Source organism: Ascidiella aspersa, chromosome 7 (assembly GCF_963924565.1).
Source record: "Ascidiella aspersa chromosome 7, kaAscAspe10.2, whole genome shotgun sequence".
Classification (NCBI taxonomy): domain Eukaryota; kingdom Metazoa; phylum Chordata; class Ascidiacea; order Phlebobranchia; family Ascidiidae; genus Ascidiella; species Ascidiella aspersa.
The window spans coordinates 8,435,146-8,579,324 of record NC_139453.1 but is presented as its reverse complement, the minus strand read 5'-3'; the positions used below and the strand labels follow the sequence as shown (position 1 = coordinate 8,579,324).

At 34.6% G+C, this 144,179-nt stretch overlaps 3 protein-coding genes and 1 non-coding gene across 5 annotated transcripts; 2 read left to right on the top strand and 2 right to left on the bottom strand.

Moving 5' to 3' along the window:
• Positions 1-53,553: 53,553 nt before the first annotated feature.
• LOC146137576 (ER membrane protein complex subunit 1-like) lies at positions 53,554-73,968 on the bottom strand. Its single transcript, XM_083393630.1, has 21 exons — positions 73,816-73,968; positions 70,932-71,072; positions 70,481-70,611; positions 69,803-69,965; positions 69,150-69,296; positions 68,693-68,850; positions 68,459-68,549; positions 67,327-67,456; positions 66,690-66,807; positions 65,368-65,563; positions 63,665-63,772; positions 63,125-63,234; positions 62,435-62,607; positions 61,562-61,659; positions 60,249-60,458; positions 59,505-59,654; positions 58,231-58,344; positions 57,057-57,168; positions 56,014-56,158; positions 55,165-55,327; positions 53,554-54,479 (listed from the first exon to the last, which is right to left on the bottom strand). Exons 1-21 carry the CDS (start codon positions 73,924-73,926, stop codon positions 54,333-54,335), a joined length of 2,916 nt encoding a protein of 971 aa, XP_083249756.1. The 5' UTR covers positions 73,927-73,968; the 3' UTR covers positions 53,554-54,332.
• On the top strand, positions 58,791-58,863 carry Trnar-acg (transfer RNA arginine (anticodon ACG)). Its single transcript has one exon. It is a non-coding gene; the product is annotated as a tRNA-Arg (tRNA).
• Positions 73,969-74,640: 672 nt separating the features above from the next.
• Positions 74,641-76,759, top strand: LOC146137575 (serine/threonine-protein kinase stk11-like). The gene has a single exon (XM_083393308.1). The coding sequence runs from the start codon at positions 74,677-74,679 to the stop codon at positions 76,060-76,062; it is 1,386 nt and encodes a 461-aa protein (XP_083249434.1). The 5' UTR covers positions 74,641-74,676; the 3' UTR covers positions 76,063-76,759.
• A 948-nt stretch (positions 76,760-77,707) lies between these two features.
• Positions 77,708-129,826, bottom strand: LOC146137574 (G protein-coupled receptor kinase 3-like). Of its 2 annotated transcripts, XM_083394795.1 has the most exons (22): positions 129,546-129,826; positions 129,111-129,187; positions 128,210-128,280; positions 127,553-127,657; positions 125,354-125,428; positions 124,531-124,592; positions 124,406-124,457; positions 122,980-123,071; positions 122,085-122,172; positions 120,292-120,373; positions 117,172-117,302; positions 109,575-109,669; positions 105,353-105,527; positions 103,443-103,540; positions 102,535-102,601; positions 96,169-96,340; positions 94,481-94,561; positions 92,700-92,833; positions 91,197-91,316; positions 88,667-88,798; positions 85,851-85,945; positions 79,942-79,972 (listed from the first exon to the last, which is right to left on the bottom strand). In XM_083394795.1, the coding sequence occupies exons 1-21, from the start codon at positions 129,656-129,658 to the stop codon at positions 85,898-85,900; spliced, it is 2,070 nt and encodes a 689-aa protein (XP_083250921.1). In that variant the 5' UTR covers positions 129,659-129,826; the 3' UTR covers positions 79,942-79,972; positions 85,851-85,897. The 2 variants fall into 2 exon arrangements, with proteins under 2 accessions (XP_083250920.1, XP_083250921.1); XM_083394794.1 differs by lacking the exon at positions 85,851-85,945 and having other exon boundaries at positions 77,708-79,972.
• Between the last annotated feature and the right edge of the window lie 14,353 nt (positions 129,827-144,179).

Here is a 144,179-nt window from a genome sequence, read left to right as displayed (position 1 = left end):
ATTTTCACGTGGAACTTACGGGATTTTTCAACAAAACCTGACAGTACCGCCTTAAACTGGTTTAATCCAGAATTTGGGGCAATTGGAAGCAAAAAAGTTTTTCGTTTCAAATTGAAAATTTGGCAAGGCTATAGCCTTGATGTTTTTTCGATTTTGGACTATTTTTTAAAATTCAATTTTCACGTGGAACTTACGGGATTTTTCAAGAAAAACCTGATAGTACCGCCTTAAACTGGTTTAATCCAGAATTTGGGGTAATTGGAAGCAAAAAAGTTTTTCGTTTCAAATTGAAAATTTGGCAAGGCTATAGCCTTGATGTTTTTTCGATTTTTGACTATATTTTTAAATTCAACTTTCACGTTAAAATTAACGGATTTTTCAAAAAAAAACGGTTAGAACCGCCTTAAACTGGTTTAATGCAGAATTTGGGGCAATTGGAAGCAAAAAAGTTTTTCGGTTCAACTTGAAAATTTGGCAAGGCTATATATAGCCTTGATGTTTTTTCGATTTTTGACTATTTTTTTAAATTCAATTTTCACGTGGAACTTACGGGATTTTTCAACAAAAACCTGATAGTACCGCCTTAAACAGGTTTAATCCAGAATTTGGGGCAATTGGAATCAAAAATGTTTTTCGTTTCCAATTGAAAATTTGGCAAGGCTATGCATAGCCTTGATGTTTTTTCGATTTTTGACTATTTTTTTAAATTCAATTTTCACGTTAAAATTAACGGATTTTTCAACAAAAACCTATTAGAACCGCCTTAAACTGGTTTAATGCAGAATTTGGGGCAATTGGAAGCAAAAAAGTTTTTCGGTTCAACTTGCAAATTTGGCAAGGCTATAGCCTTGATGTTTTTTCGATTTTTGACTATTTTTTTAAATTCAATTTTCAAGTGGAACTTACGGGGTTTTTCAACAAAAACCTGTTAGAACCGCCTTAAACTGTTTCAAAACAGAATTTGGGGCAATTGGAAGCAAAAAAGATTTTCGGATGAACTTGAAAATTTGGCAAGGCTATAGCCTTGATGTTTTTTCGATTTTGCACTATTTTTTAAAATTCAATTTTCACGTGGAACTTACGGGATTTTTCAACAAAACCTGACAGTACCGCCTTAAACTGGTTTAATCCAGAATTTGGGGCAATTGGAAGCAAAAAATTTTTCGTTTCAAATTGAAAATTTGGCAAGGCTATAGCCTTGATGTTTTTTCGATTTTGGACTATTTTTTTAAATTCAATTTTCACGTGGAACTTACGGGATTTTTCAAGAAAAACCTGATAGTACCGCCTTAAACTGGTTTAATCCAGAATTTGGGGTAATTGGAAGCAAAAAAGTTTTTCGTTTCAAATTGAAAATTTGGCAAGGCTATAGCCTTGATGTTTTTTCGATTTTTGACTATATTTTTAAATTCAACTTTCACGTTAAAATTAACGGATTTTTCAAAAAAAACCTGTTAGAACCGCCTTAAACTGGTTTAATGCAGAATTTGGGGCAATTGGAAGCAAAAAAGTTTTTCGGTTCAACTTGAAAATTTGGCAAGGCTATATATAGCCTTGATGTTTTTTCGATTTTTGACTATTTTTTTAAATTCAATTTTCACGTGGAACTTACGGGATTTTTCAACAAAAACCTGATAGTACCGCCTTAAACAGGTTTAATCCAGAATTTGGGGCAATTGGAATCAAAAATGTTTTTCGTTTCCAATTGAAAATTTGGCAAGGCTATGCATAGCCTTGATGTTTTTTCGATTTTTGACTATTTTTTTAAATTCAATTTTCACGTTAAAATTAACGGATTTTTCAACAAAAACCTATTAGAACCGCCTTAAACTGGTTTAATGCAGAATTTGGGGCAAATTGAAGCAAAAAAGTTTTTCGGTTCAACTTGAAAATTTGGCAAGGCTATAGCCTTGATGTTTTTTCGATTTTTGACTATTTTTTTACATTCAATTTTCACGTGGAACTTACGGGATTTTTCAAGAAAAACCTGATAGTACCGCCTTAAACTGGTTTAATCCAGAATTTGGGGCAATTGGAATCAAAAAAGTTTTTCGTTTCAAATTGAAAATTTGGCAAGGCTATCGCCTTGATGTTTTTTCGATTTTTGACTATTTTTTTAAATTCAATTTTCACGTTAAAATTAACGGATTTTTCAACAAAAACCTATTAGAACCGCCTTAAACTGGTTTAATGCAGAATTTGGGGCAATTGGAAGCAAACAAGTTTTTCAGTTGAACATGAAAATTTGGCAAGGCTACAGCCTTGATGTTTTTTCGATTTTTGAATATTTTTTTACATTCAATTTTCACGTGGAACTTACGGGATTTTTCAACAAAAACCTGTTAGAACCGCCTTAAACTGGTTCAAAACAGAATTTGGGGCAATTGAAAGCAAAAAAGTTTTTCGGTTGAACTTGCAAATTTGGCAAGGCTATTTGCCTTGATGTTTTTTCGATTTTTGACTATTTTTTTACATTCAATTTTCACGTGGAACTTACGGGATTTTTCAACAAAACATGTTAGAACCGCCTTAAACTGGTTCAAAACAGAATTTGGGGCAATTGGAAGCAAAAAAGTTTTTCGGTTCAACTTGAAAATTTGGCAAGGCCATAGCCTTGATGTTTTTTCGATTTTGGACTATTTTTTTAAATTCAATTTTCACGTGGAACTTACGGGATTTTTCAAGAAAAACCTGATAGTACCGCTTAAACTGGTTTAATCCAGAATTTGGGGCAATTGGAAGCAAAAAAGTTTTTCGTTTCAAATTGAAAATTTGGCAAGGCTATAGCCTTGATGTTTTTTCGATTTTTGACTATTTTTTTGAATTCAATTTTCACGTTAAAATTAACGGATTTTTCAACAAAAACCTGTTAGAACCGCCTTAAACTGGTTTAATCCAGAATTTGGGGCAATTGGAAGCAAAAAAGATTTTCGGATGAACTTGCAAATTTGGCAAGGCCATAGCCTTGATGTTTTTTCGATTTTTGACTATTTTTTAAAATTCAATTTTCACGTGGAACTTACGGGATTTTTCAACAAAGACCTGATAGTACCGCCTTAAACTGGTTTAAAACAGAATTTGGGGCAATTGGAAGCAAACAAGTTTTTCGTTTCAAATTGAAAATTTGGCAAGGCCATAGCCTTGATGTTTTTTCGATTTTGGACTATTTTTTAAAATTCAATTTTCACGTGGAACTTACGGGATTTTTCAAGAAAAACCTGATAGTACCGCCTTAAACTGGTTTAATCCAGAATTTGGGGCAATTGGAAGCAAAAAAGTTTTTCGTTTCAAATTGAAAATTTGGCAAGGCTATAGCCTTGATGTTTTTTCGATTTTTGACTATTTTTTTAAATTCAATTTTCACGTTAAAATTAACGGATTTTTCAACAAAAACCTGTTAGAACCGCCTTAAACTGGTTTAATGCAGAATTTGGGGCAATTGAAAGCAAAAAAGTTTTTCGTTTCAAATTGAAAATTTGGCAAGGCTATAGCCTTGATGTTTTTTCGATTTTGGACTATTTTTTAAAATTCAATTTTCACGTGGACCTTACGGGATTTTTCAAGAAAAACCTGATAGTACCGCCTTAAACTGGTTTAATCCAGAATTTGGAGCAATTGGATGCAAAAAAGTTTTTCGTTTCAAATTGAAAATTTGGCAAGGCTATTGCCTTGATGTTTTTTTGATTTTTGACTATATTTTTAAATTCAACTTTCCCGTTAAAATTAACGGATTTTTCAACAAAAACCTGTTAGAACCGCCTTAAACTGGTTTAATGCAGAATTTGGGGCAATTGGAAGCAAAAAAGTTTTTCGGTTCAACTTGAAAATTTGGCAAGGCTATAGCCTTGATGTTTTTTCGATTTTTGACTATTTTTTTACATTCAATTTTCACGTGGAACTTACGGGATTTTTCAAGAAAAACCTGATAGTACCGCCTTAAACTGGTTTAATCCAGAATTTGGGGCAATTGGAAGCAAAAAAGTTTTTCGTTTCAAATTGAAAATTTGGCAAGGCTATAGCCTTGATGTTTTTTCGATTTTTGACTATATTTTTAAATTCAACTTTCACGTTAAAATTAACGGATTTTTCTACAAAAACCTGTTAGAACCGCCTTAAACTGGTTTAATGCAGAATTTAGGGCAATTGGAAGCAAAAAAGTTTTTCGGTTCAACTTGAACATTTGGCAAGGCTATATAGCCTTGATGTTTTTTCGATTTTTGACTATTTTTTTAAATTCAATTTTCACGTTAAAATTAATGAATTTTTCAACAAAAACCTGTTAGAACCGCCTTAAACTGGTTTAATGCAGAATTTGGGGCAATTGGAAGCAAAAAAGTTTTTCGGTTCAACTTGAACATTTGGCAAGGCTATAGCCTTGATGTTTTTTCGATTTTTGACTATTTTTTTAAATTCAATTTTCACGTTAAAATTAATGGATTTTTCAACAAAAACCTATTAGAACCACCTTAAACTGGTTTAATGCAGAATTTGGGGCAATTGGAAGCAAAAAAGTTTTTCGGTTCAACTTGATAATTTGGCAAGGCTATAGCCTTGATGTTTTTTCGATTTTTGACTATTTTTTTACATTCAATTTTCAAGTGGAACTTACGGGATTTTTAAACAAAAACCTGATAGTACCGCCTTAAACTGGTTTAATCCAGAATTTGGTGCAATTGGATGCAAAAAAAATTTTCGAATTAACTTGAAAATTTGGCAAGGCTATAGCCTTGATATATTTTCGATTTTTGACTATTTTTTTGCATTCAATTTTCACGTGGAACTTACGGGATTTTTCAACAAAAACCTGTTAGAACCGCCTTAAACTGGTTCAAAACAGAATTTGGGGCAATTGAAAGCAAAAAAGTTTTTCGGTTGAACTTGCAAATTTGGCAAGGCTTTAGCCTTGATGTTTTTTCGATTTTTGACTATTTTTTAAATTCAATTTTCAAGTGGAACTTACGGGGTTTTTCAACAAAAACCTGTTAGAACCGCCTTAAACTGTTTCAAAACAGAATTTGGGGCAATTGGAAGCAAAAAAGATTTTCGGATGAACTTGAAAATTTGGCAAGGCTATAGCCTTGATGTTTTTTCGATTTTGGACTATTTTTTAAAATTCAATTTTCACGTGGAACTTACGGGATTTTTCAACAAAACCTGACAGTACCGCCTTAAACTGGTTTAATCCAGAATTTGGGGCAATTGGAAGCAAACAAGTTTTTCGTTTCAAATTGAAAATTTGGCAAGGCTATAGCCTTGATGTTTTTTCGATTTTGGACTATTTTTTAAAATTCAATTTTCACGTGGAACTTACGGGATTTTTCAAGAAAAACCTGATAGTACCGCCTTAAACTGGTTTAATCCAGAATTTGGGGTAATTGGAAGCAAAAAAGTTTTTCGTTTCAAATTGAAAATTTGGCAAGGCTATAGCCTTGATGTTTTTTCGATTTTTGACTATATTTTTAAATTCAACTTTCACGTTAAAATTAACGGATTTTTCAAAAAAAAACTGTTAGAACCGCCTTAAACTGGTTTAATGCAGAATTTGGGGCAATTGGAAGCAAAAAAGTTTTTCGGTTCAACTTGAAAATTTGGCAAGGCTATATATAGCCTTGATGTTTTTTCGATTTTTGACTATTTTTTAAAATTCAATTTTCACGTGGAACTTACGGGATTTTTCAACAAAGACCTGATAGTACCGCCTTAAACTGGTTTAAAACAGAATTTGGGGCAATTGGAAGCAAACAAGTTTTTCGTTTCAAATTGAAAATTTGGCAAGGCCATAGCCTTGATGTTTTTTCGATTTTGGACTATTTTTTAAAATTCAATTTTCACGTGGAACTTACGGGATTTTTCAAGAAAAACCTGATAGTACCGCCTTAAACTGGTTTAATCCAGAATTTGGGGCAATTGGAAGCAAAAAAGTTTTTCGTTTCAAATTGAAAATTTGGCAAGGCTATAGCCTTGATGTTTTTTCGATTTTTGACTATTTTTTTAAATTCAATTTTCACGTTAAAATTAACGGATTTTTCAACAAAAACCTGTTAGAACCGCCTTAAACTGGTTTAATGCAGAATTTGGGGCAATTGAAAGCAAAAAAGTTTTTCGTTTCAAATTGAAAATTTGGCAAGGCTATAGCCTTGATGTTTTTTCGATTTTGGACTATTTTTTAAAATTCAATTTTCACGTGGACCTTACGGGATTTTTCAAGAAAAACCTGATAGTACCGCCTTAAACTGGTTTAATCCAGAATTTGGAGCAATTGGATGCAAAAAAGTTTTTCGTTTCAAATTGAAAATTTGGCAAGGCTATTGCCTTGATGTTTTTTTGATTTTTGACTATATTTTTAAATTCAACTTTCCCGTTAAAATTAACGGATTTTTCAACAAAAACCTGTTAGAACCGCCTTAAACTGGTTTAATGCAGAATTTGGGGCAATTGGAAGCAAAAAAGTTTTTCGGTTCAACTTGAAAATTTGGCAAGGCTATAGCCTTGATGTTTTTTCGATTTTTGACTATTTTTTTACATTCAATTTTCACGTGGAACTTACGGGATTTTTCAAGAAAAACCTGATAGTACCGCCTTAAACTGGTTTAATCCAGAATTTGGGGCAATTGGAAGCAAAAAAGTTTTTCGTTTCAAATTGAAAATTTGGCAAGGCTATAGCCTTGATGTTTTTTCGATTTTTGACTATATTTTTAAATTCAACTTTCACGTTAAAATTAACGGATTTTTCTACAAAAACCTGTTAGAACCGCCTTAAACTGGTTTAATGCAGAATTTAGGGCAATTGGAAGCAAAAAAGTTTTTCGGTTCAACTTGAACATTTGGCAAGGCTATATAGCCTTGATGTTTTTTCGATTTTTGACTATTTTTTTAAATTCAATTTTCACGTTAAAATTAATGAATTTTTCAACAAAAACCTGTTAGAACCGCCTTAAACTGGTTTAATGCAGAATTTGGGGCAATTGGAAGCAAAAAAGTTTTTCGGTTCAACTTGAACATTTGGCAAGGCTATAGCCTTGATGTTTTTTCGATTTTTGACTATTTTTTTAAATTCAATTTTCACGTTAAAATTAATGGATTTTTCAACAAAAACCTATTAGAACCACCTTAAACTGGTTTAATGCAGAATTTGGGGCAATTGGAAGCAAAAAAGTTTTTCGGTTCAACTTGATAATTTGGCAAGGCTATAGCCTTGATGTTTTTTCGATTTTTGACTATTTTTTTACATTCAATTTTCAAGTGGAACTTACGGGATTTTTAAACAAAAACCTGATAGTACCGCCTTAAACTGGTTTAATCCAGAATTTGGTGCAATTGGATGCAAAAAAAATTTTCGAATTAACTTGAAAATTTGGCAAGGCTATAGCCTTGATATATTTTCGATTTTTGACTATTTTTTTGCATTCAATTTTCACGTGGAACTTACGGGATTTTTCAACAAAAACCTGTTAGAACCGCCTTAAACTGGTTCAAAACAGAATTTGGGGCAATTGAAAGCAAAAAAGTTTTTCGGTTGAACTTGCAAATTTGGCAAGGCTTTAGCCTTGATGTTTTTTCGATTTTTGACTATTTTTTAAATTCAATTTTCAAGTGGAACTTACGGGGTTTTTCAACAAAAACCTGTTAGAACCGCCTTAAACTGTTTCAAAACAGAATTTGGGGCAATTGGAAGCAAAAAAGATTTTCGGATGAACTTGAAAATTTGGCAAGGCTATAGCCTTGATGTTTTTTCGATTTTGGACTATTTTTTAAAATTCAATTTTCACGTGGAACTTACGGGATTTTTCAACAAAACCTGACAGTACCGCCTTAAACTGGTTTAATCCAGAATTTGGGGCAATTGGAAGCAAACAAGTTTTTCGTTTCAAATTGAAAATTTGGCAAGGCTATAGCCTTGATGTTTTTTCGATTTTGGACTATTTTTTAAAATTCAATTTTCACGTGGAACTTACGGGATTTTTCAAGAAAAACCTGATAGTACCGCCTTAAACTGGTTTAATCCAGAATTTGGGGTAATTGGAAGCAAAAAAGTTTTTCGTTTCAAATTGAAAATTTGGCAAGGCTATAGCCTTGATGTTTTTTCGATTTTTGACTATATTTTTAAATTCAACTTTCACGTTAAAATTAACGGATTTTTCAAAAAAAAACTGTTAGAACCGCCTTAAACTGGTTTAATGCAGAATTTGGGGCAATTGGAAGCAAAAAAGTTTTTCGGTTCAACTTGAAAATTTGGCAAGGCTATATATAGCCTTGATGTTTTTTCGATTTTTGACTATTTTTTTAAATTCAATTTTCACGTGGAACTTACGGGATTTTTCAACAAAAACCTGATAGTACCGCCTTAAACAGGTTTAATCCAGAATTTGGGGCAATTGGAATCAAAAATGTTTTTCGTTTCCAATTGAAAATTTGGCAAGGCTGTGCATAGCCTTGATGTTTTTTCGATTTTTGACTATTTTTTTAAATTCAATTTTCACGTTAAAATTAACGGATTTTTCAACAAAAACCTATTAGAACCGCCTTAAACTGGTTTAATGCAGAATTTGGGGCAATTGGAAGCAAAAAAGTTTTTCGGTTCAACTTGAAAATTTGGCAAGGCTATAGCCTTGATGTTTTTTCGATTTTTGACTATTTTTTTACATTCAATTTTCACATGGAACTTACGGGATTTTTCAAGAAAAACCTGATAGTACCGCCTTAAACTGGTTTAATCCAGAATTTGGGGCAATTGGAATCAAAAAAGTTTTTCGTTTCAAATTGAAAATTTGGCAAGGCTATCGCCTTGATGTTTTTTCGATTTTTGACTATTTTTTTAAATTCAATTTTCACGTTAAAATTAACGGATTTTTCAACAAAAACCTATTAGAACCGCCTTAAACTGGTTTAATGCAGAAATTGGGGCAATTGGAAGCAAACAAGTTTTTCAGTTGAACATGAAAATTTGGCAAGGCTACAGCCTTGATGTTTTTTCGATTTTTGAATATTTTTTTACATTCAATTTTCACGTGGAACTTACGGGATTTTTCAACAAAAACCTGTTAGAACCGCCTTAAACTGGTTCAAAACAGAATTTGGGGCAATTGAAAGCAAAAAAGTTTTTCGGTTGAACTTGCAAATTTGGCAAGGCTATTTGCCTTGATGTTTTTTCGATTTTTGACTATTTTTTTACATTCAATTTTCACGTGGAACTTACGGGATTTTTCAACAAAACATGTTAGAACCGCCTTAAACTGGTTCAAAACAGAATTTGGGGCAATTGGAAGCAAAAAAGTTTTTCGGTTCAACTTGAAAATTTGGCAAGGCCATAGCCTTGATGTTTTTTCGATTTTGGACTATTTTTTTAAATTCAATTTTCACGTGGAACTTACGGGATTTTTCAAGAAAAACCTGATAGTACCGCTTAAACTGGTTTAATCCAGAATTTGGGGCAATTGGAAGCAAAAAAGTTTTTCGTTTCAAATTGAAAATTTGGCAAGGCTATAGCCTTGATGTTTTTTCGATTTTTGACTATTTTTTTAAATTCAATTTTCACGTTAAAATTAACGGATTTTTCAACAAAAACCTGTTAGAACCGCCTTAAACTGGTTTAATCCAGAATTTGGGGCAATTGGAAGCAAAAAAGATTTTCGGATGAACTTGCAAATTTGGCAAGGCCATAGCCTTGATGTTTTTTCGATTTTTGACTATTTTTTAAAATTCAATTTTCACGTGGAACTTACGGGATTTTTCAACAAAGACCTGATAGTACCGCCTTAAACTGGTTTAAAACAGAATTTGGGGCAATTGGAAGCAAACAAGTTTTTCGTTTCAAATTGAAAATTTGGCAAGGCCATAGCCTTGATGTTTTTTCGATTTTGGACTATTTTTTAAAATTCAATTTTCACGTGGAACTTACGGGATTTTTCAAGAAAAACCTGATAGTACCGCCTTAAACTGGTTTAATCCAGAATTTGGGGCAATTGGAAGCAAAAAAGTTTTTCGTTTCAAATTGAAAATTTGGCAAGGCTATAGCCTTGATGTTTTTTCGATTTTTGACTATTTTTTTAAATTCAATTTTCACGTTAAAATTAACGGATTTTTCAACAAAAACCTGTTAGAACCGCCTTAAACTGGTTTAATGCAGAATTTGGGGCAATTGAAAGCAAAAAAGTTTTTCGTTTCAAATTGAAAATTTGGCAAGGCTATAGTCTTAATGTTTTTTCGATTTTTGACTATTTTTTTACATTCAATTTTCACGTGGAACTTACGGGATTTTTCAACAAAACCTGTTAGAACCGCCTTAAACTGGTTCAAAACAGAATTTGGGGCAATTGGAAGCAAAAAAGTTTTTCGTTTCAAATTGAAAATTTGGCAAGGCTATAGCCTTGATGTTTTTTCGATTTTGGACTATTTTTTTAAATTCAATTTTCACGTGGAACTTACGGGATTTTTCATGAAAAACCTGATAGTACCGCCTTAAACTGGTTTAATCCAGAATTTGGGGCAATTGGAAGCAAAAAAGTTTTTCGTTTCAAATTGAAAATTTGGCAAGGCTATAGCCTTGATGTTTTTTCGATTTTTAACTATATTTTTAAATTCAACTTTCACGTTAAAATTAACGGATTTTTCAACAAAAACCTGTTAGAACCGCCTCAAACTGGTTTAATGCAGAATTTGGGGCAATTGGAAGCAAAAAAGTTTTTCGGTTCAACTTGAACATTTGGCAAGGCTATATATAGCCTTGATGTTTTTTCGATTTTTGACTATTTTTTTAAATTCAATTTTCACGTTAAAATTAATGGATTTTTCAACAAAAACCTATTAGAACCGCCTTAAACTGGTTTAATGCAGAATTTGGGGCAATTGGAAGCAAAAAAGTTTTTCGGTTCAACTTGATAATTTGGCAAGGCTATAGCCTTGATGTTTTTTCGATTTTGGACTATATTTTTAAATTCAACTTTCACGTTAAAATTAACGGATTTTTCAACAAAAACCTGTTAGAACCGCCTTAAACTGGTTTAATGCAGAATTTGGGGCAATTGGAAGCAAAAAAGTTTTTCGGTTCAACTTGAAAATTTGGCAAGGCTATATATAGCCTTGATGTTTTTTGATTTTTGACTATTTTTTTAAATTCAATTTTCACGTTAAAATTAACGGATTTTTCAACAAAAACCTGTTAGAACCGCCTTAAACTGGTTTAATGCAGAATTTGGGGCAATTGGAAGCAAAAAAGTTTTTCGGTTGAACTTGCAAATTTGGCAAGGCTATCGCCTTGATGTTTTTTTGATTTTTGACTATTTTTTTAAATTCAATTTTCACGTGGAACTTACGGGATTTTTCAACAAAAACCTGTTAGAACCGCCTTAAACTGTTTCAAAACAGAATTTGGGGCAATTGGAAGCAAAAAAGTTTTTCGTTTCAAATTGAAAATTTGGCAAGGCTATATATAGCCTTGATGTTTTTTCGATTTTTGACTATTTTTTTAAATTCAATTTTCACGTTAAAATTAATGGATTTTTCAACAAAAACCTATTAGAACCGCCTTAAACTGGTTTAATGCAGAATTTGGGGCAATTGGAAGCAAAAAAGTTTTTCGGATGAACTTGAAAATTTGGCAAGGCTATAGCCTTGATGTTTTTTCGATTTTGGACTATTTTTTTACATTCAATTTTCACGTTAAAATTAACGGATTTTTCAACAAAAACCTGATAGTACCGCCTTAAACTGGTTTAATGCAGAATTTGGGGCAATTGAAAGCAAAAAAGTTTTTCGTTTCAAATTGAAAATTTGGCAAGGCTATAGCCTTGATGTTTTTTTGATTTTTGACTATTTTTTTAAATTCAATTTTCACGGGAACTTACGGGATTTTTCAACAAAAACCTGTTAGAACCGCCTTAAACTGTTTCAAAACAGAATTTGGGGCAATTGGAAGCAAAAAAGTTTTTCGTTTCAAATTGAAAATTTGGCAAGGCTATAGCCTTGATGTTTTTTCGATTTTGGACTATTTTTTAAAATTCAATTTTCACGTGGACCTTACGGGATTTTTCAAGAAAAACCTGATAGTACCGCCTTAAACTGGTTTAATCCAGAATTTGGGGTAATTGGAAGCAAAAAAGTTTTTCGTTTCAAATTGAAAATTTGGCAAGGCTATAGCCTTGATGTTTTTTTGATTTTTGACTATATTTTTAAATTCTACTTTCCCGTTAAAATTAACGGATTTTTCAACAAAAACCTGTTAGAACCGCCTTAAACTGGTTTAATGCAGAATTTGGGGCAATTGGAAGCAAAAAAGTTTTTCGGTTCAACTTGAAAATTTGGCAAGGCTATAGCCTTGATGTTTTTTCGATTTTTGACTATTTTTTTACATTCAATTTTCACGTTAAAATTAACGGATTTTTCAACAAAAACCTATTAGAACCGGCTTAAACTGGTTCAAAACAGAATTTGGGGCAATTGAAAGCAAAAAAGTTTTTCGGTTGAACTTGCAAATTTGGCAAGGCTATAGCCTTGATGTTTTTTCGATTTTTGACTATTTTTTAAAATTCAATTTTCTTGTTAAAATTAACGGATTTTTCAACAAAAACCTGTTAGAACCGCCTTAAACTGGTTTAAAACAGAATTTGGGGCAATTGGAAGCAAACAAGTTTTTCGGTTGAACATGAAAATTTGGCAAGGCTATAGCCTTGATGTTTTTCGATTTTTGACTATTTTTTACATTCAATTTTCACGTGGAACTTACGGGATTTTTCAACAAAAACCTGTTAGAACCGCCTTAAACTGGTTTAATCCAGAATTTGGGGCAATTGGAAGCAAAAAAGATTTTCGGATGAACTTGAAAATTTGGCAAGGCCATAGCCTTGATGTTTTTTCGATTTTGGACTATTTTTTAAAATTCAATTTTCACGTGGAACTTACGGGATTTTTCAAGAAAAACCTGATAGTACCGCCTTAAACTGGTTTTATCCAGAATTTGGGGCAATTGGAAGCAAAAAAGTTTTTCGTTTCAAATTGAAAATTTGGCAAGATGTTTTTTCGATTTTTGACTATTTTTTTACATTCAATTTTCACGTTAAAATTAACGGATTTTTCAACAAAAACCTGTTAGAACCGCCTTAAACTGGTTTAATGCAGAATTTGGGGCAATTGAAAGCAAAAAAGTTTTTCGTTTCAAATTGAAAATTTGGCAAGGCTATAGTCTTAATGTTTTTTCGATTTTTGACTATTTTTTTACATTCAATTTTCACGTGGAACTTACGGGATTTTTCAACAAAACCTGTTAGAACCGCCTTAAACTGGTTCAAAACAGAATTTGGGGCAATTGAAAGCAAAAAAGTTTTTCGGTTGAACTTGCAAATTTGGCAAGGCAATAGCCTTGATGTTTTTTTGATTTTTGACTATTTTTTTAAATTCAATTTTCACGTGGAACTTACGGGATTTTTCAACAAAAACCTGTTAGAACCGCCTTAAACTGTTTCAAAACAGAATTTGGGGCAATTGGAAGCAAAAAAGTTTTTCGTTTCAAATTGAAATTTTGGCAAGGCTTTAGCCTTGATGTTTTTTCGATTTTGGACTATTTTTTAAAATTCAATTTTCACGTTGAACTTACGGGATTTTTCAAGAAAAACCTGATAGTACCGCCTTAAACTGGTTTTATCCAGAATTTGGGGCAATTGGAAGCAAAAAAGTTTTTCGTTTCAAATTGAAAATTTGGCAAGGCTATAGCCTTGATGTTTTTTCGATTTTTGACTATTTTTTTAAATTCAATTTTCACGTTAAAATTAACGGATTTTTCAACAAAAACCTGTTAGAACCGCCTTAAACTGGTTTAATGCAGAATTTGGGGCAATTGGAAGCAAAAAAGTTTTTCGGTTCAACTTGAAAATTTGGCAAGGCTATAGCCTTGATGTTTTTTCGATTTTTGACGATTTTTTTACATTCAATTTTCACGTGGAACTTACGGGATTTTTCAAGAAAAACCTGATAGTACCGCCTTAAACTGGTTTAATCCAGAATTTGGGGCAATTTGAAGCAAAAAAGTTTTTCGTTTCAAATTGAAAATTTGGCAAGGCTATAGCCTTGATGTTTTTTCGATTTTTGACTATATTTTTAAATTCAAATTTCACGTTAAAATTAACGGATTTTTCAACAAAAACCTATTAGAACCGGCTTAAACTGGTTCAAAACAGAATTTGGGGCAATTGGAAGCAAAAAAGTTTTTCGTTTGAAATTGAAAATTTGGCAAGGCTATTGCCTTGATGTTTTTTCGATTTTGGACTATTTTTTAAAATTCAATTTTCACGTGGAACTTACGGGATTTTTCAAGAAAAACCTGATAGTACCGCCTTAAACTGGTTTAATCCAGAATTTGGGGCAATTGGAAGCAAAATAGTTTTACGTTTCAAATTGAAAATTTGACAAGGCTATAGCCTTGATGTTTTTTCGATTTTTGACTATATTTTTAAATTCAACTTTCACGTTAAAATTAACGGATTTTTCAACAAAAACCTGTTAGAACCGCCTTAAACTGGTTTAATGCAGAATTTGGGGCAATTGGAAGCAAAAAAGTTTTTCGGTTCAACTTGAACATTTGGCAAGGCTATAGCCTTGATGTTTTTCCGATTTTTGACTATTTTTTTAAATTCAATTTTCACGTTAAAATTAATGGATTTTTCAACAAAAACCTATTAGAACCGCCTTAAACTGTTTTAATGCAGAATTTGGGGCAATTGGAAGCAAAAAAGTTTTTCGGTTCAACTTGATAATTTGGCAAGGCTATAGCCTTGATGTTTTTTCGATTTTTGACTATTTTTTTAAATTCAATTTTCACGTTAAAATTAATGGATTTTTCAACAAAAACCTATTAGAACCGCCTTAAACTGTTTTAATGCAGAATTTGGGGCAATTGGAAGCAAAAAAGTTTTTCGGTTCAACTTGATAATTTGGCAAGGCTATAGCCTTGATGTTTTTTCGATTTTTGACTATTTTTTTACATTCAATTTTCACGTGGAACTTACGGGAATTTTTCAACAAAAACCTGATAGTACCGCCTTAAACTGGTTTAATCCAGAATTTGGTGCAATTGGATGCAATTGGATGCAAAAAAAATTTTCGAAAGAACTTGAAAATTTGGCAAGGCTATAGCCTTGATGTATTTTCGATTTTTGACTATTTTTTTGCATTCAATTTTCACGTGGAACTTACGGGATTTTTCAACAAAAACCTGTTAGAACCGCCTTAAACTGGTTCAAAACAGAATTTGGGGCAATTGAAAGCAAAAAAGTTTTTCAGTTGAACATGAAAATTTGGCAAGGCTATTAGCCTTGATGTTTTTTCGATTTTTGACTATTTTTTTACATTCAATTTTCACGTGGAACTTACGGGATTTTTCAACAAAACCTGTTAGAACCGCCTTAAACTGGTTCAAAACAGAATTTGGGGCAATTGGAAGCAAAAAAGTTTTTCGTTTTAAATTGAAAATTTGGCAAGGCCATAGCCTTGATGTTTTTTCGATTTTGGACTATTTTTTAAAATTCAATTTTCACGTGGAACTTACGGGATTTTTCAAGAAAAACCTGATAGTACCGCCTTAAACTGGTTTAATCCAGAATTTGGGGCAATTGGAAGCAAAAAAGTTTTTCGTTTCAAATTGAAAATTTGGCAAGGCTATAGCCTTGATGTTTTTTCGATTTTTGACTATTTTTTTAAATTCAATTTTCACGTTAAAATTAACGGATTTTTCAACAAAAACCTGTTAGAACCGCCTTAAACTGGTTTAATCCAGAATTTGGGGCAATTGGAAGCAAAAAAAGATTTTCGGATGAACTTGCAAATTTGGCAAGGCCATAGCCTTGATGTTTTTTCGATTTTTGACTATTTTTTAAAATTCAATTTTCACGTGGAACTTACGGGATTTTTCAACAAAGACCTGATAGTACCGCCTTAAACTGGTTTAAAACAGAATTTGGGGCAATTGGAAGCAAACAAGTTTTTCGTTTCAAATTGAACATTTGGCAAGGCCATAGCCTTGATGTTTTTTCGATTTTGGACTATTTTTTAAAATTCAATTTTCACGTGGAACTTACGGGATTTTTCAAGAAAAACCTGATAGTACCGCCTTAAACTGGTTTAATCCAGAATTTGGGGCAATTGGAAGCAAAAAAGTTTTTCGTTTCAAATTGAAAATTTGGCAAGGCTATAGCCTTGATGTTTTTTCGATTTTTGACTATTTTTTTAAATTCAATTTTCACGTTAAAATTAACGGATTTTTCAACAAAAACCTGTTAGAACCGCCTTAAACTGGTTTAATGCAGAATTTGGGGCAATTGAAAGCAAAAAAGTTTTTCGTTTCAAATTGAAAATTTGGCAAGGCTATAGTCTTAATGTTTTTTCGATTTTTGACTATTTTTTTACATTCAATTTTCACGTGGAACTTACGGGATTTTTCAACAAAACCTGTTAGAACCGCCTTAAACTGGTTCAAAACAGAATTTGGGGCAATTGGAAGCAAAAAAGTTTTTCGTTTCAAATTGAAAATTTGGCAAGGCTATAGCCTTGATGTTTTTTCGATTTTGGACTATTTTTTAAAATTCAATTTTCACGTGGAACTTACGGGATTTTTCAAGAAAAACCTGATAGTACCGCCTTAAACTGGTTTAATCCAGAATTTGGGGCAATTGGAAGGAAAAAAGTTTTTCGTTTCAAATTGAAAATTTGGCAAGGCTATAGCCTTGATGTTTTTTCGATTTTTAACTATATTTTTAAATTCAACTTTCACGTTAAAATTAACGGATTTTTCAACAAAAACCTGTTAGAACCGCCTTAAACTGGTTTAATGCAGAATTTGGGGCAATTGGAAGCAAAAAAGTTTTTCGGTTCAACTTGAACATTTGGCAAGGCTATAGCCTTGATGTTTTTTCGATTTTTGACTATTTTTTTAAATTCAATTTTCACGTTAAAATTAATGGATTTTTCAACAAAAACCTATTAGAACCGCCTTAAACTGGTTTAATCCAGAATTTGGAGCAATTGGAAGCAAAAAAGTTTTTCGGTTCAACTTGATAATTTGGCAAGGCTATAGCCTTGATGTTTTTTCGATTTTTGACTATTTTTTTACATTCAATTTTCAAGTGGAACTTACGGGATTTTTCAACAAAAACCTGATAGTACCGCCTTAAACTGGTTTAATCCAGAATTTGGTGCAATTGGATGCAAAAAAAATTTTCGAATGAACTTGAAAATTTGGCAAGGCTATAGCCTTGATGTATTTTCGATTTTTGACTATTTTTTTGCATTCAATTTTCACGTGGAACTTACGGGATTTTTCAACAAAAACCTGTTAGAACCGCCTTAAACTGGTTCAAAACAGAATTTGGGGCAATTGAAAGCAAAAAAGTTTTTCGGTTGAACTTGCAAATTTGGCAAGGCTATATAGCCTTGATGTTTTTTCGATTTTGGACTATTTTTTTAAATTCAATTTTCACGTGGAACTTACGGGTTTTTTCAACAAAAACCTGTTAGAACCGCCTTAAACTGTTTCAAAACAGAATTTGGGGCAATTGGAAGCAAAAAAGATTTTCGGATGAACTTGAAAATTTGGCAAGGCTATATAGCCTTGATGTTTTTTCGATTTTGGACTATATTTTAAAATTCAATTTTCACGTGGAACTTTCGGGATTTTTCAACAAAACCTGATAGTACCGCCTTAAACTGGTTTAATCCAGAATTTGGGGCAATTGGAAGCAAAAAAGTTTTTCGTTTCAAATTGAAAATTTGGCAAGGCTATAGCCTTGATGTTTTTTCGATTTTTGACTATTTTTTTAAATTCAATTTTCACGTTAAAATTAACGGATTTTTCAACAAAAACCTATTAGAACCGCCTTAAACTGGTTTAATGCAGAATTTGGGGCAATTGAAAGCAAAAAAGTTTTTCGGTTGAACTTGCAAATTTGGCAAGGCTGTAGCCTTGATGTTTTTTCGATTTTGGACTATTTTTTTACATTCAATTTTCACGTGGAACTTACGGGATTTTTCAACAAAACCTGTTAGAACCGCCTTAAACTGGTTCAAAACAGAATTTGGGGCAATTGGAAGCAAAAAAGTTTTTAGTTTCAAATTGAAAATTTGGCAAGGCTATAGCCTTGATGTTTTTTCGATTTTGGACTATTTTTTAAAATTCAATTTTCACGTGGAACTTACGGGATTTTTCAAGAAAAACCTGATAGTACCGCCTTAAACTGGTTCAATCCAGAATTTGGGGCAATTGGAAGCAAAAAAGTTTTTCGTTTCAAATTGAAAATTTGGCAAGGCTATAGCCTTGATGTTTTTTCGATTTTGGACTATTTTTTAAAATTCAATTTTCACGTGGAACTTACGGGATTTTTCAAGAAAAACCTGATAGTACCGCCTTAAACTGGTTCAATCCAGAATTTGGGGCAATTGGAAGCAAAAAAGTTTTTCGTTTCAAATTGAAAATTTGGCAAGGCTATAGCCTTGATGTTTTTTCGATTTTTGACTATTTTTTTAAATTCAATTTTCACGTTAAAATTAACGGATTTTTCAACAAAAACCTGATAGTACCGCCTTAAACTGGTTTAAAACAGAATTTGGGGCAATTGGAAGCAAAAAAGTTTTTCGTTTCGAATTGAAAATTTGGCAAGGCCATAGCCTTGATGTTTTTTCGATTTTGGACTATTTTTTAAAATTCAATTTTCACGTGGAACTTACGGGATTTTTCAAGAAAAACCTGATAGTACAGCCTTAAACTGGTTTAATCCAGAATTTGGGTCAATTGGAAGCAAAAAAGTTTTTCGTTTCAAATTGAAAATTTGGCAAGGCTATAGCCTTGATGTTTTTTCGATTTTTGACTATTTTTTTAAATTCAATTTTTACGTTAAAATTAACGGATTTTTCAACAAAAACCTGTTAGAACCGCCTTAAACTGGTTTAATGCAGAATTTGGGGCAATTGAAAGCAAAAAAGTTTTTCGTTTCAAATTGAAAATTTGGCAAGGCTATAAGCCTTGATGTTTTTTCGATTTTGGACTATTTTTTAAAATTCAATTTTCACGTGGAACTTACGGGATTTTTCAACAAAAACCTGATAGTACCGCCTTAAACTGGTTTAATCCAGAATTTGGGGCAATTGGAAGCAAAAAAGTTTTTCGGTTCAACTTGAAAATTTGGCAAGGCTATAGCCTTGATGTTTTTTTGATTTTTGACTGTATTTTTAAATTCAACTTTCCCGTTAAAATTAACGGATTTTTCAACAAAAACCTGTTAGAACCGCCTTAAACTGGTTTAATGCAGAATTTGGGGCAATTGGAATCAAAAAAGTTTTTCGTTTCAAATTGAAAATTTGGCAAGGCTATAGCCTTGATGTTTTTTCGATTTTTGACTATTTTTTAAAATTCAATTTTCACGTTAAAATTAACGGATTTTTCAACAAAAACCTATTAGAACCGGCTTAAACTGGTTCAAAACAGAATTTGGGGCAATTGAAAGCAAAAAAGTTTTTCTGTTGAACTTGCAAATTTGGCAAGGCTATTGCCTTGATGTTTTTTCGATTTTTGACTATTTTTTTACATTCAATTTTCACGTGGAACTTACGGGATTTTTCAACAAAAATCTATTAGAACCGCCTTAAACTGGTTCAAAACAGAATTTGGGGCAATTGGAAGCAAAAAAGTTTTTCGTTTCAAATTGAAAATTGGGCAAGGCTATAGCCTTGATGTTTTTTCGATTTTTGACTATTTTTTTAAATTCAATTTTCACGTGGAACTTACGGGATTTTTCAACAAAAACCTGTTAGAACCGCCTTAAACTGGTTCAAAACAGAATTTGGGGCAATTGGAAGCAAAAAAGTTTTTCGTTTCAAATTGAAAATTTGGCAAGGCTATATAGCCTTGATGTTTTTTCGATTTTTTCGATTTTTGAATATTTTTTTAAATTCAATTTTCACGTTAAAATTAACGGATTTTTCAACAAAAACCTATTAGAACCGCCTTAAACTGGTTTAATGCAGAATTTGGGGCAATTGGAAGCAAAATTTTTTCGGTTCAACTTGAAAATTTGGCAAGGCTATAGCCTTGATGTTTTTTCGATTTTTGACTATTTTTTTACATTCAATTTTCACGTGGAACTTACGGGATTTTTCAACAAAAACCTGATAGTACCGCCTTAAACTGGTTTAATTCAGAATTTGGGGCAATTGGAAGCAAAAAAGATTTTCGGATGAACTTGAAAATTTGGCAAGGCTACAGCCTTGATGTTTTTTCGATTTTTGACTATTTTTGTAAATTCAATTTTCACGTTAAAATTAACGGGTTTTTCAAGAAAAACCTGATAGTACCGCCTTAAACTGGTTCAATCCAGAATTTGGGGCAATTGGAATCAAAAAAGTTTTTCGTTTCAAATTGAAAATTTGGCAAGGGTATAGCCTTGATGTTTTTTCGATTTTTGACTATATTTTTAAATTCAATTTTCACGTTAAAATTAACGGATTTTTCAACAAAAACCTGTTAGAACCGCCTTAAACTGGTTTAATCCAGAATTTGGGGCAATTGGAAGCAAACAAGTTTTTCGGTTGAACATGAAAATTTGGCAAGGCTATAGCCTTGATGTTTTTCGATTTTTGACTATTTTTTTACATTCAATTTTCACGTGGAACTTACGGGATTTTTCAACAAAAACCTGTTAGAACCGCCTTAAACTGGTTCAAAACAGAATTTGGGGCAATTGAAAGCAAAAAAGTTTTTCGGTTGAACTTGCAAATTTGGCAAGGCTATAGCCTTGATGTTTTTTCGATTTTTGACTATTTTTTTACATTCAATTTTCACGTGGAACTTACGGGATTTTTCAACAAAAACCTGTTAGAACCGCCTTAAACTGGTTCAAAACAGAATTTGGGGCAATTGAAAGCAAAAAAGTTTTTCGGTTAAACTTGCAAATTTGGCAAGGCTATAGCCTTGATGTTTTTTTCGATTTTGGACTATTTTTTAAAATTCAATTTTCACGTGGAACTTACGGGATTTTTCAACAAAAACCTGATAGTACCGCCTTAAACTGGTTCAAAACAGAATTTGGGGCAATTGGAAGCAAAAAAGTTTTTCGTTTCAATTTGAAAATTTGGCAAGGCCATAGCCTTGATGTTTTTTCGATTTTGGACTATTTTTTAAAATTCAATTTTCACGTGGAACTTACGGGATTTTTCAACAAAAACCTGATAGTACCGCCTTAAACTGGTTTAATCCAGAATTTGGGTCAATTGGAAGCAAAAAAGTTTTTCGTTTCAAATTGAAAATTTGGCAAGGCCATAGCCTTGATGTTTTTTCGATTTTCGACTATTTTTTTAAATTCAATTTTCACGTTAAAATTAATGGATTTTTCAACAAAAACCTATTAGAACCGCCTTAAACTGGTTTAATGCAGAATTTGGGGCAATTGGAAGCAAAAAAGTTTTTCGGTTCAACTTGATAATTTGGCAAGGCTATAGCCTTGAAGTTTTTTCGATTTTTGACTATTTTTTTAAATTCAATTTTCACGTGGAACTTACGGGATTTTTCAACAAAAACCTGTTAGAACCGCCTTAAACTGGTTCAAAACAGAATTTGGGGCAATTGAAAGCAAAAAAGTTATTCGGTTGAACTTGCAAATTTGGCAAGGCTATAGCCTTGATGTTTTTTCGATTTTTGACTATTTTTTTAAATTCAATTTTCACGTGGAACTTACGGGATTTTTCAACAAAACCTGTTAGAACCGCCTTAAACTGGTTCAAAACAGAATTTGTGGCAATTGGAAGCAAAAAAGTTTTTCGTTTCAAATTGAAAATTTGGCAAGGCTATATAGCCTTGATGTTTTTTCGATTTTTTCGATTTTTGAATATTTTTTTAAATTCAATTTTCACGTTAAAATTAACGGATTTTTCAACAAAAACCTATTAGAACCGCCTTAAAGTGGTTTAATGCAGAATTTGGGGCAATTGAAAGCAAAAAAGTTTTTCGGTTGAACTTGCAAATTTGGCAAGGCTATTGCCTTGATGTTTTTTCGATTTTTGACTATTTTTTTACATTCAATTTTCACGTGGAACTTACGGGATTTTTCAACAAAAATCTATTAGAACCGCCTTAAACTGGTTCAAAACAGAATTTGGGGCAATTGGAAGCAAAAAAGTTTTTCGTTTCAAATTGAAAATTTGGCAAGGCTATAGCCTTGATGTTTTTTCGATTTTTGACTATTTTTTTAAATTCAATTTTCACGTGGAACTTACGGGATTTTTCAACAAAAACCTGTTAGAACCGCCTTAAACTGGTTCAAAACAGAATTTGGGGCAATTGGAAGCAAAAAAGTTTTTCGTTTCAAATTGAAAATTTGGCAAGGCTATATAGCCTTGATGTTTTTTCGATTTTTTCGATTTTTGAATATTTTTTTAAATTCAATTTTCACGTTAAAATTAACGGATTTTTCAACAAAAACCTATTAGAACCGCCTTAAACTGGTTTAATTCAGAATTTGGGGCAATTGGAAGCAAAAAAGATTTTCGGATGAACTTGAAAATTTGGCAAGGCTACAGCCTTGATGTTTTTTCGATTTTTGACTATTTTTTTACATTCAATTTTCACGTGGAACTTACGGGATTTTTCAACAAAAACCTGATAGTACCGCCTTAAACTGGTTTAATTCAGAATTTGGGGCAATTGGAAGCAAAAAAGATTTTCGGATGAACTTGAAAATTTGGCAAGGCTACAGCCTTGATGTTTTTTTGATTTTTGACTGTATTTTTAAATTCAACTTTCCCGTTAAAATTAACGGATTTTTCAACAAAAACCTGTTAGAACCGCCTTAAACTGGTTTAATGCAGAATTTGGGGCAATTGGAATCAAAAAAGTTTTTCGTTTCAAATTGAAAATTTGGCAAGGCTATAGCCTTGATGTTTTTTCGATTTTTGACTATTTTTTAAAATTCAATTTTCACGTTAAAATTAACGGATTTTTCAACAAAAACCTATTAGAACCGGCTTAAACTGGTTCAAAACAGAATTTGGGGCAATTGAAAGCAAAAAAGTTTTTCTGTTGAACTTGCAAATTTGGCAAGGCTATTGCCTTGATGTTTTTTCGATTTTTGACTATTTTTTTAAATTCAATTTTCACGTGGAACTTACGGGATTTTTCAACAAAAACCTGTTAGAACCGCCTTAAACTGGTTCAAAACAGAATTTGGGGCAATTGGAAGCAAAAAAGTTTTTCGTTTCAAATTGAAAATTTGGCAAGGCTATATAGCCTTGATGTTTTTTCGATTTTTTCGATTTTTGAATATTTTTTTAAATTCAATTTTCACGTTAAAATTAACGGATTTTTCAACAAAAACCTATTAGAACCGCCTTAAACTGGTTTAATGCAGAATTTGGGGCAATTGGAAGCAAAATTTTTGCGGTTCAACTTGAAAATTTGGCAAGGCTATAGCCTTGATGTTTTTTCGATTTTTGACTATTTTTTTACATTCAATTTTCACGTGGAACTTACGGGATTTTTCAACAAAAACCTGATAGTACCGCCTTAAACTGGTTTAATTCAGAATTTGGGGCAATTGGAAGCAAAAAAGATTTTCGGATGAACTTGAAAATTTGGCAAGGCTACAGCCTTGATGTTTTTTCGATTTTTGACTATTTTTGTAAATTCAATTTTCACGTTAAAATTAACGGGTTTTTCAAGAAAAACCTGATAGTACCGCCTTAAACTGGTTCAATCCAGAATTTGGGGCAATTGGAATCAAAAAAGTTTTTCGTTTCAAATTGAAAATTTGGCAAGGGTATAGCCTTGATGTTTTTTCGATTTTTGACTATATTTTTAAATTCAATTTTCACGTTAAAATTAACGGATTTTTCAACAAAAACCTGTTAGAACCGCCTTAAACTGGTTTAATCCAGAATTTGGGGCAATTGGAAGCAAACAAGTTTTTCGGTTGAACATGAAAATTTGGCAAGGCTATAGCCTTGATGTTTTTCGATTTTTGACTATTTTTTTACATTCAATTTTCACGTGGAACTTACGGGATTTTTCAACAAAAACCTGTTAGAACCGCCTTAAACTGGTTCAAAACAGAATTTGGGGCAATTGAAAGCAAAAAAGTTTTTCGGTTGAACTTGCAAATTTGGCAAGGCTATAGCCTTGATGTTTTTTCGATTTTTGACTATTTTTTTACATTCAATTTTCACGTGGAACTTACGGGATTTTTCAACAAAAACCTGTTAGAACCGCCTTAAACTGGTTCAAAACAGAATTTGGGGCAATTGAAAGCAAAAAAGTTTTTCGGTTGAACTTGCAAATTTGGCAAGGCTATAGCCTTGATGTTTTTTCGATTTTGGACTATTTTTTAAAATTCAATTTTCACGTGGAACTTACGGGATTTTTCAACAAAAACCTGATAGTACCGCCTTAAACTGGTTCAGAACAGAATTTGGGGCAATTGGAAGCAAAAAAGTTTTTCGTTTCAATTTGAAAATTTGGCAAGGCCATAGCCTTGATGTTTTTTCGATTTTGGACTATTTTTTAAAATTCAATTTTCACGTGGAACTTACGGGATTTTTCAACAAAAACCTGATAGTACCGCCTTAAACTGGTTTAATCCAGAATTTGGGTCAATTGGAAGCAAAAAAGTTTTTCGTTTCAAATTGAAAATTTGGCAAGGCCATAGCCTTGATGTTTTTTCGATTTTTGACTATTTTTTTAAATTCAATTTTCACGTTAAAATTAATGGATTTTTCAACAAAAACCTATTAGAACCGCCTTAAACTGGTTTAATGCAGAATTTGGGGCAATTGGAAGCAAAAAAGTTTTTCGGTTCAACTTGATAATTTGGCAAGGCTATAGCCTTGAAGTTTTTTCGATTTTTGACTATTTTTTTAAATTCAATTTTCACGTGGAACTTACGGGATTTTTCAACAAAAACCTGTTAGAACCGCCTTAAACTGGTTCAAAACAGAATTTGGGGCAATTGAAAGCAAAAAAGTTATTCGGTTGAACTTGCAAATTTGGCAAGGCTATAGCCTTGATGTTTTTTCGATTTTTGACTATTTTTTTAAATTCAATTTTCACGTGGAACTTACGGGATTTTTCAACAAAAACCTGTTAGAACCGCCTTAAACTGGTTCAAAACAGAATTTGTGGCAATTGGAAGCAAAAAAGTTTTTCGTTTCAAATTGAAAATTTGGCAAGGCTATATAGCCTTGATGTTTTTTCGATTTTTTCGATTTTTGAATATTTTTTTAAATTCAATTTTCACGTTAAAATTAACGGATTTTTCAACAAAAACCTATTAGAACCGCCTTAAAGTGGTTTAATGCAGAATTTGGGGCAATTGAAAGCAAAAAAGTTTTTCGGTTGAACTTGCAAATTTGGCAAGGCTATTGCCTTGATGTTTTTTCGATTTTTGACTATTTTTTTACATTCAATTTTCACGTGGAACTTACGGGATTTTTCAACAAAAATCTATTAGAACCGCCTTAAACTGGTTCAAAACAGAATTTGGGGCAATTGGAAGCAAAAAAGTTTTTCGTTTCAAATTGAAAATTTGGCAAGGCTATAGCCTTGATGTTTTTTCGATTTTTGACTATTTTTTTAAATTCAATTTTCACGTGGAACTTACGGGATTTTTCAACAAAAACCTGTTAGAACCGCCTTAAACTGGTTCAAAACAGAATTTGGGGCAATTGGAAGCAAAAAAGTTTTTCGTTTCAAATTGAAAATTTGGCAAGGCTATATAGCCTTGATGTTTTTTCGATTTTTTCGATTTTTGAATATTTTTTTAAATTCAATTTTCACGTTAAAATTAACGGATTTTTCAACAAAAACCTATTAGAACCGCCTTAAACTGGTTTAATTCAGAATTTGGGGCAATTGGAAGCAAAAAAGATTTTCGGATGAACTTGAAAATTTGGCAAGGCTACAGCCTTGATGTTTTTTCGATTTTTGACTATTTTTTTACATTCAATTTTCACGTGGAACTTACGGGATTTTTCAACAAAAACCTGATAGTACCGCCTTAAACTGGTTTAATTCAGAATTTGGGGCAATTGGAAGCAAAAAAGATTTTCGGATGAACTTGAAAATTTGGCAAGGCTACAGCCTTGATGTTTTTTCGATTTTTGACTATTTTTGTAAATTCAATTTTCACGTTAAAATTAACGGGTTTTTCAAGAAAAACCTGATAGTACCGCCTTAAACTGGTTCAATCCAGAATTTGGGGCAATTGGAATCAAAAAAGTTTTTCGTTTCAAATTGAAAATTTGGCAAGGGTATAGCCTTGATGTTTTTTTGATTTTTGACTATATTTTTAAATTCAATTTTCACGTTAAAATTAACGGATTTTTCAACAAAAACCTGTTAGAACCGCCTTAAACTGGTTTAATGCAGAATTTGGGGCAATTGGAAGCAAACAAGTTTTTCGGTTGAACATGAAAATTTGGCAAGGCTATAGCCTTGATGTTTTTCGATTTTTGACTATTTTTTTACATTCAATTTTCACGTCGAACTTACGGGATTTTTCAACAAAAACCTGTTAGAACCGCCTTAAACTGGTTCAAAACAGAATTTGGGGCAATTGAAAGCAAAAAAGTTTTTCGGTTGAACTTGCAAATTTGGCAAGGCTATAGCCTTGATGTTTTTTCGATTTTTGACTATTTTTTTACATTCAATTTTCACGTGGAACTTACGGGATTTTTCAACAAAAACCTGTTAGAACCGCCTTAAACTGGTTCAAAACAGAATTTGGGGCAATTGAAAGCAAAAAAGTTTTTCGGTTGAACTTGCAAATTTGGCAAGGCTATAGCCTTGATGTTTTTTCGATTTTGGACTATTTTTTAAAATTCAATTTTCACGTGGAACTTACGGGATTTTTCAACAAAAACCTGATAGTACCGCCTTAAACTGGTTCAAAACAGAATTTGGGGCAATTGGAAGCAAAAAAGTTTTTCGTTTCAATTTGAAAATTTGGCAAGGCCATAGCCTTGATGTTTTTTCGATTTTGGACTATTTTTATAAATTCAATTTTCACGTGGAACTTACGGGATTTTTCAACAAAAACCTGATAGTACCGCCTTAAACTGGTTTAATCCAGAATTTGGGTCAATTGGAAGCAAAAAAGTTTTTCGTTTCAAATTGAAAATTTGGCAAGGCTATAGCCTTGATGTTTTTTCGATTTTTGACTATTTTTTTAAATTCAATTTTCACGTTAAAATTAACGGATTTTTCAACAAAAACCTGTTAGAACCGCCTTAAACTGGTTTAATCCAGAATTTGGGGCAATTGGAAGCAAAAAAGATTTTCGGATGAACTTGAAAATTTGGCAAGGCTATAGCCTTGATGTTTTTTCGATTTTGGACTATTTTTTAAAATTCAATTTTCACGTGGAACTTACGGGATTTTTCAACAAAAACCTGATAGTACCGCCTTAAACTGGTTTAATCCAGAATTTGGGGCAATTGGAAGCAAAAATGTTTATCGTTTCAAATTGAAAATTTGGCAAGGCTATAGCCTTGATGTTTTTTCGATTTTTGACTATTTTTTAAAATTCAATTTTCACGTGGAACTTACGGGATTTTTCAACAAAAACCTGATAGTACCGCCTTAAACTGGTTTAATGCAGAATTTGGGGCAATTGGAAGCAAAAAAGTTTTTCGTTTCAAATTGAAAATTTGGCAAGGCTATAGTCTTAATGTTTTTTCGATTTTTGACTATTTTTTTAAATTCAATTTTCACGTGGAACTTACGGGATTTTTCAACAAAAACCTGATAGTACCGCCTTAAACTGGTTCAATCCAGAATTTGGGGCAATTGAAAGCAAAAAAGTTTTTCGGTTCAACTTGAAAATTTGGCAAGGCTATAATAGCCTTGATGTTTTTTCGATTTTTGACTATTTTCTTAAATTCAATTTTCACGTGGAACTTACGGGATTTTTCAACAAAAACCTGATAGTACCGCCTTAAACTGGTTTAATCCAGAATTTGGGGCAATTCGAAGCAAAAAAGTTTTTTGTTTCAAATTGAAAATTTGGCAAGGCTATATATAGCCTTGATGTTTTTTCGATTTTTGACTATTTTTTTAAATTCAATTTTCTCATTAAAATTAATGGATTTTACTACAAAAACCTATTAGAACCGCCTTAAACTGGTTTAATGCAGAATTTGGGGCAATTGGAAGCAAAAAAGTTTTTCGGTTCAACTTGATAATTTGGCAAGGCTATAGCCTTGATGTTTTTTCGATTTTTGACTATTTTTTTACATTCAATTTTCACGTGGAACTTACGGGATTTTTCAACAAAAACCTGTTAGAACCGCCTTAAACTGGTTCAAAACAGAATTTGGGGCAATTGAAAGCAAAAAAGTTATTCGGTTGAACTTGCAAATTTGGCAAGGCTATAGCCTTGATGTTTTTTCGATTTTTGACTATTTTTTTAAATTCAATTTTCACGTGGAACTTACGGGATTTTTCAACAAAAACCTGTTAGAACCGCTTTAAACTGGTTCAAAACAGAATTTGTGGCAATTGGAAGCAAAAAAGTTTTTCGTTTCAAATTGAAAATTTGGCAAGGCTATATAGCCTTGATGTTTTTTCGATTTTTTCGATTTTTGAATATTTTTTTAAATTCAATTTTTACGTTAAAATTAACGGATTTTTCAACAAAAACCTATTAGAACCGCTTTAAACTGGTTCAAAACAGAATTTGGGGCAATTGGAAGCAAAAAAGTTTTTCGGTTCAACTTGAAAATTTGGCAAGGCTATAGCCTTGATGTTTTTTCGATTTTTGACTATTTTTTACATTCAATTTTCACGTGGAACTTACGGGATTTTTCAACAAAACCTGTTAGAACCGCCTTAAACTGGTTCAAAACAGAATTTGGGGCAATTGAAAGCCAAAAAGGTTTTTCGGTTCAACTTGAAAATTTGGCAAGGCTATAGCCTTGATGTTTTTTCGATTTTTGACTATTTTTTACATTCAATTTTCACGTGGAACTTACGGGATTTTTCAACAAAACCTGTTAGAACCGCCTTAAACTGGTTCAAAACAGAATTTGGGGCAATTGAAAGCCAAAAAGGTTTTTCGGTTCAACTTGAAAATTTGGCAAGGCTGTCGCCTTGATGTTTTTTCGATTTTTGACTATTTTTTTACATTCAATTTTCACGTGGAACTTACGGGATTTTTCAACAAAAACCTGTTAGAACCGCCTTAAACTGGTTCAAAACAGAATTTGGGGCAATTTAAAGCAAAAAATTTTTCGGTTGAACTTGCAAATTTGGCAAGGCTGTAGCCTTGATGTTTTTTCGATTTTTGACTATTTTCTTAAATTCAATTTTCACGTGGAACTTACGGGATTTTTCAACAAAAACCTGATAGTACCGCCTTAAACTGGTTTAATCCAGAATTTGGGGCAATTGGAAGCAAAAAAGTTTTTCGTTTCAAATTGAAAATTTGGCAAGGCTATATATAGCCTTGATGTTTTTTCGATTTTTGACTATTTTTTTAAATTCAATTTTCTCATTAAAATTAATGGATTTTTCAACAAAAACCTATTAGAACCGCCTTAAACTGGTTTAATGCAGAATTTGGGGCAATTGGAAGCAAAAAAGTTTTTCGGTTCAACTTGATAATTTGGCAAGGCCATAGCCTTGATGTTTTTTCGATTTTTGACTATTTTTTTACATTCAATTTTCACGTGGAACTTACGGGATTTTTCAACAAAAACCTGATAGTACCGCCTTAAACTGGTTTAATCCAGAATTTGGGGCAATTGGAAGCAAAAAAGTTTTTCGTTTCAAATTGAAAATTTGGCAAGGCTATAGCCTTGAAGTTTTTTCGATTTTTGACTATATTTTCAATTTTCACGTGGAACTTACGGGATTTTTCAACAAAAACCTGTTAGAACCGCCTTAAACTGGTTCAAAACAGAATTTGGGGCAATTGAAAGCAAAAAAGTTTTTCGGTTGAACTTGCAAATTTGGCAAGGCTATAGCCTTGATGTTTTTTCGATTTTTGACTATTTTTTTACATTCAATTTTCACGTGGAACTTACGGGATTTTTCAACAAAAACCTGTTAGAACCGCCTTAAACTGGTTCAAAAGAGAATTTGGATCAATTGAAAGCAAAAAAGTTTTTCGGTTGAACTTGCAAATTTGGCAAGGCTATAGCCTTGATGTTTTTTCGATTTTGGACTATTTTTTAAAATTCAATTTTCACGTGGAACTTACGGGATTTTTCAACAAAAACCTGATAGTACCGCCTTAAACTGGTTCAAAACAGAATTTGGGGCAATTGGAAGCAAAAAAGTTTTTCGTTTCAATTTGAAAATTTGGCAAGGCCATAGCCTTGATGTTTTTTCGATTTTGGACTATTTTTTAAAATTCAATTTTCACGTGGAACTTACGGGATTTTTCAAGAAAAACCTGATAGTACCGCCTTAAACTGGTTTAATCCAGAATTTGGGGCAATTGGAAGCAAAAAAGTTTTTCGTTTCAAATTGAAAATTTGGCAAGGCCATAGCCTTGATGTTTTTTCGATTTTGGACTATTTTTTAAAATTCAATTTTCACGTGGAACTTACGGGATTTTTCAACAAAAACCTGATAGTACCGCCTTAAACTGGTTCAAAACAGAATTTGGGGCAATTAAAAGCAAAAAAGTTTTTCGGTTGAACTTGCAAATTTGGCAAGGCTATAGCCTTGATGTTTTTTCGATTTTGGACTATTTTTTAAAATTCAATTTTCACGTGGAACTTACGGGATTTTTCAACAAAAACCTGATAGTACCGCCTTAAACTGGTTCAAAACAGAATTTGGGGCAATTGGAAGCAAAAAAGTTTTTCGTTTCAATTTGAAAATTTGGCAAGGCCATAGCCTTGATGTTTTTTCGATTTTGGACTATTTTTTAAAATTCAATTTTCACGTGGAACTTACGGGATTTTTCAAGAAAAACCTGATAGTACCGCCTTAAACTGGTTTAATCCAGAATTTGGGGCAATTGGAAGCAAAAAAGTTTTTCGTTTCAAATTGAAAATTTGGCAAGGCCATAGCCTTAATGTTTTTTCGATTTTGGACTATTTTTTAAAATTCAATTTTCACGTGGAACTTACGGGATTTTTCAACAAAAACCTGATAGTACCGCCTTAAACTGGTTCAAAACAGAATTTGGGGCAATTGGAAGCAAAATAGTTTTTCGTTTCAATTTGAAAATTTGGCAAGGCCATAGCCTTGATGTTTTTTCGATTTTGGACTATTTTTTAAAATTCAATTTTCAAGTGGAACTTACGGGATTTTTCAAGAAAAACCTGATAGTACCGCCTTAAACTGGTTTAATCCAGAATTTGGGGCAATTGGAAGCAAAAAAGTTTTTCGTTTCAAATTGAAAATTTGGCAAGGCTATAGCCTTGAAGTTTTTTCTATTTTTGACTATTTTTTTAAATTCAATTTTCACGTGGAACTTACGGGATTTTTCAACAAAAACCTGTTAGAACCGCCTTAAACTGGTTCAAAACAGAATTTGGGGCAATTGAAAGCAAAAAAGTTATTCGGTTGAACTTGCAAATTTGGCAAGGCTATAGCCTTGATGTTTTTTCGATTTTTGACTATTTTTTTAAATTCAATTTTCACGTGGAACTTACGGGATTTTTCAACAAAAACCTGTTAGAACCGCCTTAAACTGGTTCAAACCAGAATTTGGGGCAATTGGAAGCAAAAAAGTTTTTCGTTTCAAATTGAAAATTTGGCAAGGCTATATAGCCTTGATGTTTTTTCGATTTTTTCGATTTTTGAATATTTTTTTAAATTCAATTTTCACGTTAAAATTAACGGATTTTTCAACAAAAACCTATGAGAACCGCCTTAAACTGGTTTAATGCAGAATTTGGGGCAATTGGAAGCAAAAAAGTTTTTCGGTTCAACTTGAAAATTTGGCAAGGCTATAGCCTTGATGTTTTTTCGATTTTTGACTATTTTTTTACATTTCATTTTCACGTGGAACTTACGGGATTTTTCAACAAAAACCTGATAGTACCGCCTTAAACTGGTTTAATTCAGAATTTGGGGCAATTGGAAGTAAAAAAGATTTTCGGATGAACTTGAAAATTTGGCAAGGCTACAGCCTTGATGTTTTTTCGATTTTTGACTATTTTTGTAAATTCAATTTTCACGTTAAAATTAACGGATTTTTCAACAAAAACCTGTTAGAACCGCCTTAAACTGGTTTAATGCAGAATTTGGGGCAATTGGAAGCAAAAAAATTTTTCGTTTCAAATTGAAAATTTGGCAAGGCTATAGCCTTGAAGTTTTTTCGATTTTTGACTATTTTTTTAAATTCAATTTTCACGTGGAACTTACGGGATTTTTCAACAAAAACCTGTTAGAACCGCCTTAAACTGGTTCAAAACAGAATTTGGGGCAATTGAAAGCAAAAAAGTTATTCGGTTGAACTTGCAAATTTGGCAAGGCTATAGCCTTGATGTTTTTACGATTTTTGACTATTTTTTTAAATTCAATTTTCACGTGGAACTTACGGGATTTTTCAACAAAAACCTGTTAGAACCGCCTTAAACTGGTTCAAAACAAAATTTGGCAAGGCTATATAGCCTTGATGTTTTTTCGATTTTTTCGATTTTTGAATATTTTTTTAAATTCAATTTTCACGTTAAAATTAACGGATTTTTCAAGAAAAACCTGATAGTACCGCCTTAAACTGGTTCAATCCAGAATTTGGGGCAATTGGAAGCAAAAAAGTTTTTCGTTTCAAATTGAAAATTTGGCAAGGGTATAGCCTTGATGTTTTTTCGATTTTTGACTATATTTTTAAATTCAATTTTCACGTTAAAATTAACGGATTTTTCAACAAAAACCTGTTAGAACCGCCTTAAACTGGTTTAATGCAGAATTTGGGGCAATTGGAAGCAAACAAGTTTTTCGGTTGAACATGAAAATTTGGCAAGGCTATAGCCTTGATGTTTTTCGATTTTTGACTATTTTTTTACATTCAATTTTCACGTGGAACTTACGGGATTTTTCAACAAAAACCTGTTAGAACCGCCTTAAACTGGTTCAAAACAGAATTTGGGGCAATTGAAAGCAAAAAAGTTTTTCGGTTGAACTTGCAAATTTGGCAAGGCTATAGCCTTGATGTTTTTTCGATTTTTGACTATTTTTTTACATTCAATTTTCACGTGGAACTTACGGGATTTTTCAACAAAAACCTGTTAGAACCGCCTTAAACTGGTTCAAAACAGAGTTTGGGGCAATTGAAAGCAAAAAAGTTTTTCGGTTGAACTTGCAAATTTGGCAAGGCTATAGCCTTGATGTTTTTTCGATTTTGGACTATTTTTTTAAATTCAATTTTCACGTGGAACTTACGGGATTTTTCAACAAAAACCTGATAGTACCGCCTTAAACTGGTTCAAAACAGAATTTGGGGCAATTGAAGGCAAAAAAGTTTTTCGGTTCAACTTGAAAATTTGGCAAGGCTATAGCCTTGATGTTTTTTCGATTTTTGACTATTTTTTTAAATTCAATTTTCACGTGGAACTTACGGGATTTTTCAACAAAAACCTGTTAGAACCGCCTTAAACTGGTTCAAAACAGAATTTGGGGCAATTGAAAGCCAAAAAGGTTTTTCGGTTCAACTTGAAAATTTGGCAAGGCTATCGCCTTGATGTTTTTTCGATTTTTGACTATTTTTTTACATTCAATTTTCACGTGGAACTTACGGGATTTTTCAACAAAAACCTGTTAGAACCGCCTTAAACTGGTTCAAAACAGAATTTGGGGCAATTGAAAGCAAAAAAGTTTTTCGGTTGAACTTGCAAATTTGGCAAGGCTGTGTAGCCTTGATGTTTTTTCGATTTTTGACTATTTTCTTAAATTCAATTTTCACGTGGAACTTACGGGATTTTTCAACAAAAACCTGATAGTACCGCCTTAAACTGGTTTAATCCAGAATTTGGGGCAATTGGAAGCAAAAAAGTTTTTCGTTTCAAATTGAAAATTTGACAAGGCTATATATAGCCTTGATGTTTTTTCGATTTTTGACTATTTTTTTACATTCAATTTTCACGTGGAACTTACGGGATTTTTCAACAAAAACCTATTAGAACCGCCTTAAACTGGTTTAATGCAGAATTTGGGGCAATTGGAAGCAAAAAAGTTTTTCGGTTCAACTTGATAATTTGGCAAGGCCATAGCCTTGATGTTTTTTCGATTTTTGACTATTTTTTTACATTCAATTTTCACGTGGAACTTACGGGATTTTTCAACAAAAACCTGTTAGAACCGCCTTAAACTGGTTCAAAACAGAATTTGGGGCAATTGAAAGCAAAAAAGTTTTTCGGTTGAACTTGCAAATTTGGCAAGGCTATAGCCTTGATGTTTTTTCGATTTTTGACTATTTTTTTACATTCAATTTTCACGTGGAACTTACGGGATTTTTCAACAAAAACCTGTTAGAACCGCCTTAAACTGGTTCAAAACAGAATTTGGGGCAATTGAAAGCAAAAAAGTTTTTCGGTTGAACTTGCAAATTTGGCAAGGCTATAGCCTTGATGTTTTTTCGATTTTGGACTATTTTTTAAAATTCAATTTTCACGTGGAACTTACGGGATTTTTCAACAAAAACCTGATAGTACCGCCTTAAACTGGTTCAAAACAGAATTTGGGGCAATTGGAAGCAAAAAAGTTTTTCGTTTCAATTTGAAAATTTGGCAAGGCCATAGCCTTGATGATTTTTCGATTTTGGACTATTTTTTAAAATTCAATTTTCACGTGGAACTTACGGGATTTTTCAAGAAAAACCTGATAGTACCGCCTTAAACTGGTTTAATCCAGAATTTGGGGCAATTGGAAGCAAAAAAGTTTTTCGTTTCAAATTGAAAATTTGGCAAGGCTATAGCCTTGAAGTTTTTTCGATTTTTGACTATTTTTTTACATTCAATTTTCACGTGGAACTTAAGGGATTTTTCAACAAAAACCTGTTAGAACCGCCTTAAACTGGTTCAAAACAGAATTTGGGGCAATTGAAAGCAAAAAAGTTTTTCGGTTGAACTTGCAAATTTGGCAAGGCTATAGCCTTGATGTTTTTTCGATTTTTGACTATTTTTTTACATTCAATTTTCACGTGGAACTTACGGGATTTTTCAACAAAAATCTATTAGAACCGCCTTAAACTGGTTCAAAACAGAATTTGGGGCAATTGGAAGCAAAAAAGTTTTTCGTTTCAAATTGAAAATTTGGCAAGGCTATAGCCTTGATGTTTTTTCGATTTTGGACTATTTTTTTAAATTCAATTTTCACGTGGAACTTACGGGATTTTTCAACAAAAACCTGATAGTACCGCCTTAAACTGGTTTAATCCAGAATTTGGGGCAATTGGAAGCAAAAAAGTTTTTCGGTTCAACTTGAAAATTTGGCAAGGCTATAGCCTTGATGTTTTTTCGATTTTTGACTATTTTTTACATTCAATTTTCACGTGGAACTTACGGGATTTTTCAACAAAACCAGTTAGAACCGCCTTAAACTGGTTCAAAACAGAATTTGGGGCAATTGAAAGCCAAAAATGTTTTTCGGTTCAACTTGAAAATTTGGCAAGGCTGTCGCCTTGATGTTTTTTCGATTTTTGACTATTTTTTTACATTCAATTTTCACGTGGAACTTACGGGATTTTTCAACAAAAACCTGTTAGAACCGCCTTAAACTGGTTCAAAACAGAATTTGGGGCAATTTAAAGCAAAAAATTTTTCGGTTGCACTTGCAAATTTGGCAAGGCTGTAGCCTTGATGTTTTTTCGATTTTTGACTATTTTCTTAAATTCAATTTTCACGTGGAACTGACGGGATATTTCAACAAAAACCTGATAGTACCGCCTTAAACTGGTTTAATCCAGAATTTGGGGCAATTGGAAGCAAAAAAGTTTTTCGTTTCAAATTGAAAATTTGGCAAGGCTATATATAGCCTTGATGTTTTTTCGATTTTTGACTATTTTTTTAAATTCAATTTTCTCATTAAAATTAATGGATTTTTCAACAAAAACCTATTAGAACCGCCTTAAACTGGTTTAATGCAGAATTTGGGGCAATTGGAAGCAAAAAAGTTTTTCGGTTCAACTTGATAATTTGGCAAGGCTATAGCCTTGATGTTTTTTCGATTTTTGACTATTTTTTTACATTCAATTTTCACGTGGAACTTACGGGATTTTTCAACAAAAACCTGTTAGAACCGCCTTAAACTGGTTCAAAACAGAATTTGGGGCAATTGAAAGCAAAAAAGTTTTTCGGTTGAACTTGCAAATTTGGCAAGGCTATAGCCTTGATGTTTTTTCGATTTTGGACTATTTTTTAAAATTCAATTTTCACGTGGAACTTACGGGATTTTTCAACAAAAACCTAATAGTACCGCCTTAAACTGGTTCAAAACAGAATTTGGGGCAATTGGAAGCAAAAAAGTTTTTCGTTTCAATTTGAAAATTTGGCAAGGCCATAGCCTTGATGTTTTTTCGATTTTGGACTATTTTTTAAAATTCAATTTTCACGTGGAACTTACGGGATTTTTCAAGAAAAACCTGATAGTACCGCCTTAAACTGGTTTAATCCAGAATTTGGGGCAATTGGAAGCAAAAAAGTTTTTCGTTTCAAATTGAAAATTTGGCAAGGCCATAGCCTTGATGTTTTTTCGATTTTGGACTATTTTTTAAAATTCAATTTTCACGTGGAACTTACGGGATTTTTCAACAAAAACCTGATAGTACCGCCTTAAACTGGTTTAATCCAGAATTTGGGGCCATTGGAAGCAAAAAAGATTTTCGGATGAACTTGAAAATTTGGCAAGGCTATAGCCTTGATGTTTTTTCGATTTTTGACTATTTTTTTAAATTCAATTTTCACGTTAAAATTAACGGATTTTTCAACAAAAACCTGTTAGAACCGCCTTAAACTGGTTTAATGCAGAATTTGGGGCAATTGAAAGCAAAAAAGTTTTTCGTTTCAAATTGAAAATTTGGCAAGGCTATAGTCTTAATGTTTTTTCGATTTTTGACTATTTATGTACATTCAATTTTCACGTGGAACTTACGGGATTTTTCAACAAAACCTGTTAGAACCACCTTAAACTGGTTCAAAACAGAATTTGGGGCAATTGAAAGCAAAAAAGTTTTTCGGTTGAACTTGCAAATTTGGCAAGGCTACAGCCTTGATGTTTTTTTGATTTTTGACTATTTTTTTAAATTCAATTTTCACGTGGAACTTACGGGATTTTTCAACAAAAACCTATTAGAACCGCCTTAAACTGTTTCAAAACAGAATTTGGGGCAATTGGAAGCAAAAAAGTTTTTCGGTTCAACTTGAAAATTTGGCAAGGCCATAGCCTTGATGTTTTTTCGATTTTTGACTATTTTTTTACATTCAATTTTCACGTGGAACTTACGGGATTTTTCAACAAAAACCTGATGGTACCGCCTTAAACTGGTTTAATCCAGAATTTGGGGCAATTGGAATCAAAAAAGTTTTTCGTTTCAAATTGAAAATTTGGCAAGGCAATAGCCTTGATGTTTTTTCGATCTTTGACTATTTTTTAAAATTCAATTTTCACGTTAAAATTAACGGATTTTTCAACAAAAACCTATTAGAACCGGTTAAACTGGTTCAAAACAGAATTTGGGGCAATTGAAAGCAAAAAAGTTTTTCGGTTGAACTTGCAAATTTGGCAAGGCTATTTAGCCTTGATGTTTTTTCGATTTTTGACTATTTTTTTACATTCAATTTTCACGTGGAACTTACGGGATTTTTCAACAAAAATCTATTAGAACCGCCTTAAACTGGTTCAAAACAGAATTTGGGGCAATTGGAAGCAAAAAAGTTTTTCGTTTCAAATTGAAAATTTGGCAAGGCTATAGCCTTGATGTTTTTTCGATTTTTGACTATTTTTTTAAATTCAATTTTCACGTGGAACTTACGGGTTTTTCAACAAAAACCTGTTAGAACCGCCTTAAACTGGTTCAAAACAGAATTTGGGGCAATTTAAAGCAAAAAATTTTTCGGTTGAACTTGCAAATTTGGCAAGGCTATAGCCTTGATGTTTTTTCGATTTTGGACTATTTTTTTAAATTCAATTTTCACGTGGAACTTACGGGATTTTTCAACAAAAACCTGATAGTACCGCCTTAAACTGGTTTAATCCAGAATTTGGGGCAATTGGAAGCAAAAAAGTTTTTCGGTTCAACTTGAAAATTTGGCAAGGCTATAGCCTTGATGTTTTTTCGATTTTTGACTATTTTTTACATTCAATTTTCACGTGGAACTTACGGGATTTTTCAACAAAACCTGTTAGAACCGCCTTAAACTGGTTCAAAACAGAATTTGGGGCAATTGAAAGCCAAAAAGGTTTTTCGGTTCAACTTGAAAATTTGGCAAGGCTGTCGCCTTGATGTTTTTTCGATTTTTGACTATTTTTTTACATTCAATTTTCACGTGGAACTTACGGGATTTTTCAACAAAAACCTGTTAGAACCGCCTTAAACTGGTTCAAAACAGAATTTGGGGCAATTTAAAGCAAAAAATTTTTCGGTTGAACTTGCAAATTTGGCAAGGCTGTAGCCTTGATGTTTTTTCGATTTTTGACTATTTTCTTAAATTCAATTTTCACGTGGAACTGACGGGATTTTTCAACAAAAACCTGATAGTACCGCCTTAAACTGGTTTAATCCAGAATTTGGGGCAATTGGAAGCAAAAAAGTTTTTCGTTTCAAATTGAAAATTTGGCAAGGCTATATATAGCCTTTATGTTTTTTCGATTTTTGACTATTTTTTTAAATTCAATTTTCTCATTAAAATTAATGGATTTTTCAACAAAAACCTGTTAGAACCGCCTTAAACTGGTTTAATGCAGAATTTGGGGCAATTGGAAGCAAAAAAGTTTTTCGGTTCAACTTGAACATTTGGCAAGGCTATGGCCTTGATGTTTTTTCGATTTTTGACTATTTTTTTAAATTCAATTTTCACGTGGAACTTACGGGATTTTTCAACAAAACCTGTTAGAACCGCCTTAAACTGGTTCAAAACAGAATTTGGGGCAATTGAAAGCAAAAAAGTTTTTCGGTTGAACTTGATAATTTGGCAAGGCTATAGCCTTGATGTTTTTTCGATTTTTGACTATTTTTTTACATTCAATTTTCACGTGGAACTTACGGGATTTTTCAAGAAAAACCTGATAGTACCGCCTTAAACTGGTTTAATCCAGAATTTGGGGCAATTGGAAGCAAAAAAAATTTTCGGATGAACTTGCAAATTTGGCAAGGCTATAGCCGAGATGTATTTTCGATTTTTGACTATTTTTTTGCATTCAATTTTCACGTGGAACTTACGGGATTTTTCAACAAAAACCTGTTAGAACCACCTTAAACTGGTTCAAAACAGAATTTGGGGCAATTGAAAGCAAAAAAGATTTTCGGATGAACTTGAAAATTTGGCAAGGCTATAGCCTTGATGTTTTTTCGATTTTGGACTATTTTTTTAAATTCAATTTTCACGTGGAACTTACAGGATTTTTCAAGAAAAACCTGATAGTACCGCCTTAAACTGGTTTAATCCAGAATTTGGGGCAATTGGAATCAAAAAAGTTTTTCGTTTCAAATTGAAAATTTGGCAAGGCTATATATAGCTTTGATGTTTTTTCGATTTTTGACTATTTTTTTAAATTCAATTTTCACGTTAAAATTAACGGATTTTTCAACAAAAACCTATTAGAACCGCCTTAAACTGGTTTTATGCAGAATTTGGGGCAATTGAAAGCAAAAAATTTTTCGGTTGAACTTGCAAATTTGGCAAGGCTATGGCCTTGATGTTTTTTCGATTTTTGACTATTTTTTTGCATTCAATTTTCACGTGGAACTTACAGGATTTTTCAAGAAAAACCTGATAGTACCGCCTTAAACTGGTTTAATCCAGAATTTGGGGCAATTGGAATCAAAAAAGTTTTTCGTTTCAAATTGAAAATTTGGCAAGGCTATAGACTTGATGTTTTTTCGATTTTTGACTATTTTTTTAAATTCAATTTTCACGTTAAAATTAACGGATTTTTCAACAAAAACCTGTTAGAACCGCCTTAAACTGGTTTAATGCAGAATTTGGGGCAATTGGAAGCAAACAAGTTTTTCGGTTGAACATGAAAATTTGGCAAGGCTATAGCCTTGATGTTTTTCGATTTTTGACTATTTTTTTACATTCAATTTTCACGTGGAACTTACGGGATTTTTCAACAAAAACCTGTTAGAACCGCCTTAAACTGGTTCAAAACAGAATTTGGGGCAATTGAAAGCAAAAAAGTTTTTCGGTTGAACTTGCAAATTTGGCAAGGCTATGGCCTTGATGTTTTTTCGATTTTTGACTATTTTTTTACATTCAATTTTCACGTAGAACTTACGGGATTTTTCAACAAAAACCTGTTAGAACCGCCTTAAACTGGTTCAAAACAGAATTTGGGGCAATGGAAAGCAAAAAAGTTTTTCGGTTGAACTTGCAAATTTGGCAAGGCTATTGCCTTGATGTTTTTTCGATTTTTGACTATTTTTTTACATTCAATTTTCACGTGGAACTTACGGGATTTTTCAACAAAAACCTGTTAGAACCGCCTTAAACTGGTTCAAAACAGAATTTGGGGCAATTGAAAGCAAAAAAATTTTTCGGTTGAACTTGCAAATTTGGCAAGGCAATAGCCTTGATGTTTTTTCGATTTTTGACTATTTTTTTACATTCAATTTTCACGTGGAACTTACGGGATTTTTCAACAAAAACCTGTTAGAACCGCCTTAAACTGGTTCAAAACAGAATTTGGGGCAATTGAAAGCCAAAAAGGTTTGTCGGTTCAACTTGAAAATTTGGCAAGGCTATCGCCTTGATGTTTTTTCGATTTTTGACTATTTTTTTACATTCAATTTTCACGTGGAACTTACGGGATTTTTCAACAAAAACCTGTTAGAACCGCCTTAAACTGGTTCAAAACAGAATTTGGGTCAATTGAAAGCAAAAAAGTTTTTCGGTTGAACTTGCAAATTTGGCAAGGCTATAGCCTTGATGTTTTTTCGATTTTTGACTATTTTCTTAAATTCAATTTTCACGTGGAACTTACGGGATTTTTCAAGAAAAACCTGATAGTACCGCCTTGAACTGGTTTAATCCAGAATTTGGGGCAATTGGAAGCAAAAAAGTTTTTCGTTTCAAATTGAAAATTTGGCAAGGCTATAGCCTTGATGTTTTTTCGATTTTTGACTATTTTTTTACATTCAATTTTCACGTGGAACTTACGGGATTTTTCAACAAAAACCTGATAGTACCGCCTTAAACTGGTTTAATCCAGAATTTGGGGCAATTGGAAGCAAAAAAGATTTTCGGATGAACTTGAAAATTTGGCAAGGCGATAGCCTTAAAGTTTTTTCGATTTTTGACTATTATTTTACATTCAATTTTCACGTGGAACTTACGGGATTTTTCAACAAAAACCTGTTAGAACCGCCTTAAACTGGTTCAAAACAGAATTTGGGGCAATTGAAAGCAAAAAAGTTTTTCGGTTGAACTTGCAAATTTGGCAAGGCTATAGCCTTGATGTTTTTTCGATTTTTGACTATTTTTTTACATTCAATTTTCACGTGGAACGTACGGGATTTTTCAACAAAAACCTGTTAGAACCGCCTTAAACTGGTTCAAAACAGAATTTGGGGCAATTGGAAGCAAAAAAGTTTTTCGGTTGAACTTGAAAATTTGGCAAGGCTATGGCCTTGATGTTTTTTCGATTTTTGACTATTTTTTTACATTCAATTTTCACGTGGAACTTACGGGGTTTTTCAACAAAAACCTGTTAGAACCGCCTTAAACTGTTTCAAAACAGAATTTGGGGCAATTGGAAGCAAAAAAGATTTTCGGATCAACTTGAAAATTTGGCAAGGCTATAGCTTTGATGTTTTTTCGATTTTTGACTATTTTTTTAAATTCAATTTTCACGTTAGAATTAACGGATTTCTCAACAAAACCTGTTAGTACCGCCTTAAACTGGTTCAAAACAGAATTTGGGGCAATTGGAAGCAAAAAAGTTTTTCGTTTCAATTTGAAAATTTGGCAAGGCCATAGCCTTGATGTTTTTTCGATTTTGGACTATTTTTTAAAATTCAATTTTCACGTGGAACTTACGGGATTTTTCAAGAAAAACCTGATAGTACCGCCTTAAACTGATTTAATCCAGAATTTGGGGCAATTGGAAGCAAAAAAGTTTTTCGTTTCAAATTGAAAATTTGGCAAGGCTATAGCCTTGATGTTTTTTCGATTTTTGACTATTTTTTTAAATTCAATTTTCACGTTAAAATTAACGGATTTTTCAACAAAAACCTGTTAGAACCGCCTTAAACTGGTTTGATCCAGAATTTGGGGCAATTGAAAGCAAAAAAGTTTTTCGTTTCAAATTGAAAATTTGGCAAGGCTATAGTCTTAATGTTTTTTCGATTTTTGACTATTTATGTACATTCAATTTTCACGTGGAACTTACGGGATTTTTCAACAAAACCTGTTAGAACCACCTTAAACTGGTTCAAAACAGAATTTGGGGCAATTGAAAGCAAAAAAGTTTTTCGGTTGAACTTGCAAATTTGGCAAGGCTACAGCCTTGATGTTTTTTTGATTTTTGACTATTTTTTTAAATTCAATTTTCACGTGGAACTTACGGGATTTTTCAACAAAAACCTATTAGAACCGCCTTAAACTGTTTCAAAACAGAATTTGGGGCAATTGAAAGCAAAAAAGTTTTTCGGTTGAACTTGCAAATTTGGCAAGGCTATAGCCTTGATGTTTTTTAGATTTTTTACTATTTTTTTACATTCAATTTTCACGTGGAACTTACGGGATTTTTCAACAAAACCTGTTAGAACCGCCTTAAACTGGTTCAAAACAGAATTTGGGGCAATTGGAATCAAAAAAGTTTTTCGTTTCAAATTGAAAATTTGGCAAGGCTATATAGCCTTGATGTTTTTTCGATTTTTGACTATTTTTTTACATTCAATTTTCACGTGGAACTTACGGGATTTTTCAACAAAAACCTGTTAGAACCGCCTTAAACTGGTTCAAAACAGAATTTGGGGCAATTGAAAGCAAAAAAGTTTTTCGGTTGAACTTGCAAATTTGGCAAGGCTATAGCCTTGATGTTTTTTAGATTTTTTACTATTTTTTTACATTCAATTTTCACGTGGAACTTACGGGATTTTTCAACAAAACCTGTTAGAACCGCCTTAAACTGGTTCAAAACAGAATTTGGGGCAATTGGAATCAAAAAAGTTTTTCGTTTCAAATTGAAAATTTGGCAAGGCTATATAGCCTTGATGTTTTTTCGATTTTTGACTATTTTTTTACATTCAATTTTCACGTGGAACTTACGGGATTTTTCAACAAAAACCTGATAGTACCGCCTTAAACTGGTTTAATCCAGAATTTGGGGCCATTGGAAGCAAAAAAGTTTTTCGGTTGAACTTGCAAATTTGGCAAGGCTATAGCCTTGATGTTTTTTAGATTTTTTACTATTTTTTTACATTCAATTTTCACGTGGAACTTACGGGATTTTTCAACAAAACCTGTTAGAACCGCCTTAAACTGGTTCAAAACAGAATTTGGGGCAATTGGAAGCAAAAAAGTTTTTCGGTTCAACTTGAAAATTTGGCAAGGGTATAGCCTTGATGTTTTTTCGATTTTTGACTATATTTTTAAATTCAATTTTCACGTTAAAATTAACGGATTTTTCAACAAAAACCTGTTAGAACCGCCTTAAACTGGTTTAATGCAGAATTTGGGGCAATTGGAAGCAAACAAGTTTTTCGGTTGAACATGAAAATTTGGCAAGGCTATAGCCTTGATGTTTTTCGATTTTTGACTATTTTTTTACATTCAATTTTCACGTGGAACTTACGGGATTTTTCAACAAAAACCTGTTAGAACCGCCTTAAACTGGTTCAAAACAGAATTTGGGGCAATTGAAAGCAAAGAAGTTTTTCGGTTGAACTTGCAAATTTGGCAAGGCTATCGCCTTGATGTTTTTTCGATTTTGGACTATTTTTTTACATTCAATTTTCACGTGGAACTTACGGGATTTTTCAACAAAAACCTGTTAGAACCGCCTTAAACTGGTTCAAAACAGAATTTGGGGCAATTGAAAGCAAAAAAGTTTTTCGGTTGAACTTGCAAATTTGGCAAGGCTATAGCCTTGATGTTTTTTCGATTTTTGACTATTTTTTTACATTCAATTTTCACGTGGAACTTACGGGATTTTTCAACAAAAACCTGTTAGAACCGCCTTAAACTGGTTCAAAACAGAATTTGGGGCAATTGAAAGCAAAAAAGTTTTTCGGTTGAACTTGCAAATTTGGCAAGGCTATAGCCTTGATGTTTTTTAGATTTTTTACTATTTTTTTACATTCAATTTTCACGTGGAACTTACGGGATTTTTCAACAAAACCTGTTAGAACCGCCTTAAACTGGTTCAAAACAGAATTTGGGGCAATTGGAATCAAAAAAGTTTTTCGTTTCAAATTGAAAATTTGGCAAGGCTATATAGCCTTGATGTTTTTTCGATTTTTGACTATTTTTTTACATTCAATTTTCACGTGGAACTTACGGGATTTTTCAACAAAAACCTGTTAGAACCGCCTTAAACTGGTTCAAAACAGAATTTGGGGCAATTGAAAGCAAAAAAGTTTTTCGGTTGAACTTGCAAATTTGGCAAGGCTATAGCCTTGATGTTTTTTAGATTTTTTACTATTTTTTTACATTCAATTTTCACGTGGAACTTACGGGATTTTTCAACAAAACCTGTTAGAACCGCCTTAAACTGGTTCAAAACAGAATTTGGGGCAATTGGAATCAAAAAAGTTTTTCGTTTCAAATTGAAAATTTGGCAAGGCTATATAGCCTTGATGTTTTTTCGATTTTTGACTATTTTTTTACATTCAATTTTCACGTGGAACTTACGGGATTTTTCAACAAAAACCTGATAGTACCGCCTTAAACTGGTTTAATCCAGAATTTGGGGCCATTGGAAGCAAAAAAGTTTTTCGGTTGAACTTGCAAATTTGGCAAGGCTATAGCCTTGATGTTTTTTAGATTTTTTACTATTTTTTTACATTCTATTTTCACGTGGAACTTACGGGATTTTTCAACAAAACCTGTTAGAACCGCCTTAAACTGGTTCAAAACAGAATTTGGGGCAATTGGAATCAAAAAAGTTTTTCGTTTCAAATTGAAAATTTGGCAAGGCTATATAGCCTTGATGTTTTTTCGATTTTTGACTATTTTTTTAAATTCAATTTTCACGTTAAAATTAACGGATTTTTCAACAAAAACCTGTTAGAACCGCCTTAAACTGGTTTAATGCAGAATTTGGGGCAATTGAAAGCAAAAAAGTTTTTCGTTTCAAATTGAAAATTTGGCAAGGCTATAGTCTTAATGTTTTTTCGATTTTTGACTATTTATGTACATTCAATTTTCACGTGGAACTTACGGGATTTTTCAACAAAACCTGTTAGAACCACCTTAAACTGGTTCAAAACAGAATTTGGGGCAATTGAAAGCAAAAAAGTTTTTCGGTTGAACTTGCAAATTTGGCAAGGCTACAGCCTTGATGTTTTTTTGATTTTTGACTATTTTTTTAAATTCAATTTTCACGTGGAACTTACGGGATTTTTCAACAAAAACCTGTTAGAACCGCCTTAAACTGGTTCAAAACAGAATTTGGGGCAATTGAAAGCAAAAAAGTTTTTCGGTTGAACTTGCAAATTTGGCAAGGCTATAGCCTTGATGTTTTTTAGATTTTTTACTATTTTTTTACATTCAATTTTCACGTGGAACTTACGGGATTTTTCAACAAAACCTGTTAGAACCGCCTTAAACTGGTTCAAAACAGAATTTGGGGCAATTGGAATCAAAAAAGTTTTTCGTTTCAAATTGAAAATTTGGCAAGGCTATATAGCCTTGATGTTTTTTCGATTTTTGACTATTTTTTTACATTCAATTTTCACGTGGAACTTACGGGATTTTTCAACAAAAACCTGTTAGAACCGCCTTAAACTGGTTCAAAACAGAATTTGGGGCAATTGAAAGCAAAAAAGTTTTTCGGTTGAACTTGCAAATTTGGCAAGGCTATAGCCTTGATGTTTTTTAGATTTTTTACTATTTTTTTACATTCAATTTTCACGTGGAACTTACGGGATTTTTCAACAAAACCTGTTAGAACCGCCTTAAACTGGTTCAAAACAGAATTTGGGGCAATTGGAATCAAAAAAGTTTTTCGTTTCAAATTGAAAATTTGGCAAGGCTATATAGCCTTGATGTTTTTTCGATTTTTGACTATTTTTTTACATTCAATTTTCACGTGGAACTTACGGGATTTTTCAACAAAAACCTGATAGTACCGCCTTAAACTGGTTTAATCCAGAATTTGGGGCCATTGGAAGCAAAAAAGTTTTTCGGTTGAACTTGCAAATTTGGCAAGGCTATAGCCTTGATGTTTTTTAGATTTTTTACTATTTTTTTACATTCAATTTTCACGTGGAACTTACGGGATTTTTCAACAAAACCTGTTAGAACCGCCTTAAACTGGTTCAAAACAGAATTTGGGGCAATTGGAATCAAAAAAGTTTTTCGTTTCAAATTGAAAATTTGGCAAGGCTATATAGCCTTGATGTTTTTTCGATTTTTGACTATTTTTTTAAATTCAATTTTCACGTTAAAATTAACGGATTTTTCAACAAAAACCTGTTAGAACCGCCTTAAACTGGTTTAATGCAGAATTTGGGGCAATTGAAAGCAAAAAAGTTTTTCGTTTCAAATTGAAAATTTGGCAAGGCTATAGTCTTAATGTTTTTTCGATTTTTGACTATTTATGTACATTCAATTTTCACGTGGAACTTACGGGATTTTTCAACAAAACCTGTTAGAACCACCTTAAACTGGTTCAAAACAGAATTTGGGGCAATTGAAAGCAAAAAAGTTTTTCGGTTGAACTTGCAAATTTGGCAAGGCTACAGCCTTGATGTTTTTTTGATTTTTGACTATTTTTTTAAATTCAATTTTCACGTGGAACTTACGGGATTTTTCAACAAAAACCTATTAGAACCGCCTTAAACTGTTTCAAAACAGAATTTGGGGCAATTGGAAGCAAAAAAGTTTTTCGGTTCAACTTGAAAATTTGGCAAGGCCATAGCCTTGATGTTTTTTCGATTTTTGACTATTTTTTTACATTCAATTTTCACGTGGAACTTACGGGATTTTTCAACAAAAACCTGATGGTACCGCCTTAAACTGGTTTAATCCAGAATTTGGGGCAATTGGAAGCAAAAAAGTTTTTCGTTTCAAATTGAAAATTTGGCAAGGCAATAGCCTTGATGTTTTTTCGATCTTTGACTATTTTTTAAAATTCAATTTTCACGTTAAAATTAACGGATTTTTCAACAAAAACCTATTAGAACCGGTTAAACTGGTTCAAAACAGAATTTGGGGCAATTGAAAGCAAAAAAGTTTTTCGGTTGAACTTGCAAATTTGGCAAGGCTATTTAGCCTTGATGTTTTTTCGATTTTTGACTATTTTTTTACATTCAATTTTCACGTGGAACTTACGGGATTTTTCAACAAAAATCTATTAGAACCGCCTTAAACTGGTTCAAAACAGAATTTGGGGCAATTGGAAGCAAAAAAGTTTTTCGTTTCAAATTGAAAATTTGGCAAGGCTATAGCCTTGATGTTTTTTCGATTTTTGACTATTTTTTTAAATTCAATTTTCACGTGGAACTTACGGGTTTTTCAACAAAAACCTGTTAGAACCGCCTTAAACTGGTTCAAAACAGAATTTGGGGCAATTTAAAGCAAAAAATTTTTCGGTTGAACTTGCAAATTTGGCAAGGCTATAGCCTTGATGTTTTTTCGATTTTGGACTATTTTTTTAAATTCAATTTTCACGTGGAACTTACGGGATTTTTCAACAAAAAACTGATAGTACCGCCTTAAACTGGTTTAATCCAGAATTTGGGGCAATTGGAAGCAAAAAAGTTTTTCGGTTCAACTTGAAAATTTGGCAAGGCTATAGCCTTGATGTTTTTTCGATTTTTGACTATTTTTTACATTCAATTTTCACGTGGAACTTACGGGATTTTTCAACAAAACCTGTTAGAACCGCCTTAAACTGGTTCAAAACAGAATTTGGGGCAATTGAAAGCCAAAAAGGTTTTTCGGTTCAACTTGAAAATTTGGCAAGGCTGTCGCCTTGATGTTTTTTCGATTTTTGACTATTTTTTTACATTCAATTTTCACGTGGAACTTACGGGATTTTTCAACAAAAACCTGTTAGAACCGCCTTAAACTGGTTCAAAACAGAATTTGGGGCAATTTAAAGCAAAAAATTTTTCGGTTGAACTTGCAAATTTGGCAAGGCTGTAGCCTTGATGTTTTTTCGATTTTTGACTATTTTCTTAAATTCAATTTTCACGTGGAACTGACGGGATTTTTCAACAAAAACCTGATAGTACCGCCTTAAACTGGTTTAATCCAGAATTTGGGGCAATTGGAAGCAAAAAAGTTTTTCGTTTCAAATTGAAAATTTGGCAAGGCTATATATAGCCTTGATGTTTTTTCGATTTTTGACTATTTTTTTAAATTCAATTTTCTCATTAAAATTAATGGATTTTTCAACAAAAACCTGTTAGAACCGCCTTAAACTGGTTTAATGCAGAATTTGGGGCAATTGGAAGCAAAAAAGTTTTTCGGTTCAACTTGAACATTTGGCAAGGCTATGGCCTTGATGTTTTTTCGATTTTTGACTATTTTTTTAAATTCAATTTTCACGTGGAACTTACGGGATTTTTCAACAAAACCTGTTAGAACCGCCTTAAACTGGTTCAAAACAGAATTTGGGGCAATTGAAAGCAAAAAAGTTTTTCGGTTGAACTTGATAATTTGGCAAGGCTATAGCCTTGATGTATTTTCGATTTTTGACTATTTTTTTGCATTCAATTTTCACGTGGAACTTACGGGATTTTTCAACAAAAACCTGTTAGAACCACCTTAAACTGGTTCAAAACAGAATTTGGGGCAATTGAAAGCAAAAAAGATTTTCGGATGAACTTGAAAATTTGGCAAGGCTATAGCCTTGATGTTTTTTCGATTTTGGACTATTTTTTAAAATTCAATTTTCACGTGGAACTTACAGGATTTTTCAAGAAAAACCTGATAGTACCGCCTTAAACTGGTTTAATCCAGAATTTGGGGCAATTGGAATCAAAAAAGTTTTTCGTTTCAAATTGAAAATTTGGCAAGGCTATATATAGCCTTGATGTTTTTTCGATTTTTGACTATTTTTTTAAATTCAATTTTCACGTTAAAATTAACGGATTTTTCAACAAAAACCTATTAGAACCGCCTTAAACTGGTTTTATGCAGAATTTGGGGCAATTGAAAGCAAAAAATTTTTCGGTTGAACTTGCAAATTTGGCAAGGCTATGGCCTTGATGTTTTTTCGATTTTTGACTATTTTTTTGCATTCAATTTTCACGTGGAACTTACAGGATTTTTCAAGAAAAACCTGATAGTACCGCCTTAAACTGGTTTAATCCAGAATTTGGGGCAATTGGAATCAAAAAAGTTTTTCGTTTCAAATTGAAAATTTGGCAAGGCTATAGACTTGATGTTTTTTCGATTTTTGACTATTTTTTTAAATTCAATTTTCACGTTAAAATTAACGGATTTTTCAACAAAAACCTGTTAGAACCGCCTTAAACTGGTTTAATGCAGAATTTGGGGCAATTGGAAGCAAACAAGTTTTTCGGTTGAACATGAAAATTTGGCAAGGCTATAGCCTTGATGTTTTTCGATTTTTGACTATTTTTTTACATTCAATTTTCACGTGGAACTTACGGGATTTTTCAACAAAAACCTGTTAGAACCGCCTTAAACTGGTTCAAAACAGAATTTGGGGCAATTGAAAGCAAAAAAGTTTTTCGGTTGAACTTGCAAATTTGGCAAGGCTATGGCCTTGATGTTTTTTCGATTTTTGACTATTTTTTTACATTCAATTTTCACGTAGAACTTACGGGATTTTTCAACAAAAACCTGTTAGAACCGCCTTAAACTGGTTCAAAACAGAATTTGGGGCAATGGAAAGCAAAAAAGTTTTTCGGTTGAACTTGCAAATTTGGCAAGGCTATTGCCTTGATGTTTTTTCGATTTTTGACTGTTTTTTTACATTCAATTTTCACGTGGAACTTACGGGATTTTTCAACAAAAACCTGTTAGAACCGCCTTAAACTGGTTCAAAACAGAATTTGGGGCAATTGAAAGCAAAAAAATTTTTCGGTTGAACTTGCAAATTTGGCAAGGCAATAGCCTTGATGTTTTTTCGATTTTTGACTATTTTTTTACATTCAATTTTCACGTGGAACTTACGGGATTTTTCAACAAAAACCTGTTAGAACCGCCTTAAACTGGTTCAAAACAGAATTTGGGGCAATTGAAAGCCAAAAAGATTTTCGGATGAACTTGAAAATTTGGCAAGGCTATAGCCTTGAAGTTTTTTCGATTTTTGACTATTATTTTACATTCAATTTTCACGTGGAACTTACGGGATTTTTCAACAAAAACCTGTTAGAACCGCCTTAAACTGGTTCAAAACAGAATTTGGGGCAATTGAAAGCAAAAAAGTTTTTCGGTTGAACTTGCAAATTTGGCAAGGCTATAGCCTTGATGTTTTTTCGATTTTTGACTATTTTTTTACATTCAATTTTCACGTGGAACGTACGGGATTTTTCAACAAAAACCTGTTAGAACCGCCTTAAACTGGTTCAAAACAGAATTTGGGGCAATTGGAAGCAAAAAAGTTTTTCGGTTGAACTTGAAAATTTGGCAAGGCTATGGCCTTGATGTTTTTTCGATTTTTGACTATTTTTTTACATTCAATTTTCACGTGGAACTTACGGGGTTTTTCAACAAAAACCTGTTAGAACCGCCTTAAACTGTTTCAAAACAGAATTTGGGGCAATTGGAAGCAAAAAAGATTTTCGGATCAACTTGAAAATTTGGCAAGGCTATAGCTTTGATGTTTTTTCGATTTTTGACTATTTTTTTAAATTCAATTTTCACGTTAGAATTAACGGATTTCTCAACAAAAACCTGTTAGTACCGCCTTAAACTGGTTCAAAACAGAATTTGGGGCAATTGGAAGCAAAAAAGTTTTTCGTTTCAATTTGAAAATTTGGCAAGGCCATAGCCTTGATGTTTTTTCGATTTTGGACTATTTTTTAAAATTCAATTTTCACGTGGAACTTACGGGATTTTTCAAGAAAAACCTGATAGTACCGCCTTAAACTGGTTTAATCCAGAATTTGGGGCAATTGGAAGCAAAAAAGTTTTTCGTTTCAAATTGAAAATTTGGCAAGGCTATAGCCTTGATGTTTTTTCGATTTTTGACTATTTTTTTAAATTCAATTTTCACGTTAAAATTAACGGATTTTTCAACAAAAACCTGTTAGAACCGCCTTAAACTGGTTTGATCCAGAATTTGGGGCAATTGGAAGCAAAAAAGATTTTCGGATGAACTTGAAAATTTGGCAAGGCTTATAGCCTTGATATTTTTTCGATTTTGGACTATTTTTTTAAATTCAATTTTCACGTGGAACTTACGGGATTTTTCAACAAAAACCTGATAGTACCGCCTTAAACTGGTTTAATCCAGAATTAGGGGCAATTGGAAGCAAAAAAGTTTTTCGTTTCAAATTGAAAATTTGGCAAGGCTATAGCCTTGATGTTTTTTCGATTTTTGACTATTTTTTAAATTCAATTTTCACGTTAAAATTAACGGATTTTTCAACAAAAAACCTGTTAGAACCGCCTTAAACTGGTTTAATGCAGAATTTGGGGCAATTGGAAGCAAAAAAGTTTTTCGGTTCAACTTGAACATTTGGCAAGGCTATAGCCTTGATGTTTTTTCGATTTTTGACTATTTTTTAAAATTCAATTTTCACGTTAAAATTAATGGATTTTTCAACAAAAACCTATTAGAACCGCCTTAAACTGGTTTAATGCAGAATTTGGGGCAATTGGAAGCAAAAAAGTTTTTCGGTTGAACTTGATAATTTGGCAAGGCTATAGCCTTGATGTTTTTTCGATTTTTGACTATTTTTTTACATTCAATTTTCACGTGGAACTTACGGGATTTTTCAACAAAAACCTGTTAGAACCGCCTTAAACTGGTTCAAAACAGAATTTGGGGCAATTGAAAGCAAAAAAGTTTTTCGGTTGAGCTTGCAAATTTGGCAAGGCTATGGCCTTGATGTTTTTTCGATTTTTGACTATTTTTTTACATTCAATTTTCACGTGGAACTTACGGGATTTTTCAACAAAAACCTGTTAGAACCGCCTTAAACTGGTTCAAAACAGAATTTGGGGCAATTGAAAGCAAAAAAGTTTTTCGGTTGAACTTGCAAATTTGGCAAGGCTATTGCCTTGATGTTTTTTCGATTTGTGACTATTTTTTTACATTCAATTTTCACGTGGAACTTACGGGATTTTTCAACAAAAACCTGTTAGAACCGCCTTAAACTGGTTCAAAACAGAATTTGGGGCAATTGGAAGCAAAAAAGTTTTTCGGTTCAACTTGAAAATTTGGCAAGGGTATAGCCTTGATGTTTTTTCGATTTTTGACTATATTTTTAAATTCAATTTTCACGTTAAAATTAACGGATTTTTCAACAAAAACCTGTTAGAACCGCCTTAAACTGGTTTAATGCAGAATTTGGGGCAATTGGAAGCAAACAAGTTTTTCGGTTGAACATGAAAATTTGGCAAGGCTATAGCCTTGATGTTTTTCGATTTTTGACTATTTTTTTACATTCAATTTTCACGTGGAACTTACGGGATTTTTCAACAAAAACCTGTTAGAACCGCCTTAAACTGGTTCAAAACAGAATTTGGGGCAATTGAAAGCAAAGAAGTTTTTCGGTTGAACTTGCAAATTTGGCAAGGCTATCGCCTTGATGTTTTTTCGATTTTTGACTATTTTTTTACATTCAATTTTCACGTGGAACTTACGGGATTTTTCAACAAAAACCTGTTAGAACCGCCTTAAACTGGTTCAAAACAGAATTTGGGGCAATTGAAAGCAAAAAAGTTTTTCGGTTGAACTTGCAAATTTGGCAAGGCTATAGCCTTGATGTTTTTTAGATTTTTGACTATTTTTTTACATTCAATTTTCACGTGGAACTTACGGGATTTTTCAACAAAACCTGTTAGAACCGCCTTAAACTGGTTCCATACAGAATTTGGGGCAATTGGAAGCAAACAAGTTTTTCGGTTCAACTTGAAAATTTGGCAAGACTATGCCTTGATGTTTTTTCGATTTTTTGGCCGGCAAATTGTTTCGGTACGGTATTCCTTGTTGTCTTGAGAAAAAAATGTTAGTTATCTGTGTAAATCAAATCTTTTCCACGGCAAATATTTGGCAATTTTTAGGAGGTTACAAAATTGTTTTTCAAGTTGGAGACGAAAACAACATATAATTGTATTACAAACACGACGTGATTCGAATTGACGATACGGCTTTCCTATGTTTTTTTAGGCATATTGGATTGCACAAATCATGGGATATCACTCAACTGAATAGCATACATAAAAAACAAGGTCCACTTTGTTATGTTCGGCAGTTTTTTTGATTTTACTAGCAGTCGAAATCGCAAAATAAATATTCGAGAAAAAACACTTTTCTGCATATGTGGTAGCAATGCAGGGAACAATTAATAGTTCGCCAAACTGCAATTACACGAGATATTGCCCTTTAGGTTTCGATAAATATTCAACAAAACAGCTTGATCGGTTTTGAGTGTACCAAAAACGAAACAACAACAACAATGTGTAAAACACACAACGGAAACAAAACAGTTCAATTAGTTTTTTTACGCACACTTCGTGACTAAACTGCGACAGTGAACAAACTTGATCAAATATTTGAATTTTTTTCAAAGACGAATATAGTAACGACCAATTCGAATACGTGGAAAAAATATTAAATTAAAATCGAATTGTAGTGTTACCAGCTATACATTTATTTTAGAGAAAGAAACAACATAAAACATAGCACATTGCTTACCCAAATTTTCCAACGTATTGCCACAGAGCAATATTTTGAGGCGCAAAAGAGGAACAAACACACAGAACAAAACCCTTTCCTTGCTGTATCGGATTCGAGTCCAAAAAATCTTGCATCAGAAAATTTTAGTTCCAAGCGTCTCATAGACAGCCAAAAAAAAAAAAAACGATTTCACCGAAGCCACAAAACATCATCTCCAGGATTTATTGAGCTGCTTGATCTGCGAGAGCCTCCTAGTGGCGATGGCGGCCACCAGCATTCCAACGAGCACAGCGCTGATGAAAAAGTGATCGAAGTCTTCCTTGAGGACGTCGAACATCTTGGACGGCTGACTCCTCTGCAATGAAGCAAGGACTTGGAAGATGGTTTTGTGGTGAGATTTAATAAATTGTCGTTGAGTGTAAATTAATTAGCATTTCAACTTGTTATCTTTATGAACGGAATAGGTCACGGGCCAGTAGAAATAACGGGCTTGGTCAAACACGTCTCCCGAAAAGATTTGGAAGATGTTTTTGCGGTAAGATTTAATAAAATGTCACGTCTCCTGAAAGTCCAGTTTAAGTGATTTTAAAAAGCTGTTTATACAGGGTGTTTATGATCTCAGGATTTGGTTACCCCCACAAACAAAAACAACTAGCATGTGGTGAGGTTCGAATCCACGACCTCCGGCCATACCGGGACCGTCGCTCCACCAACTGCAACAATGGCTCAAAGAGAGAAATGAGACCAGAAAAGTGTTTGTAGTAAACATCTGCGATAGCTTCTACATTTCAGACATTCACCAAGCATTTTTTTACTTACTGTTTACATAAACGAAAAACACCTACCGTAAAGAATGGTACTTTCGGCGTACTAATGATACCTAAGATGTAATCGTTGGTTAAAAGGCAGCTTCAGAAGGGCTAGATCCAAGTAGTTGGACATACATGTATGCGTTTCTTTCATTGACTGTTTTAAGGATGCTTTTATCCAACATTCACCAAGAATTTTTTTACCTCATTACATAAACGGAAACCACCTACCGTAAAGAACAAGTCAAGTCCCGTTGCGAAGATAAGGCTTGTCGACTCGAGAGCTGATGGAGCGCTATAGACGCCCTCTAGTCCCTCCAGTGTCAGGTTGTAGCTGAGGAAGAACTCTGGAGGAACAGGGATTTCTGGAGCGTAAGGGATGATGCCCTCCTCCCTGGAACAATAAAAGGTTTTTGGGCGTTAAGGTAAAAGTGATTAGGGTAACATTTAAGTATTTTTCCTCCTGGTGTTTATGAAAATTTTATGTTTTATAAATGGAAAAAAAAAAACTTTCTATTAAAGCTTGTTTAAACATCAAAAAAATAATAATTTAAAGATTTCACAACTTATTACAAAATTAAAAGGCGATCGGATGTTTCAGAAAGCATGTTGCTTTAAACATGCTTTAAATTCTTAGAATCTTCCTAAAAACTTAGAATCTTCCTAAAAGCTTAGTTAGGTCACTAGGAAACTGGAATTATTAGGATTGCTTGGCTTAATAGGTTCGCCAGGAATGCTAAGACCTCTTGTATAATTTAAACAGAAAAGACAGCTTAAATAAAAAAAACACTTAGATCTGTTGAATAGCTTTATAAAATTTGTGAGATTGCAATAATATCTAAGACATAATAAGAATATCAAAGCCTATACAGAAGTAGGTATCATTACTATGAACAAATATATTCGAAACGTTCATAATGATACCAACTTCTGTTTGGGCATTGATATTCATACTACGTCTTACTACAACCTCCAACCACCAACCATTATGCTAAAACTTACTCCTACCATCCAAGGTAGGAGTCCATCCAAGCGATCTTGCCCTACCCTAGATTGAATTTTGACAGATAGAAATCGAACCTGTGTTTATCCGGAGGATGCAGGGACCTTCGTGGATCGAACATCCTCCTGTGGATCCCGAAGAGCGATCCACGCGAGAGACCGAAGAGCATCTGGCGAGTCGTGATCCCTTTGTCCGTTCTCGAACATCCGATGCTGGAAATTCCTGAAAGTGTAAGGATAAGTAGCAGGGTTATATCTTCTGTTAAGCAACATGCCCATCAGTGTAGGTAACATGTCTTGGTGTCAAACTTTACGCTAAACTGAATCTACTGTGTTCTAATTCACTTTTTAGTTTGAAAAACAAACAAACAAACATGGTAGCAGCAAATATGCTCACTGTGGCAGTTAAACTCATTGCCTGCATAAGGCAGTAAAATATCAAAATTTAGGTTCTCAATAATGTTTTCCATATGTTTAAAATGTTTTTATATCCTTCGAAACTAATAAGTTAAACGGAAAGCAAACTTTTTCCTTAAATTTATAAATTATAATTATTCTTATAATTAATAAACATTATTTTTCACTGAAAAAAAAACACCGAACAAAGAGCAAAAAGTAAGCTAGTTAAACCTGTTAAACTGGAAAATTTCCTATCTTAGTTAACTTTAGATAAGACTTGTTGAACATGTTATACTCAAATATAGGCTCACGTTATATAAAGGTTTAACAATTGCTATGTCAGGTTGGCGAATAGAACACGTGCAAAAAGTATTTTACAATGTCCACTTTCAACTTAAACAAGATTCGGCACAAATAACCTCATAACCTAGCACTAAACTTTAAGTAAAAAAAGACGTATTTAACAACTTCGAAATCGGACAATACAATAGGAAGTAGAAACTCCATTGTGCAGCAGACAACCTATTAAAAGCTAGGCAACCTAAAAAAATTATTCCAGTCACGTTACGTGATGCTTTTGTGGGTGTTTATAGTAGGCAGTCCATCCAAATCAAGTAATTTGTAAAATAACTTATCCAATCAAGATCGTTATATTCGAACATTTTACGTTTAATGTAGCAAACACCCAACATTTTTCAAGTACGCTGAGACGGCCAATATACCTGTAGGGAAAATATAAGCTTGCTGAAGAACCAAGGGAGGTGTGGGTCGGTTGTGGAATGACGAGAAGGCAGTGCTGTTGAACTGACTCTTTCCCTCGTACATTTCCAAGCTCTGTAACAGCGTAAATATGGTGGAACGGGTAGAAACTTCATAATATATATTTTACCAGTTAAGTGCGTATGACAACTATTGTGTCTTGATTTTTTTAATAGATTACCTGTTACAAGTAGCATATTGTTGTACGATCTTTGCCTGCTATTTGTTATTAAGTTAGCAGTGTTTATGATTATTGTATTTTTCTCGATGCTTGTGATTTGCAATATTTGTGACGTCACTCATGACGTCATTACGAAATAAATGACGTCAGAGAAAACGTTTGATCAACCCTTTAAAGGATATTTTTTTACAACTTATGGAATTAAACACCGAGGAAAAAAACATTTTAAATTCCACACTTTTAAGTGGTTAATTAGATGTCTACGCGCGTACTCTGCATGTTGGTATAGTTTAAACCGGCCGTTGTGAGGTTGTTTTAAAAAACGGTAAAGTTTCTGTTTGGATTGGGTGTTGTTTATCTAAAGGTTGACTGTACGAACAGGCTGCGATAGGCAGCGATGTCATAACTGTAGTTTCTAGAGTTGTTCACAGCACGATTTGGTAAAGCGACAATCACAGCATCCAAGAGGCCGTGTATTTGGTTCTTACCGAGATTTAAGTGTTACATTCTTGACCAGTTTGGGTGGCACGGAAAATTAAAATGTCAAATAAATTAAGTTAATTGATATCTAAAATTTTGTAAATTAAAAATTCCAACTGAATTTTATACTTAAAATGTCTACTGATTTTTGCAAATTTTTAATTTCAACAGAGTGAGTAATTTGAATGTAAAATTTCCGTCGTTTTTTGTAAGTTTAAAATGTCAACTGAAATTGTTAATTAATATAAAAAAAAAAATTCACCTACTTCAGTAACGTTAATAAGACCTAAAATATCTACTGATTTATGTAAATTTAAATAGTTAACTTATTTCGTTAATTAAAAGCTAAAATGTCATGCCCACTAATTTTTGAAATCTAAAATTTCGCAAAAACTCTAAATTTTCGCAGAAACGCAAAACTCTCTTTAAACTAAAGACCACTAACAAAAAGAAAAATAGAATTAACTCCTATATACCGATATTTCGTTTCGTCGCATTTTGGCGTTCCTGTACGAGTAAATAAGCCAATTCTCCGAGTGTACAATGTGGACTGGGCCTGAAGCCTTCTTGTGAAGCATAGAGTGTAAAATCTGCATAGAAAGAAAGAATTTTGAACAAATATAATATATGTTTACACCGGAAGTAACAACAGCAACATATGTTGAAAATGAAAAAAAAAAGAATTATATATTTAAAAAGTTGACAAAGTGCCAACTACTTCTGCGTGAACATTTATTCGTGAAGAATTTCGGTTGAAATAAATATAACGGCTAAGATTATAGAAAAACTGTTGGTAAAATATATCTCGCCTAATTTTAAGGATGCAAAAAATCCATCGTAAATACTCGAAACTGCGCAAAAAATATACCACTCCTATACTTGGCGATTTGATAACTCGTTTTATTGTCGGTGATTTGACATCCTAATCAAGAGAGTACACAGCTGGAAAAGTGCCATGTTAAAATCACAGGAAGTAATAACAAACGTGGTAGTGTGCAGCCCATCTTAAACAAAGTTACGTTGATTGGGGTTGTGCGGGCGCGTGGCGCAATGGATAACGCGTCTGACTACGGATCAGAAGATTCCAGGTTCGAGTCCTGGCGTGCTCGCTTCTTTTATATTAGCATATTAACTAGGCATATCCAACTCTGTGTTTAGGCTAATTGGGATGTCCGATCATATCGGATCGTAACCGATATCCGGGTCAATCGCGGGGCAGATAGAAAATTATTTGTCGAACTTTATCAACTTGAATATCGTAAAACGAAGGAAATATAATATAACTAAATGCAACAAAAACTGCAGTGAGCCTCAAGAAGATGTCTAAGAGTTAAAACATTTGAACTACATCGATAAACATGTTCAACTGTACTTTTTCTAGTAAATCGTTTTCCAGATGCTGCGTTATTCACAATTATAGTGTAAATTTGAAAGCGCATGAAACGGAAGTAAAATGAGCAACAAATTTGTGTTTATAGTCCATTCAATATATGTAGCATTGGCAGTCAGCACTCATTCCATCCTCACAGATCTTTTCTCGAAATTTGTGTGCAACACAAAAGTCTAAAATTACTTGTAATCAAAAATACACTGCAAAATCTTAAAAAAAGTACAACATATATCTATATATGAAATATTAATTAAAAAACAAAAAGCCTTGAATATATGCAGAGGACCGGACTAATTAACCCCGCGGGCCGTAGTTTATTGACCCCCAGGTTTAGTCAAACAAAAAACGATCTCATTTTACCTGTCCAGTCACGGCGTCGATTAGCAATAGTGAGAGCGAACATCTGTCCACGCTTTTGTCCAGCGATTCGCTCAATACGGCCACTGCGTTTGGGTTGAGGTACTTGAACATGACGCTGCGGTCGGCGAGCGGGCGACCCACTGAGTCAATCTGGATTGAAAATTCGCTTGAAGTGTTAAGCGGGGGTTCTGCTATGACTTCAACAACTAGATAATTGTAGTTTTTTAATTCAATGAACTAGAGCAGGGTGGTCCAAGGTTGACAGCATCGCAGGCCACAATATTTCTTTGATATACTTGGCGGGCCACATAAAGTAGGCTATATATGCGACATGCGTGCCAGGAGCGATCAGGGTCTGGGTTTGGACCACCCTGAATTGGAGCAAAATGCGGCTAATTAGAATTTATATCTAGTTTGCGAATTGCTTGTGTGCTCTAGTTCTAGTTCTGATCTAATTCAGATTTTACTATATCATAACGTAATATACAGGGCTCGTTGTTTTACTATTGATATGCGATATTTTTACAAAGGCAGGTTTGTAAAAAGAAGACTGTCTTGTCAGGGAATTGTTATGGAAATAAAAAATGGACACTGCTCTTCAAACTAAAGTTGCTAACAGAAAAACGAAGAAAAAAACTTGCATTTCACTTACAGGTAAATAAAGAATCCGCACCAACTAAAATAACTTTATGGCGCTTAAATAAGCGGTCTACACTTTTAAACTGTAAAAGGCCAACCCTGTACCTTTTCGCCAGGAAGCTTTCCAGCAAAGTTAATGATCTTGTGCGTGTCGGGAACGTTCACAGTCCAAGTCGGCTCGGCTTTGGAAGAAGCACCACGGATTGCGAAACCCCTGATGAGGCCTTTCTCCGGATCAATGTCGTACATGTAAAGGTTGGAATGCTTCAGCACCGCTGCCGTGTCAGCGTTTTCGGGCACCAGACGCAGGTTGAACTGTAGTTTTAATGCATACGGTTTAAGGATGTTATATACGGATTAGGCTTGTAACAAAGGAATTTTAGCCAGTATTTAAATTAAGTCAGCCAGTTAGACACACAATGCTTCACAGTTTCAAACTATATGTATTTCCGATAATATCGGATCAAAGCCGATACACGATGCCAAGTGGTAGTATGAGGACTTGTCCGATACTAGGGTGGTATCGGTGCCGATCCGATACTAAATTAATATAGCTATTTAAGTCAAGATTTGTCACCCAATGCAACAATTTTTACTTTAAAAGTTAAAGTAGTTTAACTGATGGTAATGAAACTTCTTGAAACTACAGCAAATTTTGTCCTAATACCCTGAGAAAAATGATCTTTTCACGCTTTTCACGCTTGAATTTAAACTATTTTTCTTGTTTGAGCGTAGTTATGACGTCATTGGTATCGAATCAGATCGCAATCAGATTTTCTTTGAAAAGGATCCCGAGCAATAAGATATGTCACCTTAAAAGGCTAGTAGCGTCTGCAGGGGGAGGGGTGTGTATTTATATATATATATATATATTCAGAAACAACATACAGGAAATGTTTATTTTTGATTTTTCGAAGGTTACAAACTGCAACATGCGATTAAAACTAGGAATGTGCGAAATATCTGAACGAAGCCGACACCCAAAGCCAAGTTGCAGTTGTAGTGTTATAGGTTTTTTTAAAGGAAATGATAACCTTAATACGTTTAAAGTTGGGTTTCCCTTTGTATATATGAAAAAAACAGTACATGTTTTATCGTGCTGCAATTATTGGTTAATTTAAAAAAAATAAAATTTTATTGTTTACTTTTAATGATCATGCTCCCAAAACTATGTGGTAGTTGTATCGGTACTCGTCCGATACTAGGGTGGTATCGGTGCCGATCCGATATAATGTCACCAAATTAAATTTTAAGAAAACCTACAACACTACAAATAATAGGCGCTTAAATACAGGATTCAATAACATACAAGAAGTCGCTTTCAAAAACATGAATCAGAAACAGGCGTCATGCAGACTAGCACTACAAGAGTAAATTAAAGTTGTTTGATAAGAAAAAAAAACACATTAAAACCAAACCTCCGAATCCATGACGAGCAGTGGTCGCAGGTGTGTTGAATCAGTTGCTGACAACAAGGTGGCTTGCAGAATGCGACTGGAAGGTATGTCGAGCGAAACTGAAACAAAAAATACAGCAACATGATGTTTCCTAACAATACAAAGGCTGTCTTGTCGACTTCCTATTTAACAAGTTTCAAACGCCAATCGTTTTCTTGGGCCCCAGCAACACTATTTTGATGGATATTTAAATATAATACCATCGGTAACTAGTGTTTACTTTACAAAATTTGAAAATATGTGTCTAATGAATTCGATAGCAATTTGAATTCGATACACGATATTTTAAACAAAAAGTATAGAGGCTCCGTCCGATACCAATAACGTAATAACGTTTCTCAAAGAAAGAGAGTAGTTCAAATTAAAACATAATTTTTCTCATGTTGTTAGGACAAAATTTTCTGTAGTTTTAAAAAGTTTAATTACCATTATTGTTACTATTTTTTAAAGAATACCCTTTAAAAGCAGAAAATTTAAAAGTAGAAAATTCCCTACCCTTTAAAGTACAAATTCGTGCATTAGATGATAAATCAAAAAATATTCCTATATTAATTAAGTACCGGATAGGCAGTAGGCACTGATACCCTTGGTATAGGACGTATATCGATACTACAACTTGGCATCAGGTACCGGTTCGAACCCATATTATCGGACATCCCTAGTTTTGCATAGGATAATTTTTTTAAATACAATATAATGGTATATGATCAGGACTGCAATCTTTTTTATAATACCGAAAGAGTCCCTATATAATACTACTATATAATACTATCTAACAACGAGCGATTGAATATTACAATCGTGTTGGCCTTTCAACTATAATATGGATCTTACTCTTTTCTTTGGCGACCTCCCCGGTTATTGGGTTGATCTGCAGGAGTACAGGGGGCGTTTGGTGGGCGGGGTCTATGCCGACGATAAGAGCCTGAGGTGGGTGGGGAAAATGGGCGGTCGTTCGTTGGATATGCAACTGGATTTTTCGACCCGCTAGTTTGTGGCAATAGAATCTGCAAACCAAACGTTTAAATTAGAGTCGAATAGAGTTATAAGTGTTTCTATTTACTATTAATAAAACATAGCAAATTGTACAATATGTTGTAAGCAGTGTTGTAATGACTTAAGTCACTGTTTTCAAATACCCTGACTCGACTTAAGTCTTTTGGATAAATGGCTTGATTTGGACTTAAGTAATTCTATGAAAAAAATTGGTTTAAATTAGGTGTCTTTTACTCGCGAAGTTCTACTTTGGCAGGTATACCAACTAAAACATACATATACTATACACAATGCGTGTTCTGTGAACAAGCCCTTCTGGAGCTGTACTTTTTATCGATAACAACACACATTATAAAGTACAATCATTCGGCCTGATCAGGATGATAGTGCAAGCAAGACCAGGCCAGTCGATCTACCACTGAGCTACACATGTTCAGAATGTGAAACATTTAAACAGAATGCGGTGGGTAATGGTGCTATGCTTGTTTCTTGACGCAAGTCTTTACAGCTCGTATTCAGACCACGTACCTCCAAACTACGTCGCCATTCAAGCTGTCGATGCCGAAGAGACTTCCCGACTTGGTAACTGTCACGATTAACTTGTGCAAGGAGAAAGGGTCCCTGGTCAAACCCTCCACCTAAACAACAAAACAAAATAGTAAATGTTTGGAGCATAATAGTTGGAGGTTGTAGTGATAGGTAGTAAGAATGTCAAAGCCCATACAAAAGTAGGCAGCATTTTGTACGTTTCGCATAACTCTTTATTCATTTTACAATTACAATATAGTAATTATAAATAGGGTTCTTCCGACAATAATTTATTCTGTACCGACGTTTCGATAACCTATCCAGGTAATCTTCATCAGGGCATATAAACTTGTAACCTTGCAGAGGTATACATACAGTGAAGAAAAACGACGAAAAAACAATATAGCAAGAACGCACTTATTATAAGTGTATATAATATACTTCTAAGGCAGACGGCCAAAAAGCTAACGAAAACTTGATATATACTTGCATAACGGACACATTTATTTTAATCGTGCTTGGATTTTTTAATTATTTTACCTGAATCAGTGGGTCCCTTGTTTTGTGTTGAAAAAGGGTTCCAGCGTCTATCTCTTTTTTGGTTTGCTTCATGAATGCAACGAACTGCGAAGTTTGAGCTCTTATTCTCTGAAAGATAAATTAAATTGAAGAATACTGCTTCATTTTTTTGTTTATGCATTCAAATAAATTAAATAAATATTGTTCACCGGCCATTTAAATAATTGTTCATAAAAAAATTGACGCAGTTTTCTTGTCACAAAAATTAACATCGATTAAATCAGGGCTTTGAGTCAAAGTCGGGTATCGGCGGAGTCAGTTTATTTAGTCCGACGTGCGCATGCGCAGTACCAAATTCGGAACCAATAAGACGCAAACTGTAAAGGTCGAATAGCATTTATTTGAGGCTATAGGCTATAGAGCGTAAATGGGTGGAATATAGGCTATAGAGCGAAAAATAAAGGCTATAGGCTATAGAGCGCAAATGGGTGGAATATAGGCTATAGAGCTCGAAGGAATCGGCAAATTTTGAATTAACAAATGTTGCAGAGGTAAAACAAAGTAAACAGGCTTAAGAGTTTAAAAAATACGAGTTGTAAGGTCCACAAAATCACACACAAAAAAAACTTCGTTTTCGAAACTCTTTACTCAAGAATGTTTTTAGACAACCTTTTTTCAAGACAAAAGAAGCAATCTCGTTGAACAACCCTTTTGTTCACTAGGGATGTTCAAAGTAGAATCCCAAGGTATTCTAGAATAATAGGTTTCGAATCTAGAATAACGAATCCAGAATAGCGAATCCTGGTATATTTTTGTTAAATTATTTAACCTCGATTTTGTTTGGGGAAAGGATTAATCTTAATCTACCCTACAGGGCCCACAATCACAGCAATAAATCGCCCAAACAATTTTCTAGCATATGTACATTATAATAAAAAAACTCTCTCATATGTTTAACATTCTTAACAACTGTCATCTGAAGCCGTTCTGTAAACTGTAATATGTCAACTGTCCAGCTTGTGTCCAAAACTTATATTTTTGCCAATAGTGAGAAAATGCAACACTGCACACAGAAGTCTTAAGCAATTCGGCCCTGATTTTGAAAGCATTGTTAAGTCTTAATGCTTCCTTTTTGACTAACATGTTCTGTTATGCAGTCAAATGATGTACTGCAAAGAATACAAAGTTATTATTGACATAACGAATTCTTGACAATTACGTTGTGCATAACTGCATAACTTCGTGCATAACTGCATAACTTCCCTGAATATTGGCCTAAAGTTGACCTTAAGTAACCCCATAGCGCATTTTGTGGACGGCCAGCATGTTTTGCAACGCTATGTTACTTTTGCAACTTAACGCATTTAGGGAAATTGCGAACTCCACACCGGACATTACACGTTAGTCGCTCGCCCGATAATGCTTGAGTGACACTTAATTATTAGACGAACGTTATCGCGAGACGCGGTAATTGGTCGCCCGAAAAAACGCTGACACTGCACTACGAAGTTACATTTAAAGCAAGCACTATAAATTGGTCACCGCGGCGACAGGCCAACTTACCACACGCGTTTGTGCAATTAGGCGCAACAATCCGCGGTAAAACATTAAATTATATCGGTTCCAATTACCCGAAATAAATGGCAGAATTGGATTCGAATCCAGATGGGATTCGAATCCAATTCGGATTTCGATATTCTACTTTGAGCAACCCTATTGTTCACCTTTGCAAACATTTTGATGACTCCGACACGTTCTGCCTCGTCGAACTCCGCTTCAATGCCGGCATCGCCATCTGACAGTGGCAAGTCGAGCATGGTGGCGTGGGTGACACTTGCCAGTGCCTCGTCCAGTTGCCACACGGCACGGTTCGGGTGGCTCACGAATATCACAGTGTCCGCTGCAGTCGTAACTAGAAGCCTGCATCAACACAACAAAGTGATATATTAACGTATGGTTATATCTAGGGATCGACCGGGACCGATACCGATGCTCGATTTTTTACAATTTTTTCAAACGATACCCGATACCGATTATTTTTTAACTACCTGGGAAATGTTCAAACCTTGAATTATTTTAAAATAAAATCCAAATAACGTTTTAGTTTCTATAACTTTATTAATTAATAAACTATTATTTTGCATATTAACTTGGCGTGATGCTAAAACCCAATTTTTTGATCAAAAAATGGGTAAGTTGTTTGTTCTAAAGGAAAAATGATATCATATTCTTGTACTAAAATATCGGCCAAAGTATCGGCCTACATATACAGCCAACGATATATCGGTAGAAGCCAAATATCGGTCGATATCTTCGGTCAACCGATAGAATTTGGTACTGCGAATGCGCATGTCGGATTTGGGACCCGGGTAGTTTTACGCGGTTTACTCGAGTGCCGAGTCCGCAACTCTAGTGTAAGATCGACTTGCTAAGGTAAAATTGCTTGTTTTAATACCATGTCAATATTCATTGAAAATCATGTTAAAAACCTATTTGGATGTCTGATACGTCATTAGAATGTTCATACAAACAAAATAGTTCAACTAAAACGGTCAAAGATATTCTTCCTAGTTTATTAGGCAAAACTTTGCTTTTAGTGTTTAGAAGTGTAATAACGATTAGTTGCTAACCTACAATTTTTTGTATGGATTTACCCTACAAGATAAACATAGGGACGATACAGTGGCTAAACTACTCATATTAAATTGTCACCGATACAAACCTAGTATCAACCGTGTACATATATTACTACTTGGTATTGGGTATCAGTTCAGATCTGATATTATCAGACATCCCTAGTTCACATATGGTTTTATTTGTCTGTAAAACACTTTATATTAATAAAATAGGTGCAGAGAATTTGAACAATGAAAACTACAATGAGAAAGCCAATGTTAAATTCGGAAATAACATGTTTACGATTAAAATTTACGAACTTAAGCTTGCTAAATAGAAACAGTAGAACTAAATAGACAAAAAGAATATTTTACAAATCATTCACCTAGAACCAATTTTTCATTCAAAAAGCTAAACTTAAACAGCTTACCTAAAACCAACTGGTGTTGTTCTTTTAAGAAACATATTCAAGTGGATTGAAGCTGGGTTTCCGACGTTGGGAGGAAGTTTATACTTGATTGTAATCTCCTCATCAACAGAACCTGTATCTAAATACAAATACATGTTTTATAAGCGATTGTTATTCCAGGTTAAATTACTATGTTGATCAGCCTTTTAACAGTGGTATTTTTAATATATTTATGAGCATAAAAGATGAATGGTGCCTCTATAACTCATACTTGCTTTGATCTGCTTATGTCACATAGCAATTTGCAGCAAGCACATGGAATTAGGATGCTTGTTCCAAATCGGAAAGTTACTGTGGATGTGGACTGTTCGAATCATTTTATAATATATATATTATATTATTTTTTTAAAGTCCACCAGACTATTATCTATGGGGGCAGCATCTGCAGTGGATTGAGATTGTACGCGCACGCTGGATTACTTGCAAGCAGCTAATATTCATTCAGGCTATTTAAAGGAAGCAGCTGATTGAGGTGTTTAGATACGAAATAAAAATGGTCCAGGCATGTATTGACAAATTAGGTTTTGGTAATACCATGTTTCAAGTTATTACAATATTGATATTTGAAATTAATAGTGAGTTACCAATTACCACTTACCAGATTTTAAGCTGAGTGCAAATGCAGATATTTGCTTTTCTTGAACAGTTGTGTACAAAGCATAATTCTCTGATCCCAGACGTTTTACCACAACATCATTCAGGTGAGGTATATCCTTCGTCCAGCCAACCTAAAATTAAATGGAAGCACAAATTAAACCTTTTCTTGTAGTTTGCTGAAAATTACATACAAACAACCTAAAAAAGTTGTCAAATGTGCACACAATCATATAACTCAGTTATCTGACTTTAATTGCTCTACCAACTGAGCAAAATAGGCTCAGTAAGGAAGCGAGTCGAGAAACAACTATAACGCCAATGCTTGCTACATTCTGTACAAGCAACTTCACATTGAAGGGAATCTACTCGACTCACTCCCCTCCATATATAGCTCAGTTGGTAGATGGTCAGTCCCTGTATGACCGGAGGTCGTGAGTTCGACCCTCACTGCAGGCCAGGGCTGGGGAGCCGGAGCCCGGAGCTAAGCATTTTCTCTGGAGCCAGAGCCGGAGCCATTGTTAATATTTTTGCGGAGCTAGAGCCGGAGCCGGAGCCATTTTTATTATTTTTGTGGAGCTGGAGCCGGAGCCGGAGCCATTTATATTATTGTTGTGGAGCTGGAGCCGGAGCCCTTTTAATTTTTTTTGTGGAGCTGGAGCCATTTTAATTTTTTAATTTGTGGTGCTAAAGCTAAGAAATTATATTTTGTTCCATCTCCAACGTTAGTTAGCCAAAAGCAATTTTTAAAACTTGCCATTGAATAAGTGACTGGTGGCACCGGAGCTGGAGCCGGAGTCATTTGGTGTGTGTTTGAGCCAAAGGATTGAGTTTTATGACTCCGGAGCTGGAGCCGGAGCCATTTAATAATTGCCTGATGGCTCCGGAGCTGGAGCAGGAGCTAATGCTATTTTACGGTGGCTCCCCAGCCCTGCTGCAGGCCATTTGTTTTTCTGACCTACATCATTGATCGCCAGATCAGTGAGTCTGCAATAGATTTTGGTGTACTAATAATACGTAAGCCGTAATCGTTGATCAAAAAACAGTTTCACAAGGTCTAGGTCACAGTTATTAACACATATATGTGTGTGTATCTTTTTATTGCAAGGTTGAAACAAACGTTAATCAATACTAACTTGTATGTCGTTGTCCTCTATCTTGATGAGTGTAATCTTGCTGTCACTGCTTCGAATGATAAAGTCTTTGCCACATGCGGTAATGTCAGTGCTGCAAAATAAAGTAAACGCTTTGGCAAAATATTTTAATAAAGATACTACAAGAAATAGACTGAAAAGCAATCAATAAGTAAATATATTGCTAATTAATACACATAGGCTCAATTGATTAGCATATCATGCGACATGACATACCTGTCAGTATTCACAAGTGACTTTGTGTCTGTAATGTCGAGTAATTCAAGTTTTATAGAGTTTAGATTCCTTCCATCGATCATATCAACCAAATAAAGGGAAGGGCTATCAGAGGAACTGCCGACATATGCCAGTCGATTTCCCTCCAACACAGTAACCTATAAAATTGCACATAAACACAACTTAACATGTTATGAAAAAATACAAAAAATGCAAAGACATCCAAAGACTTTTTAAAGAAAATTTATAGATTATCCAAGACCAAAAATTAACTGCTTAGCATTTCTTAATATAATTAAAAAAAAATAAAAATATTTGACATAAAACTTGCAGCACATAAAATAAATTCAAAGACTTAAAAAAGACCTTCAATAAAGACATAACACAAATGAATTCAAAGACTTTTAAACATTTAAAAGACTTTATGGCAAGCCTGTAATATTTAACATTTTCTTACATGGTCAAGGGACTGCAAAGTGTGGTCATTGATGGTAGCATGTGATTCTTCTTCCAATTGCTTGGCTTCAAACATTTTCAGAGCAAGTCCCACATTTTCTATCAGTTCAAGGTGAATAATCTTTCCAGTTTCCGAGTCGACATACAACTAAATCAAACACAAAGGAGTGAATGATCAAAAACCAGAAAGCATTTTTTGTGTGATAACTAGACGATTATTTTTTGACTTGTCAAAAGAGTCAAAATTTTGCCAAAATTCACCTGTTAGAAATTTTTCAAACTTATTTCAAATCAAACGCATAAAAATCATTTACAAAATTAAAAAAAACTAAATAGTGAGCTTATTGAAACTGTCGTTCAGTTAAAATTTTATCAAAAAATACTTCAAACAACAAACAGGCTATTTCAATCAATATATTTCTAATAAGTCAAAATTTTGTCAAAAAATACATTTTTAGGTCAAAATTTCTCATTTTTCGGGTCAAAAAAGTTATAACTAAAATAAAAACTCTTGGTTTTTTTAAAACCTATATTGGCTGTAAATTTTGCCCATAACTATTTCTGTAAGATCTACATAGGAAAAATAATTTGTTTTACTATAACAATTTTTTTTTTCGATTTTCGTTTAACAGTAAGTTGCAATCCAAAATGTACCTTGTTGTTAGCAGAGGCCTGGTCTAGTGCAACAGTTTTAACCTTTGGGTTGTTTCTGGATATAGTTATGGTGTGGATTCCAACAGTGGAGGAAATAACAAGCAGGTTGCCTTGTGTGTAGCTCTGCTCCAAAACAGCCGCTTGAAATATGGAAAACTCCTCTCTAAAATGAACACATCAATTGTTAAAAATTCTTCAATACAGACATAAATGTGTTGGTTTCACACACATATCATATAAATAAGATATATGAAGATGGAAATCACAAAATTGCTAGTTTCGCATTGGAATTGTTTATGCAACACTGGGTTAAAGCAGTGTTTCCTAAACTGGTGAATGGTTCACATCTGGGCGAATAAAATTTTGTTCAGGATGTGAAGGAGAGGTGAATGACTTGGTTTTAATTCAATTTTAACTGATTTAAAATTTTCTTTTGAATCTTATGATTAAATAGATACATTTTTTATCTTAATAATTGCAAATATGGTGGAGGATTTTTACCACAATACACAGATAAAGTAGATGTTATACAATGTGCAAGTTATCATAAAACATTGTTATGTATTGTTGCGATATTATGGTCATATCTTTTTTATTTTGAGGTAAAAAAGCAGCATTCTGCTGTAAAGGTTAACAAAATCAAAATAGTGTAATAATCAATGGGTTTAAGTATATTACCCTTTTTCAGCAACAGTGGATGCTAGGTTTATTTCCCATTTCGGAACACCATTGGCTGGTTGGATCATTCTAACAAGACCTGACTGGCCAATAGTAAATAACCCATCCTTTGAATGAATAAGTTGAATAATCTAATAAAAACAAGTTGGATATTGTATTGGTATATAAAAATATTTAGGGTGGTAACATAATATTTTTTATGGTTATGCAGGGATAGGGTACCATTCAGTGTTAATCGTTAACATTGGATGGGCTTATATATAGAAAGCCTTTTTTTCATCAACTCGATGCTGGTATATTTTTATATCAAGAAAACTTATCCCAATCTTTTTTGGTGTGTGCACTGTAAAGTATATTGGCAAAAATTTATGAAATTTATGGCAAAACTTTGTAAAAATAAAAACAAACTTATTGTAAAGAGTAAAAATACTTTTTTTATACAAAAAATTACCTTTCCATCAGTTTTGCCCAATGTTTTTCTCCACATAAGTTGTCCATTCTTGGCATTGATGCAGGCCAAAACATTTTTGTCAGTGGAAACAAAAATGCTTTTGCCCAGCGAAATTGACTTTTCAAAGGTAACCAATTCAACCTGAAGATAAAATGCAAGGCATTGAAAAACACTGCTAGTTTTTACACTGATGCCCTCCATTAAATGATTGATCCTGCTGAAACAGCTATATCGCAACACTTTAAAGTTAAGGCCTATAATGTAGTTGAGGCCAATTACTATTCCACAATGCACAACATATATTTATTATGGTAATAAATAACACAAGAATCAATTAAGGTAGAATGCCTAGTTTTTGAAATTAGGGTTGGCAAGCCTGTCAATTGACCGGTCAAATACAGTCAATTGCTCATATTGGATTCAAATATTGTAAACTTTTTTTAGTGTTTTTTTCTGATTTATTTGTAATAGCAAAGTAGATTTATTTTGTTTAGAATAAATGCATGTATATGATGAATCGCACTTGTCATAAAAAGAAACACTTATTGGTTCTATAACGCAATCTTAGGCTACTCAGGGTTGGCCTTAAGCACTCGCCCGCTCGCCAATGCGAGTGCAAATCGCTCGGGCGAGCGGCAAGAAATTTAATTAGTTGGTGTTGGACAACTTGTGTTAAGCACCACTACTAAGCGAAATATTACTTAGCGCCAGTTATTTCCCTAAACACTAAGACGCAAATACCTTCAACAATACACAAATAGTAAGGTTAATCCAAGTCACGTTCGAAGCTCGTAATGCAGACTCTTTGTCCCGTTTAAAAAAAATCATTTAACTGCAAACAAGCAAAGACGTCATTCCGGCAGTGGCAAATAGTTAGAAGGTTTTTCATTTAACTTGAACGCATTGTTAATTTTTAAATGTTTAACCCAGTCGTTGACGCCTTTGGAAAAGTTTATTGGACTTGCGATGCACCCAGGATAATAGTTCTACTTTGTTGTGTTTATTTAATTGTTTCTATTACAAAATTAAGAGCAATTGCTACAGTTTTTGCTAACAATAAGTTTCAATGCAAATATCTTCTAATAATATTTGTAAGCAGTGTTTTTTATGTTTTGAGGGACCGTAACCTCCACTGAACACTACGATATTTGAAAATATCGCCTACTTGTGTAACTACAAACTATAGTGTTAGGCGAAATGTGGCATTTTGTTTTTGGCGTGAAACAACCTGCGTTAAAATGTCCTTCAAGCACAGAAAAACCAGAATACGAAAAAAAGAGAACGCAAGGATTTTTAGAAAAATTGAAAACAGGCGGGCCGTGGCTACTAAATTGCCAGTGTTATTTTTTTCACTCAAGATTGTTAAAAATATTTCGCTAAACATTGTCTTAACCATAAACTGCTTTATGGGTCATTAATAAACAACTAGACTTTTATAAAAACTACTGTTTACGTAGTAAAACCACAAAACAGAATAACGATAACCTAAGAAATGACTGCGCTAGGACGAAAATTTGCAGACGGCATGCCAACAAATTTGGCGAGTGTTATTTCGTCCGGGCGAGTGCCGATTGATTGCCGCTCGCCCAGCTGGCGAGTGTAAATTTTTGCTTAGGAACAACCCTGCTACTTAGAAATTTAGAAGAACCAAATCCCTTGTCCCCAGTGGACCCTGGTGATAATATGGAAAATTCAGAGAGTGACAAAAGTTTTTTTTTTGCTTATGCATTTACTTGTTCTGAAATTTCGTTAATAAACTTGTTGGCTTAACTTGGTAGTTGTAGTAATTGTATAAATTACTATACTGCTATAGTATTGCTTGCAATATGGGCATGGTTTTGCAAAAATTCTTATTGATAGTCAAACAATAATTGTTGGTGTTTTACAAACAATTGCACTTGAGCCAAACCGTTAATATATTTATTTAAAGTTAAAATTAAGGATTGTTTTTAACTTCAATTCTATTTAGATGTGTGTGTGGGTATTTGACCAATATTTGACCTATTGGACAATTGACCGAATTTTATTTGACTGGTCAAATGCCCAACCTTAATTCAAATACATTTCTTCCCTGATGTCCGGTTAAATGTTAGTTATAAATAATGACAGATTTTTGTGGTCATACAGATAACAAATTTTTATACAACTTTTTGTGGAAGTTTAATTTTTTTAAATATATATTTAAACCTAACATCAGTTCATTACATATTTATTAGACGGCTTTACTTTTGCATGATGCTGAATATCATAAACTGATCTCCATGTTAAATCAGTACTGTTTGGCCATGTTGCTTTACATTGTGTGACTGAATAATTGTCAAGAAGAGACGCTAAATACAAAAGCAGATTACAAATTTACAAGTTCAACAATTAAAAAATTTGTTTGTTATTTAAGAAACGCTAATTATATTTCATAAGTTAGATATCTGCAAAAATGTCGGTCAAAATTTTCCTATATAAGGTGGCAAAAGTGGTTGCTCCAGTCTAGTGTAACAGATAGCAAATCAGGTGCAGATACATTTTTGGGGGTGCAGGTTAATCTGTTGACAAATAATTGCGGGTGTACTTTACATAGTGGTTTGCAGTTTAATATGGATGAACCATAGCCTGTTAATCAAGGCATGTGCTGCAGACATTAGTTTATTTTTCCCCATGTATTCAAAAATTTACAGAACTTTTACTCTGTACTGTTGGGCCTAAAGTTTGGGTTCGACTAGGATTAGACCTGTTAAACATTTCGACGACATGAAAAAAACGTAATGTAAATTTTATTACCCTGGCTTTGTTAAGTTTTGCAAGTAACCCCCAAGTTAAAAAACGGTTTATTTTAGCACTTGAGGTAAAAGCTATCAACGCCGGTCTAGTAAGTTTTAAAAAAACTCACCTTTCCAATATGATGTTTCGTCCAGTCGTACTTTCCAATTTGGTCTTCGTACAAGGCGAAGCATTGGACAGATATGCATAACACTATGAGAACACGACGCATTTCCAACATACCGTTAACTTTGTGCGCTGTATGAATGAACGCACATTAAATTCGAAACTTTACAAGCGTAATGCGAAACGTCAATCAAACAATCAGCTTTCTGAACGCATGACTAAGCGTATCCATTGTTTCGTAATAGACATCGCAAATTGTTCGGGCTTACTGCAAAAAGAGTTTCACCATTTTGGTTATTTTAATTATGTTCGTAGTTGATTAAAACAATTGTGTTCGTAGTTAGTTAATTTCGATTTATCAAGAGATGTTTCATTCATGGTTTAATTTTTTTGCGACCATATTTACTTGTGAGGTGATGATGCGTGTATTTACATGACAGAATTTGTAAGCCATTTTATATCACATAGTACTTTTTTTATATATGAGAGAACAGTAAAGGCTGAAGGAAACGCATTTACTTTAATTTGCTTAATCTTTAAGAAACTTTACTTAGGCAAAACATAATACCTTGTTTGCTACTTATGTTGCTTGTTTTACGTTTACAGGTTTGATAATTTAATTTTGCCCCTTGATTCCAAAGTAACGTAACAAGTTGTCAAAATTGAAATTGCTTAGAAGTTATAAATATAATAATGATACTTGACCCTCCCAAACTAAAACGCTTACTTGCACCCTAACCAAAATAATATTAGCAAGATAATATTCCAGACGAAAATGTGGTAGGATTCTAGATACCAGCTCCTAAATTTCTCCTTTGCGCAGGTTTATTGTAAACAGACTTTCCAGTTAGCTTTTTTTCACAAAATGGAATTTGATGAAGAAGAACTTGGCGTCTCCGATAGTAGAGCGGCGTTTGCACTTGGTGGGTCGGAAGATGAATATCGACCTGACGTGCAAGAAGCTTGCTGGATCTCACCAGGACTTTTTACAAGAGTAGATTCCTCCGATCTGATTTTTCACTCCAAAAAGCAAGCAAAGATATATGGTAAGTATCTCTTTGGTGGAGTTCTCGGAGAGGGTTCTTACGGGAAAGTCAAGGAGATATTGGACACTGAAACGCTTTGCAGACGAGCTGTGAAGATCATGAAAAAGCGAAAGCTGAAAAGAATTCCGAACGGAGAAGCAAACGTTCACAAGGAGATCCAGCTTTTGAAGAAGTTGCATCATCGAAACATCATCGAACTTGTCGATGTCATGTATAACGACGAAAAGCAAAAGCTCTATGTTGTTATGGAATACTGTGTGGCCAATCTGCAAGAAATGCTGGACAGCACCAAAGAAAAAAGGTTCCCAGAATGGCAAGCACATCTCTATTTCACACAACTCATCCAGGGTTTGGCATACTTGCACAGCCAGAGAATCATCCACAAAGACATTAAGCCAAGCAATCTCTTGCTTACCACTGCCGCCGAATTAAAAATAACTGACCTTGGCGTTGCGGAAGCCTTGGATTTGTTTTGCCAGTCGGATACATGTTTTACTTCTCAAGGATCGCCTGCCTTTCAGCCTCCAGAAATTTCGAACGGCGATGAATCGTTTTCTGGTTTTAAGGTTGATATCTGGTCTTCTGGGGTTACCTTGTATAACTTCATCACGGGAAAATACCCATTCGAGGGTGAAAACATTTACAAGTTATTTGAAAACATCAGTAAGGGTGAATACGAGATACCAAGTGAGGTGGACCCCGAATTGACGCAATTGCTTTCAGCAATGCTTGAGTACAACTCAAGCAACAGAATATCAATTCAAGGTATTCAGTCTAATAGTTGGTTCTGCAGAAAGCAAGCACAGCTGGAGCCGGCAGTTGAAATACCAGCTAGCAGTGAAAACAACGATCCTCTTCGAGGCATGACAGTTGTTGAGTATCTTGAAGAACTGCACGGTTTTTCCTCAGAAGGCGTAACAGATCCAGACAATTTAGACAATAACTCGTATGAAGAAAAAACGCACTTTCGCGAAGATTTCTTGCCGGATGGTGCTATAAATGAACATCATAAAAGTGATCAGCGTATGACTGATAATGCAGCCGAATCGCATAGACAGGAAAGCGAAATTGAAACTGTTGGCAACCATGTGCAGGAAAACAGCAAGGAATCTTTGCGAAAAGAGGTTTCTGCGTCGTCCAATTCAAGTATGCCTAAAGCTGGTAGAAGAAAAAGTCGACCCAAATCCAGTTGTTCTATTTTATAAGTTCAAATTAAACAAAGCAGCTTAGGTGTAAAATTTGAGATTTTTAATTATATATTTAAAATATGGTAAAATGCACATATAATGTTGCATTTTGCTTAAAATGAATTGTAATTAAATGATTTTGTGTATAAAGTTTTAATTGTATTTATAGGCGATACCACATTTATTTTTCTATATATACACAATCCCACCATACTTATTCCTCAAAATTTTCAAAAATATGTGTCTGTCAAATTTGGGGAAAAAAAACTTGGTAGCTTGTTTTGGCTGTTTTTAAATTAATAATTAGTAAATTTGAAATTATTGCTTAATAAATTAAATTCCTCATATTGGCCTGGTAAAAAAGAGAATGTAGATGTGTACTTCATCAAATATTTGGCCCAATGTGAATATGCTAAGACTGATATATTTTAAATATAGAATAAAATATAAACAATTGCAATCAAGATAATTCGTGAAAACTCTGCTCAGGCTTATCGGACACCTTTCGCTTAACCTTGACATCCTGACAGTACAATTTTTGCGTATTTTTATCTTTCCTGACTTCCTTATTTGACTAATTGAACACTCTCCGTACTTCTTCATTATTTTTCTTGTGAGTTTTGTGCTGAATTCTGTTTTGTGATTTGCTGCAGTATTATTATTATTATTGTTATCCAATTTGCTGAGTTTCAAATATTTTGTGTGCCACACAAAAATACAGGCTAATTTTTGAAAGGTAATTACAGATTTAGGCAGATATAGACCATAATAATAATGTCAATTTTGTATGTCCAATTAATCATCATTTTGTCTGGCATAAATACTAAACATGAATTAACTTAAACTAAAGCTTGTTTAATGAACAACAAAAACACATTTTATCGATGAAGCTGTGTGCTTTTTAAATATAAACTTAGTCAAAAAAAAACTTCATCGAAATTAAAGTCCGTTTAGTTTACTTTCTAGACCTGTAAATGGTCAAAACAAATTTTTAAGTGAAAAAAATTTGGTAAACTTTTTCCATTAAAGGTTTTAAAATATTTTGAATGTAGCAAAAGAACACAACCTTTTAAATATTTAAAGACCTTGTTTTGAAGAAACGTACCGAAATGCAGTGCAAATGTACAAAGAAAAGGATGGTGATTCCTGCATATTTGTCATACACTTATTTTACGTTTTTTTTTATCAGAAATCTTTACGAGTTGCAGATTCATTGGATCATAAAACAGGCTTTGCTGATTAAGTGAAAATTTTTAAAGATCCAGTTGCCGAAATAGATTTCATTTTTAGGTCAAGACTTACCTTATAGTTTGGTATAACTTAAGTACGGCTAAGAATTCAATTAATCAAGCTTTGTATGACACAAGCGTTAGACATTGGAAAATAGAAAAATACAAGAATGGATTTAAGTGCAAGTATGAATTCTTAATCCTGTATTGCTACTGAGCTAACATTAAACACGTAGCTAACACAGGAGTTTTCTGTTAATTTTAGAAGAAGAATATTTAGTATCCTAACGAACTTCAACACCTTTTGCCCTAAATATCAGGTATCGGAGATGCAAAGGTAGGGTGTTACTTATTTTCAAATTGATGTACACTTGTAAATCTGAGCTAAATATGCCGCTTCATAAGACTTCTGCTCGAACAATTGGAGAACAACATACAGGCCAAACCGAACAGGGTTTATTATATGTTCATTGTGGACGTCTAAAATCGTCGTAGCCACAAGTCCGCAACTAATACACGTAATATTACTGTTGGGAGACTTCGAAAAGGCTTGTATGCGCGCCAATCGGGCAAGATACACACGAAACACCCACTCAATGCTAGTCGAGTAAAGAAACAAACGCAGAAGGGAAAAACAGAGAGAGAAATGACGGAAACGTACATTGCTGCTGTAACATTCGGAAAAAAACAACGATCGCAGTCGAAGCATTTATTTTTTCGAAGTCCAAACAAACGGCTACCCATTTAAAAACACTGACACGCTATGTTACTACGGGGATGGAGCAATACGCGGCTATTTCGAACAGATATCATCATGTGCAAAGTTGGACATGCTCACTTCTTAAAAAAGTTAACAGGCAAAAAAAAATTGACGCCCACTCCTAATAAAAACACGATTCGGGTAGGCGGTGTGAGTATAAAGTCAATGTGTGTATATAAACGGTTCAATCATTCAATTAAGCATATAGCACGATAAAGACGAGTAAAACTTTGATAAAGACAAATGCGAAAAGCCGGCTGATACAGAATTTAAGAACATCATGGTTTTTGTTTTGAGTAACCGGGCAGATTCATTTCTTAAATTCACTAAATAGATGAACGACGCCCAATTTAAGATAAAAGTCGCCAAATGCACAACACGACTTTTACTAAATTTCTGCAAAACGACACAAACTGTCCGTATTGCTCCTGAACGCCTAAAGATCATTAAAAACGAAAAGCCGGTACAAAATAAAAACAGACGGCGAATAAAAACTAGAAGAAAGTTCACACGAATAGCAGATACAAAAGGAAATGGACAACGCCGACCGCCACGACTTCTGTAATTCGAAAAAAAAGAAAAACTGCATCGCTACCTTTTTATGTTGACGGATAAAAAAAACACACACCCACACACAAACCGCACGAGTACCTTTTTGTGACGTAACACAGGGCCCTGCTGTGACGTACCTGTCGTGATATTCCAAAATAACTCTCACATGGGTGGGGGGGCGTGTGTGTGGCGGCTAAGTTCGCTGAAACGAGTTAATACTACGATGGGGCGACGGCTACAACAGTGAAGAAGCAAAGAGTGGCTGAGGTCACGATCTGTTCCCATTACTACTACAATACTTGATAGCGGAAGCTTGATTCCGCATTGAGCAAGTTGGTGACAGGATAAAATGCCTAGACGGGTAATGTGCAATGAAAATGAAAACCGGTTTCCGGCGATAAAGGCAATTTTCAACGCCTTAACGAGCCTAACGTTTATGAAGCGGGTGTTAAAACGCAAAAAGAAACGAGCACGGAATTTCTACCACATGAAAAAGAGGTTTCGCTGAGAATAGCCTGAACAGCATTGCAAAGGGTGCAATTTTTTTTCGGCCATTAGACATTGAGATAATCGGGGTCGGACGAAACCCACACAAATAGCATAAACATGCTGCCATTCGCTAAGTAATGGGGGTCGGTAATACCAACCTAGCCCGTTGCACCACTAGTGCATTAATTGGTGCACAGTTATATGGGAAAAATACCACGTTTGTCTAGCAATGATACAAATAATTCGACCCTACAGCGATGCTGAGGCGTCTCATGTATATGATAAAGACCCAGTTTCTATTTTTAGGCAAGAATTTTTAAATGGACAAACAGTAGGTTGTCCTAACAGGCACGTTTCCTTCCATAAAACAATAGAATTCGCAAAAAAACTTTAGAAAATATAGCTTCATTGCAATACGTTTAATTGATACGTTGGAAGTTCAGCGAATTTTAGCTTCCAAAAATGCAAAACGAGATTTCATTCAAATAAACACAATAACTCGACATTCAGACAAGAGTTTCCAAGACCAAATTGGACTTTCGGCAATGCTGCAAACAGACAAAAAACGCATAAACGAGATAACATTAAAAAAGTATATATATATATATATATATAAGATAAGATATAGCGGCGCAAGGAAAGAGAGGAAGCCACAACAATATAGCTTCTGCGGCGCCCACGCGCGGCCGCTTTAAATCGGTGGAAGTTCCGCAAGCGGCGGTAGCGAGCCGACGGATGGACGAACCAGTGGCTAGCTGTTCGGGTAGCTGTCCGAGTCGGAGTTTTTCCGATCCGAGTCGCTGGAGTCGCCGCCGGCGAAGAGTTTGTGTCGGTAGGTGGGTACGTTCGAGTTGAGAGCCGAGTTGTGCACGGACTTGGTCTGGGCGGCTAAAATCGCCTGGACAACGAACAACAACAAAAGCGTTTTAGTGGCGCGGTCGTCCACCGTAGAGGGGTCGCAGCTAGGGATGTCCGATACTATTTTCTGATGCCCGACACTGTAAGGGTAGTTTTGGTGGCTAAGCGACAACAAATTCAGCTAAAGATTATTATAAGCCATTGATTACGATTTTCTAGCCTAAAAAGTGTATTAATAAATGGGGTCGAAACGGCGGTGACTATAATATAAGTCTATGAAAGAAAACATTTAGACTCAAATGTAACTACATTCGTCAAATTAAAACAAATTGCAGCTTGACAGCCCAGTTAACTTGGCCTTTGCAGTTTACAAATTAAAACAAAATATTTTTATTTACAACAGTAATGTTGTGTTATAACATCGCCACACAAATTTATGAAAATAAATAAAAGAAAGACTTTTCAAAGGAAATTTGTAGGTTTAAAAAAGCTAAAATTTGATCGATTGACGATATAATTTAGAAGAAATAATAGTATAAACGCTCAACTGTTTTTGTATTAACAATTTTGAAACAAGCGACTTAAAATAAAAAAAAAAAAAAAAAAGCTGCACATAAAATAAATTGAAAGACAATTCAAAGTGTTCGGCAAAAAGGGTTTTAAGTAAGCCAATCAATTTAAAGACATTTAAGACTTTTAAATACTGAAAGACTACTTTGTGGCAAACCTGTATTACATCGGATGGACGTCTGGAATTTTGTTTATATCGGTTATCAGTATCGGAATAAAACACAAAGTATCGGACATCCATAGTGTGGCAGCATGCAATCCGCGCGGCACGCGACGGCGTAAGTGCAAAAAGAGCGGACAGTACCAGCAACTACTGCGCTGAGGAAAACACACGAGGACCACTGCTGAAAAGAGCGCTATCATTGCTCGATTGCACAGCTTAACAAGGGTAATCAGTATATGACGACTAATTGCATGGAAATCTTGACAAGCTTTCGCACAACATTGCTTCATCGCAGGTCAAAGTAGAAATGCGATGGTATTTTTCATTGTTTTGGATAACTCTAAACTATTTTGGAAGACAATATATATATGCTTAAAAATTGGTAAAAAAATTTCAGAAAATGTTAACTCGTTGAATGTTAATTAAAAAATAGGAAATGTTAAGGTATTTTGAACTGATTGAGATGTTATGAATAATGGTGGATTTTTTTTTAATCTTTTCGGTTAATGTTTGACCAATTAATAGAATATTTCAAATTTATAAAAAAATTGGGATTTACTGATTTTTATTCGGAAACTGTTTGAGTTTTGTTAAGTCTTTCAGAAATTATTGAAATCTTAGTAATGTAACTTTTTTTGGAATTGGTTAAATTTCTGTTGGAATTGTAGAAAACATTTTACATGATTAATATATTTTGGTATTGATTACAATTTTAGAAACCTTTCACACTGACATATTTATCAGGATTTGTATAATTGGGAAGGCATTTTTTTTACAAATTTAAAATGATAACCATATTTTTTGTCTCATTGCTAAAGCACAATTTTGGACGCAACAATATATTGTATGTAGAGCGAAATAGGTGGAAATCTGCAGGCAGAAATTAACTGCCAACAACAGCCATAAAAAATAACAAGCAGTTCAAAATTTGCGTAAAAAAATTGTCAATCTGATCCTTAGAAGCATGTACCTTAATGACCGTTGGAAAAGACCCAACGATTAGTTTAAAAAAAATAATAAATGGAGCCGTACAATGAGCATTTCACAGCGTAGTTAAACCTATAGCTTTCAGATGCCCAATCAATTATTACGTACGGCCAACATTGTTTCTTGGCACCGAGAGCAAACAATTACGGAGCCCAACGTAAATAAGGGTCGTATTTTTGCGTTTCTAAATCGATATCAGCGGGAAGAAGCGTCGAGTGACGAGCAGGCCTGTTGAAGGCTTGCTATGCACATGATCAAATCCCGAATTTGGGAAATGCGCAAACCATTGGCTTGGCGATTATTTTTTCACTTTGACAAAGTCGACCCCCCCCCCACAAAGTTTACAGGCCAGGCCCGAACAGAGTAAAGCTTCGACTGAATTTAAACATTTATCTCTACCTACTTTGGTGTGAGGTCTAACGTCATATTTAAATCCAAATCTATTACAATTTAAAAAAGTAAAAAAAAAAAAGTGAAAAAAAAAAAGTTGGATTGTTTGAATTTAACTATTGTGGTATTATACTTTGTCGTAAAGTTCCATTTCTACAAAGGTGTTTATCGATGATACAAAGCGTTAACCTATTCAAAACAAAACCACAAAAAAGTATACCAAAAAGATTGACTTAATTTCATACAAAACCAATCAGCCAAAAATATGATTCTGACTTCAATATACATATAAACAAAAAAAATAAATTTTGTACTGTGAGAGACGAATAATTTTCTTTGTAGAAAGTTACGAAAGGTATACAAAAACTCGCGTGTCAGTTCGATGGAACATTAGGCATGCCACTGCATGAAAAAAATACCTTTAGAAAATTCCAGCGTGTGTGTGTGTATGCGAATTTACGACGGGATGTGGTTTAAGCAGTAAACAAGAAAACATAGCGAGGCAGCCCAATGGCGAGATTAAGGCAAACAATGGAACGAAATTTACCGGGCTTGGTGATTTTAACTAAGGGAAAAGGTAAAATTAGTCATTCGGAAATTTTTTGTTCAAAAAGATTTCGAATCTCGATAAGCATCCGCGTCTAATGTCGGGTCTGTTTTTCCAAAAAAGGAGAAAAGCTGGACAAGAAACCTGTGAAAAGCAATAAATCGATTTATGGCGAGTTTTTCCGAAGGTTTAAGTCTCCGACGGGAGCCACATTTCTGAGTTGTTTCGCCAGTAAAATGCCACCAGAACTCAAGTTCATTTTTGTCAGCTATCTAAAAATTTTAGTTGGTTTCTCTATAATTTTTTTTTTTTTTTTTAATTTACGAAAAAAATATTTTTCAAGGGGGACAGACTGATTTCGATCTACACAATGGTTGAATAGCGTCTTCAAGAGAAAGGTTTCTCACCTTATAATTGCGAAATTAAGCTTCACCTTAAAACTCATTGAAGGTAGAAAAACAAATTGCATGGCCACACAAAGGAGTTAAGAGCTTAAAAAATAGAGCTATAGGACACTGGGATCTTTAGGAGAACTCTTGTATTTGTCGCACAACTTTAATCAAATTAATGAGGAGAAAGAACTAGTCTATGATGAAAGGCCCCGGCCATGGTCTTTTGTTCTATTTAGCAACGCACATCCTAAGTTCCAATGCAATCTGTTAACCAGTTTCGGCTTAAGCTTATATTAAGCACGCAGTAAATCATAAAGCAGTAGAACAAATTGTTCAACATCAGATGTTGAAAATGAACAATTCATTTAGATGTTGTTTTCGTTGAAAATATATTGTTTTTTCGTTGAAAACATATTATTATTATTAACTATTTTCGTATGTGATTATATGTTCATTGGACGTCTTACTCCACCCTCCGGCAATTATGCTCCAAAAAACACTAGAGGTGTGAACTAATTTCCGTAAGCCTTTTAAAGAATTCCCATAAGAAGTACCAGAAAAAAGATCGAGGTTACAGTATAAGCGCATGTGGAGTAGTAACAGAGCTTAGCTTCACCACTAATAAATCGATCAAAATATCTCATCGATTTTAAACTATGTTACAAACCGAGGTTTTGGAAGAAGAAACCCGCTGGGCTTAACATAGCTTTGATGGAGTCAGCTGCTATCTTCTGTCAAAACGTCGACCTATAACTTCCGCTAGCACCAGGGGGAGCCAAATTATCGATTGGCGTTTCGTATTTTTTGTTTCACATTGCTATTTTATACAGGGCATTCTATATTCAAAAGAATTGGCGAGTAAAGTATGATATCAGTGCCAAAAACCGTTCTGTAAAAAAACCTTGACGAAATGTTTGACCAACATACCTCCGTGTTCAAAAATTGTGAACTTAAAAAAACCTTAACAATGGTGCCTTTTAGTATGTCAATGTTATAATTTAACAATATTTAACAGTAGTCAGTACCATGAGTAAATACATCGCCAAGAATCATATTTTAAGTACGTTTGTAAAAAAAAAACTTCTATACACAAACGGGCCCAGAAAATAGCGTTGAGAAGACCAAAAAAATAAAATTTAGGACACAATAATTAAATAAAAAAAATACCAAGCCATGGAGCCGTACAACAAGAACTACACAGCGCGGTTGAACCTATAGCTTTCAGATACCGCGTCATATCACCAAAAAAATAGGGTGTGATACGACCAAAAAAAAAGAAATTATGGGACATAATAAAAAAATGAAAAAGGGCGTTTCTCGCGACGGTCTCTTTTGATTGATACGCGTTTCAATCGAGCGGCAGATTTTCAAAACGGGTGATGTGCATTTCGATGCCAGGCGCACACAATTATGCATATCGAATTCCATGCAGGGATGGCTGATAATCAAATTGGCCCAGAGCCCCGGCCGTCTGGCAACCGCGCCCGAAACGGGTATCAATAAATAATGGGAAAGCGGCTGCGCCAGGATCCGACTGCTCGATATAGAAATGCTTGTCAAAAAGCGGGAGTCTAAATTTCGCTTTGCTCGTTTGGAGAAAATTCCGGCGCTTGGGGCATTGCCTATAACTGTTAAACTGGGAGGATAGATGTCATTGTTGAAAACAAGTTATTTTGAAATGACTTATCCCAGTTAAGTTGTTGTATTTTAATTTATATTTTTTTCAACAGTGAACCATTACTAAATAATCAACGTTTTAATACATGTGTCTTTTTTAAATAATTAATTTATCTAATTTACAAAGAATCGACTCTCTTGTTATTCCTTACCAACAGACCTTTAGCCAAAAAAATACATTTTGGCCTAAAGACCGAAAAATACTTTTCATTGCTTTTCATGGCTGTAATGCTAAAAAGGGTGAATGCATGGAACATTTTCAAACTAAAATTCGATTCCTCCTAAGCAACAACAAATCAAACGTTCAAGTATCAAACACGGAACACGTGTTAGTGAGTTGGGCACCTAAAGAAACAGCAAATCTAAACACGACAGTGTAACACTAAAAAGCTGCCAGCATTGCAGTCTGAAAAGTATGGCAGATTTTGCGGGCGCAGCACCAAAAAAAATCGGGGAGACCCGTAGCAACTAAGGTCAAAAATGCTTCCGCTAGTATAACAGATAGAAAAATCGGGATGCAGATACATTTTAGGGGGTGCAGGTCATATACATTTTCGGGGGTGCAGGCCATACCTTCTGTACCGAGCAACCGTCTGGTAACTCTCTAGTTTCAGATGTCGGGTTAGATCCGCCAAAAAATAACTTGGGACATTGACAAACAAATTGAACTGAAAAAAGGTAAAAGCTGTAAACGAATCTGGATTTTGAGAAGCTGTACAACTTGATCTGCCTGTCCAGCACAAAGCAAACCACGCTTTGCCAATATAAGCGTTCAAACTTTGTTGCCCAAAAGAAGAACATAGATCAGCCAAGGAGTTACAAACCCATGTGCCGAAATATGCACTGAGATTATACACGGTTTCGGATCAGCGTGGGTGGATAACACGCACACAGACGGAATACCGTAGCAACTTACCAGCAGGTTGAAACAGGGCCAGGGCTAAACTATGATTGCTTCAAAAACAAAGCAAAAGACAGACAACGACAACTCAGGACAATTGCCAAAAAAACACACACACAAACAAGCAAAAAAAAAACGACAAAACCGTGCAAAAGGGACAACAAAACAGAAGAGCAATCCACGCGGTCATGACAAAAAGTTTTACGACGACAACAAGTGGGTGCAGCGGCGGCAGGCAGGGAAAAAAAAGCCGAAAAGAAAAACACAAGTCCCGATTAATAGTTTACCAACATTATCGGGGTGCCGGGAAGGCTGTACGGCAAGCAATGGGTCCAGGTTCATTGTGGCAGCAGGGTGGCGATGGTCGCGCGACGTTTCAACTTTGCCTGTTGTTGATGGACACACAAGAGGTTGTTTGCTGGTTTTTGAAGGCGCTCGTACGGTTTTTTTTTTACGCCCGGTTTTGTTCAGCCCTTGCACTAGGGGTCCGTTAACCCCTTTGGGGTGAGTAGACAAGTTTTGGGGGGTTTAAGGAAATAATTTTCCACCTTAGTCTATGTTTTAATAATTGAAATAGATTTTTTAAGGAAATTAACATTACGCCTCTTCGCAATTGCTAGCAATCGACCGCTTTCGCATTTTGCAATTAATTTGTAGTTTATTTTATTGCCTTCGTTCCAAAATATTTTAAAATGAAATAAAATTTTTTAAAAATGAAATGAATTTTTGAACAAAGAGTTTTTTGAGGGCCCATCAAGACTCACCGGAATATCAGTGTACAATTTAAAACAGAATTGTATTTTCACAAGAAAAGAGAAATTAAGAAAAAAAAACGCTTTTCCATCTCCTTGAGTGCATTTAGATTCGACCCGAGTTTAATATTTCTACTTAAGTACGACCGAAAACAGTAGGGTTCTTACGCGTACATGTGTGTGACGTTATTTCTGACGAACTCAATGTCACCCCTGGTCCATGCAAAGCCAATTTTTTTAGGGTTCCGCGTTACAAAAAGTTCAACAACCCCGGCTTTAAGGGAAAAACATACTGCGGCCCTTGTAAATTTAAATCTAATGCATATTTAAATTTACAAGGGCCGCAGTATGTTTTGTTGAAATTATGAATCGTTCAGACACCACAGTAATAAACTTTACATGAACTGACTTTGATACTTCTTTTCGTTCATTTAAGGAGATTCAATTTACACGGTGGTGGGTTTTTAAAGAAGGCAACATTTTGAAACCACATTAACTTGAACTTATTATATCGCATTATACATATTATATCGCTGAAATTAATGAGACTTGTTAGTCATATTAAGACCACTTAGTATTTAGCAAAGTATATCATTATGGATCCATTTAATCAAACAAAATTAAAATAGGTAACGTTCAAGTTAAATTAAGCTTTGCGTGGAAAACGCCTATGTCAACCCAAATTTGAGTCAATGATTTAATATTTAATTTTTTTCAGTAACGAATAGACCATGGTACAGCACTTTGGGGAACGCATGCCGAGGCACAACCTTTTTTTCTTTCCATGCACGATATTTCAGTCGCTTTGGAAAAAAAGAACGTTAAACTGAGAAACCTAGAAAAGGTGTGAAAGGTTAAATCCAACCACAAAATTTCAAATTAAAAGAGGAGTTTTTATGCATCATTTTGTTCACGCAAATGCCAAATTAAAGAAACACTTCTGAATTAAGATTATTACTTGCTTCTGGCAAGAATTCAAATTATTTGAAGGAATAGACAAAATAATGAAAAATAACTTTGAAAGTCACACAGAATATAAACTAGGCTTGAAACTAAAAATAACCCAATTAATTTACAATATTGGAAAGAATTTGTTTTCACTCAAGAAAAATTAATTATTTCTAAAATACATAATAATTATCACAAAAAATTTCGCTAAATATTTCTGACAAAGGATTAACAAAAAAACTCGTGTTTTTTAATAAACAACAAAACTCAAAGTTTGAAAACCCAAGTAAAAGCAGCATCAGACGTTTTTTAAAGGAATATATTTTTGGCCTATACCGGCACGGTCAGTTCTAAAAGTAAAATAAAATATACATAGCAAAGTAATAATAAAAGTAATAAAAAAGTCAAAAACTTGTCTGAACGTGGTTTCACTCGTTTTTCCAACTTTTTTTTATTGTTAATTTACGCGTCAGCGATAAGGTGATCGACAAGCAGAAACCTGCTGCCAATGGTTTTGGATTTCATAAAGATACGACCATTTACATGTTTTTTTGATAAAACATGAATACGCCGTTTAATACAAAAAAAACCTGTAAATGCATCAAATGCCGAACATGGTGAGCGAATGAGCTTGCAAGCAAACTACATACTGAAATATGTAATTTCGGAAAAAATGAAGACTTTTAAAACAATATGGAAAACGCGAAGCGCAGAGCTCGAAATGTTCGGGATTCGGATTAAGACGCCCGGAAGTAAATTCTACCAATGCTTTACAAGAACATTGCTACAATTTTCCACCGTTAAAAAGTTACGGATTTCGTATGAATAAAATATAAAAATTAGATGTTTTTTCGAAAAATATGTAGTAAAATTTTGTTGAAAATTTTAGCAAAAAAATTTAAGTCCTGTGAAAAATACAAAAATAAACCTTACTTGTGCTTATTGCAGATTTAAAACAAACAACACGATAACCCAAAACGTGTAAAGGCTGCTTTAATAATGTTGCATCAATTTTAAAACAAAGTTATTGCCATCCAAAAAATACACAAAATTATCCGTATTTTTTGTCATCCCAATGCCAGCACGCGGTACAGCAGTTTCCCAACTTTGGGTTAATGTTAAAACGCCCGACTAACACCCAACGAAATAAAGCAACGTGGTAGTCCCGAACACATTGAGCCCTGCGCGCGCACGGAAATAATGAATGCATACCGAGCAACGCACGAGGTAGCATTCAAATGAGGGTTGTGAACTCCAAAAGAGCCGGCTTTGTCCTTTCCACGAACAAATGAACAAGGCCCCGTATGTATATTATCGAGCATATAACAGCGACACCCGAACGGTACAGCAGTAGCAGTCAGCATTACCAGCAACGCCGGGCGAAAAGTTAGACGGGGATTGTCTTACCTTGTTGTAGTTTGCGTCCTCGGCTACTGAACGCTGCATGCTGATCAGCTTGGGTCCCTTCTTAAGCACGCGCTTTGCCTGACACCAGGTTTTCACAAGGTCTTGGGACCATTGCGTGAACTCGGGCTCGGTCTGTAGGGAACAGAAGAATACGAACGGTTACATGGGGGAAGAGACTCTTCTGTATATACCTGGGTCGGGAACCTATGGCTCGCGAGCCATATATGTCTCTTTTCGCCAAGCTATCATTTTAGCATGATGTATTTTTCCTTTTTAAGACACGACGATAGTAGCAATTTTTCAGCGCTTAAATCCTATTTGTCTCTTGCTGCCTATAGTCCGTTTGACGGAATCTCTTATCGTTTATCGTTTAAAAGGTCATTTTCGTATCGTGGCACTCGGTAATCGAAGTTTTGTTAACTTAGTAAATGCATTTTTTCGCGCTTCATATGCCCTGTCTTTTAAATAAAAACAAAATAAACAGCCCTATTAAAATCACTATTTTTTCAACCTAAACTAAAGATGTTGAAACTAGTTATATAACTCTTTCGAAATACAGCCAATCGTAATCCGCTTCTATGGCTCCTTTAGATAAAAAGGTTCACGACCTCTGCTATATACCATGGGAAACGCGCAAAAAGACCTAAAGAGCAATACCTAAAGCAGAAAATTCTATAAAACCATGGTATTAAGACCAACGACGTAACAAGCCAAATACGCAGTATTATCCACGACAGAATAAAAACTTAGTTGTCTGAATAAGGCCTAAATTTTTCAGAATACGGCCTAAATTCATCGGAACAAGGCGAAAATGGGCAAAATAACGCCTGACACTGTAGGAAAAGGGTATGGGACTATCGGAGGCCTTTGGTCTGGCATCGGCCGTTTTGGTTTTGGCGTCCTAGTTGGAATGGGTCATGGGTGGGGTTAGAAAATTGCTTAGGGTTGTAATTTTTAGGGAAGTTGAGGATATACTTAGGGGTGGGGTTTAGGATATACTTAGGGGTGGGGTTTAGGATTAGGTAAATTGTTTGTTTTATGTAAGGGTTATGTAAGACGGAACCACCGACAATACAATATAATGTGAAAACGGAATGCAAATGGCTGTTTTTTTTCATGTTTACTTTATCGATTTCACGGTTAGTCGAGTCGTTTCTATATTGAATGCGGCTTTTCAAAACAAGAATTTAAATGGCGCACATTTGAGCGAATAAAGGGCATGTTGTATTCATAAAATAACACTAAAAAATTAAAAAAGCATTCGTTTTTTTAGCCGTAGGGTCCATTGTCTTTGGAGTTTTTTATGCTGGAGTTGCGCACATTTAAGCATAAAAAGGGGCTTTGGATTTAACAAAAAACACGGACTAATCAACAAAGCTTTTTTGTTGATCTAGAAGTAGGACAAAATTTATACTGCCTTTATTCGAGCGAAAAATGGGGCTTTGATGAAAAACACCCGGATAATATCCAACAAACAAGGCTTAGTGCGTTAGAGTCGCCTCGTAAAAATCCAACGTTAGTTAACATTCGGTGATCGGTGTGTAACTGTGTATACGTGCATCCACTTTCTGCGGTCTCAAACACGGCTCTAAGTAAGATGCAAAGGCCCAGGCGGTTTCGGTAGGGTTTTCAACACCAATCGTGGGCTGAAACCAGACAGAAAAACAGGTCACAAGACAGTAGACCAGACAACGAGTCATGGAAACGGCTTGACGCAATTATGGCACCGCAACCGGTTTATGTCGGACGACTGTGGGTTGGCCAATAAAATATTGATAGAAAATTAGCGTTCCAATCAAACAGAACGCGTGCCTTTTTATCATACGAAAAAATATGAAATCTTAAGATGAGGTCTTACTGCGAGCTCCAACCATTGTGACGCCATAATGTGCCCTTTTTGTTTTAAAGTTTAAACAAAGCTAACTGACTTCTGTTTCTTTTAACTTTTTCTCGGCCTTTAACAGGACAAAGCAACGAGTTATTTTAGTTTAACATACTATTACAAACTGAAACCATTGTGACGTCAATAATGTGCATTGTTTCAATGGAACGTTAAAACAATGAAATCCATATCTGTGTGGGATTATTTGTTAATTCTAGGTTTTACTTCAACCTTAAATAACTAAGACTTTAGTGATACAGATTGTTTACTTGAAATTATTCTATTTGGGATTAATGTTTATTCTGGGTCTGTGGTTGTTCTAATAACCTAACGCATTAGAAGCATTTGATATATTACAATTACACTGTTTTGCAAAAAGTAGCAAGATATAGACTGCATTCTCTTAATGAAAAATCTGCAGTCGAATGTAAATCATATTTTATAGCAGAAGACTGGGTGTACTTTTATGCGATCAAGCATTTGGCGTAAATTTTTACAATAACCTTTCAATAAAAAACGTCATTGGGCTTTATAGTTTCTGTAGCTTTCGGAACTGCTGAATTGGTCCTACTTTATCATGATTATTCCACACCTTTGAAACAACTGAGAATTAAAAAGCAGAAAATAAGTCAATTTTAAAGCCCTAACCTCGCATCGGATGATGATGTCCTTATTTGTGTCTCTGGTCGAAATGAAGATGCAGTACTTCATGCCCTTGGCTTGACCTTCCTTGATCATGGTCACCGACTCGAAGACCACGAGGTTTTTCTGCGAACGAAAATGGATCGTGGGTTTGGGGAGAAAATTTCCCAACAATGTTCGTGAAGATCTACCAGCAGCTCGTGATATTTACTGGACTCCGGGTTATACCACGAATAATATATATTATGATTAGGGCGATTATCTTTCGACTTGTCAAAAAAGTCAAAATTTACATGTTAAGTCAAAATTTGTGTAAATTATTCCAAGTCAAAAATGCACATGAATTGTTTACAAAATTAGAAAAACTATAGTTAGATTTTTAAAATGGTCGATCAGTTAAAATTTCACTCGACATATTCGGTTTAAATTATGCTCAACGACATTATAACTGTATTAGACTTTCATTAGAGCAATATACGGTACAGGCGAACCGGCAGAATTAACAACCCAGCCCTAGTTTATTGCAATAGGTTGAATTATTTTCACCTAGTATTTTCACTGTTTTACACAACATTTTTCTAAAATAACCAGCGTCTTGTTTTGCATAAACCCGAAAAAAACTTATTTGTGTTCGACCGGTAGTCGGTAAAACATCAAAAACGTGTGGTTGATGACGCCAAGACAATGCAGTACTTCAAACAACAATATGGTGTTTAAATCAATGTATTTTTAATTTTGTCAAACAAATATATTTTTAAGTCAAAATTTCAAATTTTCAGGTCGAAATTTCTCCTTTTTTGTGTCGAAAAATAAGTGCCCTAATTATAATGTATATGGTGACTTCCTGACAAATTCTTGGTATTTCACTCGATTGGAAAACCCGAGAAAACGAACGACGTAATTGGAATTTTTATTTTTTTTTAGTTTGATTAAAAATAGGCACTGTCTGTCTGCACTGGGTTGTTGATAAAATTTTGAAAGGCTTTAAAAAACAGAGATCAAGGTTTTACGCGATCGTTACAGAATTACAGGCGATTATTTTTAGGATAAGCCAAAATATTACCACTAAACTAAATAAATTTATTTATTTCAATAAAATGTCACTGACAAACTTTAATTTAATAAATTTTTTAGTATTTTTTTTTACAATTTTGGTTTAAATAAGGGTTACTAAACAGTTGAATAACTTAAAGAATTCAACATCTCTAAATTGCAATACTATGCCCGACGATTTCATAATATCATATTACTTAACTTAACAAGATATCATTATAAAGATATACCCCGTCCTAATTTTATGTAGTAAATGTTTTTTACCATCTTAATTTTATGTAGTAAAGGCTTTTTACAATACTTTTTTTTTTAAGTAATAAATGCTTCACACATTGATGACTGCCAATATGATTGGGCCATATTTTGCGCGTTAAAGCCTTGGTTCAAGGGAAGCCAGGAACTAATTAAAAGGGTCGACATAGGCTGGTCATAAAATGTCTCGAGTCAACTACTCACCGAACCGTCCTGGTCTTTCCACTCTAGTCTATTCGGGTAAAGGTAAAAGTATCGCTTCTGCCAAGTGGAAAGGCTCAGCGGGCCGCCCAGCTTGTACATGATTCCGTGCAACACGCAGTCGTCCTCCAGTTTTTCTGTACGCAAAAAACGCAGCTAAAATGACAGTTCTGTGCGATATTTCGCATTTGTATCGATACAGATCAAGGGTTCTTAAACTGTTTTTACGGTAGACCCATACTTTTTTTTTTGCTTACCGTGGACCGTGGGGTATGCAAGTAATTTTCATAGATGACGTCATAATTTTGCTTTTTTTTTTTTACCTAATTTTCATAGATGACGTCATAATTTTTTTTTTTTTTTACAAATAGACTTCCAGAAATCTGCTGAAAGTGGAATGGAGTCTACATTCAGTGCAAAACCGTTTTATTTTTGAATTAAACCCTTTTTAAAAAATTATTACTGCTTAAATATACACTAATGTTTCCATTAGGCCTTCATGTTAAAGGCCAAATGTACGGCCCATTATATACGGTAGAACAAGGGTAAATACAAGTAGGTCATGGTAACCGCGTATGTTCCGTTGTTTGTTTTAGTGGAAGATAAAATTGAAAAATCAAATCGCAAACCGAGGCTAAAAAACCTAAATTTATTGGGTATAGGATCGTCATTAATACCAGCCAATAGTATCGTCCAAACACTGATATATTTATTGACTGTATGATACATAGGAAATCTACGATTAACAAGGATTAAAATTAGCCACTAACTTGTTATGCGCAAATTTTTTAATCATATTTGAAACGTTATAAGTAAAATACAATACTGTGCTCAATACTGGTAGTCGTACTGCAGAACTGCAACAAAACGACTACGTAAAAAGTTTTGAAGGCGGCGTTTAACTTACAGGCCGCTTTTTGGCACATAGTCAATTCTCTTATCAAAACAGCCATAAACCGGCGTCAAATGTTGAAGGGAGGTAAAACTTGCGATTTGCGTTTTTTGCGACACAGAGTCTTGTTTTATAAGTTTAGCTTGACCCGCATAACAACAGACTGCCTGCATTAGTTCGTCGGTTATAACTAATCTAAAATTTTTAATAGGGTATACTTCATTTAAAGCAGGGGTTCTTAACCATTTTTGTATGTTTTACCCTTTTAAAAAATATGAAAATCATATTTACCCCCTAAAAGTGGAGCTCATTTATTAAAATAACAAAAGTCAAAAATACATCTGTTTTCTTCAGTTCGACGGCTACCCTGGTAAAGTAGTAGATAAAGCATAACGAATATCAGATGCAACATGTTAAGTCGGTTTCGTGCTTTATATTTTATATGCAGAGAATAGGTTAGTTGAAGAAAACGAACCAGAATATTCAGAGCTTGAATACATATTCTTGGACTTACCCCCTAAAACGAGGAAATTTACCCCCTGGGGTAAATTTACCCCAGGTTAAGAAAGGCTGATCTAAAGGGGTCTAACCTTGGGCTTGAAATGCATTACAACTTTCCCACAGTTTGAGCCATTAATGTATTGAAGAAAGTTGCTGTTGAATTCAAAGTTAAACAATAATGAAGGAAAAACTAATGTTAAAAATCCGCAACGCTTATTTTAAAAAGTGGAACGGTGCTTTGCAAGAAAATCTACTCCTGCGAAAGTTTCTTCAGGGAAAAATCAACTATTAGACGCAAACAAACATATATCAACCATAAGGTATACCATCGTGTCGATACGTTTAAGGAGTCGCATTTCCGGCCGCCCTACGTAAGCATGACGTCACTCACCTGCGTCGAGGTACTTCCCCTTGGACTTTCGCTTGGCCTCCAGTTTGTCGGTTTCGTGGTTGACCATGTCGAACACCGTGTCTGTACAACACAACAAGCAAAAGTTTATATTCCTGATTCGAAATTTTGGTTGTTGTATTGCCTTTATGTAACTAACATATACGTTGTATTACACAGCAATTGTAAAACGCTTGGCGTCTTGTAGTCAAGAAATCTAATTTGCCAATATATTGCTATTATTTCTTATTCCGTTTTTTCTATTATTCATTTAACGACAATCCGGTGGCAGTCTTACGACTCAACATTTATGTGACATAAACCGTTATGGCATTACACGACAATTGTGAAATTCTAGGTGTCTTATAGTTTGACGAATTCAAACGAAATGCTAACTATTTAAATAGAAATTAAATTTGAATATATTGACATTTCTTATTCCGATGCCAGTTTGGTCGAAAATACTATTTTGTATAACAGCGGTTCAGTCTTAGTAGGTTGTGAGACACAAACACAACCTACGAAAAGTAAAGGCTAAAAAAACTAATAGGGATTTTGATCTAAAAGTAAAGCTTAATCTTATTGAGCGAAATTATATTTTAATAATTTATTCCATAATTTATAGGTTTTTTCAAGTTTAATGATTTAATCGAATTAAAAAAAGCTGAAAATTAAATATTTTCTGCAAGTGGATTTTTTTTGTAAATGCGGAGATAAAATAACTTTTGGAGTAAATTTGAAAAATCTAATATTAGTTGAACAATTAAAATAATTATTCTTCAACTACCTCGCTAATACCTCATCCGATGCTATCTGGACGCGGGCTAATCCAGCGTAACTCAAAAATAGCGTATTCAGTAAATTCATCAGATGCTGTCAATTAGAATTTCCCAGGGGACCGAAATAAGCCAATAAATTCGAGTTAGGTTTCTGTTCTGCCCTTAACATATGTTTCTCGGGTGGAAACCAGTGAGCTATACGGTAAATAAATTCAATTAAAATTGCAAATCGATTAAAATTCTTAAGAAGTCAAACATTTGAGAAGAAAATAGTGCTAGCGCTGTAGGCACGATGAGAGCTGGGATTATTTTCGGACAGGTTTCCGAAACTGTGAAATAGTTAACAGAAATGTAACTAAATAAATTCCTACGCTGGGACCATTACCAGTATAGCAGTTCGTTGCCGACGCATAAAACGGCCTTGTTGACAAACTGCAATAATCGTTTGAACACTGGTGTGAAGTTAAATTTACGATGGATGTGTTCGGAATTCTGCGTAAATTATCAAATTCTCTGATAATAAGGCACAGCCGTTTAAAATTTTATAACGTAATTCAAGCCTTGTCCAGCACAGGCCTGCTCATAATCGGACGATTTTACCATTTTTAAAGGTTTATCGTTTTATTATTATTGAAATAGTGGTTTCTCTAATAATGACTTAATAAAAACTTGACTTTGGCAACTGATGACTCGGACTGTGACTTGACTATATATTTTTTTTTTTTGACTAGGGACTTTGTTTTTGACTTGACTTGCACTTAATTAAGTTATTTCACAAATGACTTGACCGGGACTTGCTTCGGGCAACTGATGACTTGGACTAGGCAACTGATGACTTGGATTTATTTCACAAATGACTTGACAGGGACTGACATCATTTCAAAATGACTTGTTTACAACACTGCAACCTACCGCATATTTCCTTCTGCCATCGCGAGGACACAATTAGGTCGAAGTCGCCGTAAAGTTCCTGGTCGGCGTCGGTCAGCTTGATTCCCTTCGTCTCGTCGTCGTCGAAGTTGCCGATGTCGAAAGCGTCGGCGGCGTTTACCTCGCCACGAGGGGGCGTCAGAGGCGGGATGTACTGCGTCACAAAGGCCAAGGGTCAAGGGAGAGGCGATCGGACACCGTTTTTTTTTTGCGTTTTGGAGGATTGTTTTTTTCAAGTTAGAAAATGCCTGTGGGTTTTTTAACATTTTATTAAATGTTTTTTTTATGCTGGGGGTGGCAATGCCTTCAATACTTGCAATATCTTAGTCCTAAGCGGCTTATTGATTTGATTAGGTTCTAAAAGGTAAAAAAATCGATCTAAGAGGTTAAAAGATATCAAGGAAAACTTTGTTCAAAAATGATATCAAATGAAAATGTTAATCAAAATGTCCAATATTGCGCTAAAAATCTTAACAAAGTTTTCCAATGTAAAGTACCTTGAAGTATCGATACCTTAAAACACAGAGGTAACACCTCTAAAAACATGTTAATACCCTAATACGCATAAAGCATCTCATGTAACAAGCATGGTAGCGGTTTTGAAACGAGGAAGTAGCAAGCAATTTACCGATGTGAATACTATTCTACGCGGAAGGTAAAATCGCCAAGTGGTGCATGCAGCATTAGAGTGATTTGTCACTCTCGATGCTATTATGAAATATCGCTAATGCTAATGGCAGGCAATCGTTACGTGCTAATGTACGAGGAAATGCTTGTGTCGGCGGGGCTACTTCAAAAATCCATTGTTTGTCAATAATGACAGGGCCACGACGTCACAATTGCGATCGACGTCATTCCATTATATAGTCCAGCGTTTATTTAACTGTGGCCCTCGGTCCACCAGAGCCCTTTGCACATGGCAACAGGCAATTAATGAACGCGAAAGACGAGACAAAATTGGTCGCAAAAACGTTATTCTCGCCTCGGTCGCAAAACCAATTACAGGTGTGATGCGCTTTTGGCTTTTAACGTGCGGAATAAAACGCATTAGCCGAGCGCACTTAACGCAAGCGGCAAGGTAGACCAATAAGCGAACGCGAGAAAGATCACAAAGTGCCGATGTCGCTTGCTAATGGAAAAACGGCCGGTTTTAGAGCACGTGCGACCATAAGCGACGCATTAGGGCGCAGTGGTTTCCATCCATTTGGTTTTTCCGTCGGCCCAGTAATATTTTTGTGTTTATAACCTTATGTAAGCCCCCTCCCCAAAAAATTCGTTTTATCGCGCATGTAAACAAAAGCGGTCGGGAACAGTGGTTCTAAAACTGGAGACCACGTGAAGATTCGGGAATCCAAACAAACTATTTTTTTGACCGTTAATCTTTTGGTGTTTTATTTTTTTTAACACTGCTCCTTTTTTGATAAAGAAAATAATTGAATGGTAAATTACACTAGACAACGGACACTTTTCTCTTTGGAGTTTCAATGATAAGAAAACTATTTAAAAATGAGCTTGCAGTAAGTAGTTTTTACAAAAAAAGTTTTAAAATTAAAGCTTTTTAAACGAATGCACCAAAAGCTATGTTCCATTGCAAACACACAAAAACCACTGAAGTGTGAACGCATTGCGAGTGTCTCCTAAATTGTCATTGTATAGCCGCCATATGGCCAGCGATGCTCTGTGACAAAACTGTTTTAACTGAACCAAGGCTTCGATCAAACATTAAAAAAAAAACGTTATATTGTCGGTTTAAATACGAATTTCTTACTAGCTTTAATTTTTTTTTAAAACACAGTCGTTTGACCGGAGGGTTGTATACACAGCGAGTTTTTAAGTTTTTAGACATTAAGCACCCCGCAAATTGTAACGTTTTTGAACATTTTAAGTGGACTGTTGAACGACAAACTAAAGATAACTTGACAAAACCGGTGTTGAAGATGTCATTTTTGGTTTTAGGGTGTGATTTTTTTCGATTTTAGTAAGAACATCATAAAAGTTTTGATTGAACTTGCAAACAGCAGGGTAACCTCTATATATGATCGGGGTAGCCTAAACTTTTTTGTTGAATCACTGCGTTTGCGCTTGCCACAGAGTAGCAGTGCTACAGTTTGGTAGCCTACATGCATGACCAAAAAAGAAAAACATAGCCTCTCATTGAAAGTCATTTGACACGACACGCAAACTCAATAGCACCTGACAAGCGACAAAGTGCTAGTTGCAGCCGCTGCTGCAAAACGACGGGTCATCAGCGAAATCACAGCAGCAGGCAGCAACAACAGTGATTAGTCAGCGGAGGCTGGCGCGGTCTATACGTGGTATGTTGGCACATAATTGTCTGCGGTTCGTTCCCGGGCACAGGCGTGAGTAACCCTTCCTCCTTTGTGACGTCACACACCCGGGGTCACGCCCGAGCGCGCGAAGCGCTGCGAAACTCACGAAAGCGTGCGATTTGTCCTGCAGTCATGACGTAGGCTGTGAGAATGCATGGGTATACGACGTCTGGGAGCATTCTCCTAAGTCTCGCATTTCAAAAAGCGTTTCAACGATTCAAATCTGAAGCTGATGTTTCTTGTGTTGTTCAGATGAGGTAAATTTCAAACGGAAAACACGAAACTTTCTGTGTCAAACACTGGTAACTTAACCCAACGCGCATTTGAAAGAGCAAGGTATTTTCACACATACGCACACCGCACACGCACACACATACGCACACAGACACACGCACATAAGCGGAATGGAACGCAGCGAAAAACAGACGCCAAACGCAAATTGCTTTTTTTTTGTATTTTTGTTCAACATTTTCGGGTCAAAGAAATTCTCGAAAAACCCAAATGCTTTATGCGTTTGGAATCCGAAAAATAAGGCGGCCGTCAAACGCAATTACTTCGCACTATTGTGGAAACAAAATATTTGCGAACAGCATAGTTCCTTTTTAAATAAAACTGAACATCGCGCCAATTAACCTGCTCATGCCCGTGTGTCGCTTGAAATTTATGCAAATCGTGCGCAATATTCTTAGATAATTAAGCCAAGGCATTAAAAATACCACACTTACTTCAAAAAACATTTTGGCAAAAATTTGCCGAACATTTAAAAAAAACGACTGTTTGAATAATTAAGAACAAGATGTAGACATTCATTATGTCAAAACTGACAAATTTCAGACCGTGCCTAGAGTTTTACGAGATATATAGGCTATTATAAACGCAATATGTATTGCGTGAGTGTTGTTAAAAAATCATTTTTGTAAACAAATATAACTCGATTCCTAAGAGAAGCTACATGCAATTCCAAGTCGCCAGTTTCAATCCTAAGTTACTAGTTGCCAAAGTTAAGTTCCTGTTAAAAATACCAGGAAGTTCGATTTATACCCGGTAACAGACTTGTCGAGGGCGAATTTATCAAACAACAAGAAAAAACAAGCTTTACACGCGTTAATTGTGCGTTCAGAGTCGGACAACAGCGGTGGTAGAAGCGCCAAAAAAATGCAATGACTGTACCAGAGGCTAGGCCAGTGGTTCTCAACCGGGGTGCCGCGGCACTCTGGGGTGTCATTTTTAACGCTCAAAGGTGCCGAGAGATATTTCAAATTCTTTAGAATTCCAATGTTTGCTCCATTGGTAAGCTTCTTGATACAATTGTTTATGCGCGATAAAAGTGCAAAAAAAAAAGTTTTTTTCAACCTTTGTTAATGTGCTGTTTCAATCTCGTTTATTGTAACGTTACAAATAACCACTCGGCAAAAATACGAGCAAGGGTGCCGCGAACTACCTATAATTTCTGTAGGGTGCCGCAAGCCAAAATAGGTTGCGAAACACTGGGCGTTACCACAGAATAAGAAAAAACAAGTCTAACACCTTTAATTATGCGTTCAGAGTCCGATATCAGCGGTAGTAGAGGCGCCAAAACTGCAATGACTGTACGAGAGGCTATAGGAATAGGGCTTAGCACGCCGTAAGCGCGGCATGCGTTTAGAAGCCGCTCAACGCAAGACGGAAACTGCGCTCTCGTCGTTCGCTGACGGCGACTGATTGAATGCGGGTGACAGCAGCAGCGACACAAAACGAGAGCAACGCACCGACCGAAAGTCTACTTAGGCTCGAGTACTGCGTCATTTCGCTTGCAATGGTAACTGTATTTGTGTGTAATTAATGACAGTATGTCACTAACTGTAACTCGTTCAATGCAAGTGTTTAAACGCGTTTCTCTGTATTAGGGCAACATGGCGGCCACTGGCGACCACATTAAAGTCGAGCTGCGGTACACAAATTACAACTACAAGTGTTTCTGTAACTCAACGTGGCCTATAGAAGAAATTAAACGAGTACTGCGTTATTTCTCTGAGTGGAAATAGGGTATTTTTTGATTGGCACCGTGTCATGCAGTGTATCTAAAACTGGGGTTCAAAAAAATGCTAAGACATTGGGAACTTTACAAAGAAAGTTTATAGCCTTTTAAATCTACCTAAAATTGTATTGCCCGATTTTTTTAAATATAATTCGAAAACAAAACATTACCGTATACAAATGCCTCGGTGAGCACAACAAAAAGTACTAAAAAATGTTTTTACGGCACTGTTTAAATACATAACTGAAATCTACACATAAAACAAAACATAAAAAATAATAAAACACTTAAAAAATAAGGTTTTTCAAAGAAATTTCAATACACAAACCATTTCAAAGACATTCAAAGACTTTGTGGCGATCCTGGTATTGTAAAACCTTTTTTTTATTTTGTGTTATAAAAAGTTATGAGTTTCCTAAATATTTTAAGGCAGCGATATGGATTTGCCAGGTAAAAAATAGAAAACTATTGTTTTATGTGTTCGTTAGTTTAGCGACGTTAAGACATGGTTTGTGAGTCAATTGCAAATCATACTCCTTAAAGGAGGCGACACGCGACACAATTCTAATGCTCGACGTAAACGACACGCGACACAATTATAATGCTCGACGTAAACGACACGCGACACAATTCTAATGCTCCACGTAAACGACACGCGACACAATTCTGATGCTCGACGTAAACGACAAGCGACAAAAGTCTAATGCTCGACGTGAACGACACGCGACAAAAGTCTAATGCTCGACGTGAACGACAGGCGACACAAGTCTAATGCTCGACGTAAACGACACACGACACAATTCTAATGCTCGACGTAACCGACACGCTACACATTTACCAAATCACGCAGATACCACACATACTCCAATTGGTATTGGTTCAAAAAAAAAAGAGAGATACATTTGTGACAGCCAGAATTTTTTTCTCTAATTATGACTTGCTATGGTATTCATTTAAAAAGACTTGGACTTTAGTTTTTTTTTACATATGACTTAATTTAGACTTTAGTTATTTTACATAGGACTCGACGTGGACTTTATCGTTTCAAAATGACTTGTTTACACCACTGAATTGAAGTAAAAGTTCGAGACTTTATTAGGCCTCATAATGGAACCGAAAAAAAGTTCAAAAACAAAAGCGGGGCACGCGAATATACAAAGACATATTGGCAGCTTTCATTCAACCCTAAAAACACGGTTTCGCTTCGATTCGACCGACTTTCGATGTCGAATCGATCTGTTTGTTGGAGGGCGAGCGTATACGCCTACGTCACAATGCCACGGCGCGATTTGGCCGTCTGCACATCATAATATTGCGGACCAGAGACGATGACGCCTGTACAAACAAAATCAGGCCGCCGCAAGGTCACTATGCGACTATGCGTGTACTGTATGTGTGTGTGAGTGACACGGGCAAAGCTACTTCGGGGTTTGGGATTCGGCAATTAAATGGCAATTCCACAAGAGGAAAAACCGTTTGACAGAAGTGGATAGCTACAGAGAAAGGGATGACGTCACAATATTTTTGGGGTTTTGACCCCCAATCAAAGACTTCTAGGGGCGCAGACCCACGATCCTCTTATGTGCACCTATAGATACCACTCTACTTGAAAATTTGAATGTTCTACGATGTTTACTTTTCTACAAAGCTCGGACAAAAATCGATAGGAAACATACCAAAGCAAACTCAAAAAGAATAGCGGCCAAACAAGATATGCCCCGAAAATAAATTTTCGGCCCAAATAAGAATGAACATCCGCTGATTTTCGTATATGTACTTCAAGGACTATAATTGAAAACTTGCTGACGTTTCGGTCGAAATAAAATAATTTTATTTTCTTTCAGACCGTCCGACCTGTCGTCTTCACTTGCCTAACTTTTAATTGCCTTCGTTCTTTATTGAACCGGATAAAGTGCGCGCTACTTAGGCGAAAGCCAATATCGATTCGGAATACGATTGGTCGGTGCCAGCTATAATTTGCGGGATTAAAAAGCGACCAACCTTTTGTCTGTACACCTGCTCCCAATCGACGTCGCGGAAGAAGGGGTGTTCCTTTAACTCTTCCCCACTGCAACATAAAGAAACGTCCGTTTTTTTCTTTGCCAATTGACCATGTTAAATGTTTTAAATTAAAAAAATCGACGTAGATAAAAAACTAATAACTGTATGTAAGCATTAAAACCCTGTGATATTTCTTTGCATTTTTTGGGGGCGCAGAAAATCTTGCCTAATCAATTTTTTTTCGCAAAAATAAGAAAGGGCACTGAAATGTGACAATATCTTAAGGAACAATATCAAAATTTATAGTTTGATGAAAATTGCTTTTTTTTGTTCACCACCGTTTACCGTTGCGAAGCGGACGGTGTACGAAGCGCGAAAAACGTCATTGCGAAAGTGACTTCAGTGGTTCTAAACTTTTTTAAATGAATTGCATGGCGGACGCCTGAGAAATTTCTAGTGACTCACGGGCTAACACAATGAAATTTGTTTTTTAATGAGATGGGTGCACGTGCCGCGCTGCAATGAATTAAATCATTTCGGTTTGAGTTTTGAAAGAAATTTTTTTTCAGCCAACTTTTTTTACGAACCACTTAACCCAGCAGTTGTCAAACGTTTCGTATCAAACTCAATTGCGGTAATAAATGCTTAGTGGTGTGCTATTATTTCCTAAAGAAATGTGCATTTAACCCATTGTTGTGAAAAAAATGCACGATTTGATTTTACTTTTCCGTGTAAATAAATAAACAACTTTCTTATCGCTGGGGGGGTCCGTCGCAAATCAAAAAACTGTTTCCAAATGCGTCGTCGCAAGACGAAAAAAGTTCGAGAACCACTGTCCTTAATCCACCGGTATAAGCAAACAAAAAAAACACGTGCAATTTTCTTTTAAAATTACTCTAAATTATTACCCTCCGCGGCTGCCCAGGCGCTCCTTGGGGTCTTTGTGCAGTAGACCGGTAAGAAACGAGGACACTTCAGAAGACAAGCTCTCGGGCATTTTCACTTCCTGCAAGAAAACATTTAAATAGCGGCTGTCAACGGAAGGAAAAACAGGGTTGGTGTGCGAATAAACGTCAAAGTATGAAAATGTAATAAGTGAAAAAAAATGGTTTTGCAAAATGTTACTGTGCACTCGAGTTAAAAAAACACCAACCGAAGGCACGCACTTCAAACTATTTATTCCTTAAAACACAAACAAGCTCTTTAGTATTTCAATTTTTGCAAGACAAATTAAAATTAGGACCTCGAAAAACAAAAACATAAAAAAAGAGTATAGCTATATAAAACTACCTAACTCTAAATATTCTAAAAAAAAAAAAACTCTAAATATTGTTAACAATAAACGGAGATTGGGAGGCAAAAATATCCATATTATTATATATTTGATTTCAAGCCAATCTCCATAATAGGGATTTCCGAAATTTGATATTTTATTTTGGACAAAAAGAAATTGCGAACCGGCCAAATATTTTGGACAAAAAGAATATTTATTTTGGACAAAAAGAATCGCGAACCGGCCCAATACCAAATGACGTCATTACTATGCTCAAACAAGCAAAATATATGAAATTCAAACATTGAAGGTAATTTTTCCAGGCTTAGACTTTAAATTAGATTCAGTGTCGAGAATTGTGGTTACCTCAAGTTGTTAACAGTCTATGATTTATTAAATTTAAGCTAAAAACTTTCTGCGTTCGATAGCAATGGTTGAAATACCTATAACAATTTTGCATGTGATCGGCAGTGATTCCACCGTAGTATCAGACGAGTACCGATACTACAACTTAGCATTGGCCATCATCTACGATTTTAGGACATCCCTACTTCATACTTTAGGTTGAGCACTGCTTTATAACATAGTCTTAACTAAGTTTTACAAAATGCCTTGTAGTATTTCGAATGGCATGCGTTTTTTCATGAGGCGGTCAAAAACAAGAACTTGCGTTAACAGAGGTACGGCTTGCAATTTGTCACACATCAAAAAGTCACACATCCTGCAAATCACTGCGACGTTGTGCCTTTTCAAATTAGCAAGACCTTATATACAGAAATAGATAACAACAGCTTGTTCGTTCTCGTTTAAACAAGCTGTCCTTGAAATGTCAAACTTCCGCATTTCTAAGGACCGCCTTTTCTCCGATTAAACGATGTATTAAGCGTAAAATTGACTAAAATCGTTTTCTATCTTGTTTATGTAATCGATTTTCTCTGAATAAATGCCGTATTTGTCGAAAACCTGACAAATCGTCTTTCTACCATCATATCAAGGCTCAGGTTGTGTCAAATATTTAGGATATATTGTGAAGCTTATCTATGTCAATTCGTGCACAAAACACAACCTTTGAATACATACAAAAGCAAACTAATAACTAAAAGTCTGTCTGAAATGTTGAATGGGCGAGTCAAACATTTAAAAAAATGTAGGACATTGTATGCTATTTGGTATACTATCTTTTAAAACCGATAAAAACAAATTTGAAACAGAGTACCAGCGTTTGAAATTAATAGCCTACCGCACTGCATTGGTATTTTAAAATCCAAATTTCAGATAAATACTTAAAAGAGCAAGAATTAGCAGAAGTTGCGACTAAAACTAATAGAGAATTCAGCTTGGAACATTACCAAAAAACATTACCAAAAGTCTAAATTTGCACAATAGAATTTTTTGCATAAAAGAGTTACGTAACACACTTATACCATGTGGGTGTATAAAAACCGTATCCATAAATTTTAACCAGAAAAGAAAAATCTCAAAACCAAACCAAAGACTTGAAACGTTAAAACAGCTAAAGTCAAACACCAGGAATAAATATCCTACCGTGGTGAGCGTCATCTGGTCAATTTCCGCCTTATCCTTGGTCTTGTGGTTTCGAAAGGGGGAATGCCCCCTTAGCAGCTTGTAGAGGGTACATCCGTAAGAGAACCAATCGGCCGCCACGCCGTAGGGAACCCCCTTCATTAGGACTTCAGGGGCGATGTAGCCGTGTGTTCCCCTGGAGATACAACAGGAAAAAGCTCGTTTTGTTGGCCTTATAAACACCGAAAGCCATCACAGACTCACCGAATCTGCGATCAATAGTGCTGCAAGCAGGACAGGCTAGATAAACAACTAGCCTGTGGTGAGGTTCGAACTCACTACCTCCGGTCATACCGGTACCGTCGCTCTACCAACTGAGCTACGCAGGGCCAGAGAGGAGCGGGTCGCGAAACGACCATACGCCAATGCTTGCAACATTCTGTTAGTACAAGCAACTTCACATTGAAGGGGATCTACAATACCATATCATTACTTAATAAAAGATGCACACACATATGTGTTCAAAAATTGTGGTCCTGGCTCTGAAGGGTTTGTTCCTTGTTTTAAAGGTGAAACAAAGGCCGGTTCCGATAGAAGCTGTTGGGATTTAAAACTGGTAACGTGCACAGAAAACCGAAAGCGCTAAAGGAAATTGTAATTTTGTAAAAAATGGAGTAAATAGATATGAGAAAAAAAAAAAAAAAAAAAAAAAAAGTATAACATTTCGTTTTCATTTACTTAATTTCCTGTTTAGTAAGAATTATTTTGTATCTTTTCAGCTAATTTATGAGTCAAAAACGGAAAACTATTGTTGGTAACGGAAAAAAGCATAATTGATCAACAGATTTAGTGAGTCTAGAATGGCTTTCAGTATAACTTGATATGTAAGTTGGTCAAAAAGCAGCTTCAGAAGAGCTAGATCACAGTTTTTGAACACATAGGTGTGTGTACTTTCAATATACAACGGAACTGATCCCTATATTAAGCTGTGGACTAAACGCCCTGAAAAAGGTGAAATTACAACGCAAAAAATGAGCTGTACCACGCAAAAGCGTTGGCGCGGGTTCGTTTGCGCGAGTCGAGCCAGGAGAAAGGTGGTGGTAAGAGCACACATACTTGCTTAAGGAAACCCACCGCGACACGCAAAACGACAGTACGTCAAAAAACGAGGGTGACTCACGCCAAAAAGCGCGGCAGTACGACAGTTGCAGCAGCTTATGAACAGTGCAAAGCGCTCCTGGCTTTTTATCTAGATGCGCTATTGTCTGTTGAAAAAGGCTCACCAATCGGAAAGCAACATAGTCGGTATATAATCTTTTATGGGTTTATGCGTACTGAAGCGAGCCGGACGTTTTGCATTGATTCTAATTCTACAGTCTACACAACTAAAAATGTGTTGTAATTTTACTTTTAACGGCACTTTAAAAACATAACTGAGGCTGAACATATAAAAAATTCTAAGACTAAATTCTAAGACTTCAAAGACTTGGAAAAACATAATTTTCAATGCGTAAATCAATTCAAATACATTTAAAGACTTTATGACAACCCTGTGCGGCCAAACTAAGTGTAACGAAAAAAATGCACTTAAACACATAAATAAAATTTTCTGTAAAAAAAAGTGTTCTGTTGAAAAGGGCCCATTAAGTGGGAAGCACAAAGTAGTTTAAATCGGTATACAATCACTAACGGGTGTATAGATAGCGGAGCGAGTCGGGCAAACAGCCAATAGGCACTTGTTGAGGCTATTTACCCGGCTATAAAATTATTTTATACGGATATGGAAAATCATCCAAATATAGAAAAACTCGGGAAATGAAATTTAATAGTGCCACCATCCGAACCCAAAGGCCAACCGCAGTCCTAACCCAAGTTGATGTATAATCACGTATTGCTGCATGCGTTATCAAGCGATCCGGGCAAATAGTCCCTTCCTTTTCTATTTCGGTGCGTGTTGCTGTCGCGGCGCACACGTAATAGCAACGACTGCGTATGATGAGTGCGTGAACAGCCAATTGCCGGCATCACGGCTTAGGCTGGTTACGAATGTAGGCGGTGGGGTGTCTTTGCGCAAATGTCAAAGGATCGTCATTTGTTTTTGACTTCTGTTTTGTTTTACTGAGCGCCGTTTAACGCCTAAAGCGCATAAAAGGAGGTCTAGCCGCTGGGTCAACAGGGTTGCCACGTATTTTTTTAGGAAATAAGTATAAAGACATTTCAAAGACTTTTGTAAGAAAGTAACGGGTTTTAGGACGTAATTTAAACACTCAACCTTTACGAATACACTATATTTGCAGCATCTGTGCTCGGGCTTCCACTTTTCGAAATAAGTGATTTTCGTTTTCACCATTTTTGTAGAGTTTGTGGTTAATTAGCCGATTCAAAACAGCCAAGTAAAATTATTTTAGTGTCTTAGTTTTCTAGTTAGTTCTTCTTATCTACTTAACCAACTTATTTTATCAGACGTAGTAAGAATATCTAGGCCCATAGTATTCGTATAGGCTTGGAGAATAATCTTACGACGTCTTACTACAACCTCCAATCATTGTGCTCATTATATTAATAGAAATGTCGCTTATGTTGCCCAAAACCATTATTTTTACTCTTGAAAAAACCGAAGCCCATATTTGCATACAGATTTCAGCATAAATGTCTACCACCAGCCATTCCATTTAGGGGCGGCAAAACGACACTAAAAGCACATAACAGGGCATATAAAATCCCCAAGCGTGCACCGTCAATTAAAGGTCGTCCGTTTTACGGAGAAAAAATGTAATGTGACTCGTACCAGCACATATATTGCGGGGTTTAGAATTTGCATTCGTCCTCTCACCAAGCCAATGCGAAGACAACAAGCTCCAACTCTATAGCATGTACTTCTCCTATTTACGTAACTAAATTGTGGTGGAAATACAGCAATCCACTCACTGGGGGTGTCATTAAACCTACCCATCCACATTACATGGTTGGAAAATATTCCATCATAATGCTATTCCACCTTTACGATTTACTGAGCCCGACGTACGCATGCGGAGTAATATACAAAGCAACCTGGCTTGCTTGCAATCGGTCAACCCCGAAATCACGACCATCTAAGCCTTGCTGGTCAACCGGGTTTGCGAAAGACAAGTACCGGCAACGCACACGGATTTCTCAGTCGCCGCGAATTCCCGAAGGCGCCGAATCGACTCCCGGCTGGTTAAAAATTCGTTTTATTTTTGCGCCAACAGACGCTGCATTGTGGAGGCATGGTTGGCCGCTATTGTTTATCGTTGCTTGTGCATAATGCAGCGGCGCTAGCGGTAGATTTCAAGTTTTCCCGAGGGGAAATAAGGAGACTTAAGTAGATATCAAGACTTTTCCGTAATTAGATATCAAGACTTTTTTTAATCCGGAAAAAATCGGATTAGAATTAAATTCAAAGCAGTTCATCTGTTGCTAATTGGATACGAATGAGCGAAAACGAAAATCAAAGTGTACCCGAATTAAAATTACATTTATTGAAATTCGATCTGGCTTAAGGCGAGTTCAACCATGTTAAATCGATATTCAATCGTTAAACACACTGTCCTAGAATCTGCGGTACAACTAAACGTGGGCCACATAAGTTTTAAGCTATACTGTAATCAAATCAGAATTGCAATTTAAACGACAAATCCAATTAGACAACATGAAACATATATTTAGCTGTATGAGTCTTCAACCTGCAATAACTTTTTGTACAGAACTTAAAAAATCGAAACGCACCATTTCCAGTGGATTTTTAATGTCATCCTAATAGAAGACTAACTAAATATTTTGTGTTTGGAAGACACACAACGTTTGTAAGGCAACCCAGAACGGGCGAGTAATTGATCGTTCTACTTTCCGTATTCGAGTGAACCTATTGAATTTACAAACGCAAGGGGCTTTTGTAAAGGATTTTATAAATACACACTACAGAATAAATTCAAAAGGAAATACAATTTAAGGAAAAAATTTAGGCAATTCGGTTACCACTTTTGATGTTAAAACTTCGCCCAAATAAAACCCTAAAAAACGAAAAAAAGCGTGAAAAACGTGCCAAACAATAACACCATAAAAAATCTTGCTTCATAGTCGTATCTGTCTTAAAAAACAAGTGGCATTTTTGACAAACTTAACTGTTGATTGACGAGCGTTCGCACAACCGTGTTTCACCAGATCAGAGTTTTTTTTAACACGGCTATAGACGATAAAGAAATGCACAGGGTTAAAAACTCACACGCTGGCGTGGGGCTTCTTCTTAGAGAGATCGCAGGCGAGACCCAGGTCGGAGATTTTCGTGTGACCGCTTTCATCCAGTAAGATGTTGGCCGGCTGCGAAGGCAAAGCAAAACATTGGTTGGTTTCAATGAGTGTTGCATGTAAGCGGTTTTTAACCTTTCAAATTTAAACAACATCAACGTGGGAATAAAACACACCAAAATAGATCATACCTAATAGTCAGAATAACGTATAAACCGGAATAAGATCTAAATGGCAAGAATAAGGCCCATATAGCTTTTCAAACCTCAACCCCAACTTTATCAACCATCACTAAATGGTGAAGAGTTACGCGAGAAATAAATAAAAACTGACGCAAAACTACGTGCAAATATTTAGTGTAGCCTACATAAATAGTTTGGTGTACGTACAAAACATTAATGCACAAAAGTCGCCAATGTATAGTGAACAATTTGCCGTTGTTTTGTTGCTAATATTTTAGATAAACGCAGGTGGGACGACGTTTCATAGAGTCGAATGTGATCAAGTCATTGATTTGACTTTACTTAATTCATTTTTTAGACATTAACCTGACTCGTCCTAATTTTAGTCATAGACCAGGGATGTCCAACCTGCGGCCAGCGGGCCGCATTGCGGCCCGCCTGATATTTACGTGCGGCCCACCACTAATTCTCACTTTCAGTAACCTTTATTAAAAACAGTTGTTTCGAATATCATCAAAACGTGAAGATCGCGCAGTATTTGATGTAGGCATAATCTTGTGTTTTTTATAATCGAGTCTAATGTCGCATTTCAACATCCATCGAGCACTTTGTGCACCCATCATTGCTAAGTAAGATGTTTGTTTTTCTGAATGTGTGTTTTTCCGGACCGTTTTAAGGAAATATGTCAGCCCAAACACGTGAAAACTTAAATTTTCGCCTATTTGCGCATAAGTTCACTCTCGAAGAACGGGTGTTTATAAGTTAGGTTGTTTTATGACGTCACGATATGACGCAACTTATGACGTCACGCCTTTAATTTGAGAGATTTTGCGGCCCATCGAAATTTTTAAAGTGGCAATGCGGCCCATTCTGCTAAAAGGTTGGACATCCCTGATTTAGACAAACGACTCGACTTAGACTAAAGACATATATACCAATGATTTGAATTAAATTCGGGAGCTTCAGTTTAACGAACTTTATTAACATAACATTAGTAACGACATTTTTTTAATTGAAAAATGTAAGCGATTAGTTTTCGTCAATGTTTGCCAAGCAAAACGAACTCAGGGCATTTGAATTTTAAACTCAGAAAAGAACGCATTTAAATTTTAATGCCAATGATAGAGATTCGATTTGCAAGGGCAATGACTTAAACGCCAGTTGTTTTGCATATAACTTGAATGGGCCTTTAATCATTTCAAAATGACACTGGTCTTAGCACTGCTGGCGGCAGCAGCGAAAGGTCAGTGTCGGAAAAAATCGATCGGCGCCACACTTTTAGCACTCTTGGGTAGCGCTCGTGTCTTTTCTGATGACGTACCAACCAGCTTTGAATAATGAGAGGCGCCATTTTTGCTTCCAGATTTAGATTTGAAAGTTTGCCGTTTCAAAACGACTAGGTCCGATTCGTGTTTGGGAGTTAGATCGGAAGCGACTGTGTTTTGCTCTATATTTTGATGTGCGTCACTTTCACTTGGTTAAAGATTGGACCTTATGCTAGGTGCATTGAGTCCGCGTTTTCACACGACTTGGCGCGAATAGAAGTATTGAAAACAACACTGGCTGGCTTATAGAAATTGACTTGGACTTGAGTGTATTTTTTTTATGGACTTTTCAAAGTTGACCTTTATTTGCCTTTTTTTGGAAATACGATTTTGCTACTTGGATTGCAATGACTTTGATTGGTGATTGACTTGGACTAAACTTATTAATAAAAGACCATTTGAAACGTTGTTAATTGTTTTCCACCCGTTTTCAGTGTTTAATCTTTTTGCACACATTTGAAATAATAGTTGACCTGTCGTGACCGTTACGTTTATTTATAGTAAGGTTAAAATTATTTCTGAGGTGCAAATTTATTCGAGGCCAGACTAAATCCACGGGGAACAATTTTAAATAATTTCCATAGGACAAATAAAGTATTATCCTTTGTATATACACTTGACAAAAATTGGACCAACTTGCAAAAAATACTTCGAGTAGAAAGCTTATGTTACAGAGGGTATGCTTTAGTAAGCTTGTATCGTTCCACAGCACGATTAAGCGTCCGGTGTGCATAAGAGCGAGATACCCCAAACCAACAACGTAATATACAGATATATCCGCTTTGCTAAACATAAATAGTTCTCGACTAGGCGTCATTCGCCTAATGGTCGCATTAAAACGATCAGGGCGGTTTTTAAAGTGCAACTCCGAGCGAAATTGTTATTATAACCACATTAGGGTTTTAATTACGCGCACCCATTACCGCCAAAGCAAAGCGATGACGGTGAATCATTGACAGAGGCTACACATCGTTTCAAAATTCAAACGCTCTGTATTTTGATCAAACAGCCAGTACAATTTTTTTAGACCTAATCTAAATTAGCTTCAAAATGCCACGGAAGATCTTGCAGTGCTTGAATGTAAGAAAAAGATGCATTTTTGAATAGTACGTCAAGCCCTAATAAACAACAAAACGTATTAAATAAAAAGGTTGAATATAAAGATAATAACAGGCAAATGGCGGTCAACCCAACAACGCCGCATGCCCACCTACAGTTTGTTTGGCCACGCACAGTGGCACACACACACGCTTTATCATCATCATTATTATTTTTTAGCTTTTTCTATTTGGAAGTAATCGATTTGTTGTATGGACCGAGAGCGCACGCGTAGGGACATGATGTGTGGCGCGATTAATGGACTGAGGACCAAAATAGACGGTTTCGGCGTTGATACGCAGTTACGTGTAGAACGGCTTGACAAGGTCTTGGCCGGTGATAGATTGGAAGTTTTTCTGCCTGGACAACTAACGCCGCGCTTTGCTTATAGCTAAACAAACAGCGGTCGGCCAGGGTGGCTGTCAAACCCTGAAGATGTTGTATTTCATACGACAATTACAACGCTCTATCCAATATAACTTGAAACACGGTTCCCACAAAACCTAAATGACTGCTACGCACCTTTAGCTATAACGATGATAGAAAACACACTTTTGAGATGTTTAGCTTCGATAAGCTAGTTCCTTTCTATTTTGAAAGAAAAACGCCCAGAAGGAGGTTTAAATTGAAAAAGGTTAAAGTTTAAGAATTTTTTTTACGAATTGTCTTGGAACTAATGCACACAAATAAAATTAAGGTAAAATCCGACACTGAAAAAAAAGTATTGTTCGCCGAAATGTAATGGAAAACAATTAAGTACAGGCCTCCTATCCGTTTAAAACAAGCATTGCTTTTTAAACGCAAGCATTACGCCTACGTGAGACGACTTTTTTTATTTTTTAAACAAAACAAATCCATTCCACTTTGCATTAGCTGTACAAAAAACGACTTACGCGCGGTTTTCCAAAATTCGCATAACACTATTCTTACTTGGAACAGTTTTAAAACTAATTGCCAACTACAGGTTTTATCATAGGACGATGTAAATCGATCGTACGGCGCTTTTGATTGCTCGGTGGCTTCTTGGAATCTGATCGATTGCTAAATGCCAATTAATTGTAGGATACGCCCGACAGATCCCGGTCGATTAATAGACTAGCCAAGCCCGCGAGGTGTTCTCCGACTCTTGGCTGTCAGACTGAATAAGGCAGGATGCAGTGTACTTCCGAAAATTATGCCGCAATGCACAACGCCGCCGGGATCGATTGGATTTTAAATAGGCGCGACGACGTATAACAGATGTAATCGCATTGCTGTCCTTTTCCAACTTTCATTTTTTCTTCAAAGGGCCGGTGATTTTTCCACCGTATTTAATCCAACGATAAACTATCAGAAAAAATAACCCAGATTTGGGAGACACTAAAACATATGGCTATAGAAATTCCTTGCTATATTCAATGTAAAAAAAGCTTCTTAAAAGTGTGGCGTCTTTTTTATTTTTCAGCAGGCAACCGTGTTTAATAAAGGCATTTGAAAATAACTTATTTCATGTTTCGTTCGAAAGCCAAAAAACAAGTCTGTTTATTTCTGATACGTGAGTAAGAGTCGAACCTACGACCGTTGGAATATGCGCAACTACCTCATACGCGGTAAAGTTTTATTACAAACACAAGAAAAAAACTAAAGAAAACATATTTTTTTATTTGATCCACTGGTTTTGGTTAGACCGTCAGAAGGCTTTAAAAATGTCTGAATATCGCAATTTTTCTGCAATATACCTTTTTTCCATTAAAAACTACGCGCGGTTGGAGCGAGTCATTATAATCATGGAAACAGATGGGAAGAAACCCAAATTCGCGATTCTACAAGAGCGGCGTTAGGCATTGATAAGCTGTCGCTTTTGGCGTCTGGGAATGTCATCTCGATCGCTCTGCCGAATCGATTGGAAATCCTTAATCGAATATCGCGAATTTAAAATAGAATCGGCGACCAAGCGCGAAGAATTCGAACCGGAATTCTGGCGTCATGACATTGACCGAATCGTGTTCCGTTGTAATCACATTGACGGGTCTGGGACCTTTCCACAATTCCAGTATCCCTTTAATCTCGGACCCGGCGTGATTTTAGTGGCAGCGCTGAATCAACATTATAGCGCTATCCTATATTAATTAGGTATGTTCGATATTATCGGTCGATACCCGATGCCAAGTGATTCGAGAACCGATACTACTGAAGTATTGGTGACGATCCGATATCAAATTAATTGAGGGGTACAAAGCGAAAAAAAGAAGCGATTTCTACCTTTTTTTGTTTTATAAAAAAAATGAAGTTAACCTAACCTATTTCTGCTAAAGCAAACTTCAGGACTAACAACCAGAAAAAAAACATTGGATTTGAAAGTTTCCCTTCATTGTTTTACTCGTTTCCGCATAGTTCTCAATTGATTTAATATCGGACAGGATCGCGATACTTTTTGTCCAAAATATCGGTTATCGAAACCGGAATAAAATGTCAGGTATCAGGCATCCCGAATTTTAATTATTTATCTTGGTCAAAAAGGTGAAATAATTAAAATCATCACGATGAAAGAAAACCGAAAACTTATCTCAGCCGAGTGAGTTTCTTGACCAAACCTTAATTTATAGATCACAAAAAGTTTAAATTCATCTAAATACGTATTTTCTATAGTTTTTTTGTCTCGCACAAAAATGAAAATATTGTTGGGTTTATTAAAAATCCACTTTGGCAACCAAATGCTGGCCGATAAAAAGCAAACGTTATATTGCTGGCTGCGATTGATCGTTGGATCGATAGCGATTTGCATTGCATCAAATTATTCCCGTCGGGTTTTTCGTCAACTTAAAAATCGAGCTTGCTGGTTCAGGTGTTGGAGTGATTGAAAATACGACGCCGCTATCGTAACTTTAAAAAATATTTTCGATGAGAAAAACATTATTTTATTTTGATGAGAAAAACAGCCGGGTTAATTTAAATTTTACGATGAACAACTAAAATCGTTTCATTTTTGAGCAGATGTGAATACCTGAACAGCGAGGTTAATTTAAATTTTAACATGAAAAACTGAAATTGTTTGATCAGACGTGAGTATTTGCAAGGAGAAGTTTGTGCATCTGTCTTATTATAGATAGAAGTAAAACTCAGAGACCAAAATAATAAAAATAGTTTCTTTCCATCGCTTATCCATAGCTTATCCAAATCGTGCTTAACCGACAGCGAGAAAAGAAACCACGAATCAAACTAACGTTTCGTTTATGCTGAAAGTCGTAAATTGTACCAAAGTAGTATTTTTAAATTGCATCCGAATTTCCGGTTTTCAAAATCTTACCGTATTCAAGTTGATATTTGGTAGATTTTTAGTTATTTTTATAAACAAGATACCAGACCGCAAAAAGCTCTTGTTACCAATATTTAACCAAGAAAAAAAAATCTAAACTCGTTCGTTAGCAACGCAACAAAGCCGCGAGGCAACACAGGGTTGAGGTTAGCAAGCATCGATCAAAAACAAACGGCTACGAGCAGCAGCAAGGGCAGAAGCAGCTGACATCGATCAGGGGAGACAGGATACAGCACGTATGCCGGCAAACAACAACACACACACTAGGCCAACTGACTAATTTTTCAGCTTTTTAAGATTAGATTTAGAATGGCACAATTGGCAAAAAATTGGGATTTTACGTTGAGCTGGTTTTCAATTAAGTTTGTCGCATGCTTTTAAGTAGTATTACACAAACATAAAATAAATCAACAAGACAATGAAAAAACTTTGTGTGTTTACAAATACAAGTATTCCTCTTAAAACATTAATTTTTATATTTCCGTCATCCTTGCGTCGATCAGGGGAGACACAGGATACAGCACATATGCCTACAAACAACAAACCACTATGCCTGTGGTTTGCAACCGGGGTGCCATTTCTAATGCCCAAGGGTGCCGAGAGATATTTGAGAATCTTCAAGAGTCTGATTTTTGCTCACCTCTCACAACTTTTTGTGTAATCTTAAGACTGGAATAAATCCATTTATAATTCTAATGCTCGAAGATGCCGAGAGCTTTAAGAATTTGATTTATGCTCAACTCCTACAACTTTTTGTGTAATCTGGAATAAATCCATTTATAACTTCCCACGTTGTGTAGAGTTTATGTGTGTTTTTCCCGTTACGCTTTTTGTGACATTCTAGTTATTTACCGACGGAAAAATCTTGAAGGGGTGCGGCAATCTATTTATTATTTCTTAGTGTTGCCGCAAGCCATAAAAGGTTGAGAACAACTACTGCACTAGGCCAACTGATTTTTTTTAGCTTTTTAGGAATAATTTAGAATTGCAGAATTCGCACAAAAAAGGGATTTTGCGTTGATTTAATTTTCATTTGAATTTAGTTTACATCTCACAGGCGGCTTTCCGTATGAGTTATATTCTATATTTTCTACGTTGAATCAACCTGCAATCTAAATTTTTTCACTAGCGCATAAATAACTTCAATTGTTAAATAAAGCTTGAATTGTCTGTTAGACGGATCTTATAATGGCAAAGATACGTCGTACACGCGCCTTGAGGCATGGTTTTGTTTTGCAATTTTTTTTATTATTATTACTTCAATTGTAAATGGAAAGTTTCTTTTAATGCCTAAGATACGTACGCGTGACATAGTCTCTGTGCAATTCATATGCATGCCTGAAACTATTTACGACAGAAACACTAAAAAAAGGGTTGTAAAATGTTCGGAAAATAGATTTGAACTGAAATTAAAACATACACGCAACACACAAATTCGAATATAATTTGTAATTAGTAACGCTCTAATTCGTTAAATTGGACAACGAGTATGAACAAGTTAGTCGTCCGATAAAGACTGACTGATGGACAAAACTACAACTAAACAGTTATTTAAGTAGCATTCTGTTGAAAACGGAACTATATAGGCATTAGAATTAGCGGCTTTTTAAATCTTCAAATTCGACAGCTTTAGATATTTTAACAACAACAAAAAGCTAGGTAGTAGTCACCGACCTTTAAATCACGATAGACGAGGCCGCGCTGGTGCATATGATCGAGGCCCAACATGATCTCGGAAGCGTAGAAGCGTACCTCGTTCTCCGTGAAGACGCCACGTTGCGTGAGCTGGTAGTGAAGGTCACCGCCTGCGTGGTCAAGGTAAAAAAAAAAACAGGCTTTAAATTGGGCTTTAAAAATGTCAAAATCTTTATACTTAAAAGTATGCATTTTTGAACTGCAAGTTAAATCGTGAAAAAAGGAGGACATAAAACAAGCGCATTAAACTTTAATGACAACGCATAACAAGGTCAAAATATAGACCAGAAATTAGGCTTCAAAATGCCAAAATCTTTAGTGAGCAAAATTGAAAACATATATGCATTTTTAAATTGAAAGTCAATTCCTGCAAAAAGGGAGACGCATACTAAACAAAAAAGTCATGGGATGGAAATGCATCTAGGTCAAAAAAAACTCGATTCAGATCCTTTGGGCATTTTTGCACCATATTCTGTGTTTTGCAAGAAATGTCCCGACAATAATAAAGTGCAACAAAATGTTGAAAAGTTGGGCTGTTCACTTTGAACACTTGGGGGTTTAAAAGCTATTTGGCGCATTTTAAATTTCTCTAGCATAAAAATAAAAAAGAGGAATAGTGCTTCAAATCACGCGAATCTTCCGGTGGTTTGGAAAGAAGTAGGATTTATTTAGAAAAAAATGAAATACTAGTTACTTCGCTGAGTGAAGCAGGCACCTTTAGTCTTACAATTTATACGAAAAATAATATAGAATTGGAATTTGGAAACTGAACTAGTTTTTTTGAAGACAATTTTGCTCCTTTAAACAATTCCCGCTTTTACCATTTTTTACTAAACGGTTCAAAATATTAAATCGAGGATGAGCAAAATAGCATCTATGGCTTTAGAATCGTTCTGCTATAAGGTCGAAAGTGAATATTTAATGAGAAGCATGTTGCAACCGCCAAAGTCGCAAGTCAGGCCGCGATTTTGATTTTCAAGAATCCTTTTCCAACGCTTTAGTAGGTCGGGGGCTGTCAGGCAATGTACGTTGTCCATGCGAGATTTAAATTGATCTTGAACTAGCAATCTGTAATTGTAAATTATTTAAAAAAATAAATTCCCAATTAATATAGGAATGGCTGAGCTGTCAAAGTTAAATTTCAGCGAAAAATTCTACAAAATGTCTTTGTCGCAATATAAATGTCGATGGCGCAAAAAAGTTTGTGGTAAATTGGCTTTAACAGTCAGTCGCATGCTTTTTAATCATTATTACAAAAACATTAAATAAATTAATTAATTTATATCTGTTTTATAGCCATTTAAAAAAGACATAAAGACGTAACAAGAGAATAAAAAAACTCGTGTTTAAAAAAACATGTTAAGCATTCCTCCATTAAATTGTTACATAATGTAACAGGCACTTTAAACACGTCAGTTACTTAGAACAGTATAAGTACCCTTCATGTTAAATGGTAAAGAGCTTGTATTTAAAACAGACTAATGGTTACTTGGTGAACCATGTCAAGCCGTGATGTTAATGGCCGTTATTAAAGCGTCGTTGCGACGCTGAAGTTTAATAGGCGACATAAAAGTCACATTATGTTTATAACCTGGCAGGACGGCTGGAAATATATCTCTTTTTAGGTAAATGTTGTTCAATCAACAACTACAATTTAAAAAATAAGGCTCACTAAATACACTATATTTTTCACAAGAAAAACAAAAAAATGACTATACTTTTCTCCCTAAATGCAAACACATATATTTCGATTTTGAATGTTTTACAAAGATTAGAGATTTGGGATGTTCGGCCTGATCTGTCGGCAGTATTGCCAGCAAAATAAAGGCGTTGAATCAATAAATGGCAATCAAATTCGTTTAATAGGAGACATAAAAGTCACATTATGTTTATAACCTTGAAGGTAGGTTAGAAAATGCTGGCCGCCCATCACTTTTTAAGTATATTGCTCAACAAAAAAATACAGTTTGAAAGATAAGGCCCACTAAATACACTATTCCTTCCAAAAATACAAAAAAATAATGACTATACTTTTCCTCCTAAATGCAAACACATACATTTCGTTTTTGAATGTTTTACAAAGATTAGAGATTTGGGATGGTGGGCTGGACTGATTGGAGTGTGATCAGAAAGAGACAGGGGATGGATCAATAAATGGCAATTAAATTTCAGACAAAATACTTTACATTTGTCTTTTGACATGTTTCTAACCCCAAGAGAGAAGAAGATTGTCAAGCCTGAAATAAATTGCAATTATTTAACCACCTGGTTGTCTTGATTTTTACAGTTAAGCAAGACTGCTATGTTGAAAATATATAAAGACTTATTCGAAACGTTCAAAATGATATCTACTTCTGTATGGGCTTTGATATTCTTATTACGTCTTACTACAACCTCCAAACATTATGCTCCAAAGACGGGATTGATTCATGAAAATCTACATTTTTAAATGAACACTTTACATAAAAAGCATTCAGTATTGAAATAAAAAGTAATAAAAAAACACCTCTATAGGTGCGCTTATTAACTTAAATTAGCAGAAAAAATACAAATCTGGCAACAGACAATTAGAACGTTGATAAAAGTGAAACATTAACAAAAAAACTTTTCTGTTTGACAGCATTGAATTGTTGAAAATATCTCCACAGACTTTTCCGATAAAAGCAACAACGGTTTCAAGACCACAAGTGACCTGAATCATGACGACACATTTTCCATTGGCATAAGAATAAAATAAAAAAAGTTTTAATGTTTTCTTTTAAGCGTTTACACTTTGAATAACTGGGGCAACAAAAATTACATTTGTTTTCAAAATGAACAAAAAACCACAAAACCTTGCTCTATTTGTTTTCCCACAGACAAACACAAAATTGACCCCCTTTTTTCTCTCACTGTTTCCAGAAATGCACCCGGCACCTTTTGAGAAACAGCAGATGTCGGCTGCACCACAAAACACCGCATTTCCCATTAGGCAAGCGGGCGGGTGGGTTGCCTTGGCACAAGCGTTTACAAGCGCCCGGCCAAAATTTTCCTCTTAGCTTGAAGGAAGTAAGACACAAATCACAACACTGAAGCAAGCATTGAAGACTGGGTACTCACCATTCATGAGGTCCAATACAAAGCAGAGCTTGTCGGGTGATTGGAATGCATAGGAGATGCACACGATGAAGGGTGAGTCGACCTGTACATGAGAAAAGATTTAAACGATGTTGAAAATATTTCTAATTGGGGCATAAAAAAATGTAAGCAAATAACACCCTACAAGTCACAATAGATGAGAAAACTATTTATCTTTTTCTCAGTATAGTCAATATATACTATTGTGACATTTACCCTCATAAAATTGTCAAATTATCCCTAAATATGCTATTCCAATAAATGTGTAATTACACGTTAATTATTTCGTTTTTGCACTTAACAACCGATTAACACTTTTTCTTACAATAACGAACCGAATTGGCTCAATTGAAATTTCAACATGTTAAGAAGTTGTGGATTTGGCAATTTTGTATAACTGTTCGGTTTTCAATCAAAACAGTTTTAACAAAATCAGTACTTCACGGTCTCTCATGTCGAACTTTTACAGACAACATATAACTTGTTGCTGACCCAAGCAGATTACAGGTTTCACTGGCTCGAACAGTTCTAGGTAATGTATGTCACTAGAAAGAGTTGATTTTTGGGATATTGAAAGCTAAAATTCAACACAATAATGTTGAGCAAGCACTTTGGCACCTAAAAATCAAAACTGATACTGGCTGCTATTTTATGTTGTAGAGTTGTTTAATTGTAAACCCTTAAAGATTGGACACTCTTAAAAACAATAAAGTAATAATTATTTTAATATAAAATATACAGATGCAGATTACAACCTTTGCTAGCTTGGGCGATATAATATGATTGGAATTAGTACAAAAAGAGTTTCCTGGATTTTATGACCTGTCATTAAACATATACTGTAACATTCAGTAAATACTTTCTCATCTCATAAAAAAAAACACATACTTTTTTTTTTAAATCACAATTATTTTCAATGTTAATTAGCTAATACAAAAAAAGACTTTGACAAAAGAACAAAAAATATTTGAAAGCAATACCAACAGGATGTCAGCAAAATCTATACCATTTAAAAATAAAAAAATATTTGCAATATTGATTATATTGTTTGGAACACAATACCCAGGTTTTTTAGTATTTTTATTGATTGTATTCTGTTTTGTGGAACAGCTTCATAGCCTGTGAAAACCATTGATATTTTTTCAAATGTAAAAACAGAATTATCAGTTTTCAACCCTTAATTATTATAAGAATATCCCACATCCTGCATTAATAATTTTATGGACTTCCTAATTACCAAAAGGCTGTACATGATTGCAACCAATGCAAACAACTAGAGAATCAAATATATAACCTTTAAAACCTGTAATCTACTAAACCTGAGGTGATAGAGGCACGTGAACCTGTCAAGGATGGTTTCACTCGAAAACACTTTTAAAGCACTTAACGACCCACTTAGCAATGCAAACGTGTAAATTCTATGATCAAGGTCATTGGCTCTGCTCTCTTTGTGGGTTACGCTAGCTGATGAGTGATTAGCAAACACAAGGACCAAGACTACTGAAATCAAATTACACAAACCATATCCTTTGCATTTTACGGCTAGCAGAGCACAAAAGAACTGAAAGAATTTATTTTGAGTTTGAACATTCAGTTTTAAAACGGCTTAACAACCAGTAATAGCAGAATTTACTTTAAAACACATTTAAATTATTTTTTAATTTTTAAAACGCATTAAAATTTTTTTTGAAAACTTTTTATATAGTTTTGCGACACCATAAAAACAACAATTATAGGCTAATTACTTTTACATCACACAAAACTGCAGAGCCTACCATTTGAAGCATTTTGCGTTCATTGAGGGACAACGATTCTCCTTGCTTTAACTTGATTCTCTTTTTGTCGAGACACTTCATTGCATACCTGTGCGCAAACAGTTTTGTATTGTACTTCAGGTCAAACTATGAATTTTCTGAGTTCATTTAAATTTTAATAAAATTAATCAAAAGTTACTTTTAGGTTATGTTGTCATTTAAAACACATAATACTTAAATAATCTTTTTTCGGTTGCAATATAACATAAAAATGGAGGCTTAATCAATTCAAGGTGAATTTATATATATACAACATTTTGCATATATACATTGTAAAGCATTAAAACGATGTATTACACACCAGCAATTCCAATGAGTTTTTTATGGCTTTAGCACAACTAAATAAAAGCAGTGTCATGCAACGAAATTTACACATTATTGTCACATTTTTCTTTTACGCAAATTTTCACCAAATCATTAGTGTCTTGCCAAACTAAAATTTTCGAGTTATACAAAACCTTATTTGGCTTAGTTTACACAATCAATGGAATGGTTTTATGTCAGGTTTCATTCTTAGAACTACTACACACAAGCTGTAATTTCTATATGCTTGTTTAACAGTCAGTTGTTTTACTATTACGGTCAAAAGTGTTTATTAAAATAAGACAGCTTTCTTTATTTTCTTCTAATCTGTACAAGAAACTTTTTCTAACCATAAAACAGAAATAAAAATCACAAAAATAATGTGCTTTCTAACACCAAGTGAAAACTATTGCAATATTTTTGCATCATGATTCATATATCTGAGTGTGTGTACTGTGCAAGGCTTTGGCCTTTTAAAAAAGTCCGTTTTTATAGATGTATGAAATGATCTAGTTGTAACAATACAAACGTATTTCTATAATATTTGACTTACATGGTTCCTGTGTCAGCCTTTCTGCACCCGTACACTTCACCGAAGCCACCTCTGCCTATAATCCGATGTATACTGAAGTCGTTCATCGTTAGCTAAACACAAGTGTGAGTTATTTTCTGCTAAAAAATTGGGATAAATAGTAGAAGTAAACATAGTATTTGGCGGATAGCAGATACGCTTTCGCACATTTATACAATTAGACAGCAACGGCCTAATATGACCAAATAATATACTTTGTGAAAAATAATTTTTAGGAAAAAATGAAAAGAAAATAATTTTTGTGTAAGAAAATTTTGAAGTTTTTTTTTTCTGCAACACAATGGAAGAGCCATTAAGTGAAATGAATAGCTTAGGAAATTTATATAAAAAAAATGTTGCAGTAAGCAGTTCTAATTAATAATATGGAATGCTTCTTTTCATATTATTATCAACATATACTTTTAATGGAAATCGCAGGAAGATAAGTTTTCTTTATAGTGAAATTTGCACAGAATTTTTTAAAATGTTTGCAAAACAACAAACATACCACTGCACCACCCAAACCAAATGTGTGAAAATATCCTGAACACGGTGTCATTAAACAGAAGCAATTTAATGTTTAGTATTTTTATCAATTTTTGCCACTTTCTTGATTGTGTTTTTTGTAGATAGACAGGTACAGTAACCAAAGCATCTAAATTAACAGCAGTTGCCACATTTTGAAAGTTTTAGGTGCTATCCCACCATTCATACACCTTTGAGCTGTTGGTCAGACTTTTGTTTGACTCAGCAACGTTTTGCTGACTTGAATAATTTATGCTTGCTTGGCATCGGCCAATGCAATTGTCATACTTATGCTTAAATTTGCAGCATTTGACCCACTAAGAATTGTCTCAAATATGTGCGACAGAAAACACAAAAACGTTTGATTCTATTCAACTACCTTAAAGGTCTACAGCAGTAGTTCCCACAATATGAGTCGCAATGAGTTAAAAATGGGCCACAAAGGCAACATTTAAACCTTCAAAAAAAAATTACGAAAATTTGACTGTTGTAAATTTATTTTATATTTAAGTTTGTTTCACCCCAACAAGGACTGAATTATAGCACAAACTACATTTTGTTGGTTTCGTCTTACTCAACTGAAATATTGCTTCATAAGCAGTTTAGATGGTACACAAGTCACTTCCTTCAATAAATCATGTATGAGCTCAAGTCAAGTTTGGTTGATTACGGAACAATATTTAAAGGTGTATAGTTTAGTTTAAGTAAGTAGGTCAGGGGAGTAAAACGCCATCAAACCTTTTCAAAATGTTTCTCTAAAACAATTGACTACAAATTCACTAAAAATTTACATATTTCGTAGTACTTTTAGGTGTTTTGGGTCGCACAACGGTTTTAAAGCCACTGGTCTACAGTAATGTGAAATAAAAATCTTAACACTTACGTGCAGACTCATTTCTATGTTTTTCCACTGCAGGTACCTCGTGAACTTATCACTAGAAACAAGAATGTTTTTGTCAATAAAGCATTTGGATACACAGTTACACACTGTTGTTTATCACAAATTACCTTTTGACAAATACATCGAAAAAGTTCTTCTTTAGACTTTCCCGGATCTCGGAGTCATAGATCTACAAAAAATAGTAAAGAAATTCAATGATAATTGTGGTTCACCTGTATTTGTCATTATGGTCCCCCTCAAAGACTAACAGGTATTTTTAGTAACTTACTTAACACTAATCGTAATCCATGACAATTCATCATTTAACACATATAAACACAAAAACATAAACCGGCCATTGTAAAAACACTAGGAACCAAAGCCAGCTTTAAAACCATCAATTTTTTGCACTGTGAATCCACAGGGCTTTACCATCTAGGGAATTGTGACATTCAGGATGCTAAAAAAAACACTTTTAGTGGCTTACTCAGGTAACCACTATCAATCTCAATTCAAGGTTTTGTATTTCACAAATTAGCAAGTATTTTAGGTATCATATGACGCTATGTTGCTCGTAGAACAGCATTAAGCTTTTAAGGATAGTAAACCACTAAATGTTTGACCGAAAAAATTAAACAATAGTACAGTTCCGAAAAAAAACAAAAAAAACTTTTTACTAAAATTTTCAATATTGAAACAGATGCAAACTGTGAAACAAAAGTTTGAGTGAATGCGTTTATACAAAATCGAACTTCACAGATTTTTTAAGGTTTCAAACAGCTGTACATAGCTCAGTCTGACCAATATCCTGCTGACAGATGAGATTTATGGCCTGCAGCCTTTTGACAGGCCAGGCAAGGCCAAGCCAGGTTTATTTTGCTGCACTTGAATGACCCAGCAGTACAACAATAACACCACAATAGTGACAAGTACAGCAGTAGCTTTCTGTACCTGGAATAAGTCGCTGGGATAGTTGTTGTGCAACATTTTCGATCGCACTTTGTCAAGGGCTTCTTTGGAGAATTCCTGCAAAATAACAAGTCAACATTATCCTTTTGATTGCTTGGCAAGCAGTTTTCCAAATGGTATATAAAATAGTATTTTCGGTAATAATAAAAATAGGAACCACACAAATCAAAAACATGGGTTTGTCATTTTCATATCACATCCGCAATTTGAATGTTTAAAAAGAAACTTATCTCTTTCCTCATCATGGTAAATTTATCCAAAGAAAAATATATTTAAACACACTTTATGTCACATTCACATAGTATTGACAAGCTGATTACTTTAATGATTAACCAGACTAAATACTAAATTATTCCACTGGAAAATAGAAAAAATGCACAAGGGTATTGTAAATATTGCAAAATTGAAAATAACATTATCGCTGAAGGTCAAATGACAGCAGAAGCATAAATTCTGAAAAAGTTTTCGCAAACAAATTGAATTACAACCATAATGCATTGCACATGGTAAACCAGGAGTGTGATCCTACATCAACCAATAATAATCAATAAGAGACAAAGTCAGAAGGCAAGTAAAAATAATAACACTACAGTACACTTTCTGATAGGTTAGAAACATGATAGCCACTTGTAAGCTCCAAAACTGGGTAAACAACCATTGTTTTAAAGGATGGAAGGGTCCAATATATTTGAGTGGCGTCACTACATGATAATGTTTGGCCAGAACAAATAAAAGTAAGAGCGCTTTAAAGACAAACACAGCCTTGGGCTTCTGTTTGTTCTTATTTATTTATGAAATGCTGTACATATATATGTGGTTGCTACAGTCCACACCAGGGGTTCTTGAACTGGGGTCCATTGAACCCGGCGGTTACTCAGACGAGTTTTAGGGGGTCTATTAAAGCCTAAATAAAATTTATGTAAACCATTAAAAATAAAATATGCAACTTTCTTTTCAAAAGGGTTAAATTTAAAACACACTTTTCTCGTCAAATGCGTTTCAGTTTCACATTTGTTAGACCAAAACAATAGGTTTATTTTAGTTCAGTTGTTTCATGATGTAAGCTCGAAAAGTTTTATACCGACCCTACTCCATGCAAACCAAATTATTTAGGGGTCCACAGTAAAAATAAATTAAAAAATTCTGGTCTAGATGTTGCATATAGTCATAATCTATGCTAACCACTTTCAACAATTGTATGTGTTTTAAAAACAAGGTTGTCAATCTTGTAGAACAAAATGTAAAACAGCCATTGGTATTTTGCTACATAAAATATATAGTGTTTTTAAGTAGTGGCATTTCCCTCTAAATAGACAAAGTGACTTTAATTTGAACAAATTCACAATTGTCAACTCTGATTTTCAAGACTCATTCACTTTTGCAACATTTTATTTTAACAATTGGCTTTCATAAACAAAGCCTTGCAAAATATGTGGGTTTAGCAAGAAAAAAGCAATTGTACTTATTTATTAACAAGCATGAGCTTATTTTAAAATTGTGAAAGGATAATACTAGCTAGCAGCCTACAATTTAAAAACCAGTACACTGTAAAAAACACACTAAACAGTGAAATCAGAACTACTTAGGCATGTTTCATTTAAAACCATTTATATCAAAATACTTCGTCAAAGATACAAAAGAAAATGATCAAAAGGCAAACATAAAGCAACAAACAATTATATTAGGTCAGCATTTCAAAGAACTATGTTGGCCTAAGTCCCTAAAGATTAAAGCATTAAGATGTAATGTTATTATATGATTTACATTTTGGCAACAACAGTTGCAGACTGCTTGTAACATCCAACTAAGTTTGTTATTTAACATCTGACAGGCGAACACCATCCAAGATTTGTACAACTAGACTTTTTCAGCTTTTAAAATTAGATTGAATGTAAAATAAAAGTTACAAGGTTTCAGTTTTTCTACCTTAAGATTGAATTTAGCATTTTTAAAATTCGCCAAAACTATTAGTCAAACTAAAATTCAAACTAGAAATACTTTTAATCAATTCACAATCAGTTTCAACAAAAAAACTAAGCAACTAGAGTTATCTAGTTCTACAGTACAAGTTTGCCTAAGCCTATAAAAATAATCAAAGATGGCCAGTTGAACTATAGTTTAGCATATATTTTGTTACATATATATTTAACTTTTAACAGGGTCTTAAAAGTACATGTTTACCAGTGGAATGCACTGAAGAAGTTTCTTCATTATAAATTTGTCGTAGATCATTTTCGCTTGCGCTATTCTTTCCTGTTCAACGTCAATGGTCTGGTACGTCAAAATCTGCAACAGGAATTTTTTAGGAAACAAGCGATTCTACAGAAGACTAACTTAATTTAGTTGAAAAGGATTAAAAGTCGAGGCATGCAAGTTGTTTTAAGAAAAGACTGGGTTAAGTTTTGCACTTAAAACCTTGGCTAATCAAATACCAGGGCAAAACCATCTGAGCTAAGCTCACTTGTGTTGTTAGTGAAAACTGCCAAATACATGCTGGTTGTACAGCAATATTTATAAAGGGGGCTTTCATTTGTAAACCAATCAACTATATAGCAATATGTGCGCTTGTAGATTGGAAACAGGATTTAAAGATGTTTAACTAAGCAATGTTTACCATGTGATTAAATAGCTGGCTAAGGTGTGATTTCTAATGTGTGTGTTAGAAATCAACAAATAACCTTACGTTGCTACAGATACATAGATGTCAAATGTAGGTTGAATTATCTAAAGTTAAAATGGTCTGGTTCTTTGGCAACCTTTCTCAACAACAAACAAGTATTTTGATGCCGCTTTGCTTTCACAAACACAAGTTGTTAAAAGTTAACATTGTAAACATACCTGTTCATAAAATTCAAGTTGTGGAATGGGCATGTCTGACTGTGTGCAAAACTCTTTGAACAAGTGATAACCTGATGAAAAATATATATTGTTTTACAAGTTTGTGAGGTTGTTTATTTTACTAAATGGACTCAAATGCAGTTCAGGTTTAGCACGATTAGAAAAGCACCGTTTTCTATTACTTCAGTTTGGCTTTTGTGAACACTAGCTGGATTGTTTTTACTTTAAAAGTCATTGTCTTTAAAATTGGTATCAAGAAATTAGACAAAAATGAAGAAAAAACTACTAAAATTGAAAGTTTTTAGCTTTCTAAATATTTTTCTACTTTAAAAATTAAAATCAATACACTTGAGCATTGACACGTGAAAGGTCAAAATCCTGTTTAAGACTATCACCTTGAAAAGCTTTATAATGTTTAACACAACTGTGAAATATTAAAAAAGCCCTTAAAGGAATTAACTAAAAAAATCCTTAACGACTGTTTAAGATTAAATTCAATTCTTATCATTTTTATTTAATGGTAAACAAACCATTAGGAAAATAAATTAAAAAAAGGAGTGGTAACACTAAGTAAGCAGTTGTAACATGATCTTTCATAGTCTAGTCTGGTGGTGACATCGATGGGAACACTGTGTAAAGCAGGCAACGAATGACTTTGTTTATGTTAAACAAGCAGCAGACAGCAGCTAAAATTAACAGTTGGCTGAAAGTAACCAGCACATAGAGAAACTGTAACCTGCCAATTGTACAGTCTGCTTGAAACTTACACTGTGGCGATGAAACTTGACGATGACAACTGTGTGGCACTAAAGTGTCAAGTTAAGCATCGTTGTATTATTAAAAAGGTAAAAATAGTGAAAAACATTAAGTACAAAACTGTATGTCATTTAGTAGTGCCAACCTATTTCTTCATTGAAAATTTCTTCGAAGGTTATGAGTTTTCGCTCTTTGAGGTATTTCATCATCAGACATCGAATGCTGTAAAACACCCATTAGACGTTCACATTTAATAGTTTTAATTTTAGGTTTCAAGTTGGTCAAATCTCATAAATTCTCACAAATATATATTGATAAATACAAATTTATAGTACATTTGAGAATTACAAGAGAAATGCTACTTTTTTGTACTACTACCAAAAAAAGAGAAACATTTTTTAACAAACACATTTGAAATAATTAAGTGTTGTCTGTCAAAAAAAGGTTATTGCATTGCAATTATATTTTTCATTTATAGAGTTTAAATAACAATAATTGCAATAGTAGGCTGACTAGCATGAAAAAGCTTATCAAAGAGTGCCAGTGCAGATGCACTGTAGTATATATACTGTACACATACCTTGGCTCGGGCAGTTGCATTCTTTTAACTGCCCTTGATGCGGGAGCACCTTTACTTTTTTCCATGGCCATGAGGTAGCTGACATCAGCCAGCACAGCCTCTAAGTCTGCCATTTTCTTCTTGGGAGCTCAACTAGTCCCAATCCAGCAAAGTTCTTGTGTGTTTTACACTCTCGTACAGGTGAAGAATACGCTGGTTACTACCTCCCCGGGAACACTTAGGTGCAGAGACAAAACCTTAGGGTAACATGCTAAACAATATATCTATGTAAGTGCAACTAATCAACTCTGTAAAACACAAGTGGGGCAAATTATTAAAGATTGACAAGAAACAATAATGTACTTGAATAAACCATAGCAACATAGCCTAGATCAGTGTTTCCAAACTATTTTCAATTCAGGACCCACTCTTAATGCAAGTTTTATTGTGTGACTCACATGAGATGGGACCAAACGAATAAAGTTACATAAAACCTGCATCCTTACTACTGGCGTGCATGAAATAGTCAATGCGATACAACACATCTAGGTCTTACATATTCGTGATATTGTTGCATAAATGTTACTTAATGATAATGCAATAATTTCCCGATCCAATAGAAAACCGTAACATTAAGAAATGCTTCACGACCCATCAATTGGGAAGCACTGGCCTAGATTATCTAGTATAAATGTTAGGCTGGAAACCAACATATGTTTATTGCGATCGCTTGTACAGCACAGTAAAAGGCATGTATGGCGAAGCACACTTGTAACTGTCACCAACTTTAAGTCTCAAGTGACAAAAAACAGAAAGAATAAAACTATGGGTGTCAGTTCAGTCTATCTATCAAACAGTATCCGTTTGTTATTATTCAGCTGGAATAAATAAATTAATATCAATGCTCTGAATTACCAAAACATTTTCACCTAATTTTGACTAATTGTGTAAGACCTCTGTACATGACAGAAATCCATGATTTATGTTCTGAAATGGTTACTATTTGACTTTTATACGTATGTTAAACCAGGAAAACCTTGCATGTTTAATTAATACACAGCACACTTAAATATTTTTCCCAGGCTTTATAAATTAAGATTAATAATAGATGATGTGCAAATCATTCCGAAGCTGAGCAATTGGACTGTCAGTGTTTCTTTCTTTAAGACCAAATGTATCTGCACCAAAGTACAGAAGCAATCAAGTTAAAAAAAACTTTGGATTTTGCGCAGGGGGGCAATTTTGCAGCTTAAAATTGCGCCACTGAAAAAACACTTAATTCCAAAATTCACAGGGTTGTAATAACGTTATTTGTAAAACTTGCACGGCTGAAAAATGAAGTATTATACTGAAAAGCGTTAGCGCAACGGAAGTTTTGCATGTTTAAACAATTTTTTGCGGCTGACCCAGGCCTTAGTTTTTAAACTGAGACTAAGTTTAACAGTACCGTTGGCCTTTTTCTTCCTTCATGGGATAAATAATGGTTGCTGATATTTGTTTAAAATAATTGTAAAACAATGCATAGTAATGCTTAAAGACAGTTGTATTATTTAAAAGATAGCAGTTAGCAGAGTGCTTATTTCACCTTAACCTAGCTCATCACAAAATTACTTCCTTTGTTTATAAATATGCGACACATTTAACAGTCCCTTAGTCCCAGCGTATGTCAACTTATGACAGTCATCCCCGGTATCTTTATGGATGCAGCAATTATCCAAACAAATTTCATTGAGAGCCATCTTATTGTTAGATTTTATTTCTAAAATGCCATTTTAAAATATACAAGTACAGGCTCACATAAGTAACAAAATGCAGGCAATAAATAAGTTTATTAAGCAAATTGAAACCAAAATAGTATCAGTACCATTTTGGCTATAATTCTTTGCAGCAAGTCTTATTTTAGTCAATGAAAACTTATGTTAGAGTTCCTGCTATATAATTCATAAGTCTTATTTTAATATTAGCAGACCGTTCTAGACATTTTATTTGGAGTACCAATTTCAAATGTGGATATCTTGAGGCCAATATAGAACAAAACATACTTCTACATGCGATTTCACTTCAACTAATGCATTTGTATGATCTGTTGCATTCAATTACAACATAACAAGTGTTGCTTTAAAGTTAGCATATATTTCATTAACAATAACCTTATTCACAACCAAAGCATTTCTCTATGGGACTTGCAATGTCCCGCTACTTCCTGTTTTTTATGACCTCATTGCAAGAAAAATGACCTCACTGCAAAAGTTTACAATTGTCAGACTGTTTGCTGATGTAGAGCAACATTGTCCAATGACACAATCCAGATTGGAAACTTTGGCTATTTGGCAGAGAATATGGTAATGCAGCTTAAATATGGGTGTGTGGAATAAAATTTTTACCGAAGTTTGCGCGGCTGGAATCATGTTAGTTTAAAGATTTGCATGGCTCAAAATGACCAAAAACATTTAGCGCGACAAAAAAAAAGCATTTTTTCTGTTTGCCTCACCAGGTAATGTCAACTTTTTTCATGAATTAATCGGTTTGCTTCTTATACCTGGAGTTAATATCAATACAGAAAATTTGTCGTTTGTGGAGTTATTTTACAGTTCAAAAAACAAAATGTCATGAATGAAAAATTGTTGTACTGTGTTACTTAGAAATAAAATTACATAAAAAAACGTTTTCTGTTTAATTACACTGTGTAAAACTTTTCTTTACAAATTATACTAGAACAATTTGTGAAAAACTTAAGCTAGATGTATAATTAAATAACAAATAACTCAATAAAATGTAACCACAAACATTTTGTCTGTCAAAGCCACATTCAACACAATTTATATAGAAGGAACACAATATGTGACAGAATTTTAAGATAATATTTAAGAATAAAAAATTCAGGCAAACAGAAAATTAAAGAATAAAAAAATGGTTGATTGGGTATTTTTTCGCAACAAGGTCTCCAAAGAATAAGTATAAAAAAGTGGCAAAAAGAGCTCTCCACCATGACAAAATCTAGTTTCATATGCATCTAACGTGCTTTATACAGCTACAATTTTGGGCTCTCCTTCAGTTATGTACGTAGAAATTAAGCAAAGAAAAACTGTTTGCAAATACCGAATACTGCAACGCACATACACATTGTTTGGGTTAGCGTTTGGGTGAGGGTAGTCAAGTGTTTTTACTAATAATATATAACACATGACCTACCATAAACCAAACGCTAACTCGCACCCTAACCAAATAATGTGCATTGTGGTATTCGTTTTTTGTTTGTTTGTTTTCTTTTTTGCATAAATTTCTACGCACAAAAGTGAAGGAGCGCCCAGTTTCCCACTTGCAAACGTTGTGTAATGTAATAGGCGTTTTTAGGAAGGGTTTACTAAAAATAAAAAAAATATTTAATATTCTGCATATGGTAGGAGATTTATCAGGTCCTGCATGGAACCAGCATGTATACAAACAAAAAAGTTAAAAGTATTTTGGGTGCTGGTCTAAAATCCTATCACAGTGTTCAAAGAATTATTAAATTAACGCACATTATTTGGGTTAGTGTTTGGATTGGGTTTGGTCAAGCAATGTTATAATTTAATAAAAAATGCACAACCCACCAAAACACTAACCTACATCCTCCTAACCCAACTGCGTTGCGGTTGGATTCTAGACCAGCGCCGTATTTCTACACAATTATATTGTAAATTTGTACGGTATTATTTTATATAACTTTAGACTTAAAGCTGTTAAACTAAATAATACAATAAAAACTACGGCTACATCTTGCAGCGAAACGAATCTAGCAATGTTTTATTTATTGTTGTACTCTGACGTTATCACAAACTCTCATCGGACTTTACGTTATTGTGTCATCCAGTTTAGACGCTGTAATAATATTTTTATCAGCTCATCACCCTATAGGCTTACACATCTTTCAAGACTTTCCACTAATATGTGTAGAGTTGCACTTACATTTATTTTGACAAAGTAATTTACTTTGTAATTTGATAATGGCTTTAATTATACCCTTTTTTATTTATGATTACCTGAGTGACAGATGTCAGGGGTTCTCAAATTTTTTTTAACTACGTACCCTTTCGATTTATCTGGAAATCTGCGTGTATGGCAAACCCTTTAAGAATGATGAATTGACAATAAAAAACACGAGGTTTCATGAAAGCCATAACTTTAATCTATATGTAATAAAATATAAGTTTTTGTCGGAATACATTTTTGGCCTATGCGTGCAGAATTTTGGTTAAGTGCGTGCAGAATTTTGCGAAAGAACCCTAACTTACTTTATCATGCACTTCGCTTCCTGTAGTTGTGGCCATAATGTCAAAAAAGTATGTGAAAGCTGATTTGTTACGAAACAGACAATAATGACTCAAGGATGATAAAAAAATTAAACGAAACGTAGGTTAAGCTGGAATGATTTAATTGCTTGCTACTGATGATAGCATCTAATTTTGTTCGTGCAGCAAAAATGTTCTCCGCTCTTCACGAAACGATTTCTTTAAATCACTGTTACGAAAAATCGTCACGTTGTTGTTACGTGTTTTTATGAAGTTATGTAATCAAAACAGACTGAAGAATGATGACATCAAATGGAAAAGCAATGATTTTAATCTAAAATCATTACCGATACGCGTTAACAACAACTTCCAATTGGTGTTCCAAAAAGTAGGTCCTAAAGATTTAAAGTTAGTTTACTTGATCAAAAATGCCTATTTAACATTTTGCTTTTGCTTAATTTTTGAAAACATGGGTCATAGACGCTGATAAAGAATTTTTGTTTAGCGAGCAGAGAAATTTTTCAGAAATAGCGTTAGTCACAAAGTTACATCAAAATTTTACGTTACAAATTTACATCTAGGCCTAAACGTGGCCCCATAAGGAATTGACCTGTAGAGCTGAAGTGTATATATTAATAAGGGACCAGGCGCGGATCGAGGAGTTTTGTTTGGAAGTGGCCATGTCATTTTTCAAAGTCACAAAGTTACGTCGCAAATTTACGTCTGTGTGTGACGTAACAAAAAGTAACCTTGACCCCACACAGTTCATTCAATTGTTAAAGTTTTAGATGTTTATCGATTCGCGCGAAGCGAAAAAATTGCATTTATGTTGTTTGAGTTGCCAAATTTTTATTTCCAGTGTGCGATAGAATTCACGACGCTTTTGGGCTAAAGTGATTTTATAATACGTGGTAATTGACATTCTTGAAACATACGAAACATTAAAAAATGCAGTTACGTAGTTAAAGTAGGCCACTTAACAAATCGCTGTTTATCATTTCGATAATAAATGAAAAAAAATTACTAACTAGTTTCTCAAAACCGGGTATTTTCCCAATTCAATTTTAAAACTTTTTCAATTGAGACTTGTTGCTTCCGGAAATTTTTTTGTCAAAACCTTTTCGATGTACAGTTGGGTGAGGGTGGGTCAAGTATTATTGATTAACAATATTGCTTAAGCTATAGAGAAACGAAAGCGAAAACGCCAACCCGCATAATGACCGTTGTGGTAGGATTCAAGACCAGCGCCTGTAACTCTTTTTAAATAAAAACCTTTAAATACGAATTTTGTCAGCTGGTAACAATAAATTTGCCGGTACACTGCAGTGTACAATTGCTTTGCCAGTCCAGATGTTTCCGACCCTTCTTTTATACCCTGCATTATTGGGTAATGTACTATAGTACCCTAAAAAATAATCTAAAAATTAATGTAAATTAAAATTAAAACTATTTTATATTATCGAAGCTTTACAGACTATAGTAAGGTATTAACCCGGCCTACATTCTGTGAGAGGTGCACAACCAAATATTTTTTTAAATAAAATTGTGTACACACTTGGAAGAATACATTGCACACCTAAATTCCAGAAAAGGTTAGGTTGTGCCACATTTCCAAACCTCAGGTATTCATAAAACCTTTATTGCACACCTGCAAACTTCAAAATTTGGCATTACACACCCCAGAGTTGGCGGAAAGTGCCATGAAACCGGATTGGATTAGAACTGATACATTTGTGCTGCTTTGGTAATCAATTCACACATACTTTTAAAACAAAATTTAAAAAACCCAGAGTCCATAGAAATCATAATTCAGCTTTGAAAACTTGTTCTACTTTTGTTTTTAACAGAATGGCTGCTGTAGTATTTCCGAAGTATAAGACTGCTTTCACGATAAGTTTAGTGGTCCTTTCAGTGCTGCTTGCAATATTTATATTTTTGGTGATTGGCATCCCCTTAATTCCTGATGAGATGGTGCTGGTGAAGCAAATATTTCCCGACCCCATTCGCATTATTGCTGGAGTAGTGTATGGACTGGTTGTGCTTTCAATTGCTTGTGGTAAGTTGTCATATACACTCACGTTGTATGCAACTTGCTTATTTAGCCCAAAATTTGGTAACTAAAATGCCCAACTAATATCAATACTCAAATAAACAATTAAATAAAACAAAAGAATTTGGAAAAAGTATTGAAACCAAAAAATTGGGCGCTATGAAACTCAAATAAAATCATAAATTATCCCATTACAACTAATGGTGATCTTTGCCAATAATCATGAAACTTTTGTAGGATCAAGGTAAATGTTTACTGTATATTTTTATGGTTTTTACATTTCTTTCTGGTTACAGGTGTCGGTGCAGTTATTTTATTTAGGAACACCGACAATCATTTGAAAACTGCATGATATCTGTGGAAAATTTTTTGTCCTTAAAAAAAGGTGTGTTTGTCTGTATATCACAAGAATAGTTTTCAAACTAAGATATTAGAAGTCATTTTCAAACTTAATTTATAAAATTGTGAACTTTTATCTTTAAAAATATAGAGCAAAATGATTAAAATGGTCTTGACAGTCTTTAAAAAATGTTGAACCTCTTTATAAAAATCTTGAACCGTATATCAGCCCTTCTCAATTAGTTTCAAACATTTTTGTCCTAAATTCAATGTAAAACACACTTGTCATTCCAAAATTTAAATTTGAGTATTTGTACTGATTACTAATGTATATTTATATTACAAGGGTTTCTGTTGAAACTACAGCTACAAAGAACAAGCACAGATGAAGAAAAAAGTTAAAAAACTTCTTCTGTTTGCAACAATAGTTACTCTACAACTCGTTTTTTCAAAGTTAAAACTATAAATATTTCTGTGCCATTAATTGTTATTTATACGTTGGTCAAATAACATGTCGTTAAATTTCTGAACATAACAAAGAGTAATATATATATATATATATATATGGGGATAGTTTGGTTTTATTGTATTTATTTCAAAGGGCGCAAAGATTTATTTAAATTATTTGGGTTTTATTTGTATTGGCAAATCTGAACACATAGTAACCGTTGCCTTTTTTAATTTTGTGTTTCTTATTTTACTGAAAGCTATTTATTTTTTTGGCAATTTACATTTTTTGTTTTCATTTTGCGCCAAATAAATATCTTACAGAAGACATAATGCGAATTTGTGGCAATAATGAAATGCGTAGGCCTACTCTGCGTTTACGTCTTTCATGCTTCATTATCTCATATGTAACCAGTTTTTATCCAATTGCCAAGGTCTTACCTGTTTCATCAAATTAACATCAAATACTTTTATTGTGTTTCATGATTGACAGTTGTATCTCAACATAACTCAGGTAGTGTTCTAAAGCAGTTGTTCTCAACCGCCGGTCCGCCAAATGTATTTCTATATTAAATCTAAATTGCAAAATGCAAGATGTTAAAAGCTTGTCCATCAATTTTTGACCTTCGACAGTTCCACAATTTGCAGCATTCTGACGTAACATAGAGTTAATGGTCAACTTGGCACTTTGTCGTAACTCACAATGCTGCAAATACCGTGACAAACTGCTAAAAACCCGTTTAAGTCTTAAACTTTAAGACTAGTTGTACGTGAAAAACTTATAAAACCACGTATAACACGTATGATATCAAGAATACAGCAGCAAATTGTTCATTAAATTCACGCTTCCGTTATTTGCTTTAGGTTGCCTACTTTTGTCGTAATTACATTTTGGGTTGATTTTAATTTTTAAAGGTTCAGCGGTCCGCAAAATTTGTTTTAAAATTTTACCGACCCGTAAGCTAAAAAGGTTGAGAACCACTGTTTCCAAAGGACTCGAAATTAAAAGTTTTCAAAATTTTTAATAATACCCAGTTTTAGGACCACGATAAAAGTATCTATTTTGAACAGCATAGTTTTACGAAGGCTTTAGATTGCTAAATATACATGTAAAAAATAATCTACATGATGCTTCGAACACCCATCTACTAATAACTTGCAGGTTAATGCTGCGTCAGGAACTGTACATGTGTAAAAGTGTAGGTGAGTACAAAACCAATTTAGGGACATGTTAGCCTATAAGTGTTCCGCTATTTATTTGCGGCATGCGGGTCAATTGTAATAGATAGGATGCTATGTTAACTTATCTTGCGACGTCTTTAGAGAAGTTTATTAAACTTGTGACGCACCCAGCGATAGAAATTTTACTTGGTTGTTTTTATATATTTGTGTATTTTTAACAGAAAATTAAAATTAATTGCTGCAGTTTTTGTAACAATGATTTGGACTGCACATGTCACTGTCAGGGATTAATATTAATATATTTGCCAGGATTTTATACCCGCAATCGAGTTTAGATTAGATTAGTGGTTCCCAAACTTTTTTATGCCGTGGCCTATTTTTTTCTTCATACGCCTACATAGTCGGACAATTTCCCAATAAATGCATAGATTCTAACAACACCCATTTTTTTAAATTCCCGTTCATTTTTAGATTGGAATTAAATATTTCTTTAACTATAAACTTAATTTAAAGTAAACTGTACTAACTTCGCAGCGAAAAAACATCTGTCGTGAGATTTTGCCTTTACGTATAGGCTATATTTCCCAAATACCAAAAATATAGAAAATGGCCTTGCTCTTGTATAGTTTTAAATATGCTAAGAGCTATTTTAGTAAAACAAAACATACATTTAGTGGCAATACTTTCAAATAGCTCTATTGCCCAATGAAAATAGTCTTGTGGCCCACTCCTGGACCATGGCCCACATATTGGGAACCACTGGATTCGATCAATGGTGACAGTAAGCCGGAAAGGTCCAGAACAGCGTTCACGTAAAATAATTTTTGCAGGTAGCCTGCTGGCAGTTTTAAATGTAAAGGATTTCAGTGGCGTAATTGTGTTTAGGGATTTAAGTGGCATATTTGTGCACGACATCGAACGATAACCTCAGGTTTCTTGTTTTAGGCGTCCTATTATAGCGTAACTTGTAACGCCATCTCTGAACTTTTTCATAGTTTCCAAAAAAAAAAGAAATTATCGTACCGGTAAGAAATTTTCTGTAAGTTTAACCCCGGTTTAAATACAAAACGGGATCATTGTGCATTGACAACTAAAACAACGAACGCATAATTGGGGCGTCACGACGTAGAGAGCCTCTGCTTTGAATCTTGACCGCGAAGCCTTCATACAGCCAGCATTAGCAACGGTATACGGCAGTGCTGTATTGACTTAAGACATCGACTTGACTGAAGTGCACTTAAGTCACTGTTTTCAAATGACTTGACTTAACTTAAGTCCTTTGATCGTAATGACTTGACTTGACTTAAGTCGTTTGGACAAATGACTTGACTTGGACTTTTTTTTTGGTTAATTTGTCGCTTATTATTGGCCGAGTTTATCAATTTTAATAGTTTAATAGTTTACTTTTATGTCAATGACATGATTAGAAATGGACTTGCTCTCATAATGACTTGACTGGGACTTATTTTTTTTTTGGTTAATTTGTCGCTTATAATTGGCCGAGTTTATCAATTTTAATAGTTTAATAGTTTACTTTTATGTCAATGACATGATTAGAAATTGACTTGCTCTCATAATGACTTGACTGGGACTTGACTTGTTATTTTTGCAAAAGACTTGACATTGACTTAAGATATTTTTCGGACTTGACTTGGCCTAAGTCATTTCAAAATGACTTGTTTACAACACTGGTATATGGTTTAAAAAGTGACGTTGAATTGACTCTAGTATTTTCGAGAACGTTTTGTGGAATATCCGAGTTTTTTAACATTCGCAACGCGAGCGAGCTTGAAACGTCATGTCAACAGACAGCAGCTTGGGTATGGCCTGCGCCGTGATTTGTAGCGTCATGTGAGTTGCTTACCTTCGTGGCCTGACTTCACATCCGACCGGTTGTTGATCTTCTGTTAGTCAACAATAGACCATACTGTGGCAATGTAAACAATGCAGGCTAAAGTTTGCACTTTATGACTTGAATTCGATGACCCACTGTTGATACGATAGTACAACACTTTTAGACGGTTATCGTGATATGTGTCTGAGCAAAAATAAAGTTTATACAAAAAAATAACATCTTAAGATTTGTAAATAACAAAGACTATAGCTGTTGGTAGCAGCCCAGCATGCATTTGACTTGTTGATGTGACATTTTAGACAATTTATTCTGCTGTGAGTTGTACGGTTCTTTTTTATATTAAAAGCTGACACCTTAAGATTTGTAAGTTGATGACCTACTGCATGTTAATGCGAGTCCAGTTTGGAATTAACTTGTTCGTGTGGCATTTCTAGACAGTTTATTGTAGTAAATGAGTCTTTTGCGAGAAAACAGTTTATACCTAAAATTAGCCATCCTAAGAAAAGCACAGTTGTCATTTTGTGAGGATTGAAAGACAACTTCGCATATTTAGAATTGAAAGAAAACTTTGCATTTAACTTCGACCCGCGTTTTTTTATAATTCATGTAGCAATGCGCATATATGCTTTCGGAAATTTAGTTCGCTTTGCGGAGAATTTTATTTCGACTTTACAGTTTTTACTAATTTGCTACTGTAAACTTATATATAGATTTAAAAAGGACCAACGAAAATGGAGAAGGAAAAATGTGTTTTTGTAACTCTATTCAAGTAACCGGGTAGGCGTTGACTATAAGAAGGTGCAATTTGGCAAAAGTTAACCACATTAGATATTTCTTCCTCTGGTTCTCTTTACAAGTGAAATTTTAGGTAAAATTGCCTGTTTAAAGTCCAACCTATCTTGTCAAAAATCGGAAGTTTCTCTTTCCAGTTCGCAATCCTGCGTTGAATAACTTCCAACTATACTATACGCCTGTTGAAGTTACGTCACTGTGACAACTTCTAAGCACATTGGGAATTAAAAAACTTTCCTGTCGTTCCTTTATAAGTCAGGGGTGCTATAGAGAAGACATAGTTTAGGAGTCGAAAACATTTTTTTTTATTATTATAATAATTTTTTACCAACCTTTTATGTTGAACGTGATTAACTGAGTTATCTATGCACGTTAGTAGCGACAAAGTAGTAAAACTGTGAAATAAACATTTCACGAAATTATTGGCAAAGTGTTTTTCTAAGGTCTAACGTAGATCCAAAGCAACTTTCCACAGCCTGCAGAATAAGCCAAAAATATTGTGTCAGTGAATACTTTTACTAATTTGAAATTGTTCTTTGCACCAGTTTATTTAAATAATATGGACATGTCTTTAGCAAGCAGTCTTCTGTTTAAACATAAGAAATTTTTTGGTTGTTTTTCGTTGCATTTCTAAAAACGTCAAATAACTTTCGTTTAAAGAGAAACAATCATTATATGTAACCCAGTCATTACGACAACTTTACTTGTCTCTATAAGCAATACTTGTATTTATGCGCAAATTTTAATTGCACGAAATAAGTATAACATGTCTTCGTATAATATTGAGGGGTAAGCACCGCACCGCAAGAGTTTTCGAAACACAACCCAAAATTACCGTAAATCCGCCCAGTTTAGTTTAGCATCTCTTTCTTAAAACCAGTAAAACGCCAAACTCGGGCCTAATTGATTTTAAAAGACATATAAATAGCAGGCGATCACATAAAATGAAATATAATGCTGAGTCAAAAATATCTATAAATATGTTCTCTGAAATGATAACGCGAAAATAACGAAAATTGCTTAAGAATTACTTTTTCTTATTGTATAATACGCGTAATTAAGCACCCTAATGGTTTTGCGAGACAAAAATACTATTATGCTAATTAAGCACGGTTTTCGCTATACTATATGTAATTATGTCTTCTATTTGTTTGTCTGCTGCGAGCGCCGTTCTTGAATTACGTCAATAATAACTTGAAATTTCCCCCCAAAAAAGCTGTTTTCACAACCAGATCAGTGAGCTAAAGCCATTGCACTGACCGAAAACTGTTTGCAAAGATAATGTAGCAGATCGTCAGCTGAACTCAGTTGGTATGGCGAGGCATGATCCAATCTCTTTGCTGAGTTTAATGCCATGCTGTTTGACCTAAAAATATTCGTTTGTGGGACGACCTTGCGTAACCTTTATGTGGCATGCGTAAGCTCAAGAGTTGTACACACAACTAACAAAAACCTGGCTCTTGCATTTGGCAGAAAAAACTATGGAATTTTATTAGATTTTAGCATCAAGTTCTTGTATAATAATTCACATATGGCTATTAGTGATAAAATCGGACGACAAATATTGCCAGAATGATAGAAATTTTCACGTGAAATTGATGGCACACACATGCTTGGATAAACCTATGATGATATGTTTCATTGAAAAACAAAAGTCTGCTTAAGAGTAATACCAAACCTAATACACGTGTTTACTACCAAGCAAAAACCGGGCCTTAGTCCTGGTTTCAAAAGGCCTTTGTCTATACTCCATAGAAATCAATTACTCGCACTGGCCACTGTTAACACGAGGAAGTGACGCAACCTTAACGTCACCCAAGACTGTTCAGCCGCCTAAATTAAATTAGCGTGACAATAGAGTTGAGTTTGGCTCGATTGTGCTATTGAGTATGCAGTGAAACTCGCCAATTTGTTTTGTGGTTTTAAACCATCTGATTTAAAAGTTGTAGTACACTTAGCACCCTCGGGTAGTCTGTGAGCAGCTTTTAGGTCTTATCCGAATGAAAATTAATGCAAGTGTATTTCTGGCTACCGAAAATTCGATAGTCGCTCTGCCAAATAAATTTGATATACAATCTGTAAAGTCTGCTTCTTCAGAGCGAGGTTTTTCTAATTAATTTCTGGATTAAATAAGCCTAAGTAAAGTGAACTATATTTAACCCAGGAAATACGCAGCGACACGAAAAAGCCATTTGGGTGATCAGAAAAGTAGTGGGTGCAATTTTCTTTCTTGAAAGAATTTTATGCTTTCACATTAGCAAATTTTTATGACTTTGGTCCTTTGAATTATACAGCAGTAGGTGGCCAGATAAGGTTAAGAGCAATTGGTTTAAACAAACCGCGAAGCGATTTAACACAACCTGCCGTTTTGAAAGTTAAAAGCGTACATTGAGCATTGTACCAACGAATGTATTGCAATGCAGCTATATGCCTATCGAAGCTTCGCAATATGCATTAAGCTTATCGGAGCGCATTTGAGGAAAATGCCTTTGTCGCGTCCTTTGCTGTAATTAGGCTTGCAACTTGTAAGCGACGAGTCGAACTCGTTTTAAAGCGACAACGCTGGTCAGTTTTAGCAGGTAATGTCGGTCACAAACGAATCAGCAATCTATTGTCACTGGTTGATGAATATGCATTGGTGTCTTTCTTTCCACGCTAAGCGCAGTAATTCCGGTTACAGCCGTTTCGCGCTAATTGATTATGGAAAACGCAAAGCCATGTCGTCATGGAATGAATGGACGGGTTATTAGATTAAATATGTCTTAACGATTACGCTTTGCACTGCCGCCTTTGATTTAGAAATATGCCTGTCATTTAAAGTCATGTGAGACGCGAAATCTCAAGCAATAGGATAAACTGGTCATCTTGTAAACCAGTGTTATATCGGTGCAAAAGATTGTTACCCAAGCGGACCCTGGACTCTTGTGAACCAAAATATAAAATGTATAAGGAGTGAATCAGGGGCGGATCGGGCGGGTACGTGGCAATGCCCTCGAAAAACTCTACTTTTGCCCTTTTTTATTACGTATATGCAAATCTTTTCGCGAACCTGGATTACCTTTTCTGGCGTGTCTTGATAAATTTATTTTAGCCCAAAGCCGTCGTGCGTTTCATCGCAACATCGAAAATGAAAGTTTTGGCAAGTTAAACAAAGGCATTTTTGTTTAGCTTTTTCATTGAAAGTAACACCTCTCAAATCTAAACATTTTTTTTTAATAAATGAACTGGGTGGTGTTATTTAGGCTACTTTTTTATGTAGAAGTAACTTCGTGAAGTCACGGATTCATTTCTGATTTGTTTGCACTTACCTATCGGTCGTCTGATGCCAAACCCTATAATGAGACGAAGTAAAGTGTTGAGCTTGTAGTCAAATGTTAGGTCGGTGCAAGAGGTCTCAAGTGAACTACGGGCGCTTGTCAGTGATTTGTCTAACATTTTACAGTTGTGGTAGTTATCTGGGTGTTGTTCCAATCAGTAACATATATATTAAGGCAAGGGCGACTGCATACACGATGCAGGCAGTTTTCAGACGCACGCTGTAATAAATATGCGCTTTGTAGTTTAAATCGGCTAATATCTAGTACTATAGTAGGGTCTATTTGAATCGAGCAGTGTAGACATTAAAGCAATCGCTAATCTGATCATGCAGTATATTGGAAAGGTTTTAACTGATTAGACTTTTTATATTTTGCTGGGAATTGAAATGTATTTCCTCAAAC

Bases quoted from the DNA above. Each gene is read 5' to 3' on its own strand.
- LOC146137576 (XM_083393630.1), bottom strand. From the start codon at position 73,926: ATGTTGGAAATGCGTCGTGTTCTCATAGTGTTATGCATATCTGTCCAA. The intron at 65,564-66,689 runs GTAAGCTGTTTA...GTGTTGATGCAG, and splicing joins ACAACACCAGTTGGTTTTAG to GCTTCTAGTTACGACTGCAG. The intron at 56,159-57,056 runs GTATATTGGCCG...TTACACTTTCAG, and splicing joins AGCTTATATTTTCCCTACAG to GAATTTCCAGCATCGGATGT.
- LOC146137575 (XM_083393308.1), top strand. From the start codon at position 74,677: ATGGAATTTGATGAAGAAGAACTTGGCGTCTCCGATAGTAGAGCGGCG.
- LOC146137574 (XM_083394794.1), bottom strand. From the start codon at position 129,658: ATGGCAGACTTAGAGGCTGTGCTGGCTGATGTCAGCTACCTCATGGCC. The intron at 96,341-102,534 runs GTTGGTCGCTTT...TTTGTGACGCAG, and splicing joins AGCAGGTGTACAGACAAAAG to TACATCCCGCCTCTGACGCC. The intron at 94,562-96,168 runs GTAGGTTGCAGT...TGTGTTGTACAG, and splicing joins ATGGCAGAAGGAAATATGCG to ACACGGTGTTCGACATGGTC.